The sequence below is a fragment of the Leucopleurus acutus genome, assembly GCF_964270905.1.
Source record: "Leucopleurus acutus genome assembly, chromosome: 21".
NCBI lineage: Eukaryota > Metazoa > Chordata > Mammalia > Artiodactyla > Delphinidae > Leucopleurus > Leucopleurus acutus.
In genome coordinates, this window is record NC_139163.1 from 33,928,124 (window position 1) to 34,053,094 (window position 124,971).

At 48.2% G+C, this 124,971-nt stretch overlaps 1 protein-coding gene across 1 annotated transcript; it reads left to right on the plus strand.

Annotated features, from left to right (window-relative positions):
- Positions 1–35,583: 35,583 nt before the first annotated feature.
- CSGALNACT1 (chondroitin sulfate N-acetylgalactosaminyltransferase 1) lies at positions 35,584–118,232 on the plus strand (the record flags this gene model as incomplete). The annotated part of the gene is made up of 7 exons (XM_082863739.1): positions 35,584–36,193; positions 78,536–78,752; positions 91,305–91,406; positions 105,254–105,432; positions 106,284–106,378; positions 115,306–115,387; positions 117,943–118,232. 7 exons carry the CDS (start codon positions 35,584–35,586, stop codon positions 118,230–118,232), a joined length of 1,575 nt encoding a protein of 524 aa, XP_082719865.1.
- Positions 118,233–124,971: the final 6,739 nt, after the last annotated feature.

The following is a 124,971-nucleotide window of genomic DNA, read 5'->3' on the forward strand; positions in this document are numbered from 1 at the left end:
TTAAGGTTCCATACTGTTCTCCACAGTGGCTGTCTCAATTTACATTCCCCCCCAACAGTGCAGGAGGGTTCCCTTTTCTCCACACCCTTTCCAGGATTTATTGTTTATGGATTTTTTTGTTGATGGCCATTCTGACCGGTGTGACGTGATACCTCACTGTGGTTTTGATTTGCATTTCTCTAATGATTAGTGATGCTGAGCATCTTTTCATGTATTTGTTGGCCATCTGTATGTTTTCTTTGGAGAAATGTCTATTTAGGTCTTCTGCCCATTTTTGGATTGGGTTGTTATTTTGATATTGAGCTGCATGAGCTGCTTGTATATTTTGGAGATTAATCCTTTGTCAGTTGCTTCATTTGCAAATATTTTCTCCCATTCTGAGGGTTGTCTTTTCATCTTGATTATGGTTTCCTTTGCTATGCAAAAGCTTTTAAATTTCATTAGGTCCCATTTGTTTATTTTTGTTTTTATTTCCATTACTCTAGGAGGTGGGTCAAAAAAGATCTTGGCTGTGATTTATGTCATAGAGTGTTCTGCCTATGTTTTCCTCTAAGGGTTTTATAGTGTCTGGCCTTACATTTAGGTCTTTAATCCATTTTGGGTTTATTTTTGTGTATGGTGTTAGGTAATGTTCTAATTTCATTCTTTTACATGTAGCTGTGTAGTTTTCCCTGCACCACTTATTGAAGAGGCTGTCATTTTTCCATTGTATATTCTTGCCTCCTTTGTCAAAGATAAAGTGACCATATGTGCATGGGTTTATCTCTGAACTTTCTATCCTGTTCCCCTGATCTATATTTCTGTTTCTTTGCCAGTACCATACTGTCTTGATTACTGTAGCTTTGTAGTATAGTCTGAAGTCAGTGAGCCTGATTCCTCCAGCTTCGTTTTTTTTAAGATTGCTTTGGCTATTCGGGGTCTTTTGTGTTTCCATACAAATTGTAAAATTTCTTGTTCTAGTTCTGTGGAAAATGCCATTGGTAATTTGATAGGGATTGCATTGAATCTGTAGATTGCTTTGGGTGGTATAGTCATTTTCACAATATTGATTTTTCCAACTAAGAACGTGGTATATCTCGCCATCTGTTTATGTCATCTTTAATTTCTTTCATCAGTGTTTTGTAGTTTCTGAGTACAGGTCTTTTGCCTCCTTAGGTAGGTTTATTCCTAGGTGTTTTATTCTTTTTGTTGCAATGGTAAATGGGATTGTTTCCTTAATTTCTCTTTCTGATCTTTCGTTGTTAGTGTATAGGAATGCAAGAGATTTCTGTGCATTAATTTTGTATCCTGCGACCTTACCAAATTCATTGATTAGTTCTAGTAGTTTTCTGGTGGCATCTTTAGATTTTATATGTATAATATCATGTCATCAGCAAACAGTGACAGTTTTACTTCTTCTTTTCCAATTTGTATTCGTTTTATTTCTTTTTCTTCTCTGATTGCTCTGGCTAGGACTTCCAATACTATGTTGAATAATAGTGGCAAGAGTGAACATCCTTGTCTTGTTCCTGATCTTCGAAGAAATGCTTTCAGTTTTTCACCATTGAGAATGGTGTTTGTTGTGGGTTTGTCATATATGGCTTTTATTATGTTGAGGTAAGTTCCTTCTATGCCCACTTTCTGGAGAGTTTTTATCATAAATGGGTGTTGTATTTTGTCAAAAGCTTTTTCTGCATCTATTGAGATGATCATATGGTTTTTATTCTTCAATTTGTTAATATGTTGTATCACATTGATTGTTTTGCGTATGTTGAAGAATCCTTGCATCCCTGGGATAAATGCCACTTGATCATGGTGTATGATCTTTTTAATGTGTTGTTGTATTCTGTTTCCTAGTATTTGCTTGAGGATTTTTGCATCTATGTTCATCAGTGATATTGGTCTGTAATTTTTGTGTGTGATATCTTTGTTTGGTTTTGGTATCGGGATGATGGTGGCCTCGTAGAACAAGTTTGGGAGTGTTCCTCCCTCTGCAGTTTTTTGGAAGAGTTTGAAAAGAATGGGTGTTAGCTCTTCTCTAAATGTTTGATAGAATTCGCCTGGGAAGCCATCTAGTCCTGGACTTCTGTTTGTTGGAAGATTTCTAATTACAGTTTCAATTTCATTACCTGGGATTGGTCTGTTTATATTTTCCAATTCTTCCTGGTTCAATCTGGGAAAGTTGTACCTTTCCAAGAATTTGTCCATTTCTTCCAGGTTATCCATTTTATTGGCATACAGTTGCTTGTAGTAGTCTCTTATGATGGGGCACAGCTTTGAACAGTACTTAGACAGACATAATAGTGTAATGCAAATGCTGAGTGTTATTGCAACCAAAAACTGATGTAGTTAAATTGAGAGGATTTGGGGGGGGTTGCTGGGAAGTGTGTGTAGAAGGCAAGAGAGCTAAATCCTCACTTTCTACAGTAGGAAGCCCAGAGACAGTAAAAATGGGTCAGCAGGTGCAATTGAAGAATATTTGTTAAAATATGAATGTAAATACTACAAAAACCCCATAAAACAGCTGAAAGGGTTGAAAGTGATTGCCTTTGGTTCCTGGGACTCAAGTGTTTGGAGGGCAGGGAAGGCAGAGCTCTGCCATTTTAATTGTGAGCTTGTGTTGCCGTTCAGTTTGGAAATTATGTACATGCATTATGTTGATAAAAGTAAAGTAAACCATTTACATAAAAGTATGTTTACACATGTAAGCTTTCATGTATTTCACAAAATACTTTATTCATTAATATTTAAGAAAAACTAACAGCAACGAGTTTTTGGAATATATTGAAAAGGTCATATTTTTTAGTTTGTTTTGAATCCTGGATTCAGAGTCATGGTTGGTTTGATATTTGACATTGGAATTTGTGAGAACATAGCTTTATTATTCACACATGGGGTGTTCAATTTACTATTTAATATTTATTAAGCATTAGAAAAAGGTGCCAGAATCATTGGAATTCAAATTTGCCTTCCTTGAGGAAAATTCCGGTTATAGTGAAATGGGCAAGTTGCCTCTTCTGAGTTTAATGATTAGTGTTGATTGTGGTTTGGCTGAAATATACTCCAGATGCACTATTTATTTTAAACATTTAACGAGCCTGTAGTGGTCTCCTTCCAGCTCTGGAATCTTCAGGCTTTCAACCTCACAGAGTCCGGGTGGCCGATGTGTTACATCATACATAGGATTTCGTCACAAGGTTCTTGGGGCAGGGTGGAAACTGAGCCAAGAACCTTAGCTGCTTTCCCCTATCCCTCCTCCATCACCACGGTGCCCCCCAAACACACCCCAGTCCCTTGGGGCCTGGTGGTGGCCTTCTTGTCCTGTTTGCCTTTTATATAAGTTTTGCTCTTTCCTTCACTTCTGAGAATTATTTACTAGTCAAAATTTATTTTCCATATCAGTGATCTGTGTCTTTTTCCAAGGAATTTTAAATTATTATTCTTAATGTGAGTTGAAAGTCCCTAGAATACACTGTTGTTTCTTCTAAATATGTAAGTGCATTCTGATCCCAAATGACCAGGCCTGGACCATAAATAAAAGATTTTTCTTCTCTCCCTCAACACGTTATATAACCAAAACATGTTATGTAAACATGTACCTTAAAACATGTTACATAAAGCCTCAAAAAATCCAACAAGTGATGAGCAGACTTTTGGCAAAACAGTGCTTTTATTGTTGCATCATCTAGAACCTTCATCTGTTGGCTAACAGATTTTTTTTTTAGCGAGTAAGACTCTGGGTGTCTTTTTGTATCTGTTATATTTTGGGTGTAAAAATACCAGGAGATTCTCCTTTGAGGTACTGGTGAGCTCTCAGAAGGTGTTTTTGGAAAATCACTGTCAGGTATTTCTAGGGAAGAGGCTACTGATGATTCAGCTGCTGTCAGCTCCCTCTGGGAAGAGCATCTTGGCAGTTAATGGACTTTGTGAAGCCACAGAAGTGCCCTGCACCCTGGCCCTTAATGTGACACTGATTCAGGGACCTCGGTTACAGTGGCAAGACCTCAGCTTGGTTGATTTAAAGTTCTTTGCAAGGAACAGTTGGGTTTGTTTTTAGTTTTCATCTGAGTTTGGGTAGAGAACAAGACGGCTTTTAAGATATCATTTTATTAGCAGTTTAGCAGGATATCTAAATAACTGCATGATGAAACAGTTAAGTGGAAGCATGCAGTGTCTGGCTTTTTATGTCTGGCTCATTTCACCGAGCATAATGTCTTCAAGGTTCGTCCATGTTGCAGCAGGTGTCAGAATTTCCGTCCTTTATAAGACTGGATAATAGTCCGTTGTATGTATAGACCACATTTTGCTTATCCAGTCATCTGTCAGTGGACATCTGATTTCTCTCTTTTGGCTAATGTGAATGATCCTGCTATTAACATTGGTGTGCAGATATCTGTTCATGTCCTGGAGGGCCAATTTCTGATCTATAGGTCCCCACAACTCAGTAGACTAAAAGAGAATTTAACTTATATTCTTAAAGAATTTCTGTTGTTGTGCATTGTCAGAGGATATTCCACGTATTTATTTTCTAAATGATTTGATGGCACGTTTAGTGAAGGAAATTCTAGTAGGCTTTATGACCTCCTTCTAATTCTTAATGATGCGTTCCTGCCTCATTGGAGAGTGATGAGGCACAGTTGTTCCAACACTTCTGTTGAGGTTCACAGATTTCGTCGAGGTAAAGGCAGAGCTCTTATTAGAAAGAATAGTGTCTAGGGCTTCCCTGGTGGCGCAGTGGTTGAGACTCCGCCTGCCGATGCAGGGGACACGGGTTCGTGCCCCGGGCCGGGAAGATCCCACATGCCGTGGAGCGGCTGGGCCCATGAGCCGTGGCAGCTGAGCCTGCGCGTCCGGAGCCTGTGCTCCGCAACGGGAGAGGCCACAGCAGTGGGAGGCCCGCGTACAGCAAAAAAGGAAAAAAAAAAAAAAAAAAGAATAGTGTCTAATAATTTGTGTGTGGTCAGTAACTTGCACAAAAATTGATTGTTGTAGCAGGAATAAGTTGGACATGTGGGCATTTTGTTATTTGGGGGAAGGAAAAAATATAAACCTTAATATTGAAACACAGCCCTTTAAGCATACATTAAAGCCATATTTAACTCATTTATCAAAATATGCTTAAAGAAATACTTTATTATGTTGGAATATTTGATATACAAATATCAGTGAGTATAGAAATTGGGTAAAAATATTGAAAGTAAATATTCTACTTCACTAAATTTTTCTGCATACATTTATTTGTATAATTGAATTAAACATGTAAAGCATATTGAACGTTTTCTTGTGTCCTCATAAAACCTTTTTTCCTTGCGTTAAATGAAGGGAAAAGTCCTCTAGTGATTTTATCCAGCACTACGGCAACTGCACATCCTGAATTTCAAACTCTATCACACTCCGTAACTATACTTACAATTTACACACTATGTGCCTCGCTTATTTGCTTTTTTGTGTTTTTTTAAAAATGGGGTTGTTGTGTTGGTTCCATGCCAGCTGCTCTCAGCATCTTCCATCCTCGTCTGTCTGGAGACTTTGGGAGGAAAAGTGCGTTGTGGTTTAGTCTGATCATTTGACTTGTTTTACTACCTAATCTCTTTCACATACGCATTTCATTCATCCAGAAACATTTACTGAGTGCCTTTTATGTTTGAAGCCCTGTGCTAGGCACTGGGAAGGAAGGAATAGCAAAAGGCAAAATCCTTGCTGTCAGCAAGAGGCTGTGCACGATGGCATTTTATACTTTCTCAGCATCCATTATCATCAAAGAAAAAAAGAGCCGTTGGCCAGGGTCTGCCTTTCTGGAATACATCTGTGAGAAAATTCTCAGCATCTCATTTTCCATGAGAGGCTTGTCTGTGAATTTACATCTTCAATTAAATGGTGACTGTTCTATAGAAAGTCTTTTCTTGATATTTCTTACATTTCATCTCAGCTCAACCAGGAGAATGGCCACATCCTCCTACAGCAGACACCCAAGGTGGCCACTTAACCGCTGTGAACAGTCCTCCCTGACAGGCCAGACTCGGCCTTGGTCGGTCAAGTCCAGAAATAGGACTTGAACGGTTTCACTGGAGACAAATGCATCATTTGTAGCCTCAGGGATGACCTGGGAGTGGCCTTGCTGTGCTCCAGTCCCAGCCCCAGGAATCCCTGTGCAGCTGTGGTGTCACCCTCGTCCTGGGAGATAAGCTGTTGAAAGTAGAAAGTGTCTGAAAGAATGGCTGGTTTCTCCCATGGTTCCTGCCCTTGAAAGCTGCTCTTTTTGAAAGTAAAGAGGCTCAAAGTCCCTTCCATAAAGCATAGTCTATTTCTTTGCTGTCTTCTCAGGGGGCTTTTCTTGTTTCTTAGATTCACAGCCTCCATTTGGAGGATGAGGTTGGATGTCCATAGTTACTGAGTGGGATGGATGAAGATCAGACCTACTGTGTAATCTACATACATATTCTGTGTAATCTCCCAGCACGGCTCTGGGGCCATTTTCCGTATTTCTCTAGAAATATAATGAAATATTTGGATAGCCAGTTGCAGACCCTCTCTACAGTTTGTAACGTCAGAGTGGTTAAAAAAGGAAGGTCTTCCAAGCTGGTGCATGTTTATTTGGGATCAGCTTTGGTTCAGTTCTGTGTATTTCTTCTTTTTTAATGAAGATTTTTTAAAATAAATTTATTTATACTTGGCTGCGTTGGGTCTTCGTTGCTGCGCGTGGGCTTTCTCTAGTTGCGGCAAGTGGGAGCTACTCTTCTTTGCAGTGCGCGGGCTTCTCACTGCGGTGGGTTCTCTTGTTGCGGAGCACGGGCTCTAGGTGGGCGGACTTCAGTAGTTGTGGCTCATGGGCTTTAGAGCGCAGGCTCAGTAGTTGTGGCGCACGGGCTTAGTTGCTCTGCGGCATGTGGGATCTTCCCGGACCAGGGCTCAAACCCGTGTCCCCTGCATTGGCAGGCGGATTCTTAACCACTACGCCACCAGGGAAGTCCCAGTTCTGTGTATTTCTGAAATAGTGAAAACAGAGTTTTGTTCTTTCAGAGTTATCAGGAAGCTCTGTGTTTTTTTTAAATTGAAGTGTAGTTGATTTACAATATTATATTAGTTTCAGATGTACAGCATAGTGATTCAGTATTTTTATGGATTATACTCCATTTAAAGTTATTACAAAATAATGGCTGTATTTCTCTGTGCTGTACAATGTATCCTTGTTGCTTATCTATTTTGTACAGCTCTATAGTTTTTTTTCTTTTCATTATTGGAGAAGAAAATTAAAATCTTATGTCCTTATTTTGAACACCTGAATTTTCGTGCTTATTATGTTCAGTGTTTCAGTAATAAAAATTAGTGATAATTTGTTCCCAATATCTTTTAAAGTATATATATATATATATATATATATATATATATATATATTTCTTTTTTTTTTTTTTTTTTGCGGTACGCGGGCCTCTCACTGTTGTGGCCTCTCCCGTTGCGGAGCAGAGGCTCCGGATGCGCAGGCTCAGCGGCCATGGCTCACGGGCCCAACCTCTCCACGGCATGTGGGATCTTCCCGGACCGGGGCACGAACCCGTGTCCCCTGCATCGGCAGGTGGACTCTCAACCACTGCGCCACCAGGGAAGCCCTAAAGTATATATTTTAAAAGTAGTGGAGATGAGTCTTATTAAGTTATATTTTTCTTAAGATTGAATTAGAGAAAGTCTTGGTCTCCTTGGTGGAGGCCCATATCCCAGCTGTCTGCTCTGCTTTATTTTGTTGCCTCTGGCAGAGAGCAGATGTATCATTTGGGTTCTGTCTAAATCTATAGTTTGACAGCCATGTCCTTGTGGTTACCAAACTCTTCTTTTTCCATAAACTAAATTGCAACAAACAACTAAATGGCAAAACACAAAAAAGTTACAGTTGTGTCTCCATAACGAAAAACCCATTACGTTAGCAGCATCAGGTTATTATGTCAGCTGGATTTAATGACGGCAGTCTAATTTTCCCTTTAGAAAAATTAACAAACACAAAGTCTTTATCCAGTAAGAGCTAATATTTTGTTTTAAGCCTTTTGGAGGGGTAGTTTGGTGATTTACTAGAAGGGCTCACAGGATCAGCATGTGGCCACACTTACGTCTGGGGTGTTTACGGTGACACAGCAAGGGTTGTGCAGTCTTCCTGTGCCGTCTGTGTGAAAGATACCCAAGCTACACCCTCCCGAACAGCGAAAACTACAGCTGACTGTCTGCAGAGCTTTCTGCCCAGAGAAGCCCGTTTGGGCCTGAGTTTAGGGTTTTATTGTGGGGATGGTCAGGTAGGCACTGTCTACCTAGCATGCCCACTAAAGTTCCAGCCTCCCAGAAAGAAAGCAGATGTTCACCATAAATCACATTTTTTATGCAGACAGCCTGGACACAGCAAAACTACGTTATAAGTTAGGAGATGCTTCACATCGGTTTAGGGAGTTTTGTACAAGCCAAGTTCCCGGACACCAGCCAGGGGCCAACCTTGTAAGCAGGCCTTTCTAAGGACAGCAGCCTCGGGCCTGCTGTGTGAACGCTTTCCCACACAGGCCTGCATTTCATTTTTGTAAACTGTTTGCAACAGTACGCTGAACTCTAAGTGACAGTGATGGGGAAAGCGATATGGTTGTTCCTCTGAACTGTCATCAGGATCAGACTTTGCATTTTATAAAGGTACCTGGAGCCAAAGATGAAAAACTGTGAGGTTCTCTGTGTAATATACTTCTATGTTTAGAAGTCTCATGAGCCTAATATTTTTAAGTTATAGTTCAGTCACTGTCAGGGTTACATTGTGCAGATGCAGGCAATTGCTTCTGAAATGCTCGAGCTTGGGCATCATACGGTTTAAATTGGTTTTATTGCCAGTAGTTTATCTTCGTGTTCCTGAAGGATTACACCTGTGGGTGAATATTCTAGGAGTAGCTGTTACCTCTCTGATATTTCATTATTGAAGCTTGCAGAACTAAATTGGATTTATCAGGACACAGAATTGGAATGTAAGGAAGGGCTTCATAAAGTGCTTACAATGTTACTCTTATAAATTAACCCAATCGCTTTAAAGCCATTTAGGCAATTAAAACAACTTAGAAATTATGTTTTCTTCTTTTCTGGTTCTGTTTTGAATAACAACTGTTCTAAAAACTCAAGGGAATGACGAGGTTTTAGGTAGGTAAATAAATAAAATTGACGGAATGAAGAAATGGCAAGCAGAAGGGGACTGCCTATTTGTCTTCCTATGAAAAGACATGGAAGTGTGTTTTGCTCCTCACTACAAAGGAATCATCTCTGGTCTCCGTTACTCCTTTAGTGTAGTTTCACGAGGTGTGACTCAGGACCCGACTTGAAAAGAGGGAGGATGGCAAGCACTTGTGAGGAAGGGAAGAAGCAGGTGAGAGGGGAGGCCTGGGAGGGCATCCTCAGGAGTGCCAGCCAGCCTGGGGTTTTAGAGTCAACCATCCCTCTGCCACTAACGTGGTTTCAATCTTCTGTGAAATGGACAGTCTTCCCTTCTTGCTGTGGCTGAAGTGACACAGCCCTGGTTTGGCTGACTGTTTTCTTTTTCATTTTTTTGGTGATACGCGGGCCTCTAAGTGTTGTGGCCTCTCCCGCTGCGGAGCACAGGTTCCAGACACGCAGGCCCAGCGGCCATGGCTCACGGGCCCAGCCGCTCCACGGCATGTGGGATCTTCCCGGACCAGGGCACGAACCCGTGTCCCCTGCATCAGCAGGTGGACCCTCAACCACTGCGCCACCAGGGAAGCCCTGTTTTCTTTATAAGGAACCTAAATGACCTTCCTTTGGGTTAATCTAAGAGGCTTCAGTTACACTGTGTGTGTGTGTGTGTGTGTGTGTGTGTGTGTGTGTGTGTGTGTGTGTCCCCATGTGCCTTCCGTCTTCTTTCTTGGATACTTGGAATGAAATCCTTGTCAAAACCAAGTGGCCGGACCTCCCTTGTGGCGCAGTGGTTAAGAATCCACCTGCCAATGCAGGGGACACGGGTTTGAGCCCTGGTCCGGGTAGATCCCACATGCCACGGAACAACTAAGCCCGTGCGCCACAACTACTGAGTCTGTGCTCTAGAGCCTGCGAGCCACAACTACTGAGCCTGCGTGCCACAACTACTGAAGCCTGTGCGCCTAGAGCCTGTGCTCCACAATGAGAAGCCCGTGCACCACAACGAAGAGTAGACCCCACTCGCCACAACTAGAGAAAGCCCTCACGCAGCAACGAAGACCTAACACAGCCAAAAATAAATAAATAAAATAAATAAATTTATTTAAAAAAAAAAAAAACAAACCAAGTGGCCCACAGAAGAGAGCATTCAGAAAATGGTTCTTTGTCATTTAAATACTCCTTTTCCTTCCTCCACCCAAAACTAGACAATCTTCTTGGATTGGAAATATTTTCCGTAGTAAAATCTACCTGTGCCGAAGTTGCCTTTCTTTTGTATAAAGGTGTCTTGTCTCCACTCCAGCGTTTGTTGGTTACTGAAGACCTTTCCTGTCAGATGTTGTAGGGTTCTAGCGGGAACTGCCAGCTGCAGCGTTAGACCGGAGCGTGGAGGACCCTCATCTATAGCCTCGTGCTCCACTGCAGACACTCACTGGAGGGAGTGGGGAAGTGGAAGCATTCAGGAATTACATTTACTCTCTACTACAAAATACATTTTTATGAAGCTAAATGTGGAAAACCTGTAAGAGTCAAACTAACCACAGAGAAAATTCTTTTATTGTCCTACTACCCAGAGAAAATATTGACACGTGTGATTGTCCCATATGTGCTGATATAGGCCTGACAGCATGGAGGCAGCAATGAATAGGACAGAGCTCTTTCTTTCAGTGACGGGCAGTCTGGGGATGGGGTGGGGTGAACAGGTGGCCACAGGACAATGTGAGGGGGGCTGTGTCAGGTGACCACTCAGGGGGTGTCTAACCAGAGGTCACACAAGGATTCCTGGAGGCCAAACTGATGCTGAAGGATGCACGAGAATATTCAGGCAGAGGTACTGGAGGGAGAGGACAGCCTTCCCAGGCAAAGGGAACAGGACGAACAGAGCTCTCCAGGCAAGGAGAAGGCGTGAAGATGGAGAAACCTCCAACGTAAGTCAGTAGGGCTGAAGCGTCAAATCCAGGAAGTGAGGGCTGAGAGTTGAGGTCTCGAGAGGAATGTTCCAGGCAGAGATGTGTACAAGGCTGGGGGCAGGAGTGAGCTCGGGGGACTCGGAGATGACACAGCCTGTCAGTGTGGGGTACTGGGGAGCGAAGGGGCAAGGGCGGGAGACGTGCTTTATAACCTTGACCCCAGTACACAAAGAGCACCGTAAAGCCCTGCCCTTTCCACTAATCTCACAGTCACCTGCAGCTTGCCCTGCCTGAAGCACACCTCGATGTTGTTTTCTCCAAGCCTGTCTCCATCAGCTCAGGAAATGAAACCATCCAGTGGCTCCCAGAATCCATAACACCTCCCGCCTCCCACGTTACCATGCAGTCACCCAGTCCTTCAGTCTTACGTCCAGCAGAGAGCCCAAGTTCCTTCCCTTCTGCCCCACCCGCTCCCTCATCCTCATCTGGACCACTGTTATCTCGTGCTTGGATCACTGCCTTGGCCTCCTGGCTGATTTCCCACCTTGCAAAATGTCTTCACGTCCTTTTGCCCATTTCCTGATTGGATTATTCGTGTTTTTCACTGTTGAGTTTTGAGAGTTCTTTGTATATTCTAGATGCTAGGCCTTTGTTGGATATGTGGTTTGCAGATATTTCCCCCAATCCCTAGCTTATCTTTTCATCCTCTTGACAAAGTCTTTTGCAGAGCAAAAGTTTTAAATTTTGATGACATCCAATTTATTAATTTTTCCTCTTATTCATTATACTTTTGGTGCCAGTGAAAGAACTCTTTGTCTAGTCTTAGATCCCAAAGATTTTCGCCTGTGTTTTTTTCTAAAATCTCTATAGTTTAACATCTTACATTGAAATTTGTGATCCCTTTTGAGTTAATTTTTCGTCGACATTGTGGGGAGGAGGGACTGTGGATAGTCAATTGCTGTAGCACCCTTGTTGAAAAGGCTGTTTGTCCTCCATTGAATTACTTTTGCACCTTCGTGAAAACCCAGGTGGGCATATCCATTGGGTCTATTTCAGGTTCTCTGTCCTGTTTCATTGGTCTGTGTGTCTGTCTCTCTGCCAGTATCACACAGTCTTGATTACTGTAGTTGTATAATAATTCTTGAAATGGGTAGACTGATTCCTCTCATTTTATTCTTTTGCAAATTGTTTTAGCTATTCTAGTTCCTTTGCTGCCTTATATAATTGTTAGAATAATCTTGTCTGTATGTATAAAACAATTTTGCTGAGATTTTTATGAGTTGCAGTAAATCTGTATATCAGTTTGGGGAGAATCTGTATCTGTCCTATGTTGAGTCTTTGAATCCATGAGTACGTTTTCCAATCCATGAATCAGTTTATTTAGATCTTTCAATACTTTTGTTAGCATTTTGTAGTTTTCAGCACATAGGTCGTATATATGTTTTGTTAGATTTACACCTAAGTATTTCAATTCTTTGAGTGATTGTAAATGCTGTTGTATTTTAAATTTGTGTCCACATGTTCACTGATAGTACGTAGAAATATGATTGATTTTTGTATTTTCTAGAGACAATCATGTCATCTACAAATATGGGCAGTTTTATTTCTTTACTTCTAGTGTGTCTGCCTTTTCTTGACTGTTGCACTAGCTAGAATTTCCAGTACTAGGTCTAACAAAAGTTACGAAGGTGGACATCCATGCTTTGTTCCCAGTTCAGTATTTCACCATTAATGTAATGTTAGTCGTGGTTTTTTGTAGATACGCTTTATCAAGTTGAAGTTCCCTCTATTCTTAGTTTTCTGAGAGTTTTTTTTTTTATCATGAATGGATGTTGAATTTTGTCAGATGCTTTTTTTGCATCAATTCATCAGATCATGTGATTTTGTTCTATAGCATGTTAATATGGTGTATTACATTAGCTTAAATGTATGGGTTCAATCTGCTATCTTGCAACTGGAATCATGTTTAGTTTCTAAATTTCCAGACACTGAATTGGAACATTATGTTTCCCTCAGTTATAAGAAACAAAACCTCACTTTTCAGTTGTTAATCTGGGGCTATTAATCGTTGTTTAAATAATTGCAAATGTTTAAAATGTTAATGCTGTTATTAATGGACATTTAGTTGAACCAGTGATTTTGAGATCGAGTGTATATTTTTCCGAAACCTTCTAATCAGGAGAGCTCAGTTGATGAATCACCCATTACAAGAAGGTCTATTTTAAGTAGTAATCAACTTTTATCCCATTTTTTTTACTGTTGTCATTGGAACAGAAGTTGTCAATTATTAAGTTATCTTAGACCCTTGATTTTGGACATAGTTTAAGGGGCAGCTTGGATGATGAATCCTTCTTTGAGGAGAGCACCCTGAAATTTTTTTGCAGGCGTTTAGAGAACTGAAAGACTTCACTAACTGTTCTATAAAATTAAACATGGGGAAAAAAAATTAAACATGGGAGAGAATGTTTCTATTCTTACATATTGTATGATCTAGTCTACTCACGGATAACAGGCACAGGGCTTATAATTTGGAAGTCGGTTTAACATTTTTTAAAGTACTAGAGACCTCTTTCCACATTCTTTTTCTCTCCACGGATGGTTTCGAGCCTTTGCTGTTCTCCATTGTAAACGCTTCTCTGCAGACTCAGTGCCCTCACCTTCTTTAACCAGCAGCATCTTCGGCCCTGTCAGCCCCACGCGCTTTGGCAGCTGCCTGTGATCAGAAGCTTCTCCTGGGAGGAAATATTGGGAAGTGCAATGGAGAGGCACAAAATATAATATATTGTTATAATCACCAAAACTCTTTGGATTGCAAACTCCCCACTTAACCGGAGGAGGAAAAAATATTGCCGCTTGCAGGGTTAGTCCTGATCAACTGCCTATTATTATTATTATTCGATTTCTTCCAGGCATTTCTTATGCCTCTTTAAGCGGTCATTCCCTGTGCATTTTAGGTACCTGTGAGAGAGTTTAGGTCACTTGGGGCTTTTCCATTTCTGATTCAGTTTTCTATTCCTTCTGCCTTGAGTTCTGACAAGAAATAATTCTTGGTGGATTTCATTTAACTTCCCCGGCCCCTGGTTTAGCGGCCTCTGCAGGGTTGTGATGGGTGTTTTCCTGCTCACATACCACCATCTGCAGCAACTCAATAGGCTGGCGTTTGATTTCCCTGCGGTTTGCTTCTTTGTTATGTAACTGCTCTCCTGCAGCTGAATATCTCACCCCATATGAGCTTGATAATAGCAAGTGTGTTTGGGGTGTTTTTTTTTCCAAACTTTATTCTGATTTTCACGCATCACTGAATAGGATATATTTTCATATTATACTTACTTTAATTTAGGCCTTTAGGAAAGAAGATAAAACGCTGGATCTGAGTTTTTTACGACAGTGGATTTGGTCGGGGGTGGAGGTGCTGGGGAGACCGGCCAGAACATTTTGCGAGGCTGTATTTTGATCTAATACAAAAGATTCTTTTTTCCTCCTTTCATGCTTTTGAGTATCTTTTCATTTTAGCCATTTTAAGAAGTTCTGTCTAAGCTTTGTCATATATCTAATTTTTTTCTTTTCAATTATACTGCATATTCCTTGAAGAAAAGAGAAAGATCTTTAAAATTCTCTTCTATACTCCCCAGGATGGAGGCTTCCAAATATATTGTAGATGCTCAACAGATTGAACGTTATTCTGTGCCCTCTGTGATGTCGATGTAGAGAGTGGGCAGGTCCAGTCCTGCCCTCGAGGGGCTTACAGTCCCTTAAGAGGACATGAAGTGCCTAGAAATATGAGATTGGAGACAGGATGTCTGCGCCACGAGAAAGATGAAATCAAGGGACTTGAAGGCTAAGCAGGAGAGAATCTGTAGCAGTAAAGAAAAGCTTCGTGAACAGTTAGGTATTTAAGTTGAGTCTTGAAGAAGGAGGCAGATTTAGAAAGGAATAAATTAAGAGTAGGGAATGGGGCTTCCCTGGTGGCGCAGTGGTTGAGGGTCCGCCTGCCGATGCAGGGGACGCAGGTTCGTGCCCCAGTCCGGGAAGATCCCACATGCCGCGGAGCGGCTGGGCCCATGAGCCATGGCCGCTGAGCCTGCGCGTCCAGAGCCTGTGCTCCGCAACGGGAGAGGCCACAACAGTGAGAGGCCCGCATATCACAAAAAAAAAAAAAAAAAAAAAAAATTGGCAAGCAAGGCTTGTGCCATCTGGCCCCCATTTCCAGTGAACATGCAGCCTATATCCTTGTGATTTCTAACAAGTCAAAGGAGACTCTAGCTACACACTGTTCCCTTCCCTGAATCAACTTTTCTTCACAGGGTGTTCAGCATGTAGCGAACTCGCTCATCCAAGGAACGCTCTAGGTAGGCTCTCGGGCCTTAGTCTCTTCTTAAATGCTGCAGTTTAACAGGAAGAGCTCTGCTTTAATTACAGTAGGAATGCATGCCGGCTATGTCCTCATGGTATGGTGTCTTCGGGTATGGGTTCTTAGAAGGAATGCAAAGCAGATTGTTTTTCTAAGTGCAGCTCAGATGAGGGCAATGAGGCAGACTTCCATGGCATGTAGGACGTGAGAGAACAGATTTCCTGGAGCTGTTGGAGTGCTGAGGAAATCTAGCTGTCCCAAGGAAGAGTGCAGTGTGTTGCCCTACACTCGGCATACATAGAGTGACTGGGAAGGGCTTCCGGGCCTGGATGTTTCTGAGCAGGCCAGTGGAGCCTGCCGCTACTCAGTGTCCTTGCAGGGAATAGGGTGCCCACACAAGTGTTCTATGTGTCCGGAAAAGTGTGCTAACGTTAAAATAATGCAGAACTTTGGGCTTCCCTGGTGGCGCAGTGGTTGAGAGTCCGCCTGCCAATGCAGGGGACACAGGTTCATGCCCCGGTCCGGGAAGGTCCCACAGGCCGCGGAGTGGCTGGGCCCGTGAGCCATGGCCGCTGAGCCTGCGCGTCTGGAGCCTGTGCTCCGCAATGGGAGAGGCCACAACAGTGAGAGGACCGCGTACTGCAAAAAAAAAAAAAAAAAAAGAGTAGGGAATGAAGAAGAAGAGAAGACCGTTGTAGACTAGGGTTACACCGTGAACAGGTACAGCAGGAGAGTGCAGAGCACGATGGACAAGCGGCTTGCTTTCCATTCCAGTTGTGGTCCAGAGGTGGAACACGGCCCTGGGGGTGGACGGCCCTGGATCTGGGTACGTTAGCCGACGCCTTGCTCTCTACGCTGGCTGCCAAGGGCGCGTCTGTGGGGCTGGAGGGTTCACCACCTGCCCTCCGGGCACGCCCCTGGCTAGACTGTGGAAGAAGGCAAGGCTGGAGGGCAGCAGGGGTCCGCATTAGCGGGACCCTGAAGGTCAGCGTGAGGGGTGTTTCCAGTTATTTATGACTAAGATCATAATTGAAGCTGTGAGTTTAGTAAAACCCTAATGGCAGCTGCGGAGGAGGGTAATGGAGTGGGAAGACAGGATGGGGAGCTCTTTGTATGATCAGAACCTGAAAGAGAGATGTTTAAGGGCCTAGAAAAGAGAGGACATATACAAAAGCCTTTTGTAACATGGATGATGTTTTGAAGATACCAATGTGTCTTGTTCCCAGTAGCCCCTGAGTGTTCCTTGCTGCCCTGCAGCTTCCATCCATTGAAACTAGGACCTTGATTGTTTCCGGAGGAGGGTGGTGCTGCCTGGGTGTAGCAACCACAGCTGGGCTTCCAGGAGCAAAATGAGAGTTGTTTCAAGGTTCATAGTGAGACAGTAACCTGAAAGTACACACTGAATATTTCCAAAAGCTTGGCTTTGTTGAGAGGGAGAAAGAAGGAAACAGTCCAACAACAGATAGCTAGTGGGAAGCAGCCGCATAGCACAGGGAGGTCAGCTCGGTGCTCTGTGACCGCCTGGAGGGGTGGGTTAGGGAGGGTGGGAGGGAGGGAGACACAAGAGGTAAGAGATATGGGAACATATGTATATGTATAACTGATTCACTTTGTTATAAAGCGGAAACTAACACACCATTGTAAAGCAATTATACTCCAATAAAGATGTAAAAAAAAAAAAAGGATCTGTGTTTTCCTATAAGCCCAAGCTGACAGCCTAAGGGTAGAATTTACAGTAAACCAGGGTCTTGACGTGGGGCGTGCTCTCCAGACTGTTTTCTTGGGAATGGAAAAGAAAACTCAGGCAGCAGCAGGAAGCGGAGAGGTTCCCAGGGGCCGGACCTTCCATTCCCCCCAGGAGCCTTGCCTGCAGGAGAAGGGCAGGAGCGGTGGGGAAACCTCGGGGCACTGACTGCTGGAGGAGGTGCAGCTCTGGGCTGCACAGCGATGCACAGGCCTCGCTCAGGTGTGCAGCGGTGCTTGAGCTGGATCGGGCCGCGGCGAGTGCACCAGAACAGACGGGAATCTGAGGTCTGCTCCCTGCAGGTGGGGGCCCTGAGAGCAGATTGAATTCAGCTGCAGAAGATAAAATTCTTTTCTTCCAAAGAAGTCATTGTTGATATACAGTTTCACCTTGGCTACACGCTACAGAGGTGAGACGTTCAGGCCTGTAGCCAGAACACTCAGGGAGGCTGTATTTTGGTTGATACTTAAGATTCTCTTTCCTCCCCTCCTGGTTTTGAACATCTTATCATTTTGGCACTTTTAAGAAGTTCTGTTTAAGCACTGCTTTCCACATATTTAATTTTTTCCCCTCGAATTACATATTCCTTGAAGAAAAGGATCTTTAAAACTTTCTTCTATCCTCCCATAGCAAGGAGGATTCTAAATATATTTTTTCTTCATTATGTGTAGATGTGAATGAATATTCTGGCAGGCTGATTCATTAATTATTTTACATTCATCTAGAAAGCTTGTGCTTCGGGGATTTAAATTTTTCCTCCTCTCAAATAAGGATAATAGATATCTGATCCCTTAGTAGCATGTCATGAGAATTAGGGAAATAATCTTCTCTGTGATGAGTTTCGAGCTCTCTGGAATTAGTCAAAGGTTTTAAATTTATCATCGTCATGTTTTCATTTGATGGGAATGGCAGCTTTACCAAGTAACCACTGACTGGGGTTCTTCAAGCCCAGAGCGCAGCCCAGGTTCTAGGTTTGACCTTGAGTGCCTCTGACCTGTCTTTTTTTTTTTTTTTTTTTTTTTTTTGCGGTTCGCGGGCCTCTCACTGTTGTGGCCTCTCCTGTTGCGGAGCACAGCCTCCGGACGCGCAGGCCCAGCGGCCATGGGATCTTCCCGGACCGGGGTACGAACCCGTGTCCCCTGCATCGGCAGGCGGACTCTCAACCACTGCACCACCAGGAAAGCCCCTGACCTCTGTCTTGAAGCAGCTGCTTCCGGAGAGGCCGGGGCATGGCTGCAGCCTTGGTCCTGCTGTGTGTGTGGTGGGAGAGCAGCTCCTGGAGGCCCGAGTGCAGGGAAACGCTGTGCTAACAAAACTCCGTGGCTGCTTCCAGGGGCCTCTTGTTGTCACCAGCCCCGTTCTCATTCGAGCGTCTGTGAGGTGAGACGTAAAGTCTGAGAACTTTGTGGACAGTTGCCTTTTTCTGCTTTGCTCTTGGTTCCACAGTTTTATGGAAACGAGATTTTTAGCGTCTGAATTACAGTGAAGCATATATAACATGGTTATAATTTATAAATGTAGAGACTAAACTAAATACAAAGTCTATTACTGATCTATGTTAATGAAGGAAAGATTTGCAGATATTATGAAATTTCATAGATACAATCTTCTCATTCACTCCTATCTGTGATACTCAGTAATGGGGAAGCGGGGATTTGTGGTGATGATAGCTGAACGTTGATCAGAGGCCAGAGCCTAAGGGCAGAGGCAGCCGCAGGAGGCAGGGTCTTCTCTTCTCCATGTGGCTCCCCTTCCTTGCTGCCTGTCCTGAGTGGAGGTCCATAGGTCTCACCTGTCACATGACATCACGCACCTTTCCAGCTCTCTCTGCCTTCTCCCTTGCAGCTAAACTAGAAAACGTTTTCCATACTCATTGTCTCCATCTCCTTCCCTCTCTGTCTGTAATCCACCCTAACCTGCCGTTCACACCCATCAAGCCAGCAAGAGAGCTTTCGCTGAGTTACCGTGACCTCCTTTTCTCAGCTCTTAGCTTGACAGCTCAGCAGCATCTGACATTGTTATTTTGCATCCTCCTTCTTAAAAGTATATTGTTAAAGATTTCAGACTTAAAAACATGTTATTAAGAATATGACAGCCCCACATACCACCCACTATAAGAAAAAGAATCTTAACAATATCAACACCTGTTTCCTTCTAGAGCTTCCCAGGCTCTCCATCCTCCCTGCTTACATTCACCTGCTCCCTCCTGAGAGGTAACTGCTGTCCTGAGTGTCCTGTCCTGGGGCCCTAGGGCTCAGTGTATTCATCTTCTTCACCTGAGTTCCGTCAGTTGTCTCCAGCCACAGACAGGAAGGCGGTACTTGGTCTTTCTGCGTCTGTTGCTCATTACAATAAAGACACACTGTGGAGAATCCAGGGGGTGTCAGGAGAAGGCTGTTCGAACCTAGTATATGGATTTGGGTTTCAGTTGGAGGACCTGCAGGTGGGTCTGAGGAAGGGGAGATTTGCTCCAGATTGGATGCTGTCAGAAAGCGGGGTTAATTCTCTGATTTGGCATCTTAATAGATCTTATCCATTGCGGCAGTGGCTCAAATGGGGAACTAGGAAAGAAGTAGCGGTCAGTCACTTTGGCCAGGAAAGGGGCTGTTTGGTATTTTGTGGGTGGCACTTTCTTTGTTTTTGTCTGTGATTAGACAGAATTATGAAGTGGCCTTATTTTGTTTGTGTTTGTTGGTTCTTATCCTGGTCTCAGAGTGACCTTGTGGGAGGCTGGTGTTCTTCAGATGGTTTATGTCTAGTACGAGGGTACATGGCCTTGCTGGGAGGGTCAGGGCATCTTCTGAATGTCCGGAGTTGCTTTCTTTTTTCTCAGTTCTGAACAAGTGGAGAAACTGTATTCAGGCAGACGGAGACCACGAGATCAGCTTTGTTAGAAGGTTAGTTTGCAGGACATGGTTTGAGTATGTGGCAAAAGTGGGCTACCTGATATTGACCCTAGAACAGGCAGACTCCCACCCATTCGTGGATGGCGCGGGAGATGCGTAGGCCCAGCGGCCCAGGGTCTTTGTCTCTAGATCGAAACAGTGCCGTGAACTCGGAGCTCCTGGGAAGTCCCTTCTCAGCTCCTTTGCAGCTCCTCTCCTTTTCCTGGCCATCTGGTGCTGGAGTTCCTACACTGGTGTGGGTACCACCTTTGCTTGCTGCTCTGTGCTCTCCCCACATTATCCCCTTCAGCCTCAGGGTTTCAGTACCGTCTCTACAGCGATGGCCTAGGTGCTGTACCATCTGTATGCTAGACTTCCTCTTATTCCCCATCTCCACCTGGATGTTTCTGAGGCATTTAACACGCCCAAGGCCAAAGCCAAATTTATAATCTCTGCCCTAAACTCGATGTTCTGCGCAACCTGATCCCATAGCTCCAGCCCCCGCTCCAGCCACCCTGATGGCCTGCACGGCCCATGTGCACCATGTTGCTTCCTGCCTCCAAGCCATGGGGTTATTTCTGCCAGGAATGCTCTTTCATCCTTTCTCTCCCTGCTAAGTCCCTCCTTCAAGACCTAGCTCAGGTGTCACCACCTGCAGAAAGCCTTTTCTCTACCCTCAGTGCTGGCTTGGATGCCCCTGTCTGTGTCGATCCTTTCTTGCTTTTGCTCCTCCAGCAGTGAGCTTATTGTTCATGTGCTTGCCTCCTGCAGGGTCTCTAGCTTGTGCATCTTTATGTCTTGAGATGTATCTGTACATCTATACTTTGTCTATACTTAGATATCTGCACTTACACTTGTATCTAAATGCAGACATGTAGCTACGGGTCTGTATGATATAGGTAGCTGATACCATGAACTAGACTTGTCACTGAATTCAGTATATTCAGTGCATGCTTGTTGTCCAAAGACTCTGTTAGCATTTTGTCCAGTCCTGGAATGACCAGAGCTTTGGTGACTTTAGTATTGAAAAGAGTAAGCCAAATTTTTTTTTTTTTTTTTTTCCCGGTACGCAGGCATCTCACTGTTGTGGCCTCTCCCGTTGCAGAGCAGAGACTACAGACGCGCAGGCTCAGCAGCCATGGCTCTCGGGCCCATTCGCTCTGGGGCATGTGGGATCTTCCTGGACCGGGGCACGAACCCGTGTCCCCTGCATCGGCAGGCGGACTCTCAACCACTGCGCCACCAGGGAAGACCTAAGCCAAATATCTTTTATCTGGGTGTCTTTTACTTTACTCAGACTATAATTCAGAAAAGTAGTATCTGGATTGAAGTTTGTAAATTACACAGTTTTCCCCCATTAAATTACAGGATATTTTCAGGAATGCTTTATTTCCGTTTCTGACGGACTGCCATTGGGTTATGACTCCTGAGAGTTTAGGCAATATCTTTATCAGTCAAATAAGCATTTTTCATTTTACCTGTAATTTTTATCTATAAATCTTAAATGTATCTATAAGCTCAAAGTTAAGGGTCCTTAAATAATGGCTATCGTCCCCTCCTAGTTGAGGGAGTGCAAGCCTCTGGGTGGAACCGGGGCTCCAGCCTCCTTATCCTGTGTTCTTAGACCCCGTTGGCTTTCAGGGGCGGGGGCGGGGTGTGGGATTTTACAAGGAGCAGCTTTACGGGACCTGACGGCAATCCCTCTGCAGGCAGCAGGGAGGAACTGCCTGTGGCCTCACCGGTCGGGTCTGACAAGGCACTCAGGTTGTGGGCCTGCAGCTCTGGACATCCTGTGACTCAGCCACGTGCCCCAGCTGCCACTCCCAGTGGGCAGCTTCCCCCTGGGTCATTGACTCCAACTTTCTGAGCAAGGCCTCTGGTAGTCTCGGCTCATCCTTTTGAGCCAGACCGTCTCTCCGGCTGCCCATCTCTGGGGGAGGGGAGGCCTCTCAGAACACACCTGGTGCCAGGTGAAGGCTGGGCCAGGTGAGTGTAGGTGGGGGGGGGGCGGCAGGAGGAGAGAGGAGCTGGGAGGGAGAGGCGGAGGCCAGTGATCTGAGAACAGACTTGGCCTTGAACTTCCTGTGTAAACAAGAATTTTTGTTCCCTGATTATCACCTCCTAATTTGGTTTTCTCCAGCGTTGTTCCTTTGAAATTTCTGCAAGTTCTTAGTGCCGGTCATAATGAAGCTGAAAGCAGTAATGATCCCATGCATCGTGAGGGTTTTAGTTGGTACTCTGCATTTTCACATTTGTTTAAAGAAAATTGACATTACTTTTTCATCAGCTTTGCAGCTGGGATTGTGTGCCCTGGAGGGAGACCTTGACCTGGCAAATAAATGGGATAAAGAACATGAAGTTTCTGTGCTGAGGGGGCTTGCTTGCTTTTCTGAATTGCTACAGATAAAGACATAACGGAACAGTGAATTATATGCAGTGCTGAGGCCTGAAGGTGTGGTCAGTGTGTGCTTTGCCCTGTTTGTAGGTTCCCTGGAGGCTTCTCAGAGCCAGCGTGCTGGTGACCACAGCCGCAGTGCTGGTGAGCAGAGCCGCAGTGGGGATGGGATGGGCTCCTTTTGTTCTTTTCAGCATCTTTCGTCTGATTCTGAGGCTGAGGTTGTGCCGTGTTTGACAGAGGTACCCTTCGTTTCGTTATGTTTTTGTTTATGTCAGCCCTGTCCGGGAGCCAGAAACTCGGAAATAAACATCTGCCAAACGTAGGCAAGCAACAGGGTCAGCCTCTGTAGCTCAGGGAGCTCCTTAAAAATCTCATCTCGTTAGAGGCCTTTAATAGAGATAAAGCAACATTCATTTAAAGTGGAGCCCTCCTCAGACCCACTGCTCCACCGGATAATGGCCTTTGTGTCAATCTTGAGACCCATTAGCTTGGTTTCAAGGAAAAAAAATTCAACTCTTCTTTCTATGTAGAAGGAGCTGATGTTAAAAAAATAAATAAAAGAGGGCTGTGACAAGGCCATGGAGTTTTCACCTGGCTTGGGACACATGAAAGAGATTTGAACACAGAGAGACACACTCAGAGACACAATCTGGGAGGGGGGAAGAATAAATTAGGAGTTTGGGATGAACATATACACACTGCTGTATATAAAATAGGTAAACAAGCACCTACTGTATAGAACAGGAAGCTCTACTCAATATTTTGTAATAACCTATAATGGAAAAGAATCTGAAAAAACTAGGAAAAACTAGAGACTGTGAATAAAATGCTGAATTTTTTTTCTTTTTTTTAAAATGCTGAATTTTTATAGTTCTTTATCTTTTTCCCCTTTTAAAAATTAAGACAGTAGGCATCCTAAGTAGTGGAATTGGAGGAGTGGAAAACCTTAACTAGGTCTGCATGTTTTATAACCATGGTCATGGAGGGATTCTCGGAGGGTCCCCAGATCTGCCATCTGGAAGTTTCCTCTGATCCAACTGTTCCAATCAGAACAGTCTCTCCTCTGAACCACAGTGACATCTTGTTTGTATTAATGATGATTGATCACATCCCCCTGGCAGCCAGCTATTTTTCACCTGTCCCTCTCTCCCCCTTCCCGGCACCTTGCGAGGACGGGAACCTCGACTAACCCCTCCTCTGTCGCTGTCATAGTCCAAACGGTCTCCTTCAATATGTATTCAGTGACTGGGTGGATAAAATTCATGTTAATTATAACATCGTTGCTGAATTTCAGGAGTTATTTTCTGTGCTGCTGTTACTATGGAGAAAATGCTTGTCACGAGGGTTCCACGTGCCACCCTCCGGTGGGAACTGGTGGGCGTGGGGAGAGTGGGGGTGGTCTCAGAGCCCCCGGTCATCTTCCACCTGTCCCTGCTGCCCGCAGGTCGCTGCAGCTGGGGTGAAACGCTGTGTGTGTTTTGCTCCTTTGAGATGGGGTCGTGCAGTTGTAGTCATTTTAACAGGTGTTGCAGACTCAGTGTGTAATCAAAAGGATAGTATTCCAGTTTACCTTTCAGGAAGAGGCATTTTATGCCCACCCTGAGCAGCTTGGAACTGAGAACTGTTATGTGTCAGGATGATGATGTGCAGTCAGAAGAGGGGATCTTGAAGCCTCATTTAGAGAAGCAGGTTTTATTGTTGTTTAAAAAATTTTTTTGAACCCCAGGAATATCTCTAGTACTGGCAGCTAAAATTAGAACACTGCCGTATCGAGTTATGTCATTTTGAGCTACTGGAAAATTGCATTTCAGAAATATCTTAGGAGGGTATGAGATTTCTCCCAAATGGTGCCTGCTGCCCTTTCACCAGGGACCTGGTGGGTCTGACCTTGGCTGAGCTGTGCCCGTGGTCCAAGTGGGCAGTCTGCTGGTCGGACAGTCTGCTTGCTGTTTACAGCCGGGAGGTGTTTTGTCCCGAGACCTGAGTGATGTCTAGGAAACGTGATGACCCCCCACCCCCGCCCCGTGCCTGGGCACCGAGCTGAGCCTTCACATGCAGTGGCCTTTTAAACGCCCCCGGCCGCCTGCCTGGGGTCCCCGCCTCTCTGTTTAAATGCAGTGTGGGGAGAGCTTTTAAGATACACTACAGTTTTCATCTTTTTTTAAAAAAAAATAAACTGGGCTTTGGGGGATGGGAAGGATGTGAGAGAGCTACTTTGATGTAAAATTTCTGGAGTGCGGGGCAGAGTCAGGGACCGGTGTCCAGAGCCATGGGCTCTGGTTCTGACGGTGCTTCACCCGAGCCCTCTCACTGTCTAAACACCAGCTGTTTCTCCGAGGCTAAGCTTCCTGGTGAGTGAAACAGTGCCAGTGCCGGCTCGGCTCTCTGACTGGGTTCCGCCCGCGTTCGGTTGACTGCTGGCTGTGCAGGTGTGATGCTCGGGGGGTCAACGGGGCGACCCCCCCGCCCCAGTCATTTCAGCAGCAGCACCCGTCGGGCATGTCCAGCACCAGCCTGTCTTTGCCCTGGATCTTCCCCTGTGCCTGTTCTCTTCCAGCAGTGGCTCCGTCCTCCACCCTCGTGCTCCCTGGATACTCTCTATCCCGTGTCAGGCCGGTCTGCAGGCCCTGGAGATGTACCTGACACGGCGCTCTAGGACCACAGCCCACGTTTACGGCTGCTATCCCCACATCCCTTATTCGGACACCGCAGAGGTGCGCTGGCCACGTGCCCATCTCCCCGAGGCCGGTCTCCCCTCTCCAGTCCCTCTTAGCACTGCCCGTTTGCTGAAATTCAGTTCACATCATGTGGTTCTCCTATTTAAAAAGGTAGCTGGCTGGCTAACCCATGCCTATAGGCTACCATACAAAGTCCCCGTCGTGACAGGAGGCCTGTCTTAGGCCAGACCACTGTTCTGACACCACAGACCAGGTGGCTTAAACAGCACACGTTTATTTCTCACAGTTCTGGAAGCTGGAGGTCTGAGGTCAAGGTGCCAGCCTGGCTGGTTGGTTCCTTCTTTTCAGGCCCTTCATGCTCCAGCACTGCTCCCTGTGCACCCCTCTACGATGGCCATGCCTCTGTTAAAGCACGTAGAAAATTGTAGAGAAGCGTAGGGCCCAGTGATGAACGCTGCCTGAGCTGGACACCCAGTTCTGCTGTTTTGTTGCTGGGTGACTTGAGCCAGTGACTAACCTCTGCCTCCATGACCTTTGCTACGAAATGGGTATGATGTTAATAGAACCTGTCCCATCGGAGGCCTCAGAAAAGCAGGAAGAAGATGCAGAGAGGTTGGGGTCCTAGAGAGGAAGGTGAATGTTTCCAGGAAGCGCAGGGAATATTTTAAGAGGGATGCAGACGAATATTAGCATAATATTAAGTAATATTAAACTGAAAAACAAACTTGGATGAAGTAAGCACTCTGTGCTGTCTACCTTGTGTAGAAGTAGGACAATTTCTATTGCAGGTAAATTTCTTTCTGGGAGTAATATCTTTTTTTTCAAATAAGTTTATTTATTTATTTTATTTTTGGCTGCGTTGGGTCTTCCTTGCTGCGCGTGGGCTTTTCTCTAGTTGCGGCGAGTGGGGGCTACACTTCACTGCGGTTTGCTGGCTTCTCATCACAGTGGCTTCTTTCGTTGCGGAGCACGGGCTCTAGGCGCGCGGGCTCAGTAGTTGTGGTGCATGGTCCCAGTTGCACCGCGGCATGTGGGATCTTCCCGGACCAGGGCTCGAATCCGTGTCGCCTTTATTGGCAGGCGGATTCCTAACCACTGCGCCTCCAGGGAAGTCCCTGGAAGTAACATCTTGAAATGCTTTAGCTAATCCCTTAGTGATCAGTTGACCCCCGCAGTGGGTATAGTGGGCAGTAGGAGAGTCTTGGCACTAGTGTGGGGTGCAAGCCGAGGAAAGGCTGGGACGCCAGAGGAGGGGCCTGTGGTGTGGCGGGCCGCAGCTGGACCACAAAATACAGTCTGCAATCAGCTCTAGGTTTTATTTTTGCGAAAATAATACGACACCTTGCATTTATATAATATTGGACTAATATTTTTCTGCATTATTGGTTCTACTTCTCTGCTCAGATAGACGGCTCTGCTGATCTAGCCCCATGGGGTTTCTAAAGTAATTCTGTACCATCTGCACTTTCTCCAGTCCTGTTCTGTAATAGCCACTTTCTAGAAGCCAGACCCTTGTTTTGTGTGCTGATACCTCCTTGTCAGTGGGGAAGAAAGAGGAGAACCAGGCAGAATCAGTCCGGTTATTTTGTCTTGACTCAAAGTGGCGGTTTCCTCCTTAACCCTCTCGCTTCAAACATGCCAGCAAAACATGTCCATGGGCTCGAGGGCGTGGGTCCCAGCACCTTCGATTCAGGATGTGTCCAGGGGTTGTTCCTTCGTGGCCGAGCTGCAGGGTAAGGAGCTGCTGTGCTCACCCCCTTCTTTCACGAGACCTGGGGTGACCACACTCATACATCAAGTTGGCTGATGCCCGGGGTTGCAGTGACACCCCTGGGAGGGGCAGTACACACCAGCCACGGGATGACCACAAGGGCCAGAGGAAAGCTGTGGTCGTCACTGTTTGCGGTGAAGCCGAGTCTTACCCAGGGAGCCCAGGATGGGGAGCGGGGAGAGCTTCATGCGTCTCCCCAGCTCTCACCTGCAGGCCCAAGGGCCTCCATCTTGCACTTTTAGAGGCTGGTGTCTGGTTCTGCTTCTCTTTAGGGCCCGTGTTTTATCCTCTTTGGGGGGCTTTCCCTGCTGCGTTGCTCCCTGTGGCCCTGCTCGTGGGCGTTGCCTCCCCTTTGCTGGTGAGGTTTAGTTCTGTACGTGTGGCAGCTCTGTCTGCACTCTGGAGCGTCAGGCTGATTGGTGTCGATGACTTTGGGGGCGTTTGGGGATCTGGAAGCCGCTGGCTGTGTGGGTAAGTCTCGGGCCTCCCCACGTCCCAGATCCTAGTCTCCAGACTGGGATCAGCCACTCACATGAGGTTCAGGTGAGACAGCAGGCGGTGCTCGAGGTGGTCCAGTGATTCTCGGAAGGTCCTCAGTGCAGCCCCTGGGGTTGCCTGGAGGGCCACCAGGTCCCTGTCTTGGACTTTCACCTGCTCTGGGAGCTCTGTGTCTAGAAGTGTTATAAAGGCATTGGCTGGGACATGGTGGGGGCATTTGGGGAACCTTATTTCTCATCCTCCTCTTTCCTTCTCTGATCTGCTAATGAGGTACACGGATCATCTTACCAGGAAGCAGAGAGCCCCGCTTTCCGTCTCTGCGCTGCCCTCGCTGTAACTGAAGTTGAGCCCACCTCAGCCTTCACGGCACAGGGAGGGTGAGTCACAGCTCCGACCCACCCTTGGAGCTGACCTTTGCTGCCCAGCAGCTCCACCCAGCATCTGCTTGGGGCCCTGTGCTTGCTTCTCAGCTGGAGGGGCGCACGAGCACCACTCACTTTTAATTACCCTCTCCTGTGAATCAGTATCGCGCCTTTCCCTGGAAGCTGGGGCCTGGTCTCCCCAGCGGCACACTTCCCTGAGTCTCCAGCAGTGTCACCGGTGGTCGGGGTGACTTCTGCCTGCATGGGAGCACGGTAGGGGACTCGTGGTGTGTGGCACTGCATGGGCAGCTCCTTTTGCCAGGCTCTGGAGGACAGAAGGGAGAAGCCAGGGTCGGGCAGGAGAGAACTCATGGTGAGGCCAGCCAGCAGCTTGGTTAGCCCACTGAGAGATGTCCTGTCTCTCTCCTTTCAAAGAAGAAATTCCACTTGCCAGGAGGCTTTTTAGTGGGTGAAAGCTTCTGACATCTGCTCAGAAGCCCTTGGATGTCGCAGGGGGTGTTCTGTCCTGAGCCCACCGAGGGGCAAGAGCAAGGCTCACACCAGGCACAGCTGGGATCGGCGTTGTTTCCAGGGATGGTGTGAGTTTGCAGAGCTGGTAAGGGATGTGGACATGCAAACCACAGCTAAGTGGGGAGGCAGAACACTATATAGAGAAGAAAAGATTGCTTTATGCTACATCTGAGGGGCCAGGCAAGATCCACTAGGCATTCAGAAACCAGAAAAATTGGACAGGTTGGGTGTAAGACGAGGAACGGGTCTCGGCAGGCAGTTCGGGATTAGTGAGGGTGCTGAACGGTACAGCCTGCTGGGTAAGAGCAAGGGTTAGCATCAGACTGAGCTGGATTTGAAACCAGGCTTGGCCGCTTGCCAGCTGTGCACCTTGGGTGAGTTACGTCACTGCTCTAAACCTCAGTTTCCTTATCTTTAATGGGATAATAAGACGTAGCTCATAGGATTGTTTGGAGGATTAAATGAGATGTTTATAAAGTGCTTAGTCTGGTGTCTGGCCTGGAGCAGATGCTCTCTAAGCGATGTAATCTGAGCATCAGGAGGTACTGGGAGCCTGGTTTCTGGGGCTCTCGCTTTGGGGGCAGGGTGACCCCACCAGCCTCAGAGAGCCCGCAGGACGGGGCAGACCGAGGCCGGGCAGGTCTCTCAGCAGGGTTTGGGCAGCTGACTCAGGTCTGCATGTCTGCTTGGGGCATCTTCCTGTGGGAAAAGGTTCTTGATTCAGCTTATCCTAAGTAGCATGAGTCCTGCCCTCTTGTACCGGTGCCCTTCTCTCTCGTCACTCCCCAGGCCCCATGGCTGCCACCTGTGCCGGTTGACCTCCTTAGATGCTTCCTGAAACAAGGCTGGAGGTGGCAAGGGCCGGGGAATAGAAAAATCTACGTGTGTTCAGGAAGACCCTCTCTTTCAATTCTTCTCTACAAAGGCTCACCAGTGAATTAGAAACCAAAATCAAAAGAGACTAGCAGAAAGGGCTTGGGCCTGTTTCCTGGCTTTTTGGCTTTCAGAGCTGTGATTAATCTCCGTGTGTTCATTTTCTGATTAGCAGACCCCAGTTTCTTTTTCCACATTTCCTTTTTTCTGCTTCCAAGTAGGGAAAAAGGAACCAATGATTCTTGCAGAGCAGTGTAGAGATAAGGGGATTTCGGTCCCTCTGGGCCATGGGGAACCAGCTCCCAGATCTGGTTACAGGGAGGACCTCAGAATGGACCCTCTAGGGTGTCTTGAAGGCCACGTTCAGGTCCTCTGGGTTGGAAGGGCGGGAAGCATGTACCTGGCAGGGCCCAGGCAGTGTCTGGGGAGCAGGTATTGGGGACCCTGGGATGGAGCCGGAGGTCCAGAGGCAGGAAGGTCACCCTGAGGAGTGGGAACCTGTGATGGGGCCCTGGGGTGGGCGGGGATGCAGCTCTGTCCCGGGGACACTGGGATGAAACTCAGGACGGAGGGCAGTTACTTGGGAGCTGGAAGCGGGTCCCTGGGGAGCCTGGGATGGTTCCTCAGGGTGAGAAGACATTAAAAACAATTTTTTCGTTATTTTAGGGGTATTGTTTTGGGAAAACATACTACAACAGTACTCTGACTTATCAATGAGCACGTTAACATGTGGTGCTCGTCCACTAGTTATTTCCTGCCTGGAACGTGCTGTTTATGTTGGTCAGTTTGGAGACCCCTGATCCGAGTGCCAAGGGCGAAGGAGGAGTGCGACCCTCGGAGACTGGTTCTGTGTCCGGGCAGAGCCTCGGGCCTGGCAGCCTGGTGTCAGGGCGGATGCGGTCCACGAGGACGCTTCGCGGCAACGTTGATGCTGTGATGGCGTGTGGAGGCCTGTGCCCCCCTGCTTGCCCATACCTTGTCCTGTGTGGACAGTGACACAGGGCTTCCCTCCGCTCCCCGGCTGCCGTCAGAAGTACCCCGAGGATAAAGCATTTGGCCCGTGATGGGTGCTGACTCAAGCCCCAGTGGAGCAGGGACGCCTGCGTTCCGGAAAGGTCTGCCACGCCCGAGGAGCCCTGCTCCGAAGCCCCCGGGGGTGTGGTTTGGGGAGACTATGCTCATCCTTAGGCTGCTTTAGCTTCTCTGCAGAGTCTCGCTCTGAAGCAGAGGTGTGCACAAGAGCCAGGTTGCTGTGGACCCTGCGGCGGCACTGCAGAGGTTGTGTGTAGACGCTCGTCTCTCTTAAGAGACCAGACAGAGAACAGTTAGGAGGAATCTGAACAGGAGACAGCGAGCAGGGGCTCGGGGCTGGGGGGGTCTTCGTCTCCTGCAGTGGCTTTGGTCCATGTTCTGCTGGATTCTGCAGAATCCCCCCACTCCGGCCGTGTGGCCCTGGGCTGATGGGGGGAGGTAGACACCGTGGTGGGAAGGCAGGGACGCGGAGGCCGTCCTGGGGGCCAAACGGAGGCGGAGGGGATTCTAAATGCAGAGCTGAGGCCGGGTGAAGTGTACAGAGTTACTTTATATACGTTTCCGAGAACATCTCTGAAAAAGAATCTTTGCAGGTTGCCTTCTCCACACACGTTCAGGATGGTGTGTTTACCCAGGAGATAGGACCTCGATTTATGTTTTGTTAGTACAGCTAATCCTGCCGCTGAAGGTTAGCTGTGCCCCTGCCGTCAAAGAGCTGATTGTCTGTGCCCAGGAGGAGCCGATGCACACAGCGGCCTTGGGGCCCTGGCCCGCCACTTCCTGGCTCAGGACACACTGCTGGTTTTCTTCCCCACCATCCATTTTGGCTGTGTGTGTGCACAGGGTGGAGCTGTCCCGTGGAATTTATTGCCACTCCCTGAATGGTCTCCTTTATCACTCACAAGGCCTGTCATTGTGGTGTGTAGTGCCGCCCGACCTGGTCTCGCCACAAAGCCACCGTCCTTTCCGCCTACCGCTGCCCCGACAGCATCTCACAGCCGGGCATGTCCTGCGGGCCTCGTGATTTATGGGCCTCTCATGGACGTTCTGTCACAGTCACAGCCCTCGTGACCAAAACGTCCCCTGGGGTCTACAGAGTGAAATGAGTACAGCCGTCCTAATGGTGCCTCTGTCCTAGCTGTGGAAGTTCTAATTTCCACTGTCCTCATTTTGGTTGGGTGTCAGACTCTGGACCAAACTTAGACCTGTCTTAGTCTCACTCTCAAAGAGTTTCCACTCTTAAGATGAAATGATAAACAGTACCTTTGGCCACTTGCCTATCTTATTTTAATGAATGTTGTTGATTCCTAACATTTATTTTAAGCTTTTCTCATTTGGAAATTTATTTATTTATATTTTTCTTCTCAATCCCCACATACGCCCCCCCCCCCCGGCCCACACATTTGGTAGGTGGGAGCATGGCATTAACACTTTGTATTTGTTTTAATGACGTTTGCCTGCTGGGGGCTCATGTTACAGTTATTTACAAAGGGCTTAATACCTCTACAAGCTCATGAACTTGCTGATGGAATTTGTGCTTGGTTCACTTTTCATCTCCTCTAACAACTTATCAGTGTATAATAACAATAGATGCTCAGTAACAGCAAGGATGAATAATGACAGTATCCTGGATGGCATGGACTGTGATTCTGTCCTATGGTTGGGCCATCGTTGTGTTATTTGGAGATGTGGGGCTGCCCAGGATGCTTGCTGGTCTGGTCAGGATGTCAGGGCTGCCGGACAGCTTTTGCACCTGGAGTCTGAGAAACCCACCCATTGCTGGACCCCTTGGCCTAGGGCCCCCTGCTTCTTTCAGACTCTCTTCCTTAAATGTTCAGAAAGAAATTCCTTATGCAGCCCCCTACCTGTACACCCCAGGGCAGAGCTCTTAGGGTTATTCAGTCTGTCCTTAGATCCCTTGTCCAGCCTGAGAGTTTGGGGAGTAGCGCTGCGTTAGGTTGGCTCACCCTGGGGCATCTGGCAAGCATTGCTCTGCAGCGTATTCTCCCTTCACAGAGGACCGTGGAGGAGCCTCCGCCCGCCGTTTTGTTGCCCAGAGAGGTTGTAAGAATGGCAGCAAAACCGCTGGGCTTGGATGTCTCTTCAGTCTAATCAATAAGTTCAGTGTTTTGGACAAGGTGCATCACAGAACATCCTCGGGGATTTGGCAAGAGGCAGGAAAGCACTGGGGAAAGCGCTTGAGAAGGATGGACGTTTAAAGTGTAGGTGGCAAGACACCTGATGAGCACGAGGGATTTTCTGTGGTTAAAAAATAGGAGCACACACCTCCCTTCACCCACACTTCCTAACGTTGGTCACTGACAGGGCTGTATCTCGCGCTCCAGCCACCCCAAAGATGGAGCTCCTCTGAAATCTGGGTGCCTTTTCTAAGTTTTTAAAATAGTAGCACAATGCTGCTGGGATGGTACAGCTGTATTTTCACTGTCGTCTCTAACTTGTAATAGTGCTTGGTAATTACATGGTGTTCTCCATCTGCAGCTGTAAACACATTATAAAAGTTAACTCTTTAATTCTCCCAGCATCTCTGCAGAGAGCGGGAGAGGTTGTACCTTTGCGGTTTGGCTGTACGTTTGGTCAGGGTTACATCTCATTGAGGCCATTCTTTCCTGTATGTGGTAGAGCTGGGAAGGTCAGATCTTTGCTGCAGATGAAAAACCCAATGTCTCCACAGAAGCAAGAGTGCGAAGGATGAGCCTCCTGGCTCTAGCAGACAAGTGTGTGGCCAGGTGTTACTATTATCATTACAGGTTAGATTGCTAGAAACATCCCCAAAACACTGTGTGTTAAAAGATCTAGAATTTTGTTTCTAACATACATTATCTGCTCTTGACATTTAAAAGGAGAAATCCATCACTGCTCCTTTGGCAGTGATTTTTACGGCTTTTATTACTTTTAAAAAGTCATTTCTTCCTAGATCTGTTTTTTTCTCCTTTTACATCCAGAAGAATGGAATACCAAATAACTTTGAAATTTATACTAGTGAATTTCAAAAGCCAGACTAGACTTTCAAGAGACTTACGGAACAGAACTAATAATTGTTGTACAGTTTTAAACTTCTTTAGCCATTGCTTTAATACATTGCTTTGGTTAACCAATGTGATTTCAATTTATTATGCAAACATAACCATTATTCCGTTAAAAATATGTTAGAAGGATTGCATACTTTGTTTCCACAGTACAACAAATGGTGTTAAACCTTCCATTTTTGTTATTTGATTTGCTTATTTTGTCTTTAATGACAGTCCATTTAAAGTAAAAGTCTTTAAAGTAGCCGCATAACATGATAACATGTCTTCGCTGGTAATTTAATACTTGGATATAATGAGTTCATCGGAGCGATTTCCTTAAAAACAGCAAGGTGCCTGAATACCAAAGCTGAGATGTTTTAAATCACAGAATTATAGTAATTATACAAAGCCTGAGATTTTCATCAGACAGAAAAGGCTTCCACGGCTAAACATACACTTTAAACTCAGCACTGATAACCGTGTATTGTGCTAAATTATAGGAGAGAGAAAATCCTCAGGCCAAGGGAAATATTGGAGAGAATGTTATGTGTTGAATTTTAAAGGAAAATTGGGAAATAAACTATTTTGATAGCATAGTGATATATGTAAGAGGCACATCACCAGGGAAATAGGAGAGGAACTCGAGAGTGTGGCCATAGGACATGGCAGGTGACTACTCAGACCATCAGTGAGCCTTACTGTTTACGGTATTTTCAGTGTAGGGAGGATGCCAGAAGGATCATCTCTCCCTACTCCCAGGGGTCCTGAAGTTGCTAATTGACTGGAGTCCTTCCAGTCAGTAAAGGGGACAGCCCACCAGTAAATGAGGTGAGAATCTGGATTTCTAGGTCGGGTGAAGGCTGTAAAAAGTAATTTAGGGAATTCCCTGGTGGTCCAGTGGTAAGGACTCTGTGCTGTCACTTCCGAGGCCTGGGTTCAACCCCTGGTCAGCGAACTAAGATCCCACAAGCTGCAAGGCACAGCCAAAAAAAAACCCCAAACAAACAAAAAACCTTAAAAAAAAAGGTAATTTAGTTTTCATGGGGATTTTTTTAATGTTGAATTTTTATAAAATGGCCAGGACACAGTACCCTCAGGGAGGTTGTTTCAGAGAAGTGATATAAAAAGATGCATCTAGGAAAGTTTTATTAAAATCTCCCTACAACAAGAAATCTTATTTGATCCATTTATCATTCTTTTTTTTGGCTCAGATGGGCAGGGGAGCTGAGGAAAGGGGATTAAGGAAGGGAGGGCACTGAGGAAGGAGTGCCGGGTGGAGGAGGGAGGGGCTTCCCGGGGGAAGGGGACCGCGGGTGAGAGCCAGGTGGCTCCTCATTTGTTTGGGGGGGGGGCGGTGGAGTTGGATGAAAGGCGCTGTGGTCTGGCTGGGTGTTTCTGATGAGCCGCCAGGACACGAAATTGCTCCCAGAGGTTGAGCAGAGGCGTCCTGGGTTTGAGTCCTGACAAAGCAGTATTTCTGGTCTACTTCTCCCAGCTCCATCCCTTTCTGTGGTAAACTCATCATCCCCTGTCCTGGAAGAACTGTCCGGATGCATTCTGAGTGTTATCATTCGCACTTAGCATTTGCATATTTGGGCCTCCAGGTGCTTCTTCACTTCCTCATCAGAAAGCATGAGGACCACCCTGAGCCAGCTTGCAGGCCTACCCTGGTTGGGTGGCCTCAGGAGCCCGGGATGCTCACTGTCTGCATCCTCGGGTGCTGGGAAGGTCCTGTTCTGCAATTTCATTGTCATTCAAGTTTTGCTTTTTCCTTTTAACCATGAAAATAACATGTGCCATTGTGGACAATTTGCAAGATAGAGAAAATTACAGAGACGCAGAAAAATCACCATTAATCCTTCCACCCAGAGAGAATTCACATTTTGCCATGTTTTCTTCCAATCTTTTTTCCGCATCCTTTGTTCTTTGTGTACGCTACTCTGCAGATGCATATTTGCATTCTGATTTAGAAACACTGAACAATATTTAATCACCTGTTGTAAGCATTTTCCGTAAACTCCATTGAATATTGATTATTGATTGCCGTGGTGAACACAAGGGGGTTATTGTCCTAAGTGTTATTGTCATTGGTCTCCCCAGGTTCCCTGTGGAAGGCTATGATGGGAATGAGCGTGACAACTTGGACGGTTCCCCTGACTCGTTGCCTCTGCCTAGAAGTTCATCCTTTAGAAGTCAGGAACCTGCTGCCCTTGGTGGTGGACTCCCAGGAACAAGACGCTGTGTAGACCGAAATGGATGAGAGCAGCTCGGGGACCCCCGGACGTGTGCTCCCTGTGGTCTAGTCCAGGGACGCCCCTCGCGGGCCGGGTGGTCTGGGATGAACGCCGTGGCTGCTGGACGCGTGGCTGATCCCTGAGCGAGGATGGTGCGCCGGGGGCTGCTCACCTGGGTCTCCCGGGTTGTGGTCTTGCTTGTGCTCCTCTGCTGCGTCGTCTCTGTCCTCTACATGCTGGCCTGCACGCCAAGGGGCGACGAGGAGCAGCTGGGGCTGCCCCGGGCCAACGGCCCCACGGGGAAGGACGGGTACCAGGCGGCAATGCAGGAGTGGGAAGAACGTCACCGCGACTACATCAGCAGCCTCCAGAGGCAGATCACACAGCTCCAGGAGGAGCTGCGGGAGAGGAGCGAGCAGCTCAGGACCGCACAGCGCCTGACGGGGGACCCCGCGGGCGCCCCCGGGAGGGCCCAGGCCGACCTGCTGGCCTTCCTGCGCTCCCAGGTGGACAGGGCGGAGGTGCACACCGGCGTCAAGCAGGCCACCGAGTATGCCGCTGTGCCCTTTGACAGCTTCACCCTGCACAAAGTGTACCAGCTGGAGACGGGCCTGACCCGCCACCCCGAGGAGAAGCCCGTGCGCAAGGACAAGCGGGATGAGCTGGTGGAGGTCATCCAGCTGGCCGTGGAGGCCCTGAACAGCCCGGCCGAGAGCAGCCCCGACCAGCGTCCTTACACGGCCTCGGACTTCATCGAAGGTTGGCCCGCTTGCGAAGGGGGTGGAAGGTGGTCGGAGGGGCACCCGGGTCTGGGCCCGGGCAGAGCCCGGCTGCAGAGGCTGGCGGTGGCTTTGGGGATGACGCATAGGCAGCTCTGAATGAGCAACTGAAGGCAAGGCTTGGCTTTTTGTATTTTTCAGAAATATCTGCTTCCACTCACTTCCTCGTGGAAACTGCAGTAACTGAGTGGACAGGTTCATTGTTTCTTGGCAGAAGGTGGAACTTCCTGCTCTCAATAAAAAAGAAAGAAAACAAAATATAAACATGAAATATTGAATCCCAAATAGAGTGTGATAGGCAGTTTTTGTTTTATGCCTTCTCCCAGGCACGTCTAGAGACCGGACCCTGTCATCAGGCCCCGGCCAGGACAGTAGTCGCGAACATGTACTTGTAGCACTTAGGTCCGCCCAGCTCTGTTCTGGGAGCTTTACACTTGCAGTGACCCCTTTTGCGGGGTGAGGGAATGGAGGCTCAGATTAATTAAGTAAATCACCTAAGGGGGCTCTGTTAGCAAGTGACAGAGCTGGGATTTGAACCCAGAAGTCTGATTCCAGCATCCACGTCCTTAACCACTAGGTCATATTGTAGAGGTGGGCAGAGTACCTGGAAACTAGGAGAGTGAATGCCTCACCTTTCTTCATGGGCACAGAACAACCTAGTGTTAATTGTGTTTGTGTCAATTTTAGAAGAAAGCAGCCTCGTCTTGGAGTTTCTTGGAAGACTCTTCTTGCCAATTTTTCCGTTGTTACTGATTCAAAAATCAACTAATAATTTGGAAGAGGAACTGCCTTCGAGGGCATCCAGCTCTTCCTCCTGTTTCCGGAAAGGAGATACTTCCCAGACACATGGCTTGTCCACCTTACCCTGCTCCCTACTTGGGTTCTGTAACGACCGTCTCATCAGCCTGTAGGAAGACAAACCCTCTTTAGTCATACCAGAAACCCTCCCTCTGCTATTTATGCCTGTTCTCTGTGAACGCTTTTCTGTCTTACAGTTTTTTCCCCTTTACATGTGAACTGTAAATTAATGCAATTTTGGTATATTATCATTTTTCATATACCTAGACTAGGTAAAGAAATCTTTTGCAAGATCAAGCTTTTGGTCTGTCGACTGAGAAAAAAAAAAGTACAATGTGAGAGTAGTGAGTTAAATTTTATTTGGGGACAAAATGAGGACGGTAGCCCAGGACAGCATCTCAGACAGCTCTGAGGAACTGATCCGAAGAGGTGGGGTGGGGGTCAGCATATGTGTGACTTTGGTGAAGGGGGTCCGTGCAGTGAAGCACACGTTCTGGCAGAAGGTGGCTGCCATTCACGAGGAGCACATGTCACCATTCATGATTTTAGTGCTTTTCTAGATAAGAGAAGACGCAAGAATTGGGCTCATAAAATCTCCTGAAAACCTCTATCTGAAGGCCTGTTCTGCCAGTGTTTCCCAGAGCACAGAGGGCCTCGTTCCTGATCTCCACCCTGAACTCCTTTCAGGGTGAGTTGAAGGTCAGCGGCTGCCGTGGCTATTGACCTCATCCTTGTAGAGGCGGATGGCAAGTGACAGGTTTTCGTTCACCGACGTCAGGATTTTACTGATTTATATGAGCTATTAAAAGTGCCTAGTGCACTAGGGATCTAGCAAGTATAAACACAAGGTAAGCACTCAGTAAGTGTTTAAAGTATCGTGAGGGTGTAGCATCCCATTTTATAGTGCTTTAGAGTTTATGAAACATTTCCACAACTATTACTTGCCTAGCTGACCCCCAGGGAAAACCATTAAACATCCTTAAAAAGGAAACCCTGGTTGTGGAGTACGCTGCCAGAGCTGCCCTCGCGCAAAGCACTTTCAAAAGAACTTGATTACAAATCAGTGATTTTTAATCTGCATTCATGTTTGAAATCCCCGTCCGCTTTTCTGTGTACAGGATCTAAAGTGCAAGGCCTGTGGTTCTCGGTGACTCGGGCCTCTTGTCCCTGAGCTGAGGTGCTCTGTGGTATGTCTGACTTTCTGTCCGAAACCCTCTTGTCATGCTGCCCCATGGGGCTTAACACAGCCTGTGTGTGAAGGCAGATCAGTCCACACACACCTTCCAAGTTTGGGGAAAGTCTTATCAGCTATTTTCATATGATGAGTAAATAGACGCAAACACTTTAAATATGTTTCTATATATTTGACTGTCATACATAGTTGATCTCACTTTTTCATTCTTATCACAAAAGATGGTGGAGGGGATCTTTTATATTCCCAGGAATTGGGGCATCATGAAAGACTTCACTAGTCAGGGAGCTGCAGGAAGGCAGAGTTAAATTCAGCAAAAGGAGTAACTGTCAAACAGTGATGTTTCGGAGCAAAGTGGGGTTCCCGTCACTGCAAGGATTCTGTCATCAGCTGGATGGCCAGGAGGTGATAATTCATGACTCCAGCATCAGAGACGTGGTTGGACTGAATTACATTTGAAGACCTTTGCAGTCCTGGCTCACGGTTCTTTGACCTACACCTAGTTGAGGCGAACGAAGGGAACGGAAGGGTCTGATTTGTAATCTGTGTTTTATAACGCGTGAGAACAAGCAATGGGACCCTGTAAGGATGAAGTGTATCTTTAACATAACGTATTTGGGTTTTTAAACATAACCTTGGAGAGACCATTTTGTGTTTGGGTGTCAGTAGTCTAAACGTTGGGGCAGTTGAGTGGAAGTCCATGGGCAAACCTGGGTTCCACACCCTCAGAGAGCTCTACACGAGGGCCACGGATTCACTGAACCCTGAACTAGTGTGATAAGGATGGGGGTTCTTTGTATTTAAACGAATAATAATAAAACCCTGTGGGATGCTTCTGGATGATAACAGTTGAGTAGACTTAAAGCCAACCGTGGGGCAGGAGACGTGATGACACAGCAGAGGCTGTGTGGCTCTGACCCAGACCCCTCACCTCCTGGTGGCTGGGGAGAAGTTGACTTTCATGTCCCCCAAGGCCCACCCGGCCCAACCTTCTGCAAAATACGAAGCACTGCTTTGGCTTTCTTCTTGGCTTTGCCGAGGAACCGTCCCTGAGGGGTGTCCTGCCCCCACTCTGCTGGGTGACAGGATATGCCCCACCCCTTGGGATTCTGCTCTGTGGAAGAAGGGATTCAGACAGATGATCTGTAAGGTCTGCTCTGACCATGGCCACTTCCTACAGTTCTGTGAAGCCTGCGGAGGGCGAATGCCTATTGATGGCCATCTAATTTATTATCTATGTTGATTGAATTATTATCTATCTCTGAAACATAGAGGGAACAACATTTGCCCCAGCTTCCCTTCACCAGATGTTTCACTGGCACTGATTCTTGCATTGGATTCTCACATAATAACATGAATTTTTTGTACAACAGTCTGGGAAAAGAAGATAAAGTAGAAAAGCATGATCAGATCCTGTGCTTTCGGAAACCTAACTGTTCATCTCCTCAAGTGAACAGAAAAGCTCTCTTTGTGTTTGTGGTTCATGACTCCTGTGTGGGATACACAGGCTCCTGTTTAAGTCTGAGTGGCACAATTTGGGGCTTTGATGGTACATTTAAATAGAGCTCCGGGGCCTACATTCGACATCATTTCATAAAAGTTTAGCCTCCCGAATTATTCCCCTTTTACAACCCAAACCCCCAACACCGTGAGTCCTGTGTGAGGTGCTGTGTCTGCTGTCTCCATGGGGAGGTTCTGTACCGGCCTGGGCAGCTCCCCTCCTTCAGCTTTCGCAGGGTTAGTGGTGGCAAGAGTGTCTCAGACGCCAAAAGACTTGATTTGACGGTGAGATGGAGTCAAGCCACCAGCCACAAGAAACTGAAGGTTTTGAAGGCACCCTGAGACGCGTCTTAAAACAAGGGAATACGGGAATAGCTCTAAAGCCTTAGTGACCGCCGCCTGCCCAGTAAGCTCCCACCTCCTGGGCTTCACAGCCAAGACCGTGTGCTTCCTGGGTGGCTGAGGCACCGTGTGAGGGCCTGGAGATTTGTATGTCCATTGTTGGTGCCTCCGCATAACCTCCAAGGATGCCCGGTGACCATGTTGCTAAGCTTTTCTAGACAAGCTGAGTCCAGCCCCAGGGCAGGTGCTTGGAGACCCGGGTGCTCGGGACCGTGATGCTCGGCGTGCATTTCAGGGAGATGCTCCTTTGTGACTTGGGGAGGAAAGGTAAGGCAGGCGTTCAGGTGCATTGCCGGGCATTTGGGGGCGCCTGGGGATCTTGGTGCAGAAATAAGGGAGAACAGGTATTCCGCGCAGTGGACGGGGTGTGGAGGGAAGAGAGCAGTGGTGCAGGGAGGTTGCTGTGGGCAGGACATAGGGCTTCAGGTCCTGAGCGGGGCCCCAGTTCTCAGCCAGCATCTCCAGGGAGGCGAAGGCCGTAGAACCCAGGACAGCCCTTCCCACCCGCCCTCTCGTCACGTGCACGGAAGGACCATGCGTGTTTACTGTCCAGTTCCCACAGGGCCTGCGTGGTGTCAGTTTCCTCTGTCACTGCAGCCCGTTCCTTCTGTCTGCTTCCTCCCTGAGGTCTCCTCGTGTGTTTGCTGATGCTTTACATGCCTAAAGAGGGAGAAATGCTTTTTATTCTGAAATCAGAGATAAGAGGCTTAAATGCCAATAAATGTTTTGAGGCTACACTATGGAGGGATTCTTCCTGGGGGGCTGGCGAGAAGGAGGGTAGCGGCCTTGCCCTTCTGCAGGGGCGGGACCCTAGCCCCCCTTCTGGGGAGTGGCTGAGCCTCCTGCCAGGGGAGGTGCTCTGCTGTCTCAGAATATTTTGAAATTCTCAGTAAGTTGTGAACAAGGGGCCCTACCTTTCCATTTTGCTCTGGTCCCTGCAAACTGGGCAGCCAGTCCTACCGCTGAATAGAGAGGCCAGGAGGGAGGGTGAGGCAGGGAGACGGAACTAGGACACTGTGCAGCCTGACAGCATCGCTGAGGCCAGCTCTGTGGACCCGCGGCAGACCGGGACAGGCGCGACCCTGGTTTGACACCCATCCTGTGCGTGTGGAGTACTTTCTAGCAAGACTGCAGAAACCGACAAGTCTTAACTTTGTTTTACGATAACCTTGTTGTTAGAATTTTTTATTGGACTCATTTGAAGCACTTTTGTTCCCAGGGGATTTTTCTTAAATTGAGGTGTCACTGTTCTTCCTGCCTCGCGTTTCCTACTAGGGATGTGCTGTAAGAGGGAGCTGGGGATGCTGTGGGAACGTCCAGGACGGAGGAACGTGGCTGCGTTAGCGGGAGTGCTGAGCAGAGGCGCGATGGGCGGAGGCCTGGACCCGGGCCTCGGGCTCCGTGGGAGGTGCGGCGGGGAGACGGCAGGCAAGGGGTGCAGCCCAGCGGGCCCAGTCTGTCAGCCACGTTGGGGAGGAGCTGGTGTTTGCGGAAAGGAGCCATAGTTTTTTAGCCAGACCCCGAGTTTGTCCTGTGCGGGGTCGTGGATGAGGCCCGGTGCCCAGGCTTAATCGACGTGCGTGGACGGGACACCTGCTCTGCAGGCAGAACGTCCCCAGTGGCCTGAGGGGCGGGGGAAGGAGGATGAAGCCAGGTCTCTGGCCTGAAGGACCCGGTTCCCCACATGGGGAGACAAAGCTCTCAGTGACTGAGGTTCAGTGGTGGAAAGTGGCCGTTGGTCCGAGTGTCAGAATCGGTGCCTGAAGGCCCCTGGGGCTCGGGAGAGACCTCAGAGCAGGTGGGACCTGAGCCAGCCTCGAAGGGGAGACGGGGTTATGGGGAGGGGCGAACGAGAGGGGAACAGATGGCAGCAGAGGGCGGGGGCCAGAAAGCCGACTGACCGGGGAATAGGACCGGGGTGGGGTTAGGGGGAGATCAGCGCAGCCAGCAGGCGGGACCCAAGAGTCACTGGGGATGTTGGACACGAGGACCCTGAGGCCTGGGCCAAGGGCTTTAGCTCACAGGGCCGCCTGGATCTGTAGTCAGACGGTCCCTCATTTGGGGGGCGGTGGGTAGTGAGCTCAACTCCTGAGTCCCGCTCAGCCCACCGCCGCCTCCTCACACTTGCTGTGGTTCTCAGGTGCTCAAGCAGCGGTGGCATCTCGGAGGTCCCGTGGTCGGAGATGGGGACCCCGTGGTTTATCGTAGCTGGTCTTGTGTCTGCACACCAGGCCCTGTCCTGACATCTCACCAGCACTGGTTCATCTCATCCCCTCTTCCACCAGCACCCTGGATTCATTTTACCTCTGTTTTGTCAGTGTGAGTCTGGAACTCGGAGGTTAAGTAACAGCCTCCAGGCCACTCAGGTGGCAAGTGATGGGCCCAGATGCCAGACCTTCAGATCGTAGCTCCTGGCCATGCCACCTCGGACCTCCGAGGGTCTCTGACCTGTCCACACGCTTCTCTGGTCCCGGATGGTATGGGGGAAACCTAAAAGCACGTCCAAGGGGTGCAGACGGTTGGGAGAGGCCCCACCCGGGTGAGCTGTATAAATGTTCTTGGGAAGAAGTTTTTAAAGGAAGAGAAGGAAATTCATGAGCTCCTGGGGGAGACGGGCAGACAGCGGCACGGGAGGGGCCGCATCATTCAATTAAGGGGAGGGGGTCATGCGGGGCTGGGCGCCTTCAGCATGAAACGCTTTACTTGAACTGATCGGGGTGCGTTTCTTCTGAGACTCCTATAGCAGTGTGGAAGAGGGGTGGGAGCTGACGAGTCAGGAGAGAAGATGGAGTGCAGAAGAGCCAGTCGGGAGCTGTCAGGGAGCCGGGTGGCGGGCGTGTCCTGTGCTTAAGGGAAGAGACGGGGTTTACGGTCCTGTTTTCTTCTCCAACATACGCACTTTATGTGAGTTCTGGATTGGATGAAAGCCCACGATGCCGGCAGTCCTGGGGGCCCCCGCCCGCCTTCTGATCCCAGCTTGCCTGCCAGCTCTGTTCCCGCTGCTTCTCCTGCCCTTCCCTGCCTCGCCCAGTGCCCAGCTCTCCTGCCTGCCCTGACCCTCCTCCCCGTGCGCCATCCTCTGCACCCAAGGCCCTGCCCCCTGTAAGCCTTTCCCCTCTGCAGTCTTCGGGTTCTTCCATCCAGAAGTTCCCTGTCATCTTCCCGAGGCCGTGCGATGAGCTCGCGGACCCTTTTCCCTCTGTCGCTCTTGGTTTATCAGACTCAGCTCGTCTTCCTCACCACATCCAGCAGCAGCGATGGGTGCACAGTGCTTTCCCTGTTCAGTGGCTGCAAGCCCTCACAGTGGTGTTTCCCATTCGGGAGCCTAGCCTGGCCAGAGTCTGACTCCCTCGAGGTCCCCCCCGACCCCGCTGGCCCTGGGGGCTCCGCTTCCCGCTCCCCGTGCCGGGTGAGCAGCATGGGCCTGGGGCACCAGACCCGCGGCCCATTCAGCTCCTGTCTCTGAGTACACCCTGCCCAGTCCGTGTGTATAAGAGAGATGGCTCGAACCTTGTGGAAGAAAGTTTACAGAAAACCCAAGGTACCCAGTTCTCACCTCGGCTCTTCAATTTCCATTGTAAATTAGCTGTTTGTGGGAGGATATTTTCCATCAAAACAATACCATAAAGAGTACTTGGGTTCCTGGGACCCATCACAAATCAGATTTAAACTCTAAACTCAAGAACATAAATGCCAGAGGTTGGGGATGAGCGGAGAGGACGTCTTTAGAAAGTTATCTTCATTTTCTGCCCTGGGTGTTACTAGTACATTCTCAACAGAGTACCTAACACCAAAACCACTTCTAAAAATTGCTGTATCTTGCAGTCATTTTGGAACTACAGGAGAGCTGCAGGAACAGCGCAGGGTTCCCGCCTGCCTCTCCCCAGCTTCCCCGCGGTCAGCATCCTGCACGTGTGCAGGCAGCAGCCCTGGGAAGCAGCGCTGGTACGGCACTGTCTCCTCGGTTGTGCCTCAGCGTTGCTTCGTTTTTGTGTTTCTCCTGCCTGGTGTTCTCGGGACTGCTTAGCTGCGTGGTTTGGTGTCTGTCATTCATTTGGGGAGATTCTGAGCCAGTATTTCAGCCAGTCCTTCTTTGCCCCGTGCCTTTTGTCTCATTCTGGACTCCACCTGTGTGAATGTCTCACAGCTAGTGGATGTTCTGTTTCTTTTTTGTTTTCACTTTTTTTTCTCTTTGTGTTTGGTAACTTCCATTGACCCACCTCAAGTTAACTGATTCTTCCTCAGCAGAGAGACTACCCATCAAGGCGTTCTTTATGCCTATTACTGCACTTTTAATTTCTAGCATTTCCATTTATTTCTGATCATTTCCATCTCTCTGCTGAAGTTGCCCATCTGATCGCATGTGTTGTCCACTTTTTCCACCTTTAACATATTAATCATAGCTATTTTAAATTCCCTATCAGATGACTCCAGCATCTGTGTCATCTCTGAGTCCGGTTCTGATGATTGCTTTGTGTCTTGGATTTTTTTCTTGTCTTTTCCAAACCTCATAACTTTTGTTGACTCTGGTGTAGCTAGTAGAGACTGAGATAAATAGTGTCTATGCCTGGAAATGGCACACTTTTCCCTTTCCTGTGCCGTGTGTATGCATGCACGGGAGCAGGAGTGGGCGGGGCTTGAGGTTTGTAGTTGCTATGGTTACCCTCAGTGCATCCCAGGCTCCAAATTCCTCGGTCATACCTTGTGTTAGGGTGGAGGTGGTTCTGCCTGAGGGCTCTCCGTCCAGCCCTGTGACCCCTTGGGGAAGGTCTGCTTGTGCTCCTGTCCTGTCCCCTCCCAGCATTTCTGCTGTCACTTGCTATTCAAGCTTGTTCGCTTACTGCAGGGCAGTGGGGAGTGGAGCTGTCTCTGATGTTCTGATTAAATCTCAGTCCTACCAGGTCTTTGGTTCTTGGGGTGTCTCCTGTCCCACCCCAGGAATAAGGCTTTTTATTCCTCCCTCCCCAGCTGCAGGGAACTTTCACCAGTTCCTGAGGGTGAGAATGTTTGTTGCACTTTCCCCAACAATAGGTTTTGGTTCCAGAGAGGGGGACAGGAGGAAAGGGCCCCCCGACATGGCTGCTGACCCCCGCCCCCGGGCCTGCACCTCGTGGACACTTCTAAGGCTCTGATTTTCTGTGAGTACCCGAGGAGGCTTCTGGAGGAAGAGCCGCGGGGGTACAGACCTCTCCATTCTCTGGAGCCCCAGGGCGTCCCTGTGCCGCCAGCCTGTGCTCAGCCTTCTTTCTTCCGCCCCATGTCCTCCGCCCCTCTGGGCCAGCGCTCCCCACTCTCCCCTCCCTGCAGGCTCCTGTCTCTCCTCAGAGTTGGGACCAGCCGTTTGTTCTGTGGCCTCAGCTCTCCCCGAAGTTCAGAAAAGTCCTGCATTTGAAGGGAGTCTGGCTCTTTTTCATTGTGAGCAGTGTGTCTTTAAACTCATCATACCCTGGAGTGAAAGCAGAAGTGTGAAACCACTTTTTAAAATAATAATTTAAGATCTATTGATTACTTCATCTACTTCCATTTCTCTATGAATCAGTAACCTCTTCTCACAATCTGTTGATGGTTTCACCCATCATGCTCAAGCCAACAGTTTAAAAGCGCTGAATTACATTGATTTCGCTCATGAGCGGGAAGTTTGGGACATCCTACACCTGGGTCCTCTGAGCGGAAACCTTGAATGCCGTGGTCTCTCCTCTGTGGCCATGAATCAGAGAAATGGCAGGTTGCTTAAGCCTATCTGGTACCATATGTCTATTCTTTGAGTTTTAATGTTTCAGTGTTGGCCACTTGGATTTCTTCTATCAAATGTCACACGATCATAAAAAGTAACAGTATTGTGACAATCGATCATTTCCAAGCACACTTCCCCAAACTGGCGGGTGGAGCCATCCCTGCCTTCTGCGTTGTCAGAACTTGGGGTTACTGTTTTCCATCCCTTTCTGCCTTTCACCTTGGTCTGCCTGGGATCCCCGTCACCCTCCTGCTGGTGTTGATATAGGTCCTGTGTTAGCTGGGTGGGGGGAGTTAAGGGGAAATGGGGGAAAGGTGCTGTCCTGTTCCCACATCAAACATTCGCCTTCTTCCTGCATTCCACCCTCTCCCACACGTCCCCGCAGGCCTGGGGACACTTTGGTGGCTGAAGCTGGCACCTGCCGCCCCACCTCTTTGTCACTCTACACAGACCGTTGTTTAGGAAATAAAGCCAAGACTTGGAAGCGTTGGGAGGCTGTGCTCTCCCCTCTGTGTCCTGTCCTGCTGCTTCCTCTGGGGCTCTGTCCCTGGCTGTCACCTGGGTCCTTCCTTCCTTCCCTGCAGCCAGTGTCCCTTGTCCCCGGTCTTGTTGGGGAGGGAGAGATGGTCCCCTGTCCCATCCGATGTCTGTCGTGCTGACTTGGGGAGCCGTAACTGGGACTGGACCTCACGGCCGTGGACTCGGGCTGGTTCACAGCACTGGGTGCATCTCCGCAGGCGCGTGGTGGATCAGGGCCCTGTGGCTGGCCCGAGGACGTCACCACCACAGATCCTAGCGTTCCTGTGCCTTCGGAGCGATTTACACGTGCACTCTAGAACGCAGCCCACTTGTAGATAGGGGATCCCCCCCCCCCCGCCATTTCCTTTGCACTGTAAATGTTTCTGTCAGCATCAGCCAGCACTTCCTGCACTACAAGTCAGACCCCATCCGACTCACCCAGGGAAAGGGAGCATATGGGTGACAGTGATGAGCTTCTCTTTTATATTTTACTTAGAGTTGTAAGTGGTCACCAGGGTCTGTGAACCGCCTCTCCTCTCTCTCCATCTGTTCTCACCCAGGCTGCTGATCAGAAGTCGGCATCCGCAGGGAGATGAGCTGGAAGGGCCGCTGAGCCTTTGCCCCGATGACTTTATTCTCATTGTAGGACTCATAGGAGCTGAGGTGGGGGAAGAGAAAACTCCAAGGGGCGTGGCTCCATCTTGGAAGCGCTGGCCTGCGTCCTGCCCAGCTCTCCTTCTGCCCTCAGCCCCCCGTCTTTGCTGTGGACGTAGATGAAGGGAAGGAATAGACTTTTCTATCCTTGGAGGTTCCATTGGTTTATCAGTTGGTCTGGAAAACACGATTTTGTGAGGTTTCGTCACGTGCAGGTTCTTGTAGGGAGGATGCTGAAGGTAGAGGACAGAGCCGAGAGGAAGTGAAGTTCCAGGAGGAAGTGATTATGTTAGGCGTGACCTGAAGCGTCATAGCTTCTTAAATGTAGGAATAGATGGGTAACGGGAGAGTTATGCTTTGAGGTTTTGAAAGACTTGGGTGTTCAGTCTGTTCATCCATTGGCCGTGCCCTCTGTGCCGGCATCGTCCATGCTAGGGGTGGACACAGTCACACGCCAGGTCCCTGCCCCTCACAGGTGTGACGGCAGAGTCACACCTTAAACAAGTTGTACAGGGGGGAGAGATTGGCTGTAGGTGGCGGGGTCAGAAAGGGCATCACGGAAAAGACTTTTGAAAGACGATTCGAGTTGTCTCAGGTCAAGGGCGTGTGCTCTGGGGCGGGGGAGTGCTCCAGGCAGGGGGAGTGACATGGGCAGAACCCAGAGGCGGGTGAAAGCTTGGGGCAGTCGAGGATCTGCAGGCAGTCAGAGGATGCTGGAGTATTAAGTAGGAGGATGTTGGTCTGGGTGGGAGGAGGTGTGGCAAGATGAGGACCCTGAAGGATTAGGACCAACATCATCAAGGGTTTATATGCATTTTAGAGTTTCTAGTTTAGCCTGCAGGCCATAGGCACTGTTGACCATTTTTAATAGTGGTTAGATTGGCTTTCCAGCTGGGTCACTATGACAGCAGGGTAGAGGGGATATTGGAGTGGGCTGGGAGTCAAGGCAGGTTTGGGAAATAATTTGGAAGTTCCTCAACATGGGAAATGTAGAGTTACTGCATGACCCAGCAGTTCTACTCCTAAGTATGAACCCAAGAGAGAGGAGAGTGTACATTCACACAAAAACGTGTTCAGGATAGCCAGATGGTGGAAACAACCCAGATGTCCCCCTGTGGATGGACTGATAAACAAAACGTGACTTATCCATACAAAAGTATTTGCCGTAGAAAGAAATGAAGTACTGATACACGCTACAGCACAGATGTCCCTTGAAAACATGATGCTGAGTGAAAGAATTCAAATACAAAAGACCACATATTGTATAATTCGCTTACATGAAATGTCCAGAACCACCTAATGGGTAGAGACAGGAAGTAGATTTTTGGTGGCCTAGGACTCCAGGTAGGTGGGTGGCTGGGTAGGTGGGGATGAGCAGTGACCACTAATAGGTACAGGTTTCCTTTCAGGGAGATGAAATGCTCTAAAATTAGATTGAGGTAGTGGTCACACAACTCTGTGACTATAGTAAAAACAGTGACTTGTGTGGTTGAAGTGGTGAATTGTTTGGTAGGTGAATTATATCTCAATAAAGCTACTTATAAATAAATAAAAATAAATATGACATAATCTCTGTCCTTAAAAGAACGAGAAGGCTGGGAGACTAATGACAAGGCATTATAAACAGTTGAGGTGGTGACGGCTCCTGTACCGAGGCTGCAGCCGTGGGACAGGAAGGCAGGGCAGGGGGTGGGGGTGGGGGGCTGTGGAGCTGAGTATGTTGGGAGGTGGTAACTCCTTGGGTCCAACCATAGAATCCTGGGCTCTTCCATAGGCATTTCTCCGGAGTGTGTAATGAACAAGCTACCAGGAGCATATGTACTTACATCATGGCTTTTTCAAAAGGGAATTTAAGGCAGCAGTGGTATTTATTGATGTCAAACCTCCTTCCCCCATATGTAAGTGCTAAATCATGTCCTTCTTATATGAGACACTATTATGGGCAGACACTGGGCGGGGAAGTAGAACAGAGGCTGAAAAAAGGAAGACCCACATCTTATTTTTACTATAAGTTTAATTCAACAGACAGAAATACGAAAAATCTCTGTTTACGTGTTTCTGACCATAGTCAACTGACTGCCTTAAAAACGAATTTCCAGTTTGGGAATCATCGTCCAAACACGCTGTCATTAGTCTGAGGCCAAACATTCAAGCATAAGAACCAAAAGCGTGTGTGCCATCGCTGGTCAGTGGCCATCAGCAGAGGCCTGGGAGCTGGGCTGCAGGGTGGACCCGCTGTGAGACCAAACCACAGCTGGGCCTCCAGCTGGTGTTGAAGGGGACAAAAGCCTTTAGGGCAAAGCCTGGTCCAACTGGGGTGTCAGGCCCGATGCAGGCAAGGTTTGGCACCAGTTGGCAAGGAGGCCCAAGCAGGGAGAAGGTGCAGAGTTCAAGGGGCTCAACAGGGATAAAGGCCTGGGGTTCAGCTGGACACAGGGAACAGGCAGGAGATGCGATCTGAGTCAGGTCAGGAGCAGTGAGCTCGCACCCTGGGACAGTTATTTATTCAACAAACACTTACTGAATGTCTACTGCGTGTCAGGCAGAGCCCAGGGGTATGTTGGCTGATCTCAGGGTGAGGACTGTGTGCTTCTCTGAAAGGAGCCTTCACAGTTCTCACGTAGATAATATTATGTTACTAAAATCCTCTAAATTTCTGGACATTTTCTTAGGGATTCTCACTAGTTACCAATGTTCCTAAAAGGCTGTAGTTTAAACATGTTATTATTTTCAAGTTCATGGCTGAACCTCAAATTATGAATATGTTGATGGTCAATAAGTAGAGTTTATTAATAGTACGGAGTATACTTTGGCCTTCTCTACATGTTTAATGAAATCATTAATCTCAGTAACCTCTAGCCACAAACTAAATTGCACTGGAATTCATGAAAAATAGCAGACTGTGTGGCCTCACGTCAAGTGTATGGATATAAAAGTATGTCTTAGTACCCTTCAGTTATGTACCAGATTTATTCAGAATCAGTCATGTCCTTTGCAGATTATTGGATAACAGAGAGGCACACATCAAATGCTAAGGGTGAAATCTAAACAGACCCTGCTTTGTTTGGCTAAAGGTACAATGAGCCTCATATAAGTTCTTGCTTAAACTTAAGTCCAGACAAATACTATGAAAGATAAATGCGCTAAAGATATGTACAGATCACAGAAGAAGAGACACGGGTGCCTGAAATACACATTAAAAAGTGAAAAACAGTTAAAAATGAAAACAAAAGTTGAATATTAAATTGCCATAATTAAAAAAATGGCAATACATGGCATTGGTGACGGTGAGGTGAAATGAACATTTATACCTAGTAATGTGAATATCTGTGGGTACAACCATTCTGTAAGGCGGTTTGTATCAAGAGCCTCTAAAACGTGCATACCTTTTCCCAGTATTTTCATTTCTGAAAACTTATTCTTGGTGAATATTTATATCAAGAATGTACGCCATAGAAATGGTTATAATAGTGAAAAAATAGAAACAACTCAGATGCCTGACGGTAGGAGACTGGTAAAATCATGTACCTTTAAAGTGGGATGTCGTAAGCAACTAAAAATCATTTATTCAGTAACTATTAAGTAAAATGGGGCAAAGCCTATGTCATGAGCAAAACTGTAATTTTAGCTGTGAAAGTAATGATAAAGTTTACACCTAACTATGTAAAGAAAAAAGATTAAGAGGATGAAAATGCTATATCAAAGCATTTATGGATTTATTCGCAAGTGGTGGAACGATAGGTGATGCTTTATTTCCAGATATTCTACTTTGACAATCTGTTGCTCTTATATTTTGTAAAAGGATATAGCAGTGCTTGAACGATGTTGACATGATTAAAAAAGAAAGTAGCGTTTGATCTCCTCAAAGTGACAAAATCTGGTGGTTGAAACAGACAGAGAATCCAAGGTGGTGGTGGTAGTGCATTTCTGTCCTGCTTCTGGAGACTCAAGAAGAGAAAAACACATTGTAGGTCGCTTCTCAGTCTTGACCAATTGTTACCCTAAATACCAAGCCTGGAGAAGACAGCCAGCCCGCAGAAGTGAGGGTCGTTCTTAGAAAGGCAATGGCCAGCCTCTTGGAAGAGGCTTGAGCACAGCTTCTTCGTGCCCTGAGTTCCGTGTCCATCCTCATTATGATGGATCGCAGGTGTCCAGGCTAGAGGGAAGGATTCGGCAGAGAGCCATATGTTCACCCTCGTCACCAGCTCTGCAGGACAGTGGCCCTGGGTCCTGTGGCCCCTGGACAGCAGTTTGGTGGAGCCTGTGCTCCTGACATCCCCGCGGCTCTGGGGCTCTCCGTCCGAGTCCCTGTCCCCATGACGTCTTACTCTGTTATCTAACTTTCTTTTTTTTTTTCCGTATCAGACAAAATAGACTTTATTTTTTTTGTTGTTGTTATTCTGTATACATAGCTGTTTTTTTTTTAAAAAAAAAAACTTTTATTTTATATTGGAGTGTACTTGATTAAAAATGTTGTGTTAGTTTCACATGTGCGACAAAGTGATTCAATTATACATATACATGTACAGTATCTATTCTTTTTCAAATTTTAACTTTCTTCAAAGCCCTCCCAGGACTCCTGTGAGAGGAACAGGAGTTTCAAATGTCAAGAAGGAGAACAAAACACCTCTTCTTCCTCCTCTTGGAAAAAGACCTTACTGTCAATGGTGCCTTTTTTTTAAGCCTGTCTCTCCCCTTTCCCTTCTTTTCCAAAAATATGTCTTGCAGTCAGTCGGTTTGTGAAAGACAGCGTGAGCTGCGGCAGCCTCGCATATGTGGCTTTCCATCTGTAGCTTGGTGTGTATGATGTGCCATATATTTAGCTGCCTAAATTGGGACTGTTCCGTGTGCTGTTTCAAGAGTAGCTGGAAAGTCAGATGGGAGAGCAGGGCTACTGATGGGACTGGCTGCTGAATGCTGTTGGCTCTTACCTGCGAATCCAGAAGTTAGAGACATTTCGGGACATCAAGAGAGCAGTTGGCCCGTGAAGGCAGCTGGCCCAGGCGGTAACTAGTCCGTGGAGGCAATTGGTCATTTTCTGAGCTTGGCGCAGAATTTCGCGTCTGTGCCGTTCAAGTTGTGGACAGAGGCTTTGGGTAGAAAATGTGTGTAAATGAATCATCACAGCTGAGAGATAACAGCTCTTCTTGGCCTCCCAAATGAAAGGTTCCTAGCGAAAAGATGGAAGGAGAGGGGTTTTGTTTGTTTGTTTTAAATTTGAAAGTAGAGATACTCAACTCTTTAATTGGGGTAGAGAAAGATGTCTTTGTCAAGGGAGCCAGCGGAAACCCAAGCTGGGGCATTTGGTGCTGACCCCATGCACTTCTCTTTCATAGCATTTGTGTCCTGTGATTGCTAAGTTTTCCCACTAGCCTGAGATGAGGGACCATTTCTCATACCACTTTCTAGCCCTAACACTAAGTGGGGTGCCTGGTACATAGACGCTGACAGGTGTTGGTTGAATGAGTAAATTAATTCACAGGAGCACAGGTAGAGGGATTAGCCTGCCCAGGAAGAAGGAGGACGCTTCCTTTGAACTGGAGGAGGGGGTGGCCCTGCAGTGTGATGAGTAAACTTTTGCTCATTTGATTTTTTTCCTCTGAGAGAGAGACTAGCAATTTAAGGTCTAAACACATGAAAATAACCACTGTACTTACTAGTCAATAAATGTTTGACAGTGATGATTTCGTATGCACTTTTATTCTTCCATATCTCTATGTATTTGAGTGTTTAAAGTAGAAAGCTAATTTAATGTGTGTTTGGCATTTCTATTTTAGTAACCATCCTGGTTCTTGCCCTTGGTCCATCTTCCTTCTCTTCCAAGGATGCCTCACCCCGCTGTGATTCACAGCAGTCTCTTCGCTGTTAACCTGTCTTAGGTGACCTGGCATTCTCTTGTTCATCTCCATACTGCACCAGTAGGAGATGCATCTTCTGCCCTTCAAAGGGGGGCCAGTGTGGGCCAGTGTCATAACTGCATATAACTAATTTTTTACAACCTTGGTCTATGTAAAATGCAAACCTTCTCATTCTACTGTGACTCATGGGCAGGTAAAAGGGTTCTGTGCCCAATTCCAATGTGTGTGTGGGGTTTTTCCCATACATCCAGCAAGGAATCTCTGACACCAGCTGGGCATCATAGAATTCAACTCAGTTCTGATACTTTCTACCTGGAGAGCGCATCGGATCCCACAGGTTGGGGGCTCAGTCCCACAAGCCTGCCCCCTTCTGCAACTTCAGACGCCAGTCGAAACCCAGGTTACCACCTGTGCTTCCGACTGGCAGCTATAGATTGGAGGTTCCAATGCCCCCACTGGGTTCAATTAATTTCCTAGAGTAGCTCACAGAACTCAGAGAAACATTTTACTTACTAGATGACTGGTTTATGATAAAAGGATATGATAAAGGATACAGATGAACATAGAGATTGGAGAGAAATGTAGGGCAGGATATGTGGGAAGGGGCAGAGTTTCCATGGCCTCTCTGGGTGCCACCTAGCATCTGTACATGTTCGCCAGCCTGGATGCTCTCTGAACCCCCATACGTTTGGGATTTTTATGGAGGCTTCATCACACAGGCATGATCGATTATTAACTCCATTTCCAGCCTTCCTCACTTCTCAAGAGAATGTGGAGGTGGAGCTGCAAATTCCATGCTTCTAATCATGACTCTGTCCTTCCGGTGACCAGGCCCCATCCAGAAGCCCACCCAGAGTCACCTCATCAAAACAAAAAACACTCATGTCACCCAGGAAATTCCAAGGGTTTGAGGAACTCTGTGCCAGGAACCAGGGCAGAGACCAATATATATTTTCCATGATCTCACAGTGGGAAACATGTATTGATATTAGACTATCCCATCCCTCTGCTGTCTTCTTTCATAAGTATGGCTTTGGAGTCGAGATGCCTGGACTTAAATCTCAGCTGAAGGGACTTCCCTGGTGGCGCAGTGGTTAAGAATCCGCCTGCCAGTGCAGGCGACGTGGGTTCGAGCCCTGGTCCAGGAAGATCCCACATGCTGTGGAGCAACTAAACCTGTGTGCCACAACTACTGAGGCTGCGCTCTAGAGCCCGTGAGCCACAACTACTAAGCCCGCATGCCGCAACTACTGAAGCCCACGCGCCTATAGCCCATGCTCCACAACAAGAGAAGTCACTGCAATGAGAAGCCCACGCATCGCAACGAAGAGTAGCCCCCGCTCGCTACAACTAGAGAAAAGCCTGCGTGTAGCAAGGAAGACCCAACGCAGCCAAAAATAAATTAATTAATTAATTTTTAAAAAACTGTTAAAAATCTCAGCTGAGCCATCTAACTAATTGTACCTGTAGACGTACAGACAGAAACCACTCCCGTTTCTCTTATCTGCACAGTGGGCATTACTAATACCTCATGAGATTGTTGCAAGGAATATATGGGTTAATACACATAATGCTTTTATAGTGGCCCCTGGCACAGTAAATGTTAATTATTATTACTGCTTTTGCTATTTGTTGGTAGGCCTGGGGGAAGCATTTTTATAGCCCCAGAAATTTCTTAGACTCCTCCCCTGGTTCCTCATACCCTCCTGAATTATAGTTGATTTTCTCTAAGACGCCATTGAGATAGTGGTGAGTTCATTTCCCTTTCCTAACTCATCTCCAAAATATCATTTAGGGCTTCCCTGGTGGCACAGTGGTTGAGAATCTGCCTGCTAATGCAGGGGACACGGATTCGAGCCCTGGTCTGGGAAGATCCCACATGTCACGGAGCAACTAAGCCCGTGAGCCACAACTACTGAGCCTGCGCATCTGGAGGCTGTGCTCCGCAACAAGAGAGGCCACGACAGTGAGAGGCCCGCGCACCGTGATGAAGAGGGGCCCCCACTCGCCACAACTAGAGAAAGCCCTTGCACAGAAACGAAGACCCAACACAGTCAAAAATACATAAATTAATTAATTAAAGTACCCTTAATTAAAAAAAATCATTTAATGCAAGCAAAATTAAAGTTTTCCAGTGAAGAGGTTTTGAAAAGTTCTCTTCACAAAGTTAGAGTTCTCATCTAACCCAGTGTTAATATTATGGTTATCAGTGGTCATCTTTAAATGTCAGTAGTAGCCTAATCATAGTTTTGTGCATCAGAATCTATTGAAGTAAGAGGGTGTCTCTTGGGAAAGGTGTAATGTGGAGAATTGTGGATCTCGGATGATTATCAATACATTGATCTCAGCACATCCTGGAATGTGAGTTTGCATTCTTTGTCATTTCTCTCTTTGGGCAGCTGTGTTCCATTCTCAAACCCCAAGCCTCCTGTTGCTGGAGAGCCCAGTGATTTCGCGACCCCTGCAGGATCTTCTGGATGAGAATCCTCTTAGGAGATGGTGGCAGAGGAGGGGTCTCGCGGTTGGCATGTGAAAAGGCACTTCTGTGCTGAGAGCTACTGTCAGCAGCGGGCGTGGACCACGCCCTGTAGCTGAAGCTGCAGGCAGATTTGTTAGTGCTGTGGCTTCTTGCCTGTTGGAGTCTATGAGTAGCTGAGTCTTTCAAAGCCTGACCATTTTTCTTGTCTGGAATTTCACCCATTAGTCTTACTGACTTTCCATTCACCGTGTTCATTGCGATTAGATGCTCCTTTCTGTGGCCCCAGACTCATGTGTTCCGCCTGTTGAACTCGGTGCAGGTTCTGCCATGGCGGCCCCTCCTCCACGAGGGGCTGTGTCCAGACCTCTCTGTCATGAGACTGGGCGGCCAGTGCTCTTGGGATCTGGGACCAGTGGGACCAAGCCAGAGCAGAAATAAAGTAAATTCATTCTTTTATTTGAGTACCCCACAGCTACCGTGGGGAGGTAGAATGGTCATAACTTCGGGGTGTCGGTTGGAATAAAATTGTTTGTCTTCCTAAAGCAGTAATGTGTTTTAAGATACAGTTTATTTCATAGTGCTTTTCAAGTATTAACCTGATGAGTCTCTGGGGCAGATGATGGGTAAATGTTAAAGCACAGCTTTTGGAAATAAAATCCAAGCTCTTCAGAGTTGTCAGCTTGAGGGAAAAAAATGAGGTAATAACTTCAGAAAGGAAGCATCATATGGAAGTGTGAGTTGGCACCTGAATATAGGTTAACTTTCTTCCCCAGAAATAATGGTGAAAGGATTTCTCTTTACCCTGGCTTCCTGACGCAGCGTGGTAAATCCTGAGACGTCCACACATGCTGTTTAACGCACAGGCGTTAAACAGCAGACAGCCTTTCCGCTCCCGTTCGTCCCGCGGCATCACTGGGCGCCTGCTGTGTGCCAGGCGCCATCCCAGGCACTGGGGGCCCAGAAGGGGAAACCCAGACATGGAGCCTGGCTCGTGGAGTTTACGTTCTAGCTGGTGAAGAGAGTCAATGTAAACCTAAAGGAGCAAATTATGTGGCAAGAGTAAAGACAGGCCCCTCTATCGGGGAAAAATAAAGGAGTTTAAGAGGAGTGGGGGGCTGCCCGGGAGAGTACTGCAGTCTGAAATAAGGCGGTCAGACGAGGCCTTGCTGAGCCGGTGACAGGTGGACAGAAGCGTGCAGAAGGCGAGGGAGCTGGTCCTCCACGTACCTGGAGGGAGAGGGGTCCAGAGAGGACAGTCGGGGGTGCTGGCGCTGCCCGGTGCCCGGGAGGGAGGCGTGGGCAGCCGGCGAGCCGGGCAGAGCTGCGCGGGAGGAGAGGGGAGATGGAGCTGGGGGGAGGGTGTGTGCGCCGCATCTCACGGACCGTCGTGGGGACTTGGCTTCACGTGCCTCGGTGAACTGGGGAGAGCCGGCTGGCTCTCAGCTGAAGGGTAGCACGGTCCCACTTGAGTTGTGGAAGGGTTATTTTGGATCCTGTGTTGGGAGTAGACCGTGGGGTGGGTAGAAGCCGAAGGCCCGTCGGGGGCTGTCGCAGGGACCACGCACAGGTGGAGTGGTTGGACCAGGGTGGTGATGGGAGCTGCTTGACAGTGGTCGGATGCTGGGCGTATTTTGAGCGTGGAAGTGGCTCATTGGCCGGAGGATTGACGAGCAAACTAGGGGAGTCAGGGATGGTGCAGGGACTTCAGCCTGAGCATCCAGAGGGCACGCTGCAGTTGATGGAGATGGGCCGACTCTGGGCAGAGCGTGTGTGTGTGTGTGTGTGTGTGTGTGTGCACGCGTGTGCGCTCTAGTGCATATGTGTGTATGTTAGGGGGAGAAGAGGGGTCTGTTTTGCAACTTGCAGATGTCTTTCTTATGTCTAAACTACATGAAGCTTGTTTTTGAGAAAATGATAAGAAACGTACTCTGATAATAGATTTCCTGAATAAGTACACACACGCGTGCGCACACATGAAGCCCGATATGTTCAGGGAAGGTAGAGCCCCGTGTAACTAATGGTGGTCATTGTTGACCCCAGGGCTGCACGACAAGTACCATAGATGGGGGAGGGGCTTAAACAGCAGATGTTCATTTTCTCACAGGTCTGGAGGCTGGAAGTCCAAGATCAAGGTGTAGGCAGGGTTGGTTTCTTCTGAAGCCTTTGTCCTTGGCCTCAGGCTGCCACCTACCTGCCCTGTCCTCACACAGTCTCTCCTGTGCACACACATTTGTGTTGTCTCTGTGTGTCTTAATCTCTTCTTTAAGGGCACCAGCCTCTCTGTAACATAATCGCTTCCTTAGAGGTCCTGTCTCCAAACACAGTCACATCCTGAGACACCCGGAGGTGATTAGATATGAATTTTTGGAGGACAAAGTTCAGCCTATAACGTTGGTCATCTTTGGTATCTGGAAATCTGAAGGCGTGTGGTTAGACTGTCTTGCAGCTGGGAGAAATGACCCCTGGAATGAGAATGTCAATAATATTCCTTATGTTAAAGGACAAAGCATTGAAATAAATGCTCTTGCTGCATGTATTCATCTCACTCGCTCAGCACTGTATTACGTACGTCTGACAAGTTAGGCATCGAAACAGAGATGAATGAGATAGTGTCCCTTGTCTAGATGGGCAGCCAAGTCCACAGTGATCACTGACAGTGGCGAGATTCCATAGAAGGAAGGCCACCAAGCCCACTCCTGTAGGGTGTGGGGAGGACTGGCTCCTGCAAGAGATACTCTGTGCTGAGTCTTGAGGGATGAATGGGAGCTGGGTGGGGACTGGGGGAAGGCAGACTGGAGGTGGGGGGCCAGGGCCAGTGTGGAGATATTCAGAGCCCTGGGGACAGGCAGAGCTGGGTGAATTCATGGTCTGGAACCCATTTTGACTGGAACTTTGGGTTGGGGTCAGGTGTGTTGAGATCAGGCTAGAAACATCACTGAGAACCAGATGACCAAAGTGCCTTAGCTTTACATGCCTGGGAACTTGACCTTGATGACACCGGAAAGCCACTGGACGGGGCTAAACAGAAGGGTGACACTGTCAGAATTTAGAAGTATCACTTGGCTGCTGTGTGGAGGATGAATCAGAGGGACTCAGCCCAGTGGGACAGAGATCTGTTGTAGTGATTCGGGGCTGGGATGATGCCAGCTGATCTGCGCTAGCAGAATTGGTGATATGAGATGTGGACGGTTCCAGAGATGGTGATTGATTCCATGATAGTAATACCCGACATTTAGCTGAAGCTCACTGTGTGCCAGGCAGGGCGTAGAGAGGGAGGGGTTAAGGTTGAACCTCAGGTTTGGGCAGCTCTTTTAATGCTGGTGCCATTCACTGCTCCTCAGAAGAGGGAGAGCAAGGGGAGACGGTCAGCCCAGCTTTGGTGGTGACTTTGAGGTGTCTCTGGGACCCGTGAGGGGAGATGGTCAGGACTGTTGGAATATGGGTTTGGAGCTCAAGACAAAAATCAGGTCTGGAGCTACAGAGGTGGGACTTACTAGGGTGTTGATGTCTATCCAATCTATGGAGCGGAGTGAGATGCTCTGGTGAAATACCTGAGACCAGAAGTCTGGGCACCCAAGACCCACATTGAGTGACCAGCAGAGGGAGGGCACCTGTGCAGGAGGCTAGAAAGGAACAGCCAAGGAAGTTGGCAGAAAACCAGGAGAATTTGGTACCTTGAAAGCCAAGGAAAGGAGGCAGTTTTTGATGGAGAGAGTGGGCATTCTTGTGGGATGCTGGTGAGAGGCAGGGCAAGATAGGGACTCACAGCATCCCTGGATTTGCCCCAGGAGGTCACCGATGCCCGGGGCTAACAAGAACGTTTTCAGTGGTGTGGTGGGACAGGAATAACATCGCAGTGGGTGGAGGAAAGGGAGGGGAAGAGATGGAATCCTCGGACACAGACATGGTCTGGAGCGGCTCTGCCAGCACAGTGGCCACTCACATATGTGGCTACTTCAAATGAAAGTTAAGATGCTATCAGATTAATATTCAGTTTCTCACTTTCACTAGCCACATTTCAAGTCTCCAGTAGCCATCTGACAGCACAGATTCAGAACATTCTCATCATCGCAGAAAATTCTGTTTGACAGTCGTGGTCTAGATGCTGAGCAGTGAAGGAGTGGAAAGAAATGGAGCAGTGGCTGTTCTGAGCTCTGTGTGTGTGTGTGTGTGTGTGTGTGTGTGAGATGAGAGAGACATAAGATACTTAGAGCTGGGTGGGAAAGAGCTCATGTGTGAAATATATGTTTGCCTCTGCCCCATCAGGTAGCTGTAGTGAATAGAAAAAAGATCCCCTCTACTCCTGCCAGCATTGTGATACCCTTAGAAAATTATTTGGAATACTTCTAGGTGTGTTTAAAAGTTTACTTGGGAAGAGAAAACATGGTTTTATCCCTGTACCTTGATAATTTTTAGCTTTGCATGTAAAGCGGGGTTGGTACCTCTCTGTTGACTTAAACTCTGAACTCCTCCTGGGGCATTGGTGCTGGGTGACATACTGCACGGCGTGATCACGTGGCATCGTGTGCTGAGTGCGTTCTGTCCTCCAGCTCCTGAGCTGGGCGTTGAGGACGTGGAAATGAATTTTGACCATAGGAATGCATGTGTGTCCCCAGTTTTGCACTCTCTTTCCCCAGGGTGGTTCCCAGGTCCACTTGAGTGTTGCCCTATGCCATAGTTTGGGGGTCTGGAGACCTATGATGTTACATCCCTGACTAGATGGCAACCCCTAAGGTCACCCCTGTCCGCACATGTTTCCTGAGCTCCTGCTAAGTGCCTACCCGTTTACTTCTCAGCCCCGGACCCTCCAGACCACAAAGTTTCAGCATCGCTGCTCTTTGCTAGGTTTGTATAAAATATACTGCTTATTTCCTAATCAGAATTAGAGAAGGAGGCAACTGAAATATGCACTGCTGTAGGTATTTATAATTCGAATTTGAGAAAATAAGCCTGCTGTCCTGAGAATTACTCTTTAAGGCTCTGCTATCAGGTATCTGTCGTTCCTTTGTTTACATCACTCCTGCTTTTATATATATATATATATATATATATATATATATATATATATATATATATATATATATAAATTTCTTTATTTTTATTTTTGGCTGCATTGGGTCTTCGTTGCTGTGCGTGGGCTTTCTCTAGTTCTGGCGAGCGGGGGCTACTCTTGTGGTGCGCAGGCTTCTCATTGCGGTGGCTTCTCTTATTGCGGTGCACGGGCTTTAGGCGTGTGCAGGCTTCAGTAGTTGTGGCTCGCGGGCTCTAGAGTGCAGGCTCAGTAGTTGTGGAGCATGGGCTTAGTTGCTCCGCGGCATGTGGGATCTTCCAGGACTAGGACTCAAACCCATATCCCCTGAATTGGCAGGCGGATTCTAAACCACTGCACCACCAGGGAAGTTCATGCCTGCTTCTTTAAGAGCTTCTTTATAGCTGTGGCCCTTGAGGTGTCTTATTCTGTGTCAGTGACAGCTGTGATGACCTCCATTCTTTTTTTTTTTTTTTTTTTTTGTGGTACGCGGGCCTCTCACTGTTGTGGCCTCTCCCGTTGCGGAACACAGGCTCCGGACGCGCAGGCTCAGCGGCCATGGCTCACGGGCCCAGCCGCTCCACGGCATGTGGGATCTTCCCGAACCGGGACACGAACCCGTGTCCCCTGCATCAGCAGGCGGACTCTCAACCATTGCGCCACCAGGGAAGCCCATGACCTCCATTCTTATTGGAACGGATGGGACCCTGGGCCCAGAAGACAACTTTTGCACAAGCTTTACGGATGGGTCCCTGTCCTGAAGGATGATATTTTTTCCTATCTCTTCCCAACTGCGTCTCTTCACCATGACAACCCACATCCCATAGTAGCCATCAGGAATAAGACTTTTACCCTGCGGGGCTTTCATGCTGAATTCCATGTCTAAACACCATCAGACAAGCCGTCTCCAGGCATTCATGGTGTCCTTGTGCCCCCAGGGTTCCCCTCCATTTCTTCTCACAGAAATGTCCACCATTCACACACTGGCAACCTAAAGTGGATTTTATAAAACGGGGAAACCCGGGGCTTCTCAAGCCCCTTATTGTTACACGCGGTGAAGGTACACAGCGTACTGAACAGCCATTTTAAGGAGGATGACAAGCAATGAGGGCAGGAAGCTCTTCTTGGTTTCGGGGTTGTTCACACCAGTTCACGTGAACACCAGGCCTCCAAGGGATGAAACCTCTGCCACATCAGGCCCCTGCAGCCGGGATGCTCCTTTCCTGGTGCAGTTTAGAGTGAAGCGTCAGAGTGGTTCAGGGTGGAGAAGGGGGCATTGTTCCTGTCCTTACTCACCTCCTAGAACTGCTCTGCAGTGCAGACCCCGCTCCTGCGATGGCCTTGCTCCATTTGGAAATCACTGGCTTGTGGAAGCACTGACGTCATAGTCCCTAAAGCAGTGCTTTCCAACCCTGGCTGCACGTTGCAATCTCTTGGGGAATCCAGGGCACGCTACAGACTAACTAAATCGGGATCTCTAGGGGCAGGGTGTGGGCATTGCTGTTTTTAAAGCTCCCCGGGTCACTCCAGTGTGCAGCCGTTGTTGTGAACTGCTGCCTTGAAGGAGTCGCCAGCCCTAGAACTGGAACATCCTCCCAGGTAATAGTTCTCAAGCCTGTGCCCGTTTGGGGGCTGGTCTCTGGAAGTTGTGATACTCTTTGTGGAACATTATGAAATATATTTGACCTTCTCTCTGTAACTAGCACATGACCTTCATTTGGTCCTTTCCTTCTCCCCAAATAATACTCTAGCTAACACTTACTGAGTGCTTCAAGCATTTTGTGTATTAAGTGCTCTATGTGTACTTCAGTCCTCACGAGGACCCCATGAGACGGGTCTTATATTACAGTCCTGCGTATTTACAAGCGAGGACACAGGCAAAGAAGGCTTCAGTGGCCTACCCAGGATTACAGAGCTGGCACTTGAACCCAGGTGCCCTGGCTCTGGGGTCTGCACTCCTGCCTCCTGCCTCTCAGTCCACGGAGAGAAAGCCAAGCACTGATCCATTCAGTAGGCATTAACAGAGCCCCTACAGTGTGCCAGGCCCTTACTCATACTTTTCATTGTCATTAACTAGGGGTGGCTTAACAGATAACAGACCTGTGTAATGCTGTCAGAAAAAAATGACTTAAAATCAATTTCAAAATAATTATTCTTGGTTGATGTCCTATAACACCAACTCTTCTATATCTAACAACCTCAAACAGCAAGTTAACTATCTAATTGAATGTACTTTGTTTTACTTTCTTTGAGATGCCCTCTTTGACCCATGGATTATTTAGAAATGTGTTGTTTAATTTCCAAGTGTTTAGTGATCTCCTTGTTTTTCTGTTAGTGGTTTCTACTTTGAATTCATCATGATCAGAGAACACACTCTGTATAATTTCACTTCTCTTAAGATTGCTGGTTTGTTTATGGCCTAAGATATAATCTGTCTTATTGAACGTTCCATGGGTGCTTGGGAAATATGTGTATCATGCTATTGTTTGGTGGAGTATTCTATATACGTCAGTTAGATCCTGTTGCTTGACTGTATCGTTCACACCTTCTGTACCCCTTTTTTTTTTTTTTTGCGGTACACGGGCCTCTCACTGTTGTGGCCTCTCCCATTGCGGAGCACAGGCTCCAGACGCACAGGCTCAGCGGCCATGGCTCACGGGCCCAGCCGCTCTGCAGCATGTGGGATCTTCCCGGACCAGGGCACGAACCCATGTCCCCTGCATCGGCAGACGGACTCTCAACCACTGCGCCACCAGGGAAGCCCTGTACCCCCTTTTTTTTTCTTCTGTATCCTTTATGATTTTATGTCTAGTAGTTCTATTAGTTGCTGACAAGGGGATTGAAGTCTCCAATCATAATTGTGGAATTGTCTGTTTCTCCTTTCAGCGTTATTGGTTTTTGCTCTGTGTATTTTGAGGCTCTGTTGTCTGGTGCGTATGTAATTAGGGTCATTGTGTCTTCCTGGTGGATTGATGCCTTTATCATTTTATAATGTCCCTCTTTGTCTCTAGGATTTTCTTTGCTCTAAAGTCTACTTTATCTTATATGGCCACTCCTGTTTTATTAATGTTTGCGTGGTACATCTTTCTCCACCATGTTTTCTTTCAGTTTATCCATGTCATTTGTCAAATTTGAAGTGAGTTTCTTGTAAACAACTGGAGTTGTGTTATGTTTTTATTAATCCACTCTGCCAATCTCCTTTTTAAAATTGGTATATTTAGGCCATTTAGACTTGAGGTAATTATGATGTGTTAAAGTTTGTCTCCCAGGTTAACAGTTTACATAACCAGGGTACATTTTCTTTAGCGATCTCACCAAGAGATGAAACTAACAACAGCTGTCAGTGGGTACTTGACCAAGGGATCTTTGTTTATTTGCATGATTTTATGGCCAAAGTAAAAGTTTGATGTCATCCTCTTGAAAAGTTTTCTAAGCTAAATTTATTGAGATCACACTTAATTGCATGGGGTTTTAGCATCTCAGCTAAACTCAGCTAATGCCCATTGGTTCATGTGTTTGGTGGACCCAGAACTTTCTTCTGAGGAATATTTGGTCCCATCTGGGGACTCCCTGTGTGCAGCTCCTTGCTGAGGTCAAGTGGCCGTCTGTTCTGGTATGTGCCCTGTGTGTCATAGGAGGATGTCAGTAATACTGCAGTCATGGTGGCTGACAGTGTTTGCATCTGCTCGTGGTGACCAGCATGGTGTATTTTCGTGTCTGCACGCCCTTATCAGTTGCTCTCACTCCATTATTACTGCTGCATTGCAAACTATCCTAGAATTTAGTGGCTTTTGATCCCCATTTTCACATACTGACAGATTCTCTGGGTCCAGAGTTCAGAAAGGAGCCAGTGGGGACGACTGTCCCTATTTCAGCTCCTCTGGGGCCACATCTGGGAAGGTGGGAAGGTTGGGGTGACTCAACCCTTGGGAGACAATCACCCAAACGTACCTTCCCTTGCAAATCTGGCAGCTGCACTGTGGTGGCGTGAGCACCAGGACAGTCCCTGGAGCTAGGCGACCCTGGGGTAGTTGACCTCTTACGTGGTGGTCTGGGCTCTAGGAGAAAATGTTCCAGAAAACAAAGTAGCAGCTGCATCACTCCACGGTCCTCTCTTGGACGAAGTAGCCACAAGCCCACTCAGATTCGAGGGCATGGGCCCTCCCTTGATGGGAACCTTGTCAGATAATTTGGGGGTCATGACATACTTGAGAAAAAATATTTATGGAGTACTGCCACCTAGATAGGTTAAGTGGTATCTGTTCTTTTACATTCTCTAAGTTAAAAAAAAAATTTATATTAACTATCATTTGAAAACTGCATGGCCTAACAGACCACCTTGTTTTGATATGCTGTGGAATTACTTTATGCTTGACTAGTAGGTCAGTTTCAGGCTATGTGAGTAAGGTTGCTGTAGGAATTCTCTAGAGGTTCATAACCCTAAGATGTGTTTCGCTGGGTTTATTGTGATTTCATGGACACAGTGAGTCATGTGCTGTTTGTTGTGTGTCCTGTGCAGTTGGAGAAACTGAAGCTTTGAGAATTGACTTTGTCCAAAGTCACAGAGCAAGTTAATCGTTGACTGGAATTAAATTCAGTGTCTTTTTCTCCTGGGGGCAGTGTCTGTGTAAGAACATCCCTGGCTCTTTCATCTAAGGTGTCCCTTTATGACGTGCCACCTCACGGGGTGATGGACACATAGCTCGGCGTTCTGAGCAGATTGTTTTACTAAATGGGAGGTTCCTACTGGGTGACAGACTTCACAGCTCCCAGTGGTTGGTGTTCCATTAGTGTGCTGTTCACCCCAGAGGAGAAGCATGTTCACTTCCTCACAGTGTGCGTTTCCCTGGTGATCAAGCTGAGGCGTGTGTCCATGTCTGTTTCTAAGGATGGGGAAGAAAGTGGGGCATAGGATTCATTCTTCTAAAAGAAAGCTAATCTCAACGGGGTTTTCTTCACAACCCGTTATGGTGATTAGGACATACTTTTTTACAGTTTAGGATCGAGATTGTTATATTTTAGCTAGAATGATTGTCAAAAAGTAAAAGAAAATCCACAAACCAGGATCCAAGCAAAACCAATAACCTGTGTGTTCGTCTGGGGACCCACCTGGACCCTCTCCCAGCCTTAGGACTGTCCGAAGCTTTCTGCATGGACACGTCCACCTCCTCTCCGTTACTCAGTTCCCACATCTCCTGGACAGAGCCAGGGGCTTCTCACCGCAACCACACCGCCCTCGACCACAGTGCTCTCCAGGCAGGCCTGGGTCTTATTCATCTTCATGGCTCTAGTCTGTTACCGTGATGGAAGGTGCGTATCAAGGGACCGTGGAGTGAAGGAGTGACTGGATTGATGGTTCACAGAGCATAACCCATCACTCACTAGCCTCTTGCCTTTCCTTCTGCCCTTGTGGCCCCAGAGTGTTTGCAAGAAATGATTCATTATTCACATTTCATTTAAAATACTGCTAAAGTTTGGGCCATAGCTCCAAACTCTCTCATGTTGTGAAGGAGATGTTCAAACAGAAAAAAAAAAAAAGGGGGGATTGGGGTCTGAAAAGTGCTTTCTATCCGTGTTAGTTTTCCAGGCTGTTGTGGCCTCAGTTCCTCTCCCTTTCTGTGACCCTGGAAGCAGCGGGGGTCGCAGGCCAAGCCGTGCTCTGGGGCCTGCTCCAACAAAGCTCTGTCGATTCAGAGCATCATTATTTATTGCAATGGCTACTTCTGGTATTTACTGTCTAATGTTGGTACCAGTTTGGGGGTAAACCAGTGGTTCCCCAATTTAATAGGTCTGGTGGGGGGGCCCAAGAATCTGCCTTTTCTAAGGCTGACCAGTTCCTGCCAACAAAGACAAATGCAGGTGGACCCGTGTCTGTTGTGGTGGAAAATGGTGACCTGTATGCCAGGCCTTCTGATTCTTTTACTCTTTCCGCTTGCTGTGGTTGATCTGTCTTGTGGCAGTTCCACAGAAACATGCATGCTTTCCCCCAGATAGCCAGTGGTTCCGTGTTACAGCCTATCTGTAAAGCTAAAGTAAATTCTTACCACTGAGTAATTGGATAAGTTAGCCAAATAAAAGAAATGCTTACAGGAGGTCCAACTTAGGATATTCCTTGAGGCACAAAGCAGTTGACATGGATGCTTTGACCTTACCCTGTGATTCGATTTTTAAGACCAGGAAGTAAGAGCTTGGTCTCGTGAAGTATCTTGTTTAAAGTGTTGTGAAGTGAGTGTGAAGCCAGGGTTAGACCGGGGTCTCTGGCTTAGGTACTGCCAAGCACAGTGACTGTCAGGACAGCTCGGGGCCTGGGCGTGTCCGCAGCGGGAAGGAGGCTGCTCTAATTGTGTTGATGATGGAAGGGGTGTAGGCATGCTACGGTGCAGGTTGGTGCTAACCACCTCTGTGTAGGGGTGTAGTCAGATAAAGGGTTGTGGTATCTGATAACTACAGGTCAGTGATTTGAAAATTCCAGTTGATATTATACATTAGAAATGGGTTTCTCAAGCAACGGGTAAAAAAATTCTGTTGCGATATTGCTAAGAATCTGCCTTGACTCAGATTTTATATATGCTAGCTTGTATATCACCAGGCCTTTTACCAGAATATCAAGAATCCTGGTCTCATACAGATGGCCAAAAGGCACATGAAAAGAGCTCAACATTGCTAATGATTAGAGAAATGCAAATCAGATCTACAATGAGGTATCACCTCACACCAGTCAGAATGGCCATCATCAAAAAGTCTACAGATAATAAATGCTGGAGAAGGTGTGGAGAAAAGGGAACCCTCCTACACTGTTGGTGGGAATGTAAATTGGTGCAGCCACTATGGAAAAACAGTATGAACGTTCCTTAAAAAACTAAAAATAGAACTACCATACGACCCAGCAATCCCACTACTGGGCATATACCCTGAGGAAACCATAATTCAAAAAGAGTCATGTACCACAGTGTTCATTGCAGCTCTATTTACAATAGGCAGGACATGGAAGCAACCTAAGTGTCCATCATCAGATGAATGGATAAAGAAGATGTGGTACATATATACAATGGAATATTACTCAGCCATAAAAAGAATGAAATAATGCCATTTACAGCAACATGGATGGACCTAGAGATTAGCATACTAAGTTAAGTCAGAGAAAAAGACAAATATCATGATATCACTTATATGTGGAATCTAAAAAATGATACAAATGAACTTATTTACAAAACAGAAATAGAGCCACAGACACAGAAAACAAACTTACAGTTACCAAAGGTTGGAAAGGAGGGGAGGGATAAATTAGGAGCTTGGGATTAACATATACACACTACTATATGTAAAATAGATAACCAACAAGGACCTACTGTATAGCACAGGGAACTATACTCAATATTTTATAATAACCTATAATGGAAAAAAATCTGAAAAAGAATATATGTGTGTGTGTGTGTGTGTGTGTGTGTGTGTATATATATATATATATATATATATATATATATATGTATGTATGTATAACTGAATCACTTAGCTGTACACCCAAAACTATAACAACATTGTAAATCAACTATACTCCATAAAAAAATAAAATTAAATAAATTAAATTAAAAAAAATGAAGAATCCTGGTCTCTGGGTCCACAGTGACTTAAAAGAATGAGTTATTGGATCCAGCTTCCAAGCATATTTGATGCCATTGTGTTGATATATAGCACAGCAAGAGGAGGGCTTGCCCAAGCCCGGACCCATCTGACTGAGAGCAATGATGCAGTCAACGACGAATGGGGCAAAGGGACATGATGTCATAGTATTGATAATAATAGTAATGACGTCGTTATCGTTATTACCACTGCTGACGTCACCGAGTGCTTCCTGGGTACCAGGCATGTTTACATGTGTTAATTTATTTAATCTTCACAACATCCATATAAAGAAATAGGGCTGTATTTTTATTGATCCCGTTTCTTAAAGATGAGGAAAGTGGTATAAATGAATCAATCCATAATACGTTATCTCAATCTTCAAAAGTGAGTCTTGAGACGGACTTTTCTGATATACTTTGGACAGTTATTGTCTTTCTGAAGTATCTTTACTGATGTTTTTCTGTTCTCAAAAGTCAATCTCAAAAAGAAAGGAAGAACAGAAAAGAAAGAAGACTTGTAAACATCCTTTTGAAGGTGAGGTTGATCGACCTTTAAGAGCTTGGGCATGACAGGCTCTTGGATTCACAGCCGTCCTGCCCGTCACCCTGTGAGCAGCATGTCATTCGTAACGTGGAACAAGTTACTCACTTACCTTCTGGAACGGCCTCCATTCTCCCGTCTGTAAAAGGACGTGGTAAAGGGCGGACCCTCTGGAAGCCTCCTTCGAGTCGAGGTGGTAGTTGTGAACGTGGTCTGAGCAGCCACGAGCAGGCACAGCTGTTTGGGCTGCGTGGCCTCTGCTTCGGGGTGAGCTGGACGAGTGGTCGTGTACACACAGCTCACGGTCCCCAGAAAAACGGCGAGGTCACACATGCCCTGCTCTCTGACCCTTAACCCCTGCGCATCGCTGCTGCTGTATCTTGAGTTGCTGCTTTTCCCACATCCTGGATGTGCCGTCCGCAGCTGGTGGGAAGCGTGATAACGGCGTCCGAATTCCTGTCCCCGGGTTTGCTCTGGAGCCTTGAGACCCCCTCCCTGGTCCCCTCTCCAGGCCCCTCAGACTCTGCTCAGTCGGGCAGCGTCGCTCTGTGTGGCTTCCACGTTGGTTCCCTAGAGGGAGGAGAAGGGTGCATCCCCTGAGACCCCGTCCCCGCAGAGTGAGAGCTCGGGTGGGGTTGCGGTCTGTCCTTCCAGTGTGGAAGCCTGGCCTCCCCGGGATCCCGCTTTTCCACGAAACCTAAACGTCCTCAGGAGCCTTTTCCCGTGACTCCGCTGTCACTTCTGACCTCGGCCCCTGAGCTGCGGATGCTCACTTGGCCCGATTTCCCCCCCTCCGATCCCGCATTGCCTTCGGCTTTCCCCCGCACCCTCGGCCGGACCCCAGTGAGTCCCCTCGGCCACTTTCTTCGCGGTGCCGACCCCCTGGCCCTGCACGTGTGTCCTGCAGAGCCGGCCTGGATCCGCAAGTCCTGTCTCCCCGTCCTTGCTCTGCTCCTCCAGCTGCCGGGGACAGTCCCCTCGTGCACGTGCTCTGTCGGGGCTCATGGGGGCCCCCTGTGCCCTCGTGCCCAGCTGTGGGCCCCTCTCACCCTGCCTCGTGCCGCCTCTGCTCTCCCGTGTCGCTCCTAACCCCCGTTCTCAGCCTGGCCTTCCTCCTGCTGCAGGAGAAACTGGACATTCGTCCTCGTGCTTCCTTGAGTTCCTCGTCCCACCCCTGTGTGGTCCGCACCCCGCTGGCCTCCTGCCCTGTGCTGGGGGGTAGGTTGCCCCCTCTCTGTCCCTGGTCCTTCCCTGGATGGGGCCCCACCGGGGCCCCACCCCTCCTTCCATCCGTGTGTCCTCGTGATCTGTTTCTGTTTGCTTCTTTCTCTCAGCGCGTGATGGACTTGTTCTTTCTACTTTTCAAGTCCTTCATGAAGGACTTGAAGGACTTTCCAACCCTCTGAGTTCCTCTGGCTGCCACTCTGCTGGGTCCGCCCCTTCTTACCCAGCACCTCCCCACCCCACCTGCCTTCTGCGCCGCAGAAACAGAGCTCTGGCTCCCGTGGAGCTCAGCTATGGGGGGGCACAGGGGTGAGGAGGGTGAACACCCTCAGGTAACGGGCGGCGACGGCGCTAGAACAGGGCGCGTGGAAGAGGGGACCGAGGGGGACGAGAGACGGCCTCGTGGAAGAGGTGCATCTGGGTCGAGACCTACAAGGGGGGAAGGATCCGGCGGTGCCCAGCCTGGGGAGGCATCCCAGGCAGAGGCGGAGGAAAGGGCAAAGGTCCTGGCACAGGAAGGAACTTGACAACTTCCGGGAAACAGAAGCAAGATGATTTCCTCACCTAGCTCACTCCTGCCCCTCGACCTCTCATCCTCTTTCAGATTTGCTCCAGACCCTGTCGCTTCCGGGAACGTCATGGCCGGGGCCACCGTTGGGCCGCTTGCCATCCAGTGGGCTTGCGCCGTCCTCATCTTACTTGACCTTGACGCAGCAGCGGGCGCTGAGCTGCCCTGGCCCACCGTGAGCTTCCCTGCCGCCCCGTCCTGTGCCTGACCTGGCAGCCTCCCTGCTGGCTACGCAGCACCGGCCTCCGGGGCCCCTCTTCTCACTCTCTACACTTCCGCAGCCCCCCAAACGCTGGGGCATCTCACTCTGCAAAGGGCCCGTCTGCCGAGCTTCAGACACAAGCTCCTCAAGTCAGCATTTCAGACTTTTAACTCATAGGCCTCGCCTCACCTGCAGCTCACTCCCCTCGCCTGTCCTCTCACCTCTAACCGGTTCTCTCCAGCCTTTGCCACTTGCCCTCCTCTCGCTGGCGCTGTCTCAGCTTCCTGCTGAGTCACAGGGTTTCTTCCCTCAGTGCTCTGATCTCACCCCCGTCCTCCATCCACACCTCTGTCAGGCGATGGCACTAACGCCACTTCGCCTCTCCCGAGCTCGGGGAGGGTTTGCTCCCTAGGAGGCCCTGGTGGCCAGCGTGCTGTGCCCTTACCTCACTGCCCAGCTTCACCTTCTGCACCTGCCTCTTGTGCCCCAGCCTGGCTGAACTGCTGCAAGTTTGCCAAACATAACAAGTTGGTTTTGTTTGTTCAGTATCTTTGTTATCTTTCCGTGGAATGTTCTCTCTGATTTTGTAGTCTTGGCAAACGCCCAGTCTCCAGTTCTGGTGAAATATCGTCTGTCAGCGTGTCCACACCCTCAGCAGGTGGAGACGCCCTCCTTTCTGCTCCTTGCACCGTGGGCAGACTCTCAGGTGCTTAGCATGTTATATGTGCCTCTTTGGTTTACCTGTCTGCCTTCTCTCTAGAATGTGAATTCTGAGAGCACAGTGATTTTCTTTTTTAATCTTTAATTTATTTTTGGCTGCATTGTGTCTTCACTGCTGCATGTGGGCTTTCTCTAGTTGCGGCGAGTGGGGGCTACTCTTTGTTGCGGCGTGTGGGCTTCTCATTGCGGTGGCTTCTCTTGTTGCGGAGCACGGGCTCTAGGCATGTGGGCTTCAGTAGTTGCAGCACATGGGCTCGGTAGTTGTGGCGTACGGTCTTAGTTGCTCCACGGCATGTGGGATCTTCCCGGACCAGGGCTCGAACTTGTGTCCCCTGCATTGGCAGGCGGATTCTTAACCACTGTGCCACCAGGGAAGTTCCCACAATGATTTTTTTTTTATCACAACCCTCTTTACATCTCTAATGGAGAACACAGTCCATGGTGAATGATACCCATAAGGAAAATCAATAACGATAAAAATAACCATGTCATGTGACTATGAATTGTGCGTGGCTGGTGGTACACCTGGTGAGGAGCCCAGCCCGCTGCTACGCTGGGATCATAACACGTCTTCGCTTCCCACTTAGTATCAGGTACATGATTGTCTTCATGGAGATGATCTGTAGCTTTGTGGGGAAAAGATGGCTCTGAAAAGAAGTCGACTGCCAGTATCAGTGATGAAGTAAGGAGCAACCCTCAGTAAGTGAGGTTCTTAGAAATTCTTGATGGATTAAGAACTAAGTGTTGGAGCCCGTGCTCCACAATAAGAGAAGCCACCGCAGTGAGAAGCCCACGCACCGCAATGAAGAGTAGCCCCCGCTCGCCACAACTTAGAGAAAGCCCGCACGCAGCAACGAAGACCCAACGTAGCCAAAAATAAATAAATAAAAATAATTTTTTTTAAAAAAAGTAGCAAGTGTTGAGTTTGTCTGCATGGATCTACAGCATGAACAAATGCGATAAATAAGAATAAAAAAGGGGATTCATGAATTGTTTCAGCAAGGACATCAGTTAGTGCAGCCGTTTCTTATCAAAAGAAATGTTTAGTGAAAGTTAATGGGGATGAACCTGAGTCAGGACGAGTACAGAAGCGGCTGTGAGCTGATGCCCTGTGATGCAGGAGAAACAAGGTGTGTGGGCGTCCTGTAACCTGGCAGAGGAGGAAAGCTGTAAAGTGGTTACTTTTTACTGTCTTTATGGGGAGAATTATTTACGTTGTGGTCTCTGAGCATTTGGGGATTCACGGCAGTCTTCTGCAAATGTCAAATGTCTGCTACTTTCCCTAAGAAAATAGAGCTGACAACAGACGGCACTGTGATGATGTCTTGTTATCCCACGTGGCCTGAGAGTGAGACGTTTCATCTAAGTGGAATTCTCTAGATAACTGAAGCACCACAATAGTTGAAAATTACCGTTGTGAAATAAAATCTTTCTCAGGTATGTCCCAGTTTCTCTTTCTGAACAGACTAAGGAGATTAGGCTCCTACGCTGATGTCTTCAAAGGCAGTTTTCATGGGTGGAGTTTTTTTTTTTTTTCTTTATATTAGATGATCCCAGACATTTCTGTTAAATTAAAAAAAATAATAACATTCTGTCTCCCCCTGCTGTTAGGAGGTGACCTGTCACTACTTACTACTGTCAGCATTTCTGCCTGTTACACCTTTTCTTTCCGCATATACTCTCCTTTTTCTGGAAATTTTTTTTTTCATGAAAATCCCCCCCCTTTTCAAAATTTACTACTTTTAATGTGTTGTAGACTCTGAACTCAGATAATTGTTATTTAGCAGCTGTTAGAGCTATGGGTTCAAAAAGAGAAAAGCTCCAAGGGGGCCTGTAAGGGTTATCCGAGGGTAGAGGAGCTATGAACTGTGGTTTTTACCACAGACCTTATGTCGTTTGTCTGACTTCTCAGACGCTGCTGCTTCTTCCTTTGCTCTGAGGGGTTCGTGTTGGGTATGGAAGACGACCTCGAGGGAGGAAACAGCTTCCCTGGGTCTCGATGTACTCGTCTGTAAAATGAGAGGCTGGACTAGACCATGTCCGGGGGCACATGTGTCACGGGCCAGGAGAGCAGCTCCACACAGAGGTGTTTAAGCTCTCAGATCCGCGTGCCTGGAGGAGCGAGCGATCACTTAGGATTGAGAAAGTCTGGGAATCTTCCCAGGGGAGGAGGGTCCTGTTTAGAAGGGGTGAGGGGGGACCGGTGGGGACCTGTGTCTTGAGAAAGTGCCAGGCCTTTTCACAGGACAGCAGTTATTGTGGTAAAATGCACATAACGTAAAATTCACCACTTTAAGCTTTTTTTCTTTTGGCCACACTGCGCAGCTTATGGGATCTTAATTCCTCAACCAAGGTTTGAACCCGCGCCCTCCGCAGTGAGAGCATGGAGTCCTAACCACTGGACCACCAGGGAATTCCCTATTTTAACCATTTTTAGGTGTACAGTTCATTGGCATTAAGTACACTCACATTGTGTGTAACGGTCATCCCCACGCATTTCTAGAACTTTTTCATTATGTCGGACTGAAACTCCGTGCCCATTAAACACTAAGTCCCCTCCCCCGTCCCAGCCCCTGGTGAGCCCCAGTCTACTGCCTGTCTCTGTGAATTTGACTACTTTAGACTCCTCGTACGAGGGGGTTCATACAGTCTCTGTCCTTTTCTGTCTAGCTGACTCCACTTAGCTCGTGTTTTCGGGTCCATCCATGCTGTAGCATGTGTCTGAATGTCATTCCTTTTTAAGGCTGAGTAACATTCCATTGCATGTATAGACCACGCTTTGTCCATCCATTCACCTGTTCACGGAGGTTTGAGTTGTTGCCACGTTTGGCTGCTGTGAATGATGCTGCTGTGAACATGTGTGCACACGTGTCTGTTCAAGTGTCTGTTTTCAGCTCTTTTGGGTGCACACCCAGAAGCGGAATGGCTGGGTCAGATCATAATTCTGTGTTTAACTTTTGAGGGAACTGCCAGGCTCTTTTCCATAGCTGCACCATTTAACATTCCCACCAGCGTTGCACTTTCGGTTCCAATTTTTCCAGGGGGAAGAGTAGTTGTATATGCTACATGCTCGACGTAAACCCAGTTTCATGTGAGGCAGGGGCAGGACGTACAATTAGGACAGGAGTTGGGAGCCAGATGAGGGAGGGTTTGAAGGCTTGGCTGTAGTATTGGTGCTTTGTTCTCTGGGCTGTGAGAAGCTGCGGGGCTTCTGAGCTGGGCCAGAGCAGGAGTAGAGTGATGCTATAGGAAGCTAAGGGCCCCAGGGTATGTGCAGGATGGACCGGGCCCTGGAAGTGGGGCAGGGGTGTCAGAGGTGGCAGCTATCTAGCTGGGGGACCTGGGCTCCATGCGGGAAGGTAGGAAAGGGGGGGATGAAAGTGGAGACACCTCTGGGCTCAGCAGTGCAGCACTGGCCGCAGCCATGTCCACTCGTCCTGAGTGAGGGTGGGGACGTGAGGGCGGGGACCTTCAGCACCATGATTTCTGAGGTCCTTAAGTGGAAGGCAGGATGGAGGGGGTCACGTCCGCATCTGGTAAGCTCCTCGCCTACTGAAGGAGCAGACATTTGCAGCAGACCGAGGAGCTGTATCTTGGATTCCTGGAGGTGTCCCCATCTAGTTGTTGGTCCTGGGGCCTGGACCCCTGGAGGATAGCAGGTCAAGCACGGGTCTGCCTGCACAGGGAGCAGAAACAGCAAACTCACAGGAAGGTCGGCACCTAGTGGCGGAAAGAGGGAAAAGGCGTTAGTCTAAGCTCTAAGCCAGCTCCAGAGTCCTTATTTATTTATTTATTTATTTATTTATTTATTTATTTATTTATTTTGCGATACGCGGGCCTCTCACTGTTGCGGCCTCTCCCACTGCGGAGCACAGGCTCCGGACGCGCAGGTTCAGTGGCCATGGCTCACGGGCCCAGCCGCTCCGCGGCATGTGGGATCTTCCCAGACCGGGGCACGAACCCGTGTCCCCTGCATCGGCAGGCGGACTCTCAACCACTGCGCCACCAGGGAAGCCCAGTCCTTATTTTGATCTTTAATTTGCATAGTGGATTAAGAATGATACTGCCCTATAAAATATTACTAGGGAGGTATTCGCGTGGCCAACCTGCTTTGCCTTTGCCATTGTGCGTGCAGCTCGTTGGCTGAAAACCCGATCCTGCTGCGGTGTTTCTGCTCCCTTTCTCTCAGAGGGAGACTGTCCGAGTTTCCACCCCTGAAGGTTTCCAGGAGGCGCGGGCTTTGTTTAGGTGCTGTCCTTATGTCACAAGGAGACTGGGGTGGGGGGACGTACCTGTGGGTGTGGTGGACGAGGGCTGGTGCTGGGTTCTGGTGGACACAGGCTGCAAGAGAGCTTTAAGTAACTTATTTAAAATAGATGGGATTAAGGGATCTAAAATCAGGTTTATAAGACATAATGAATTGAATTAGGCAGAGTAGGGGGAAATATGCTAAAAAGTTGCTGATGTAATAGCTGTTTCAAGGCACAGGATGCGGGTGATGCCGACGAAGCAGCTGGAGCTGTGGCTGAGATCAGCCTGGTCCACTGGCTCCTGGTGGTCCCGGAGGCGTTGGGGGAGGGTGTGTCCGGGAACCAGGAAGGCAGGCTGCTCCTGTCCCCCGGGATGCTGGTGCGGCTCCCTGCAGGCATGGTCGTAGGAATCATTATTAATAGGGACTGCTATGTTCTCTGGTTCTTTATAAATGCACGCCCATCTCTTGAGACAGGTGCATACCTGCATCTTCAAATCTGTGGATTTAGATTTTAAAAGTTAATGATTCTGATCCTGGTGCTGAGAAAGAAAATGACTCCAATTCTGAGAAGCCATCCCGGCCCGCATACTTGCTATCTGCAGGTTCAGCTGTAGCAGCCTTGCGCGGGGGTTGCTGTGGAGAGCAGGGGTACTTGCCGGCCCCGGGTCACAGCTGTGTTTCCGTCCAGCAGAGATGCTGTTAACTGAGCCGACTGCTTCCTGACTCAGCCCCACCTCACCTGGGCCCCTGGGAGCTGGTGGCTGCCCAGCTGCTCTGGTGGGCAGCAGAGGTGGGAAGAGCCCATGTTCTCAGCGAGGACCAGTTGCCTGAAAGGGTGAATAGGCTTCGAAGGGAGCCACTTCACGTTTTCAGAGACATCCTCCGAGCCTCGTGAGAAGTGCCCCTCCCTTCTCCCATGAGTGGTCCCGGTGGGGATGCTGGGACCTCGTCCCAGCAGGAGCTCGGCAGACCTTCTCTCAGCTTCCCCGACCTGCACTGGGGAGCCCAGGGGCCTTCAGGAGGGAGCTCTGCCCCATCCTCGTAGCCCTGCGCCCAGGTCCTCGAGTCCCCGAGCCGCCGGTGTTGGGCTGTGCATGTGAACCTCTGGGCGGTGGCAGGTGAGGCCCCCTGGAAGATTCGCAGCCCAGGCTCCTCTCTGCAGCCCTGGAGGGAGATCAGAGAGGCCGCAGAGCCAGGGGTGTGGGGTGAACAGCTCCTGGAACGGGAAGAACAGAGGTGTTTGTGCAGCAGACCTGTGGCCCCCACAGAAGAGAGGAGAGCGGGGGTGAGGATGAAAAGAGAAGGGCTCGGAGAGGCCTGGAAACCGGCGAGCCCAGGAGGATGCCTTCTGTGGAGTCGCCTTTGTAGCTACTCAGGGCCCAGGGTGCGTCCCAGCCAAAGTAGGGGCTCAGAGGAAGGGAGGACGAGAAAGAGAAAACCTGGCCAGTCAAGAGAAGAGAGACGAGGACGCTTCTCTGGTGACTTGTCGAACTGGATGGGTTTTTCTGCCGGTAGGAAAACACCCACAAGCCCAGTGACACGGGGAGGCGTGGAACTTAGGCCCCAGGGGTTGGTTGGCTCCCGAGGCGGGGAAGTTCCGTCTGGTCAGGCCTGCGGAGCCTCATCCCGTCGTTGAGCGAAACGCTGGGTCACACGGTCCGCCCAGCAATGAGACAGTGGAGTTCCAGCGACACTTGGGGGGCCCATCGTCGCCCCAAGTAGGCTGGCTCTGAGGTGCTGGCTGTGCTGCTTCCCAGAGGGGAAGTTACGCAAGGCGTGCACCTGTCGCTGTACTGGTACTGTACATGCCGTGTGCTTTAGTGCTTCCGGAAGCTTCCTTGGGGCCACATGACCCATGGGAGCGGCCCGAGTGGCTCCCAGTGCCCCGGATGGACCACTGTGGTCACCTCATATGAAATGGCTGTCGTTTCTCAGAGATCGTTTTAACACACTTCTTAAATTAAATATAATATTAAAGTATGTATCTTATCATATTGTAGAAATGTAGATGAATAGCAGAAAGGAAAAAACACATAACCCTTCTCCACAGCACAGCGAGTCTTATTTTGACGTATTTCCTTACAGTCCTTTTTTAAATGCCTCTGAATAGTATAAATGCAGCTTTGTATCCAACGTTACAAACTTTTTTTTAACATCTTTATTGGAGTATAATTGCTTTACAATGGTGTGTTAGTTTCTGCTTTATAACAAAATGAATCAGTTATACATATACATATGTTCCCATATCTCTTCCCTCTTAGGTCTCCCTCCCTCCCACCTTCCGTATTGCACCCCTCTAGGTGGTCACAAAGCACCGAGCTGATCTCCCTGTGCTATGCGGCTGCTTCCCAATAGCTATCTATTTTACATTTGGTAGTGTATATATGTCCATGCCACTCTCACTTTGTCACAGCTTACCCTTCCCCCTCCCCATATCCTCAAGTCCATTCTCTAGTAGGTCTGTGTCTTTCTTCCTGTCTTACCCCTAGTTTCTTCATGACCTTTTTTTATTTTCTTAGATTCCATATATATGTGTTAGCATACGGTATTTGTTTTTCTCTTTCTGACTTACTTCACTCTGTATGACAGACTCTAGGTCCATCCACCTCACTACAAATATTTCAATTTCGTTTCTTTTTATGGCTGAGTAATATTCCATTGTATATATGTGCCACATCTTCTTTATCCATTCATCCAATGATGGACACTTAGGTTGCTTCCATGTCCTGGCTATTGTAAATAGAGCTGCAATGAACATTTTGGTACATGACTCTTTTTGAATTACAACGTTACAAACTTTTTGCCATGTGTTTTTTTGAGGTCTTCATAACCGATTTTTAAATTGATGGTATTTTCATTTCTTTTGCTATTTAAGTGGGAGCATTTTGAGTTTTCTAATAAGTATTAGGTGTGGAGATTTAATCTTAATTTTTTAAAGTAAGGCATTTTGTGCTAGCTCTTGGCTATTAAAAACACTCAGCAGCCACGGTTAATTTTTAGAACTGTCTCTCCTTGTGTCTGTTAACAGGCATCTACCGCACAGAAAAGGATAAAGGCACTTTGTACGAGCTCACGTTCAGAGGAGACCACAAGCACGAGTTCAGACGCCTTGTCTTGTTCCGACCGTTTGGCCCCATCATGAAGGTGAAGAAGGAGGATTTGAACATGGCCGGCACGCTGGTCAATGTCATCGTCCCACTGGCCAGGAGGGTGGACAAGTTCCGGCAGTTCATGCAGAATTTCAGGTGGGCCTGTTTGCACGTGTGTGTGAAACGCTGATGGTGCATCCCGTCCCTCCCTGGTCCCTGCCCAGCACGAAGGCCCCTGTCTCTCCCTGTTCGACTCTATTTTCTTCCTGTAAAGTTTATCGTTGTATCTGCCTTTCCCTAAAGCAATTAGAAAGCTGCCAGATAAGCGGATTTACCTTCAGAAGCGAAGGTTAGGAGGACTGGGTTTTCATCGGGATCTGTAGGGTCGCGCCTGCTGGGTTCCATTCTGACTGCAGTTGGGGGACCATGAGGCCGTGCTGTCCCCTCACTGGACTGGGCCCCTCCCCGCCTCCGAAAGGCCGGCACCCGCGTGGCCGTGGACCCGTGTGCTTGGCTGCAGCCTGGCTTCCTTTGGTGTCCTGCCCTGGCAGTGGCTGGAATGCATTCAGTCAGAGTCTTTTTAATTTTAACCTGTGTCTCCTCGGAGATTACATGTAAAATTATGCCGAGAAGCCTCCCAGCACTCATTTTTGTAGCTACTCAAGAAGATTTAAGCGAGTTTTATGTTCCGATGCGGTGTGTAGTTTTTACACGTGTCTTCAAGCTCCTGACGGTGCGGTGTTGGATGTTACACTCTTGTGGACGACACTCACGTGCTGCTTGAGGTCAATCGGCTAGCTGACTTAGCCAGCTTATTTTGAAGATAGAATGTCATGTGTGCCTAATGATAAATATCGGAAGATCAAACTTATTTTTAATCTTTTATCATTAAATTCACTTTATTAAAAGCCAGTAAGGCTCAGTATAAGGGTGTAGTTGATGCTTCTCAAAATTCTGGATGATGAACACGTTTGAAGAGTAACCCGTTTCTGGCCAGGCTTCAGAGATGAGAGTAAATGAAGTCTAGCACTTATGTATCTGGGTCCCTTTCTGTGTTGTAACCTCAGTCTGAATGTGTCCTTCAAGCAAAGATGACAGCTCCTCTCAAGATGGCCCTTCCCTCAAGATGGTCTCATTCCAGCTTCCAGAACCTTCTCCACTAGCATATTCAGGGCTGGAGATGATAACAGCTCTGCAGTCAGTAGGAGGGGATATTGCTCTCATCCCCGTGTCCTCCTTACACCCTATCATTAAGCTTTGTAAATAGGTCCTTAATACATCTTCTCCAACTAAAAAGAGTAACCCTTTTCTGGCTACATTTTAAGGTCAGAACCCAAGAGTCTTTGGGGGGGCCCTCTGACCTGGTCTTCCGTGAGTTCAGAATCCCTCAGCGGCACTCCTGATACGGCTGTGTGCGTGTGGTGCGTGCGCATGTGTGCCAGGGCGAGCTGCAGCTCCGGGTAGAAAGCTCGTTGTTACTTGCACCTGAAGTCTGCCTCCCTGTAATTTCTACCCAGTGGGTCTAGTTGTGGCCTTTGAAGCAATGGCTGCCTTTGTCTTCTCCGGGTTTGGGAGCTGGGCCTTCATCATGACGTCCTGTGGAGTTGGCTGAGCTGATCTTCCCACACCCACACCCCATCAGTTTGGAGAACACCCCGGCGCACAATCCCACGACTGTTGGCAGCGCCCCTCTGGCTCTGGCACCGAAGTGTCTGTGTGGCTGCGGCTCCCTTCAGCCCCCCTGGGTGCGTCTGTGTCCCTCTTGCCTTCTCTTCAGACCGGCCGAGTGCACTGGCCGATGAAGCATCCATCCTGGGAGGACAGACCAGGCCTGAAGGCAAACCCTGACTCCCAGCAGCCAGTGTGCCTGTTCCCAGGACAAGTTTATAGAAAGTTCCCTCGGCCAGGAAGCTGCCTGGGGCCTGGGGCAGGGCCCTGAGGTTGGCTTTAGCACACAGGCCGGTCGCTAGAGAGCTGAGCTTGGCGAGATGGTGCCCCCGCCGGAGGGCTGTCTGCTCAGGGGACAGCCAAGCCCTCCTTGCAGGACTCCGGAGCCTGGAAGAAGGATTCTCTTGGGTGCATGTGACTAATTATTATGACTGATTATTGCCTTAGTGTCACAAGGATGGAAAGTAATTAACAGTAGGAACAAAATTAGATGAGAAATATTGTTGAGAAAAGAAAAACCTTTACAAGTCTCCAAAGTGGAAGTGCTAAAATGAATGTCATTATAGTTAATGTTTTAAAAACAAAAATCCAGGGGTCCTTTCTCTTGCCTGTCACTGTTCAGATGCCTGCTGTAGCAGGTGGGCAGGAGAGGGTGGTCAGGGAGACTGGTTCCTTGGGGACAAGGAGGGCCTGTGTGTGCACCGGACACTGGACCAGGTGGAGGGATAAGAGGAACCTGGCTTCATGGAGAGAAGAATCTTAGTCCCACAGAGATAGAAATAGAGACCAGGACAGTGGACCAAGAAAGGCTTTCCAGATGGAAGGCGCTTGAGCAGAGGCTGACAAGGGAGTCTGCTCCGTGGACCAGGGGCTTCCGAGCACGTTGAGGTCTCTGAAAAATTGGGATGATAGAGGGTACTCAAGCCTAGGGTATTTAATTCCGGGTCAGAACTTGGTAAAGGTGGCATTTCAAGTTGGCCAGCAGAGAATGCATTGTTCAGAGCGTGGCTTTAGCACAACTAACTGAACAGCAGAAAAGATTTAATTCTGACTTTACACCAAAACCCAAAGTAACCTCTGGTCAATTAAATATTTAAATGCCATTAAATTGACCATAAGAGTATTGGGAGAAAATATAAGGGGCTAATTATTCAATATTTGATGTTGTCTTTATGAAGTCCTTTCCATCCCAGGAGTGGAAACTGTTAACTGTGGTTGGCACTGAATATGGAACTATAAGTGATTTTTATTTCCTTCTTTTGGATTCTCTCCGTTTCATAAATTTTTGTATTTTGTAAATTTTTATATAGTTAGCATTTTTTAATGTTTTCTTTAAAAATTCAACAAAATATATTTTTTTGCTTTTATAATTTAAACCTGACTTTTAAGTTTATAAAAGTGACACGTGGCTATTATGAGATGTTTAAACAGTAGAACACAACCAAGAGTAAATTATTTAAAAATTCACTTTTGGCCCTGCTTCCCTAAATTAGCCATTTTTAACATTAATTGAACATTCTAGGCACCTTTCTTTGCATATACACAGATAGAAAAATAACATGCTTGAAATGTAATTAAGCATGAGACATGCTATATGTTCTATTTTTAATTAAAGTATTAAATTTTACTTTACTTAAATTTATAGAAGAGAATCTGAAGTATAACAGAAGAAATTGCTGATCTTTGAGAAAATGTTTCTGTGCTATAAAAGATCCCTCTAAAATTAAAAAAGTGACTTTACAAACCAGAACATATTGGAATCATTATGTATTTTTACTCCATATTTTAGTTTTAGACTACATTGGTTGAAAAATTATAATAAGAAGAGGAGAGCAGCGCAGTTATATTTTCTCGCTCTCCTGGTCCCATCTCCCCATTTAATCTATCATTTTTTTTTCCTTCAAAGTACTTTTTTTTTTTAACATCTTTATTGGAGTATAATTGCTTTACAATGGTGTGTTAGTTTCTGCTTTATAACAAAGTGAATCAGTTATACATATATATATGTTCCCATATCTCTTCCCTCTTGCGTCTCCCTCCCTCCCACACTCCCTATCCCACTCCTCTAAGTGGTCACAAAGCACCGAGCTGATCTCCCTGTGCTATGCGGCTGCTTCCCAATAGCTATCTATTTTACATTTGGTAGTGTATGTATGTCCATGCCACTCTCTCACTTTGTCACAGCTTACCCTTCCCCCTCCCCATATCCTCAAGTCCATTCTCTAGTAGTTCTGTGTCTTTATTCCCGTCTTGCCCCTAGGTTCTTCGTGACCTTTTTTGTTTTTCTTAGATTCCATATATATGTGTTAGCATACGGTATTTGTTTTTCTCTTTCTGACTTACTTCACTCTGTATGACAGACTCTAGGTCCATCCACCTCACTACAAATAACTCGATTTCATTTCTTTTTATGGCTGAGTAATATTCCATTGTATATATGTGCCACATCTTCTTTATCCATTCATCCGACGATGGACACTTAGGTTGCTTCCATGTCCTGGTTATTGTAAATAGAGCTGCAGTGAACATTGTGGTACATGACTCTTTTTGAATTATGGTTTTCTCAGGGCATATGCCCAGTAGTGGGATTGCTGGGTCGTATGGTACTTCTATTTTTAGTTTCAACATTGTGAAAATGACTCTACTACCCAAAGCAATCCACAGATTTAATGCAATCCCTATCAAACAACCACTGGCATTTTTCACAGAACTAGAACAAAAAATTTCACAATTTGTATGGAAACACAAAAGACCCCGAATAGCCAAAGCCATCTTGAGAATGAAAAACGGAGATGGAGGAATCAGGCTCCCTGACTTCAGACTATACTACAAGGCTACAGTGATCAAGACAGTATAAAAACATAAAAACAGAAATATAGATCAATGGAACAGGATAGAAAGCCCAGAGATAAACCCACGCACATATGGTCACCTTATCTTTGATAAAGGAGGCAAGAATATACAGTGGAGAAAAGATAGCCTCTTCAATAAGTGGTGCTGGGAAAACCGGACAGGTACATGTAAAAGTATGAAATTAGAACACTCCCTAACACCATACACGAAAATAAACTCAAAATGGATTAAAGACCTAAATGTAAGGCCAGACACTATCAAACTCTTAGAGGAAAACATAGGCAGAACACTCTATGACATAAATCACTGCTCTATCATTTTTACCTCGTCACGGTTTGCAGCCCTTACACTTTGCATTGTAACCACAGTTCCTGTGTGTTAAGTGGATTTCGTGCATTCATCAGCTGTCCTCCAATAGCGGCTTCTTCATTCCTGAGGTTTGGGTTGTCTGGATTTCATGGTCAAGACATTTCTTCAAGAAGGGTCATGAGTGCTTGAGAATAGGATGTCTGCTTGTTATCTGCACAGTTTAAGGATGACGTGACTGGGCTTAAAACTCTGGATACACTTTCTTTCTTTAGGACCTTGTAGTGGTTCTTCTGCATCTGATGATACAGTGGTCTGATGATACCGTGGAGGAGTGTTAGGAAAGCTTTATTTTGTCTCTCCTGAAAATGACGGAAGAATGCCTTCCTTCGTTGTGAATCGTGATCACTTAATCAGCATATGTCTCACTCAGCTCAGTGCCTGTTGTTCTCTCCTGTAATTCAGTTTCTTTGTTTGTTTTGTGGATTCTTTCATTTCAGGGAACTTTTTCTTGTGTTCTAATTTTGAGTACTTCTCCTGCTTTGGATTTGATTTCTCTGCTTCTCAGACCCAGTTGTGCATCCCATAGGTTTTCTCCACTTACTAGCTTCTCTCTAGTTTTTAATGCATTAGTCTTTTATCTGCTTTCATGTAAGCCTTTCCTTTATGTGAGTAATCTGATTTTCAGATACATCTATTCTGTACCTTGCTGTTTCTAATTTACTTCTTCTGCTTCTTTTGGTTATCACGTTATTTTTCTGAGCACAGAATGTGCTTCTTCATCATAATCTGTTATTTATATCATTTCCTCTTTGAACTTTTTTTATTGAATTCACATTTTTATTAAGAAAGTGTGAAACATTTGTAAGATGTTTTCTTCAGTTAGAGTTATAGTTTCTCTCAGACTAGGTTTTTCTTTCGCGTTTTGAACTCTTGCTTTCTGAATGCCCTCTCTTTCTTCCTTTAACTTTGCTGCTGTCCATCAGATGTGGCTGTCTGCTGTTTGTCTTCGTCCCTCTTGAGTGCGGCATGCTTTCTGCCGCTCTGACGTTGTAGTGGTGGGTTGTCCTTGGCTGTCCCCCACCCTGACTGAGGGCTGTGTCACACTCCCAGCTGTATTTTGTGTTCTCCTCACGTTCTTCGTGGTCTGGAAGAGCAGGTGAAGGAGGAGACAGCTCCGCTGGCCTTTGTGCACCTTTCTTAGAGGCTCCAGATTCCTGCAGCCCCTCCGGGCCTTGGGGCGGGCGTGTGGTGGTACCAGCCTCACTCTACCTGGTTGTGGGTGGACCTTCGTCCTAAACGGTGGAGGGGGATCCTTTGGCTCCCAGCAGGGGCCTCTGTTAAGGGCTGAGGCTAAAACGTCAGAGGGAATCGGCCCCCGTTCGTTTTCCTCTCTCATCTTACCCACCGGTTGTTTTCAGCTCTTTCCACTCCCACAGGTAAAAATGGGGAATAAAGATGAGGTTTTGGCCCTGTATTTGCTGGGTGGGCAGGGAGGGGTCTGGCTGTCAGTGCCCCTCGCCCCGGCTCCTCTTCCGGCTCTTACGAAGGATATTGACTTAATGCGATGCCTTTCCCCTCTGGTCTTGCCACACCTGCCTCTTTGCGGGGGTTAGTTCACCGAGCATCATTAGGATGGCCCTGCTTCCTTCGCCACTTCCCACGCGATGTGGAGGGACCAGATACCCCGCTGCGGCCGTCCCTGCGTGGAGACCCCGCCCCGGAGCCGGGGCCCCTGTCCCCCAGCCTTCTCGTCTGCTGCACACCTCCAGCCCCTCCTCTGCAGCACTTGTGGAGCTGGAACCACGAGGCTACTGTGGACTCTTCCATTTCTTTCCTTGGCCTCCTCTTTGTGACGTTTATGGCAGATTGTATCTAGTTTCCTTCAGCCTCAGTGCTTAATGAGAAGGAAGCTGCTATTTGTTGGGTGAGACAAGATTTTCCTAGCCCTAGACCCTAAGGGCCTTTATTTAAGAGGCCATGAACAAGAATGGGTGATGTTCTGGGATTTACAAGAAGTTAGGAGTCTAAGCACAGGGAGATCATCTTGGTGCTCTGTGACCGCCTAGACGGGGGCGGGGTGGGGGGAATAGGGAGGGTGGGAGGGAGACGCACGAGGGAGGGGATATGGGGATGTATGTGTACGCATAGCTGATTCGCTTTGTTATACAGCAGAAACTAACACACCATTGTAAGCAATTATACTCCAATAAAGATGTTAAAAAAATAAAGAAGTTAGGAGGCTAAAGCTCCTCATAACTTGTCCCCTTCCTGAGTGGCAGTGACACCCGGATGTGCCCTGAGGAGAGGTATGGACCCTCTGGTCAGTTGCTGTGGGGTTGCTTTGGGGCCTTCGTGCTCCGGGCTCCACTGTTGCTATGGAGATAAGATGGCGCTTTGCTCCAGCAGCCTCTTCCTCCCTTGCTCTCTGGTGGTCCTGATCCCTGGATGAGCCTCGCAGGCTCCACGTGCCATTTCCCCTCCCAGGACGGCTTTACGCGTGGCCAGGGGTAGAGGGGGAGCCCCCAGGAGAACTTGCTTCAGATTCAGTCCCCTTTGCCCAGTGGTGTGTTGCTTAAACCCACCTCCCCCTCCTCCTTCTCTCTTTTTTAATCCCCTCATTCTGCCTTTCTTGAAACTATTCTCACGTTTGCTTTTTGGCTGCTTAGTTTCCCTTGGCATCTGGCTTATCGGTTTTAAGCTCATCTATTGTTTTATTGTGTACTTTGTTCGCAGTAGCAGGAGGAACCTCACGGTAACAAAACTATAGATGGTCTTAGTGTCTTTGTCTCTGAGCCTCTCCTAGAAAAAGAGGATTTCTATGGCAATGATTTTTTGTGATTTTCAAAGATCTTCCTCAGTTCATTCCAAGTTTGCTTTATTTTTATTCTGACTCCTTCCAACTGGACTGGGAACCCTTTTCCATGTTGCTGTGGGTCTCCTCAGACTTTGCTGGTTATTTCTGTTTTAATCTGTCCCTTTCTCCTTCCTCTGAAACTTCTCTTGGTCCCTCCCTCGGCATTTATAACATTTAAAGGTAGTATCAGGGACATCTTTTACTTGAATTTTCTTCAGCAATTTTTAAAATCCTTTTCCTGCTTAGTGCCGTTAAGATGTTCTTGTGGACACTTCTGGATCTTTAATAAACAGTGACTGTGGACTCTCTGAGACTGAAGTGGGGCTGCAGCGTGGGCTCAGCTGGCGTGTGTGCCGTGGACCAGCTGAGCCCTGCCGTGCGGTGTGCTGGGCCTCACCCGCAGGCTGCGATCCAGGAGGTGCTCGGTCTTCGTTGTGTTTCCCAGAAGGAAACCTAGCGTACCTTTCCCAGTACCGTCCTCCACCCCTGCCTTGCTCCACTAGCTTTCGTCAGGCAGCCCCTTCTCTGCTCAGACCCCAGTGTTGCACCCAGGAAAGTTTTATGGTTTACATGTTTGAGAAACGCAAATCTACATCATTCACCTTATTTCCATAAAGGTTTCTCTGTGGGACCTGCTAAAAGTTGTTTTTCACTTCATTTGAGCCACAGATTATGTAGAAACATCCATTCAAGAGAAGAAAATGGTCAGTTGGCAATGGTCCCATTTGCTGTTCTGAAACGTGCAACCAGGAGGGCAGGTCCCGATGGCTTGGTTGAGGGTCACTGTTCACTCTCAGCTTGTCAGATAATGGTGTCCAGGAGTTGTGTGTCACTTCAGCGTGGGCTGCAGGAGCGGGGAGAACCCACCAAAGCAAAAGAAGGACATCATTTTCTAAAGCCTGATGATGACAGGCCCCCACCACTCTCTGTTCCCTCCTCCGTCCCTTTGTGCCTGAACACGTTTCTTCCTGGTGTCCTCAACGACCAAAGGGAGAGATGGTAGCCTGACAGGCTGTTATGTGTTATTTCATTTGCATTGGACATAATTAAAGCCTGAACAGGGTTTCTTCTCATACCTGATATACCTGAGTAGCAGATTGACTGAGAGAATAATCAGGACATGATTTCCTTGCATCTGCGCCTTCTCAGCCAGGAGAGCCCTTTCCCTGGTCCTCTCCACCTGCGTGGCATCTACTCACCTGTCCAGGCTCGGCCTGGATGCTGCCTTGACCTTGGTACCCGTCCCCATCACCCATCAGAAATGAGTCACGTCTCTGCCGCACTCCCCTGGCTCATTAGACCTGTTACTGCCGTTATTCTGTCCCGCCTTGTCCTGTGCTCTTCAGGTGCCCATTCCTTCCTGTCAAGTCCCTGATGCAGGAAGGTGACCAGTTGTCCCAGTTTGCTTTGAGGTGTTTCCTGGGATGTGGACTTTCAGTGCTAAACCCTGGAGAATCCCAGGCAAACCTGGATGGTCCCCCTACGGGGCCATACACAATGATTCTTTTAAAATCTTACTCCAATGAGAATTACTCATCACACAACAAAGGGACTCAATAATGTTTGTCATTGAAACTGTGTTTCCACAGGCTACTCAGCCCAGGGTATAAGAACAGGTCCCGTAACTATGAGAAACATGGTTTTCCTGCTCTCTCTCACCTTCTGTGGCGAGATGTTCAGCCTCCTGTGCCCTCTGGTCTTTGTCCGACTTACCAGGGAGGTCTCACACAAGGTCAGATACACTTCAGCCTCCGCTAACTGCCAGCTCAGCTGCGTGGTGCAAACTCAGTGCTTCTCACAAGAACAGCATCGTTGGTCCTCACGGATGCCGAGGGGCTTTGGTGCTGCCATGCTCACTGCCAGCAGCATCTGTCCTCCACGTGGCCATGCCCACTACCCAGCTTTGTGCTGGGGTCCTGAGTGGTAGGACCAGAGCCGTGACGCATCCTGGGTGCATCCCTCACCCTCGCCAAGGAAACCTGAGGTACCAATACCGGGCTGGTCCTGAGGGAAAGTGGGCTGCATGCTAGGTGTGCAGGACATTGGAACCCCTTTTCTTACCTGTACAGGTAGGGTGTGAATGACAGTCAAGGGTCTCTTTCCACGGTGCGGTTGTACAGATTAGTAGCAGAACTCAGAGACCGTGACGTGCTCTCAGCCTCTTGGGGAATAAAAATATAGGTGTTTAAGTGGCTGTGATCCATGTGTTCTGGCTGAAAAGATATCTTATTTAGTCTCTATACTCTGTGTTACAATATCCTGGGTGAGAAGGAACTGTTGTTTCCTCTCTAAAGTCCTAAAAAGATAAGGTCTTGGTGACGTAGAAACAGAATTTTTAGGCTTCCAGGTTAAGGTGGAAGATAGTCCAGTGCGGAGCTAAAGCAGTGGAGCCCGGCGAACCGAAGAGCTTCCCAGAGGGTTCTTAGGAAGTTGGGTTCCCTGAGGTTCGTCCCAAACACTGCCACCCTGCTGTTACAGAAACGAGCTAGCAGGCACCTGAGTTGTCTCCAAGGACCTAGGCAGTGTGGGTCCAGGTACAGATAATTACACCAGAACACACATCTCTGTGCCCACAGTCACCCACCTGCACAACTCTTGCTTACACATCTTTCTGGGTGTGGAGTCCAGTGAGAAGTGTTTTGAAAAATATGAAAGTTACAAGATCATCAGACATTTGGTGATGGTGTTTCTCTCCAGCAGTGTGTGTTGGCTGCAGTGCAGATAGCTTTAAGCATGCAATCTCCAATCAGATGGAGAACTACTCAAGGGTAGAAACGGCTTACTCCTTTTTTAAGATTTATTGTTTGGTTAAGGAAGGAAGGAAGGAAGGAATAAATGAATAAATAGAAAGGGCCCTGGAGGTGGCCCTCAGAACAAATTCTGCTCTGCCTTTTCGGGAAGCCTGAGCTGGTGAATGAAAAGTAAAGGTCCAGTGTGTCTCTGTTTTATTCCTTGAAAACAGGAAGTCCTTTGATGGATTTTAAAATGCCAACAAAGATGTTACTAGAAAAAACAAGAATGCTTTTTATTCAGGCTCAGCGGGTGACCCTCTGCTGATTCTGGGATGGATTTGTCCAACTGCCCACACTTTTAAAGCATAGTTTTTTGAGCACTTGGTGCTGTGTGTGGGCTTTTATTCTGCCCTGGCAAAGGAAGTTACAGCGTCATCTGGCAGGTTTGCAGAAGGGATCTTTTATGTACAGGGAATTTTGTGCTCGGTGGGTGGTAGCTCTGTCTGCAGGGCTGAGGCTGGGGGAGCACGCAGTTCTGAAGCAGGAATAGCACCTGGCCCCATTCCTGGTCCCTCGTCTGCTTCTCGGAGCCCCGCCCTCCATCTGCTTTTAGAATCAGCTCTTCCCTTCCTTCCTCTGGAAAGAGAGGGAATTCTCCGAGCCAAACCTCTGACCAGGTGAGCCCTGGTGCCTCTGCCCAGGGTCAATAGAATCTTCCCCAGTACTTCTTCCCTCTGGATTCTCTCCTCCTCCTCTCTGCTGTCCCAAACCCGGCCCATCCTTCAGGGTTCCAGCCATCCAGCCCACAGGCTTGGCTGTGCTTTCTGAATTCTGTGAACTTTTTTTTTTTTTTTGTGGTACGCGGGCCTCTCACTGTTGTGGCCTCTCCCGTTGCGGAGCACAGGCTCCGGACGCGTAGGCTCAGCGGCCATGGCTCACGGGCCCAGCCGCTCCACGGCATGTGGGATCTTCCCAGACCGGGGCACGAACCCGTGTCCCCTGCATCGGCAGGCGGCTTCTCAACCACTGCGCCACCAGGGAAGCCCTGAATTCTGTGAACTTTTATCAATGCCACAATATGTCTGATAATTTCATTTGAGCTCATTTATTTCTCAAGTAAGGTTTTTGAGTGCAGGAACAGTATCTTCTCTGATCTTCCCAGAAACCCCAGGTAGGCAGTCCCTCCTCCTTGATGTCACGATAAAAATCACTGCATAAATTGGCTTCTGCAGTTAGAGATCGGAGACTCTGAAAGACTCTGACGTGGATTGTTGTCAGGGGTTCAGGGAAGTTGCAACACCGCGATAAAAGGAATGACGTGGGAGGGCATGCAGAGTATCAGCGTATCACAAACACCATCCTACCAGTAGAATCGTTCCATTCATTTGCTTTCAGAAATCTGCTAAAATGACACACACACGTACATGTCTGTACACACATATGTTTTACACGTAAACACATTTTTATACACATATATTTACATATACATCCATATACACACATCAACACACATTACGCACGTGATACACACATGTATATGAAGTAAACCCTCAGCAGAGGACAGGGCCCGGGCAAATAACAGGTATGCTTTGGTGGGGAAGGCAGGTGTAGGCCTGGCCCCGCCCAGGAGGGCTGCCGGGAGCCTGGCGTGTGTGTGCCGGGTGCCTGGGACCAACAGCCACAGAGAGGAGCAGTGAAGGAATCTGCCTAGGGAGGGTGAGGGACAGCAGCTATGCTTTTGGACCATTGCCCCTCCACACAGCCATGACACTGGGTATCTCCAGGGTTTCTAGGGTCCTAAACAAATAAATGTCTTTTTACCTTTGCTCATTCAGTCTCTAAGACTATTTGTGTTGCACACACGAGAAAAGGCAAGGATGAGGAATCCAGTCTCACCCTTGCTGGACTTCAGTGTTCTCATCTGTACATTGGGCTTTGTGTCTTCTGTACTTTGTAGATATCTTGTGGCAGAGAAGGGTACAGACCCAGGGCCATTCTAGACACTGGATCCAGGCCCTGATGGGCTGGACCTGAGGCAGGTTGAGCCTGTGGCCTCTTGCATCTGAGTTTTCATTGACCAGATCTGCATGTTTAAATTTCATGGTTTTCTTGGTAAGAGAAATAGGAATACAGGTGATAGCAAGAGCCAGCCAGAACGTCCTGTCCCCTCTCTGCTCTCCTGGCAGCCCAGTTCCCTCCCTGGACCCTTTTGCACTTTACAGAATAGGTATTTGTTTCGGCTTTGCCTGTTGCTGTGAACACAGGACCAGACATCCGTGTTTTGTTTTCTAGGGAGATGTGCATCCAGCAGGATGGGAGAGTTCATCTCACCGTCGTTTACTTTGGAAAAGAAGAAATGAATGAGGTCAAGGGAATACTTGAAAACACTTCCAAGTAAGTCTGATGTGGAGCCATGGTGGGGAGTCTGGAACCTTAACGCGGGAGGAGATACCTGAGCTCATGCAAGCCGTTTTCACTGTGGGCGACCCAACCCGAGAGAGTGACGGGCTGGCCTTTTGCGTGTGGTGGTGTCGGGGGTGGGAGTTCTGTGCCCTCCTTCCTGGGGACCACCTGCCTCACACCCGCCCTCATTGTGAGGAGTGTCAACTCGGACAGTGGAGACAACTGCCCGGAGCACCCAGGGTGGGGGGCAGGGCTCCTCCAGCCCCCGCCTGACACAGCAGGTTTGGGGACCACACGTGGCAGGGGTGGACTTGGGGAGCACAGCCATGCAGAGAGCTCCTTCTCAGTCCCCGCTTGTCAAGGTTCGCTCTCATCCACTTAGCAAATGGCCTCACCCTTCTGACTCACTCGTTCTGCATTTTGAGAGATCAGGGGCCAGTGATGCTGGGGAGGGACCCTAGATTAACAGAAGCTGTTTAACCAACACTTTTGGACCGAGAGCTCTGGATTTTTACCTCGTTCATCAGTTACGTGGAGGATTAAATGTATTCAAAAGCAGAAGAGAGGGGTTTTTCTTACCAGAAGAAATGAACAAGCATATATTTAATGAGTATATATCTGTGGCATTTTCTACTGGTGAGGAAGCTGGCAGCACTGCCCACTCCCTCTCGTTCGCAAGCTGCAGGTGAACGACGAGGTGGGTGGTTTCTCCATAGGTGCAGCTTGGAGGGTGGTCAGAGGTGCTGGGGGCAGAAGTCATCTGGGTAGGTCCGTATGGTCTGAATATAAACAAGTCCCTCTGTTTTGAGTCTTTGGTAAATGGTAATAGGATGATAGTCAAAGGATAAGATGCCGAGACTGAGTGCACTTTTTGTATTTATTTTCGGGCTTTATTACCAATTTTGTGTTACGAGCACAGGATCAGAATGCAAATTATTATTCAAACAACTGAAGCAGTGCACTGGTCAAATTTTGTCCACACTTTTGTAAATAAAGTTTTATTGGCTAGCAGGCGTGCTCATCTGTTTCTGTATTAGTTATGGCTGCTTTCGGGCTACAGCTGCAGGGCTGAATAGTTGTGACAGATACAGTGTGACTCGCAAAGCTGAACCCTTTACTATCTGGTCCTTTACAGAAAAAGTTTGCTGACCTCTGTTCTAAAGCAATAAGGAGTTAAAAGAGTTTAAAACTAGTACCAGCTTAAAGCTATGGTACCTGTTGAAGGGAGATCAAAGGGAATAAAATAATTCAATATCCTAAATGTAAGTGAAATAGAAATCTCTCAGCTCCAATGCATTGCAATATCCTTTTCATCTCTGCTTAGGAGTGAGGAGTGTGTTACTAGAATTCACGTCCTCTGCCCAGTGGATAGGGTTTAACATCTCTGCAAGTAGCCACCCCCTGGGTGTGGACCTTTTTCAAGTTTCCCAGATGATTCTGACATGCAGCCAGGATTGAGAACGATTGTTTGGGAAAGTGGCGCCCCCCCCCCCCCCGCCCCCAGGGGCTGCCCGAGGGAGGCCTTGCTTGCAGCCAGCTGCCTCCTTTCGGGATATTTTGAAGTAGAGATCCAGGTGATTCGAAAGCCCAGCCAGGACTGAGATATCAGTCCTGTTGGCTCTGGCACCTTCCGAGGACATCAGAAGGTGATCAGATGTCTGATAGATACGTGTAACCGACTTTCCACGAGTCTGATGGACGAGTGGAAGGCCAGTTGAGACAGTGTTACAGGAAATACCCTTTCTAGTGACCGGAGCGCCCAGGATTCTATCAAGGCATTCTCCGCCGTATCACATGACCTGGCAAGCTGAATTCGCAATCAGAAGGTTGTGTGGTGAGCAAAGAATGACTCTGAACGAGAAAAGTAAAATCATTTGAGGGGTAGGGGTGGCTTGGAAAGTTTCCAGAGGTGAAGCTACCCATGATGGGGACTCGTCTGGAGCCCGGGTCAGTCTTTAAAGCAGCGCTGCAGAAGCTTCGGCGAATTCATTGGAGCGCCATTTTCCGTGTTGATTCCTCTTTCTGTTCACTGGCGACACTGCAGCGTTGATGTCGCTGATGCCGTGGGGTGTGTCCTGCCCCTTCCAGGGCGTTGCTCTAGGAATGCCCTGCCCTCTGCCACCAGCCTGAGCTGATTTCCCACGGCCGCCTGCAGCCCCACCGTCCAGATGAAGTTCCTCATCACCCACTGTCCCAGCCTGGTACCCAAGCTGGCTCTTACTTCTAACTTTGTTTTGATGACTTACTGCCCCACAGCCAGATGGGGGCTCAGTTTACCCTTTGTCTTCATGCCCATTATTCTCTCAGGTTTGGCCTTCCCTCCATCCTCCTTCCTATTTCCTCAGACCCCCTACCTGTGCATCTGCACCCAGGTCCCTACTCTGGAGCTCATCCTGACCTGTCCTCTCCTCCCTGAACTGTAACCATACACCCCTTCAGCATCTCTTATCTGTGGCACTTGGCATATGATTTGCCTGTTTACGTTTCTTTCTGCTGTCCTCACTAGATTATACGCTGCTTAGTAGTACTGTGTCGCATGCTTCTGAAACTCCAGCTCTTGGCACTGGGCCTCACTCAGGTTTAAAATGTTCAGTGTTCATTCATCAGGAGAAGGACAATTCCAGGTGTGTAGTAGATTTGTACACATTGTAATCTATATAAAACGCATATACGAAGCTTTATTTAAATACCATTTTTATCATTCTCTTAAGATGCTAGAGCTTTTATTCAAATGCATCTTATCTTTGAATAATATAATAACCATTGTTATTAACATGAGTGATGTCATTTAATATTCACAGCAACCTTATGAGATAGAAGCTGTTATTAACCCCACTTCTTAGATGAAGAAATGGAGGCTTAGAGAGGTTGTTACTCAGGCTGCCACCCCTGCCCAGGGGGACAGCCAGATCTGAACCTCGTCTGTAACTCCTGGACTCCAAGTCTTAACATTGCACCAAATTCTCACTCCAAAAACCGATCATTGTTCATTGAGAATAATAAGATTTAAAACCAGTTTAAATGAAATTTATTTCATTTGGCTATCAGCATTGTGATCAAACTGTTCTAAATCTAGCTAATGTATATATTTTAAGAATATCTTGAAAAACCCCAGTTTAGTGACTAGCATGCAGTGTCTGTGTCTTTCGGTTTACGCTTACTCTGTCGCGCTTTACATCTCAGTTGATTGCTGTAGAGCAGTGTTTTGCAAACTACAATTTGTGATTCATTAGAGGGTTGTGAAATTGATTTAGTGGGTTAGGTGCAGTGTTTTTAAAAAATCAAAATAGAATAGAAGATTATCAGAATACATCACAAGTATTAAAGACAAATATTGTTTCATGAAACTTTAATTTCAGAGTGTGTGTGTGTGTGTGTGTGTGCACGTGTGTGCGTGCGCTGTGTCATGATTTATAATATATTCTTTTGAAAGGGTAAGGGTTGTGGTCAAAATATTTAGAAGCCACTGACGTAGATAACAGTACAAATCAGTTTTCAATATCTGATTTTTATTCCACAGAGTTTTTCATACTAAGCTTCAGTTAATCTCAGATTACACCCTAGCTCAGTGGTTCTCAAATATAAATGTACTTTGAATAACCTGGGGTGCTTTTTAAAATACAGATTCCTGAGATCCAGCCCCAGAAAGTCTGAGTCATTAGGCCTGAGATGAAGCCTGGGAACCAACACTGAGAATGAGCTCAACCTGTGATGCTGATGTGGGTGGTCCATGGCCCACATTTTGAGGAATTCTGGCCTAGGTGGACATTTGCTTGGAGCTGTGTATTAGGAAATTTTAAAAAATTCATACTGGTTGGTGGATTTGCATGAGTTATAATTTACTGCATGGTATCTTCATCTTTGTCCACTCGTCAGGACACAAAGACATCTTTCAGTAGAATCACCTCTGACATTGAAGCACTAAAACTGAGATACTGCCCTGTCCTGTGAGTATGTGTCTGAGAGAGGGTTTTGTGTGTGTGTGTGTTGTCAGGAAAATGCCCTGTTGCCATGGTGTTGTCCACATTTCATGCCTCTTTGAAGGGATTTGCTTGATGTGTACCCTCAGGAACATTTTATCAGAACATCCCAAAAGAAAATTGGGGGGAAAGTTGTCTGAAATTTGAGAATTGTTGCTTTGTTTTAATATTTTTTCATAAACAAGGACGTTTTAGATAAGAATCTCATCTGCTAAAATGAAAAAAGCTACACAATGAATTCCTTCCTAGAAGATAAAGAGTCTTGGATCCTGGGAAGCACCTCATAGGTGAAGGCAGCACCTAGGCCTGTGGCCATCTCACTGGGCATCTGCCAGAGAAGGGGCTAAGCATGACTCTGCTTGGTGACCAGCTCTTTGTGGAGATGTGCCTGTATTTTTAGGTATTCCAAGTTGTTCTTTGGGGGATTCAAACATGGCATATAGATTATAGTATTGTGACAGTGTTAAATTTCTTGAGTGTCATTATTACATTGTTATAATGTTATAAAGGAGAGTGTCCTGGTTCTTGGGGAGTACTAATCTTTGAAAGTGAAGTTGCCGTGATGTCTGTAACTTCAAATGGTTCAGAGGAAGGAAGAAAGGAAGGGAGGGAGGGAGGGGGGAAATATGGCAAAACTTTAACACTTGGTGAATCTGGATGATGGTATATGGGTACTTTACTATGCTTACAACACTTCTAAAGGTTTAAATTTTTTCCAAGTAAAACATTGGGGGAAAATATATTATGGAAAAAATTAAATGATATTAAGTTCATACAATGGAATATAATGCAACAGTTAAAAAAAGGTGATATCAGTGAAAATGGTGGAATAAAGAGCTTGCAAAATTCTCCTCCATAAAAACAGTGAGAAAATTACTAAAAATTCTCAGAATCAACTTTTTTAAGAACTATGGAAATTAAAGTTTGCAACAGTCTGGAAAGTGTTTATCCAAATGACTGAATTTTGGTGTGAACAGGGAGCTTTGTGAACTTTGACTTGCCCCATTTCACCTCTGCCCCCAACTCTTCAGTAGCCTTGAGGACCAGCAGCGCATAAGAATCACAGCCAGGCAGACCCTGCTCACAAGGTTGTCTTCATTTGACCTGACTCAGAGGCCTCCCCGTGGAACCTTTTATCCAGGGGTATTTGACAAAAAACAATTACAGGAAGTCTTTACCTTTGTGGCTGCCTGAGGTGTAGATAAGAGTTGGGGCAAACAGTAGACTAACCAAAAAGCTCAGAATGTGAATCTGAGGAGTGAGATCTCCAAAGGGGCTTTGAAAGCTCCAGCACGTTCCTGGGGATCCAGAGGCTGTGCTCATACTTAGAAAAGACCTGAGCAGGCCCTTACTTTTTACCTCTGACTGATCTTGAGGCTCTGTGCAAGAAGGAAGTAAAGGCTCAGGTAAGTTGTTACCTGCTTGGTTGTGTGTTGATGACATGCCCCACCATGCTCACAGAGTCCCCACCATGCACACAGAGTCCCCTGGCAAAGACTGGGAGACTTGTTGGTTCCAGACATTTAAGGAAATCCCTGCTTAATCATTAGCTTACCACTAAGTGGTCACACACAAGAGTACACTTTACAGAATTAGTTCAGGAAAGTCAGTAAACAAACAAACAACAAACAGCAACAATAGCAAAACCCTGAGGGGGGTGGAGATTCTGATTTCCAGGGCTGCCACATTACATTATTTAAAATGTTTAGCTTTAGGGCTTCCCTGGTGGCGCGCAGTGGTTGAGAGTCTCCCTGCCGATGCAGGGGACACAGGTTCGTGCCCCGGTCTGGGAAGATCCCACATGCCGTGGAGCGGCTGGGCCCGTGAGCCATGGCCTCTGAGCCTGCGTGTCCAGAGCCTGTGCTCCGCAATGGGAGAGGCCACAGCAGTGAGAGGCCCGCGTACCAAAAAAAAAAAAAAAAAAGTTTAGCTTTAAACAAAAAATTATGAGGCATGCAAAGAAACAAGAAAATATGGCTCATGCACAGAGAACAAAATCAATCATTAGAAATTGTTCCTGAGGAAGCACAGGTGTTGTACTTACTAGACAGAGACATTGTCAACTGTATTAAATATGTTCAAAGAGTTAAAAGAGACCATGTTTAAAACACAAAGAAAAGTATGAGAACCATGTCTCACCAAATATAGAGAGATCAGTTACAAAAAGAACCAAATAGAAAGTCTGGAGTTGAAAAGTACAATATTTAAAATTCACTGTGGGGCCTCAACATCAGGTTTGAACAGGCAGAAGAAAGAATCAGTGAACTTTAAAATAGGTCAATTGATATATGATATAGTTTGAGAAACAAAAATAAAAAAGAATGAAGTAATAGAAAACCTCAGAGATCTGCAGGATACCGTCAAGCATGCCAACATAGACACAATGGGAGTACCAGGATAGGAGAGAAAGAGGCAGGAAAAAATATCTGAAGAAATAATGGCCCCAGACTCCCTGTATTTGATGAAAACATTAATCTACACATCCAAGAAGCTCAAAAACTCCAAACAGGAAAACTCAAAGAAATGCACATTAGACATATCACAGTCAAATGGTTGAAAAACAAAGAGAGAAAGAATCTGTGTTACTGAGTCCAAGCTCGTACTGCTTACTGCACAACAGGCCAATAAATCAAGAGACAAATTGTTGGGGCAAGGAAGGAATAACGACTTTATTTGGAAAGCCAGCAGACCTAGAAGATGGTGGACTAGAGTCCTAAAGAACCATCTTTCCTGAGTTAGAATTCAGGTTCCTTTTATACTAAAAGGGGAGGGGGTGTGGTTAGTTGTTGAAAACTTCTTGGTGCTGGAATCCTTCGTTCTTGCAGCTGTCCATGTAGGTCAGGTAGGTCAGGTAACGTTGTTCCTGTAAACCTCCAACAAGACAAATGTTGTTCTCTGTTCTGCAACTTTTTATCTCTCTATGAATGGAAAAGAGTTATACCTTTAAAGGTCAGAGCCTTGAGAATGGGCTACCCTGTATATTTCAGGCTATAGCCAACGTATTTAATTTCTAGCAAAAGCAGTAGAATACAAAGAAAGTAAAAGAAACAGATCCAATATGGAGTCAGATTTGTTCTTCCCTATTACATAAGCAGCAAGAGTGAAGCAACTCATCAGGTCCATGGGATCCTTAATGAGATGGAAAGTGGGGTGGCATATTCAAAGTGCTGAAAGTAAAGTACTGGCAACCAAGAATTCAATATTCAGCAAAACCATCCATCAAAATTGAAAGAAAAATTAAGACCTCCTCAGTTAAGAACTGAAAGACTTTATCACTAGTAAACCTACCCCACAAGAAATAATGAAAGGAGTCCTTGAGGCTGACATGAAAGGACACTGGACACAAACTCAAATCCATGTGAAGAAATACAGAGGGCCAGTAAAAGTTACTACATAGGGAAATATGAGACACAGTATAAATGTATTTTTTGCTTATGCTTTTTTCTTATCGGATGTAAAAGTAAAAAGATAACTGCATAAAGCAGTAACTATAAATCCGTATTGATAGACACAAAACTGATTTTTTATGTTATTTTGTTCCCTGCAACTTTACTGAATTCATTTATTAGTTAAAATGGTTTTTCGGGGAAGTCATTAGGGTTTTCTATAGATAGTATCATGCCATCTGCAAATAGTGACAGTTTTACTTCTTCCTTTCCAATTTGGATGCATTTTAGTTAGTTGCTTAATTGATCTGGCTAGGACTTCCAATACTGTACTGTATAAAAGTGGCGAGAGTGGACATCCTTGTCTTGTTCCTGATCTTAGAAGGAAAGCTTTTAAATTTTTACCATTGAGTATGATGTTAGCTGTGGACTTATAATATATGGCCTTTATTATGTTTAGGTACATTCCTTCTATTCCTAATTCGTTGAGAGTTTCTATCATAAGAGGGTGTTTGAATTTTGTTTGAATTTTTTCTGCATCTATTGAAATAATAATATGATTTTTATTCATCATTCTGTTAATGTGATGTATAACATTTTAAAATTTGCAGATGTTGAACCATCCTTGCATCCCAGGGATAGATCTCGCTTGATCATGGCCTATGGTCATTTTAATGAACTCTTGAATTCAATTTGCTAGTATTCTGTTGAAGATTTTGCATTATGTTCAGGGATATTGGCCTGTAATTTTCTTTTCTTGTTGTGTTTTTGTTTGACTTTGGTATCAGGGTAATGCTAGCCTCATAAAATGAGTTTGGAAGTGTTCCTTCCTCTTCAATATTTTGGAAGAATTTGAGAAGGATTGGAATTACTTCTTTAAATGTTTGGTAGAATTCATCTGTAAAGCTATCTAACCCTGGGCTTTTATTTGTTGGGAGGTTTTAATCTCCTTGTTCATTATTTGTCTGTTCAGATTTTCTATTACTTCATGATTCAGTCTTGAGTGTTGTGTGTTTCTAGGAATTTATCCATTTTTACTAAGTTATCTAATTTGTCAGCATGTAATTTTTCATAGTTGTCTCTTACAATATTTGGGATTTCTGTGGTATCAGTTGTAATGTCTCCTTTTTTTGTTTATAATTTTATTAATTTGAGTCATCTCTCTTATTTTTCTAGATAATGAGCTAAAGGTTTGTCAATTTTATTTATATTTTCAAAAGAAACTGCTAAAACAATTGTATAAGCAGGCTTGTATATAAGCTCAGAAACTAGAAAACTCTCAATTGTTTAAAATGCCTACTATGAACAACTGGCTGAGAATATATTTAGCCTTAAATTACTTACCGCATTCAGATCCCTTTAGTAAATAGAACTCATAAGAAATGTCAATATTCAGGGCTGTTAGGTTTAAATTTTTAAGTTATACATCGAATATAATATTTCTATGTAAATTTTTAAAGGTTTTTTCTTCTTTTTTATGAAGGGCTCTTGTGGGAAGTGTCACATTAAGAGAATTTCCTTGCAGGGGTGGGAAGAAATTTGTATTAGAGTAAATCACATTAGACAGCAAGATCTTTTATCATTTTTAAGCCAGCAGTTCTGGGAAATGCATGTCAATTAGAGAAATTAAATCTCCGGTTGAAACAGTGGCTGCCTCAGGTCATTTTAACCTCTGTCAGCATGACTACATACAACCTGGAGGAGACCCAGTGCATCAGCCTTATGATATAAAAGAAAGGAATTGAATGAGAGACTCACGAGTTTCATCAGTTGATAATACAATTCAAGAAGAAAAGAGAAGAAATAATTATAAGTAATCCTGGGGCCATTTGGAACTGCAGACTCTGATTCATAACAGGAAATTACATAGTAGAGAGTATAATGCCCACATTCTACCATGAAAAAGCCCATTCCTCATGAGGCCATTACTCTAGACATGCCGCTAAATATTACATTTCTTTGTATAGCTAAATTAAATATTTCAAACCAAATTGCATTTTATTTTCTTCAGCTCTCTTTTTTTCTGTTACTTACATATTTGTCATCTTCTTAAAAGCTTTGTTTGTGCCTGTCCTTGGGAACGTGTTGGCTGGAGCCTCTTTCTGATGGGGGAGGTGGGCTTAGGATGTGTGAGGGCCTCTCCGGTGCCCACCTGAGGGGATGAGGTGGTGTCTTGGGGCAGCATCTCCCACAGTGACAGGTCTGAGACGCACTCTGTGTTTTACATTGACTCGTCTCTTGATTCACCCAGTGTTTATTGAGCTGCACTGTGTCCCCGTGGGCGCCACTTACCGCACAGTGCTGATGATCTCTGAAGACAGAGATAAGAAAATAAAGCAGTCCCTGTCCTCCAGGGTTTAGAGGACAGACCAGGTGGTCCAGTGCACAGGGCACGAGAATGCACTGGGCCCAGGAGAACGGAGGTGGAACTGGCCCAAACGCCTGGTGGCCCAGAGAGGGCACCTTGTTTCACAGGAGGGTGAAAGGCAGTGACACTCGATGTGGGCCATGAGGATTGGGTAGGATCTTCACTGGAGTCAGGGGAGGAGGTGGATTCCAGGGAGAGACCACTGAGCTGACACAGGAGGCCCCAGTGCGTCCATGCTCTTGGTGCCCATCTTCCAGCTGGTCGCTACGGAGGGGATGGGGATGAACAGAGAACTAAACAGGGCCCCTGCCCGTGTAGCTCTGCGGCCTGCATCTGGGGTTGTGGCCCTGTGGTCGTGTCATGCACATTCCCAAACCCATGACCCCACGGGACAGTCAGTGTTCTGTGTTGAAATGTGTCCTTGCTTCTGCACAGCCTCTTAGTATGCTGTCCACGTGCTGCTGGGCAGGACGCTTGGGCCCAGCGAGCAAGTCCCTCTGCGGGAAGGTCGGGGGCCCGGTTATCCTGCAGCAGATGGTGTCCCTTCATCCCGTGCACCCTGTGCTCCGGAGCTGGTGCTGATGAGTCCGAGATGGGAGGGGGCGTCCCACTCCCAGCCCAGATGCTTCGCAGTGTGTTCATTTCGCCATTCTGGAGAAGAGGGGAGGGAAGTTGTTCTGATTTGGTTTCTGGTGTCTCCAGCTCGGCCCTCTTTCTCAGCAGAGATCACGTGTCAATTATCAGAGGTCCTTCCTGATGGCAAGAGAGGAGAAGGAGGGGTCCTGGTTAATTATAGGGGGTGCTGGGCTGAGTGATCAGGAAGAGGGCAGCACCGATATCCACCTGCAGACAGACGTGTAACTGAGCACAGTGACCTGGCCGCCCCACTGGGAACCACGGATGGTGACAGAGTTACCCTGCGCCTCTCCAGGGCCCAGGATCGGCCGATGGGGCTTCCCAGGCCAGCAGGGACTCCGTCCCCACCCTGCCTCCGTGTGCAGTCTTGTCCAGGTCCCTCATGTCCCCTGCCGGCCGGCGTTGATCAGGGTGGATGGGAAGCCAGGGTTCTGTGGGGCGTGGGAAGCAGAGACGGCCGGGGCCCATGGAGCAGAGGGGCCGCTGTGTGGACAGCAAGTGGCAGGAACTGTGTCCTGGGGCTTTGCGTCCGGCCTGTGGACGCGCTGGAGAGTGGGTTTAAAGTGCACATTCAGGTTGGGTGGTGCCGTGGGTGTAACATGGCTTATCTCATCCTCGTTGGGAGGTTGGACAGAGAGAGGAGGCAGATTGCGTGTGCATCCGGCCATGGACCTGGCACCCGTTCCCCGAGATCTCTTCCTCTACAGACCACACACTGAAGCATGGAGGCTGATGTTCTAAGACTTTAAAATAAATTCTATATCAAGGTCATCTCAAGCACTAGGACAGTGAGTTGTCCCAGCCCCCTTTCCCAGGGACGGTGACCAACAGGCAAGCTCCCTTCCCTGCCCTCCCCTCCCCCACCCCTCCCCCGCCCCTTTCTCCCCTCTTCCTCCCCTCCCCTCCCCCCTCCCCTCCCCTCTCCTCCCCTCCCTTTCTCCCACCTCCACCCACTGCAGCAGGGCAGAGAAGAGCAGTCCATCAGCAGAGTTCAGACCAGGGCTTGGGGAATTGGGGAACAGAACAAATGAGACTAAGCTCTGTGTGGGGTACGTGTGTTCCCCCAGTCACCACTCTCCCTGGACCTGTAGCCCTCTGCTGCCTCCCGACCACTCACTCAGCCCCCTGGCTGGTCATGCCTTCGATGCTGTTAGTTCAGCTTCTAATGCTGCCTGTATTCTTATGTAAGTATTAAACACGACTCCACTTTGTGTAAATGTTTGATATTCTACACAGTAAATAGCAAATATACTATTTGTGTGTAAATATTTGATATGTCAACACAAATGGACTGTAAGCTGTTTGGGACAAAAATCTTGCTGGTCTTTAACACAGTGAATTAAGGACCTGCCTTCCCCTACTCTTGGAGAAAGTTTCTTGCCATTGTTCAAATGTGAAGCATTTTTCTATTTGCAATCTCTAATGATAGAGCCTGGGAAGCCTCTGGGAGGAGCCACCTGAGTCATGAGTCAGATACACGTGAACAAGGATTTGGTGCTTGGGCATGTAAGCCCTCCCTGCCCTGGAAATTAGTCCCTGTGATCTCACAGAGTATGAACTGTGAGACAGTTGAGAAAAGAGACCTGCTACAGCTGTGAGAGAAAGCTGGCCCACTGGACAGTGGACAAGTTCTGTGAGGCTAGCTTAGACGAATAGGTGAAAACCCAGGCATCTCCCAAGGGTAGAACTTTCCTGAGAACTGATCAAGTAGGGCAGGGGGAAGTGGGCTGTAGAAACCTCCAGGGGATGCAGAGGTGCTGCAAGGGTCTCACTCCACCTGGATGTCTTCTTTGCGGACAAGGGGGCAGCGCTGTCCCTACCAGGGAACGCTGGGGCATAACCCCCAGGCGACTCACAGAAAATAGGAACTGGGGCCCGCCTACCCAGAGAGAAGAGTCAAAACGGAGTTCTGAAAGAGTAGAACCGGGTAGAGCAGTGCTGGGCTGAATCATCCAACGGCAGAACCTTAGCATGTAAAGGGCCTGAGGTCTGTACCATGAGGCTTTGCAGCAAGGAAACTGAGGCCAGAGAAGTGAAGCTACTGCCCCAAATAACGAGAGGCAGTGCTGGATTGCAGTCATTCATCTGTGGACACGGTTAGTCACCAGCATCCACTGGGTACCCAGTGGGGCTGGGCAGCTCCAGGCCCTGGACCTGGGCTCCTGGCTTACACTCCAGTTCTCCTCCAGGCACCAGGCCTTCTGCCTTAATCTGAAAAGCATGTTTGGCCTCAGACTCAGACAAGCTTGGGCCCAGATTCCCAGGATAAAAAACCCAAGCTCACTGCCAGGTCTGAAAGGAGGTGACAAGTCAAGGAAGGGGTAGCAGAACTAGTTCCACCGATTAAACTACCAGATACAGTTGAAAAGTTTATGACTGTATTTGTGGTGACCTTTACCCGAGATAGTTACAGACTTTAAACAATGGAGATGGGTTTTGAACCTCTTTTGAGGCATCAGGTTTAGAGAGAATCGGGGGATGGGATAGGCTGGGTGGGGGGAGGGCTCTGAGCTGGGGGTGAGGAAACCATCAGGACAGGAAGGGTGTGTCACGGGAGAGGGGCTGGCCGGATGCCAGGCCTGTACAAGTGGAATTGGGAGTCCAGTAGGACCCAGAGTGGGTCTCTGGGAGAAGACAGTCCCTGTCCCACTAGGTACTAGATGAATTCCTGGAATTTTTGCTCAAGACGTGCCGCATCTCAGAAGGTTCTGGGAGAGAGCAGCCAGGTGAAGAAGCACCTGGACTCCATTCCCTCAGGCCTGTGCTGGTAACAGACTGGCTGATGCTCCCCTGGTGCGCGTTATACTCTTAGCGTCCCTTACCACGCTGATCACTCTGAGAGCAGTTAAGGAAGGTGTCGTTATTTCCGTTTTGCAGATGAGGCAGCCGAGGCTCCAGGAGATTAATGGGCTTGCCTAGATCACAGTGTTAATCCACAGGGGAGCCAGGTCCCAAACGTCCTCATCTCCTGAATCCAAGTGTCATTTCCTTACTGTGCTCGGCTGTTTTACCTTCGGGTGGGGAAGGGATCCAGGTGTAAGCGTGTCTGGGGATAGACATACACCCGGACCACGCTGCCGGGTTCCTGGAGGGAACCCCGATGAGAAGCCGCTCGTGGGGCCATTGCAGTGCGGCTTTATTTCCTTGGCCACTGGTTTCATTGGCTCCAGAGGCACTGGGATTGTCCTGGGTTCTGTCACCTGGTCTTCACTGGCTCACGTTCTCCCCCTCATGAGGAGCACACGTTAGCCGTGACAGTAGTTTTCAATATGGGGAAACTGCTAGAAAAAGAAAAAATAAATTGGTGCTAAAACTTCTCAAGTGTCCTTGGTACCCTTAATCCCAGTGCCCTCGGGTCACAGAAGACACGTGGTGAGATGTCGTGGGCCTCGGCTGTGTGTTTTCCAGGGGATTCCACCGGCAGCAAGCCCGGGCACCTGAGTGACTGTGTGTGGTCTCACCTTTCAGAGCCGCCAACTTCAGGAACTTCACCTTCATCCAGCTGAATGGGGAGTTCTCTCGGGGAAAGGGGCTGGATGTGGGCGCCCGCTCCTGGACGGGGCGCAACGTGCTGCTCTTCTTCTGCGACGTGGACATCTACTTCACCTCCGAGCTCCTCAACACCTGCAGGCTGAACACGCAGCCAGGTGGGGCTCCGCTCCCAAGCACCTCTTAGCTCGCCCCGCCGACCCGCTCCTGGATCTGCCTTGTTTGCCCCGCTGACAAAGACAAGGATGCCGTCTGCTTTGATTCCTCCTTTGGTGTCGTGCTGGGGGCCTGTCAGCCACCATAGCTCTGGGACTCTTGGTCCCAAGTTCGTGTGTACAGCCCCTTTTCCATTCTCCCTGAGGAGGTCAGCTTTAGGGGATGACCAGGGAGCAGGTGTGCTGGGGAGGATTGGGCCTGGGAGACACCACTGAAACCGAAGGGAAGGAGTGGCTATGGGCGTTTACCAGGGCAGGAGGGGCTCCAGACAGAAAGAACCCACAGTATGAAAATTGTCCTCATAGCTTTGACTCGGCGGCAAGGCCGATACTCAGCTGATAACCACCGGAATGGCCATGTCCGTTGTTCAGATACTGAAATTCTTCTGTGAAAATTGGTAAAGAGCAGCTACCCGGGGCTCCCAAAGTCTTTTCCTGCTGCCTGAGGTCACCCTGGCTGACTGCCCCACGAGCCAGCAGTTAAAGGGTTAAGGTCTGGCAGGACGGGGGCACTGGGGCCCTCTTTCACACCCACTCCCACTAGTTGTGCCCAGTGCCAGGTCCAGTGGCCGTCAGAGCTTAGAACATTACCCTTGTGCTGGGAAGTCGGGAATCCGTGTGTGTCCATCTGGTCTACCTGCTGCAGTACTGCTAAGGTCTGTGTCAGAGACCAGTGGAGGCAAAAGGGACAGTGGACGCAGATCCCTAGGCTGTTTCTGACGGTCGCATATAAATGAACAAACCTAACAGCTTTATCTGTCGCTTAGCGCATATGTTTGTTTTCTGGTTTGCAGGGAAGAAGGTATTTTATCCGGTCCTTTTCAGTCAGTACAATCCTGGCATAATATACGGCCATCATGACTCGATCCCTCCCTTAGAAAAGCAGCTGGTGAGTGCTCCCCCGAGGGGCCTTGGTGGGGCTCTGTTTCATGTCTTTCGTCACCAGGGGCACCTGACCATGAGTGGAGGTGAGTGGAAACCTGTGGATTGCTTCCCAGAGTAATTTGTAAGTGTGACAGGTGTTCTGGCCTTTGTTCCCAGTGCCTCGTTGATTAAAAGGCTTGCAGTATTTAAAAGTGGAAAATAGATAGGAACAGTACCTTACAGAAAGGTAATGTCATAGTTTTCTTCTACGGTTTTGGAAACCAGTATTATTGCATTATGGTTGCAGCACATTTCCCCTTTATTATTACAATCCTATGAGGTAAGAAAGGTGAGATTTAGGTTCCCATCTGACAGGTGGAAAACGGAAGTCAGGAAGAGGTGCCCCCCCCCCAACCAGGCACACAGTGGGGCAGAGGCTAGATCCCTGCTCTCCGTCACCATTCCCACATTAGCATCAGAGGTGTCACCAGCAAGGTGGCTTTCACAGGAATATGGGAGGGACTTCTGTACTAAGATCCCAGCCGCACAGGTGATGGGTAGGGGACCCACACAGCACCCAGGCCCTCTGTAAGCTGAGATGTCTTCGCTGGTCCATTCCACAGAAAGTACAGGCAATAGGAGGACAGGGTGAAGCCAGCAGAAGGTCCCTGCGCTGCTGGAAGGTGTGCCCCTCCGAGGCAAAATGTCCCACTGTTGTCATCGCCAAGCTGGGCTGTGATCTTCTATAGAGACGCCAGCAGGGCTTATCTGAAGCTGTTGCCAGCTCAGGCTGAGCCTGGGGGGCGGCAGTAGGAATTGCCTCAAGCGGCTGTCTCTCCTGTTGAGGTGGCGAAGCCGTGTTTCTTTACCTCTCAGGGTGGAGAAAGGAAGCCGCTGTCTGACCATGAGGAGGTGATGGGACTCAGTCTTCCAAGCTTCCCTGCAGCGGGAAAGTAAACTGATTTTCATTGAAAATGTGTTCTGTCTAATTCTTTGGGAAGACTGATTCTGTGTTGAAGCTTCCAGAAGTAGGAAAACCTGTTCTCTCCCACCCCATCCTGGGTCCCCTTCCAGTTAACCTCTGGCAGCTGATGTAATGATCTTTTCCAGCCTGGGTTCCTCCAGGCTGCACCAGGTTCATTTCTCACCATGTCTCAGCGTGGCTTCACTTGCAGCATGAGGCACACAGCACAGTAATAACACCGTTCTCTCTTCCCCCAGCGAAATTGTAATACTGCACATTTGTTGTGTATCTGTACATACTGTGTGTATGCATGTGCTTTATACATAAACACAGTAAGAGTTTTTCACTCCTACTTAGAGGTGATATCACTCCTGTTGAGACAGAAGAACTTCATGTTTCCTTTCCATAGAGTTCTAAGCTTCTAATAGGGATTGAGGCGGGGAATGGGATGCAGGATTTATTTTCTTTCAACCAATCAGAATAAAAGTTCCTTTGATTTTAAATAAAGTACTGCTTTACATTTGACATTGAATAGGATTAATGTTTCAACTTCAAATCAAGACCTTATTTGCTTTCAAGGAATTCATTTCATTTCACAATTTGAAAGTTTTATCCTTTTATTGCCATTCCTGCAGGGAAGCTCAAGGTCTGGCATGGTCCAGCCAGCTTCGCAGGTCCTCAGAATTAGTGGTCAAGTCAGAAACAGAACTCAGATTGCTGTGTCCACAGCTCCGAGGCCTCTGAGTTATCCTGCAGCCTTTACCAGTCACCTCCGAACACAGCTGAGACCTTCCACAGAGCACACGGGTCTGGTATTTTAGGAGTCAGTATTTATGGCTATTTATCCTAGAAAGAGCAATTGTCTCTGAGACAAAGGGGTCTCTGTCAAAAAAGAAAAGCATCCATTATGTTCTTACTGGATGAGCCATTTCTGGAGCACTTGCTGCCCATAGAGAGCTAGTTGAGGTGTGCGTGGGGCAGTCAGGGACTGGAGCAGTTTCCTATGCGTGGCAGTGATGCCCCAGGTCATTTCACTCACTCACTTCTTTCTCCTAGACTCGCCCAGGGTCACACAACCAGCTAGAGCTCAGGCCAAGACCAGGATTCCCTTATCTAGTGTGGCAGAGACAGAGTTGCTTAAGTTCTAGGTGAGAGCGGAAATAGAAAGGGAAATGACCAGAGGAGAGCCTCAAACTCCTGAAGTTAATATGGTGGAGAGAAAACATGTGGGTGCAGAGAAGGTATAAAATAACAGGCAGTGATTGGAGGTGGGTAAATTAGGAGAGACTTCCTGCCAGGGGCTCCTTTCGGCTCAGTCTTGAAAGATACGACACATATATCAGTAAGTTCTTGAGAGCCTTCACCGGACTACATCAGTATCAAGGTGACAGGAAAGCCCAGGTCCAGAATGCGGCTGTGACAGACGACTGCCACGTGCAAATGGGAGCCTTGGCCAGCAGCCCTGAAAATACAACCTTGGTAGTCAGTGTACCACTTACTGCTTCTGGCTGTTGCCACTGACAGTTGATAACGTTTGCCTGCAGATAGAGGCGAGAAACCAAATTTACGGGGATTTTTTTTTGTGTTCAGGTTACTTCTTTCTTTACATTTGAGTACAGACCGTTAGTAATCAGTAGTAAGTGACATCATGGGATTTCATACTAATATTTAATTTGTAGAGTTTTAAACCTGAGGTGAAACTTGCTGATGCTTTAATGTAGAAACAGCCTTCCGAGAAAGGAATAACCCTCATTTATGTAACCGCTAACTTTAGACATCCCCTCTCTTGGTTTGAGCCTTGTCAGTTCCTGCTGAGGCCACTGCAGAAGCCATCTAGATCCATCTCTCCCTCACACTCCAGTCTCTCCTTCACCCTCGGCCAGAGATGCGTTTCCAAAACACAGATTAATTCCACTAAAAAAAAACCTTTGAAGGCATAAAGTCAGTGGTGTGCTCAGAAGTGTTTAAAGCCCACTCTCCGAAGCGGGAAGGAGCTGGCTCCCAGCGCTGGCTGTCTATCTTCAGGGAGTCAGTCCTCCCGCAGGGCCTGGTGCAGGCTCCCCTGTGACGTCTCTGGACAGGGCTGGGAAGAGACTTCCTTGCCCAGGTGGTGGGCTGGTCCAGGCCGTGCCAGCACAGCCCTGAATCCTGATTCTTTGGGGGATGAACTGCCCTCCACAATCTGACTCTTGTACTGATCACCGGGGAAATGTCTGCAAACCCCGACCCCAGCACCTGGGCTTGACGCCAGCCGGAGCACCCCTGCCCCGTGTCTCCTGAGCTGCCCTCCCCCGAGGGCCATCTCCTTTCCGGCGCTGATGCCCACAGTGCCTGGCCGCTCCCTCTGCCACGTGGTCCTGCCCGGCACTGTCTGACGACTGGTCAACGTACGCCTGGTCCGCGGATCCTGTCCTCACCTCTCTCTCGTTACACCCTTCTCTCTCCTTTAGTCCAAAGAGTACTACACCACTGAGCTGCATTTCAGTTTAAATTTCTAAAAAGTGCTGACTGGGCCTGGTGCATCCTTTTAGTCTGTTTCTGTTTGTTCAGGAAGCAGACATTCGCTGAGAACAGAAGTCACATTAACAGATGCCATGTCCGTGGCCTTTGGGCAGCCGGCACTCTGCCCACGTTGTGTAACAGTCAGTAAGGTGAAAAGGAGTGCTACGCTCATGTCACGGGTGAGAACGTTGAAGCTCAGAGGCATGTGTCACTTGCTCAGACGCCCTCAGCGCTGGGTGGCAGGTCGGGAACTCAAGTGATGGGACCAGACTGCGACAGCTGGGGGCAGGGGCACGTTCTCCACATCCGCGTGCTTCCAGGGGGCAGAGGGTCTGACTTTGGGTTGCAGGCTCCCTGGGCAGAGTCCTGGTCCAGCACGATGCCCTTCAGAAGACACTTCATTTTTTTTTTTTAATTTATTTTTGGCTGTGTTGGGTTTTTGTTGCTGCATGTGGGCTTTCTCTAGCTGCAGCGAGCGGGGGCTGTGCTTTGTTGCTGTGCGCAGTCTTCTCATTGCTGTGGCTTCTCTTGTTGCACAGCATAGGCTCTAGGTGTGCGAGCTTCAGTAGTTGTGGCTTGTGGGCTCAGTAGTTGTGGCTCACGGGCTCAGTAGTTGTGGCTTGTGGGCTCTAGAGCGCAGGCTCAGTAGTTGTGGCACATGGGCTCAGTTGCTCTGCAGTATGTGGGATCTTCCCAGACCAGGGCTCGAACCCGTGTCCCCTGCACTGGCAGGCGGATCCTGAACCACTGTGCCACCAGGGAAGTCCCAACACTTCACTTTTTCATGCAGATGCCGATGAAAGGAGACTTGTAGAAAAGTGTGGGTTAGTACAAATCCTGGAGGAGGTGGCAATTGAGTCCATTCTTAGACCAATTCTTTGAAAGCTGTGGCTTGAGAAACACCTTATTTGTCAAGAAATGGACACCGTCATGGCCAGCCTGGTGCTGGTCTGGGCTCGGCCTCGACTGGCTGAGTGATCGTGGGCAGGTCATGCTGCCTCCCAGCCCGAGGCCCGTGCACACCACACGCAGCCCCTGGGATCCTGTGCATGTGACCCCTGAGCCTCAGGGCCCAGCCCACGCGGGGTGTATGGGGGGCGGCAGCCCGGCCTCGGGACCCCTGCAGCCCAGGCTGTCTGCCGCTCACTGCGTGACTGCACAGCCCGGTGCACGGTGAATTCACAGGCCCAGTACTCAGGATTTACTAAGACTTCAAGGCAACAACGGCAGAGCCTCACATCAGGCACAAGGCCTGTAAACCCGGGGCCCATGGGGTTTCCGGTGACGTGAGGTGGGCCAAACGCAGCCTCGGTTCCTGGGAGACTCTCTCCGGTTTAGAGGAAATACTCTGCCTGAGAATTTGTAACTGATTTTATTTTCCAGCCCAGATTGCTTCCCTGGCATTTGCCAAGTCAGCCACGTGGAGCCCCACAGGTGTGGCTGAACCTGTGGGGCCTCGGGGAGGAGCCTTCCCACATCTGTGGGGAGAGGCGCTGATTTGTGCTTTGTGTTTTGGTCCCGATAGGAAGTTATCACTCCCGTCATGTGACCTCCCCCAGAGCGCGTGTCTGGGGGCTCCCCGAGGGAGGGCGGGCCTGACCACTGTCCAGTTGTCCGGTTGTGGTGTGTCGTGCTGGGCAGAGCCTGCTGGGATCCGGGTGCAGAGGGTGCTGGGGGTCGGAAGGGGGCGTGGTCTTGAGGACACAGCCCTGGAAGCAGAGGAGTGAGATCCAGGGCAGGGGGATGGTCCTCTTAGAGTATCATCTCCATCTCCTTCACGGTAGTAGATGTCACGCGCATGTGTAGCTCCGTGTAGAAGCTTGGGGCAGAGGTTCTAAGAAGTCGAGCCGTCTGCTTAGAGCCCAGGAAGGGGAAAGCGTTTCTGCCTGTGGGTCCAGAGCCCAAGGTTCTGAGAGCTTCCTCAGTGGACTCCGAGACCTGGGCTGAGCCCCTTGCTGCTGAGAATTTCCTACCCCAGCCGTCTCCGTTTCCACTGGCCGGTTGTTCCTCACTTGTTCCTTGGAGAAGGAGTGACTGAGTGTCTGCTGGGTGCTGGATTGGACCTGCCCATCCAGCCTGAACGAGACCAAGGCCCTGAGCTTACGTTCACCAGCGGTGGTGGGTGAGGACAGCAGGCGGAAACAGCCCCTCGACAGGAGGGTTTCAGAGAGCCCTCACATTACAGAGAAAATAAACCAGCTGATGTGACGTGACACTGGCAGGGGGTCAGGGTGACTGCTCTGAGCAGAGCCCAGTGGTGAGCAGGAAAGGGTGACCCCAGCCGGGCAGACTGCGGGTGTCCAGCCTTGGAGACCTGTGAGCTGGCACATTCGAGGGGACAGGGGATGGACAGGGCAGGCAGGGGCAGGTCACGTGGGGCCTCTGCAGGCCGGATGTTCCTGTGGATTTTATTCTGATTGCCTGGGGGAGGGTGCAGTTAACCCACCGAGGGCTCGGAAAGGGGCTGTGCTGCGGCCTGCCGCATGCTTGAGGCCTCATGGGCTGTCGAGGGCGCTGCTTCAGTTAGCGCCCAGCCCACCTGCGGGGCGTGGACTTGGCACGCGCGCCCGTCTTGCCCGCACGGTACATGCCGAGGGCACCACTGGATCTCTTTCCACCAAGGGCTGAACTTCGACGCGCTGTTCAGATACTGGCTTTTCATGGCCTACGAGCTTTAAAGCCCCCGTTAGTAAGTGTTTGTGTAGCTCATTCCCTGCTCACAAGTCAGTTTGCCTCTGTCACGCTGTCCCCAGGTGAGGGTCACACCTTGCCGGGCACTGTGTCCACTCAGCGGGTCCTGGGAGGCTGCCTCTGCAGTCCCTCTAGGGCTTCTCCCTAAGCGCTGGCCCGTTGTTTTCCCTGTGTGGATGGGTCCTGGGAGGCTACCTCTGCAGTCCCTCCAGGGCGTCTCCCTAAGCGCTGGCCCGTTGTTTTCCCTGTGTGGATGGGTCCTGGGAGGCTGCCTCTGCAGTCCCTCTAGGGCTTCTCCCTAAGCGCTGGCCCGTTGTTTTCCCTGTGTGGATGGGTCCTGGGAGGCTGCCTCTGCAGTCCCTCCAGGGCTTCTCCCTAAGCGCTGGCCCGTTGTTTTCCCTGTGTGGATGGGTCCTGGGAGGCTGCCTCTGCAGTCCCTCCAGGGCTTCTCCCTAAGCGCTGGCCCGTTGTTTTCCCTGTGTGGATGGGTCCTGGGAGGCTGCCTCTGCAGTCCCTCCAGGGCTTCTCCCTAAGCGCTGGCCCGTTGTTTTCCCTGTGTGGATGGGTCCTGGGAGGCTGCCTCTGCAGTCCCTCTAGGGCTTCTCCCTAAGCGCTGGCCCGTTGTTTTCCCTGTGTGGATGGGTCCTGGGAGGCTGCCTCTGCAGTCCCTCCAGGGCTTCTCCCTAAGCGCTGGCCCGTTGTTTTCCCTGTGTGGATGGGTCCTGGGAGGCTGCCTCTGCAGTCCCTCCAGGGCTTCTCCCTAAGCGCTGGCCCGTTGTTTTCCCTGTGTGGATGGGTCCTGGGAGGCTGCCTCTGCAGTCCCTCTAGGGCTTCTCCCTAAGCGCTGGCCCGTTGTTTTCCCTGTGTGGAGCTTCCTCTCTTAAATGCCAGGTAGACCACTGCCAAATATTTGAAGTTCGAATGCTGCACGGCTCTTTGACTGCATTTTTTTATATATAAATTTATTTTATTTATTTATTTTTGGCTGTGTTGGGTCTTTGCTGCGCACGGGCTTTCTCTAGTTGCAGCGAGTGGGGGCTACTCTTTGTTGCGGTGCGGGGGCTTCTCATCGTGGTGGCTTCTCTTGTTGAGGAGCACGGGCTCTAGATGCGAAGGCTTCAGTAGTTGTGGCATGTGGGCTCGGTAGTTGTGGCTCGCAGGCTCTAGAGCACAGGCTCAGTAGCTGTGGCTCACGGGCTTAGTTGCTCTGAGGCATGTGGGATCTTCCCGGACCAGGGCTCGAACCTGTGTCCCCTGCATTGGCCAGGCAGACTCTTTAACCGCTGCGCCACCAGGGGAGCCCTCTTTGACTGCATTTTTACCCAGGCCATGTCTGTGTCCCAGCCACCAGAAAGGACAGTGAGCCATTAGCTGTGGCAGAGACAGTGTACCTGCCATGAGTGGGATGGAACAGAAACCATTTTTTAAAAATGACTCAGTGGAAAATTTTCCTGACTTTCCTGCCCTGTGAAATCTTTCCAGTTGATACTAATGACACTTGTGGCTGGGGAGCTACCATACAGCAGGCCTTTGTTCTGGAGTCGAGGGGGAGAGACAGCTTCTCCCGGCCCTTCTTCTCCTTGGTCTTGATTTGTGCCAACCATAGTGTAAGTGACATCCACGCGTAGGTTGTAGTGAAATAAGACGGTTTCATAGGTTGCAGAGTACAGGAAGTGTTAAGTCCATCGCCACTTCTGCAGGCCATTTGTCAAGTGTAGTTTAGCCTGTGGTACAGGTGGAGTAAGCCCTCGGGAAGGTGGAGGGCAGCGAGGGGGTGAGTATTTGGGTGTCAGGCTGGGAGAGTCCTTGGGGCGACTTGGCTGAATCTCCTCATTAAAGGAACAGAAACAAAGAGACTGAGGGGCCTGCCTGAGGCAGACATGCCGGCCAGAGGTCTCGCCCGGGCGGGATGAGCTCTCTCCAGTTAGTGGGCAACAGGCAGCGCGGGGGCCCTGCTGCGGGACCTCCTTTTCTCCTAACACCTATGCGAGTGACCAGGACAAATCCGGAAAAACAGCCATTAGGGTCACAAACCCACTCCCAGGATTAGTGCAGCCAAAACTACGTAAATGACAAAAACCATTTTAAAATTAGTCTTGCTGCTCCAGCAAATACGTTAGAAACGTACTTGCAGAGTGAGACACGGGGCAGGGCCAGGCCCGGCTTTTCATAGCCGGTCCCTGCCTGGAGGCCCCGCACGTGCATGGGGAGCAATTGATGTTAAAATGGACTGTGGATGAATGGACAGAGCATGTCCTCAGGACCTGGCCTCTCGGTGCCCTTGTCCAGGGCCAGCAGCGCAGCCTCGGGTTTTCTTTTCAGTCCCTGAGGGAGTCCAGTTTGTGCCCCGGGCCAGGGCGCCTGAATTCTAGGTGGTTCTCTCTCCTCTCAGCTTCCTGAGCCCTTTGCTGGCCGCCCACCTGGCCTGTGGGCCCCAGGCCTCCTTCTCGCCCGTGCAGGTGTCAGGCCAGATGTGTAGGTGGCTTTTCCATGGCGCCGCCCCAAACTGGCTCCCCACCCCGGACCCCACTGCACTGTGAGAGTGTGTGTGTGTGTGTGTGTGTGTGTGTGTGTGTGTGTGTGTGTGTGTTCAAGCCTCTGCCCTGGAAACATTCCGGCCACAGGTGCCCAAAATCACAGAGCCCCTTGGGGACGGGTAGCTTGCTGTGTCCTGACTGTTGTCCACGTCCCCAACCAGGGGGTGGCTGTGTGTCAGTGACGCGCCCCCCATGTGTGACACCCCCATCCATGTTCACTCTGTCCTCCTCCCTCAAGTGATGGTGCCCTCCCTGCAGGTCATAAAGAAGGAAACTGGGTTCTGGAGAGACTTCGGGTTCGGGATGACGTGCCAGTACCGGTCCGACTTCATCAACATAGGTGAGCCCGGGGCCCTGGTCCCTAAGGAGGACGCTCTCCGGCCACGGATGTGGGTGCTGGGCTGAGGGCGCTCGGGCAGTGGGGACCCTGTCTTCTCCTTCAGCATCTCTCAGAGTCCCTGGGGGAGGACAGAAATGAGGGCAAAGTCAGGCTGTTGCATAAAGGCGGCTTCGAAGCAAGTTGTCCAGAGCCTCCCTCCAGCCAGGCCGGGCTCCTGTGTCCTCCGCACAGAACGTCCTCCACGGAGAGGGGATCCACCAGAAAGAAGGGCGGCACGGAGGACTGGGGAAAATCACACAGCAGGAGGATTCCGGTTTCTCTCTGCTGAACCTGTGAAAATTCCAGATGTCACTTCAAGTCCGGAGTGCGCAGTCACTGTCAACAGGCACACAGGCACACATACATGTACACAGATGCATGGACGTGTGCACACGCACACACATGTACATGCACAAGCGCACTCAAACACACACACACACACACACACACACACACACACACACACACACACGGCTCCCAGAACACAGAGAGGAAAGGCCTTCTGGTTGCAGATGAGGGACCGAGCCTCTCAGAGGCAGATAGGCCTCACAGCCATCGGGGGACATAGTCAGGCTCAGCACCGAGGGTCTCCTGTCCCCGGGAAATAGCACACCCCACCCCCCCTCCCCATGGCAGCACCTACTCAGGTGCCTCTGGAGGGAATAGATCTGTGGATTGTACATGACCGGGGATGAGTGAACAGGCCCAAGCCTTGACCTCGGGCCCAGAGGCTCGGGTGGACCCTGAGCAGGGTGGAGCTAGAGGCCCACCCTCATGTGGAGATTCCCACCCCTGCGTCCCCCTGGGGCCCCTCAGCCCCCTGTCTTGCTCTCTCCTGGCCCCATCCCCTCCTGCCCAAGGCTTAGGGCTTCTCTCTGTAAGGTCAGTGAGTCGGTCTGAGGAGGCCAGTTTCTTTCGCTCAGAAGTGCGGTGGACATCAGGGACTACAGGACCCTCGAAGAGACCACCAAGTTAGAAAGATTAAAAAACCCAAACGTCTTGAAGTCAAGTCCTGTTAGAAGCAGCAGGACGTGGGGGACATGGGTCTCTGAGTGGTGGGTTTGCTCAGGTTCCCAGCAACTCACCACAGGTGCTCCTTTATTTCTTTAAGAAGTCATCCTAAATGATTATGTGCAAATCTAATTTCCAAAAGTGACGTATTTTTAAAATGTTCTGAAGGAAATTTCCATTTTGAGAAACTCTTGTTTCCTCACTCTGTGTACAAGCAAAGGTGATTTTGAGATGATGTACGTTTATCAGTTTTGGAGTTATAACACACTGGATTTTCCTAACGATAGAGCGTAGCTGTCACTGACAACCATGGGGGTGGCAGGCGGGAAGGGGGCTCGTGCTCAGAGCCTCTGGGTCCCATCTGGACCCCCTCGCTCTTTGCCATCCTGTGCATATTTGCAGGTGTCTCACTTGTACGCCTTCTATTTAATAAGTAGTAATGATACCGGTGATGAGAAATCCATCACAGCCAACCAAGCACTACCCCTTACCCTACTGCCTCATCTGGTTATGGCACCTGCTGCATTTCAGGGTAAAGAAACTAAACTTAAGAGAGGGAAAGTGGCCGCCAGTATGATAACCAAGGCTCGAATTCAGGCCGTGACTCAGGATCTTCCTGTCCCACGTCCGGGGGCCACACGGCACCCGTGTTCACCGCCAGGGGTGCAGGCTGGCTTCCCCACTTCCCCCTCCAGTGGAGGTCTGCATCGGAGCAGCGTGGCCTGGGGACTGCAGGGAATCAGGGGCTGCGTGACAAAGACACTGAGTCACTTCTCCACAAAAGGTCCAAGAAATCTCCTCAGTGAGAAAGGAGCGGTGACGACAGCAAGGCCAGTGCTTCTTGGTTCTGTCTGGGACGCCGTGGCTTGAAGTGAAGAGAAGATGTGAGGCCGTCTCAGTTTTCAAAGGTGACCCTTCCTCACTGTGTGAAGGAGTCACTAGAACGTGAAACGAGATTCTGTGAGTCAAACTTCAGAACTGTGAGGCCAGTCCCTTTAAAATGACTCCTTTCACCAGCCTGTGGAGGACACACAGCTTCGGGGACCCCGTTTAGCCGATAGGAGGAACAGTGCTTCAGTGGGATGTGAATTCTTCACACCGCAGGGCCCTGGTCTGCAGGAAGAGGCCACGTTCAAAGAATCCCACAAGGTTTCGTTCAGAGGTTTTGGTTGGGACTTTGGGACGCTGCGGCAGCCCTTGGTCTAAGGCTGGGGTATCGCTGACCCCAGAGCTGTTATAATTGCGGCCCGCCACGCTGCTGGGGCCTCCTGGGAGCAGGCGAGGCTGGGATGCTGTGTGCAGTCGCGCTGTCTCGGAGCTGGAGCCGCTGCCAGCAAGGCCGTCTGTGTCTGGGGTGTCTGAGCTCTCTGACCCCGGTGGACGCTCGTCACTTGGCGGGGCAGGGAGACCTCCCCGAGATGCTCCTACTCTCCACGCAGCGTCCTGTGCTGGCGCGGATCAGGGGGCCCCCGGCAGCGTGTTCAGCAGTGTGTTCTCTCCCACAGGTGGGTTCGACCTGGACATCAAAGGCTGGGGTGGCGAGGACGTGCACCTTTACCGCAAGTACCTGCACAGCAACCTCATCGTGGTGCGGACGCCCGTGCGGGGCCTCTTCCACCTCTGGCATGAGAAGCGCTGCGTAGACGAGCTGACGCCCGAGCAGTACAAGATGTGCATGCAGTCCAAGGCCATGAACGAGGCGTCCCACGGGCAGCTGGGGATGCTGGTCTTCAGGCACGAGATAGAGGCCCACCTCCGCAAACAGAAACAGGAGACAAGGAGCCAGAAAGCATGAGCTCCCCGGGGGCCCATGTGGGGAGACGGTTTATTTTTTTCCTTTTGCAATTACCAAATGAATGGCTGCAACAAGGAAAAGATTGCCCTGAAGAGCAAGAAAAGAATTTGACTGATGAAAAGAATTTGATGAGTAAAGCAGGCGAGGGGAGAGCCTCCTGTTTCCCTCTGCCTGTTTAGCTTCTGCAACAGGAGCTGAAACCCCTCAACCTGGCTTGCAAAAACAGCCCAAATGCACCCGTCCGGTGTCTGACAAAGGCGCCTGATCGTGAGATTGTGAGCCTAATGGTGTGTTTACAGCAAAGCAAGAGCTGTTTGTTTTCTATGCTTACTGAAATATTCATGAACAAAGACCAGTTTTGTAAAAAGTTCATTAGAATGGAAGGCCAGCACATCCCTCCCCATCTGAGTGATTATCAGCGGGGCTGTAGTGTCTGGGATGCTGAAATGTCAGGAGGCCGGTGAGGAGAGACCGTGTGAAATTCAAAGATACGCTCATCGTGATCTTTGTGAATATATCAAGCAAAACCAAATGGACTAAAAACGAAAAAGAACCCATAGCTATTGTACCCATAGCTCTGCCCAAGATTAACCAAAACTAACCTGCTCATCCATATTTTTGGTTGTAGTTTTAACAATCTGTTAATTTTATTTAAAATGCACTTTTTTGGCTTATGAGTTATATTCTGCTTATTTAATTACCAGTTCGCAAGCCTTACTAAGAGAGCATAAGTAGCTACATTTTTACATTTTTTTGAGAAGATACTTTTAGCTGCATTATGAGAACTTTCAGTTCAGAGCATCGGATTGTTACCCACATCCGAGGACTTGGCAGTGCCCTGCGGGCGCTGGATGGCAGACGGTCACCGTGGGGAAGGCATGGCCTGGGGCTGCTGACCGAACGAGACACACGGATACTTTATCTGAAGAGTATTTCCAGAGAGGAGCAACTGAACACTGGAGGGAAAGGAAAATGTACTTTTTACCTTAACAGAAAAGGAAACATTCAGACTGGTGATAGAAGTCAGAAAACACATTTTCTCCTCAGGGGAACTGGGGACCACTTTCTTACCTGTTTAAATAAACCAAAGCTGACTGTGTGAACCAAACATTCTCTTTCCAAGCAGGGTGCTGTTCCTGGCTTCTGGCTTCCACGAGAAGAAACGCAGGAAAATGTCTTTTGTGAAAGGTCGCTCCATCTGCTGGCATCACCCACCCCAGCCAAGGGGCAGTAACTAATTATTTTTTAAATTAAGCTGTTCTACCCAGTCAACCAAGACGCTTCTGAAAATTGCCTTTTATTATAGTTTCCAACTATTTAAAAACAAAATAAACGCAGTTAACATTGAGTGGTTTCTACATTCATGTGAAAATTATTAGCCAGCACCAGATGCATGAGCTAATTATCTCTCTGGGTCCTTGCCTTCTGTTTGCCCGCAGTCAACTCATTGTTTAAAAGCTTCAGGGACATTCAAGCTGTTGGTGTGTTAAAAAAAAAAAATGCTTTGTATTGATTTGTACTGGTAGTTCATAAAATTTAATTAAAACCCAGGACATGAATGGAAGGTGGCATTGGACAACTAATAAAATGTGATTTGTGGGTACGATTTCTTCTTGGATTAAGAACACCACATCTTTAGTTTTTGGAGAACGGTTTTCTGTGTGTGTAGACCAGGGTTCCCTGGCTGTGGCCCTATAGCGTTTCAGGCTAGATCACGCCCTGCTGGGGGCTGTCCTGTGCCCCCAGCATCCCTGGTCTCTCCCCCCTCGAAGCCAGGAGCACCTCTCACCCAGGGGAACACCTAAACTGGCTCCTGTCACCGCCAGGTGTCCCCTGGGGGGAACTGGTCTAGAAAGAGGAGAGAACTGTAGTGAAGAACCTGGCAGTTAATACAGTCCGCTCGTCTTTTTGATTAGGAAACGTTGAGGAATGGTTTCCAGGAGCCCTTTTGGCTGTACGTGCGTTTCGTACTTCCGGAGCTGGGAGAGGAGGCTCCGGGCACCTGTCTGTCTCTCCACTGGGTCCTGGGCTTGGTGGGGCCGACCTTGCCCACTCCTGCTGTCTTCCTCTGGGTCGGGAGGTTGCTGTCCCAGCAAGGCCCGCAGCGGGAGCGAATGTCTGATTGTGGAATGAGGTCTCGGGATCCCGGGATGGGGGCTCCAGGACGCACTGTGGGGGGACCAGCCATTTGTGCGGGTTTAAATTGGATATCATGGGTGCCTGAGGCAGGGGTTAAAAATGGGATTTTTTTTTTTTTTTTTTTTTTTTTTTTTTTGCGGTACACGGGCCTCTCACTGTTGTGGCCTCTCCCGTTGCGAAGCACAGGCTCCGGACGCGCAGGCTCAGCGGCCATGGCTCATGGGCCAAACCGCTCCGCGGCACGTGGGATCTTCCTGGACCGGGGCACGAACCCGTGTCCCCTGCATCGGCAGGCGGACTCTCAACCACTGCGCCACCAGGGAAGCCCTAAAAATGGGATTTTAAAGGATGCTGAGGGTGGCTGAAGAGACAACAGCATAGTGTTAAACTATCCCTCTTTTCAAAGCTTAGGTAGGTAAACGGTTTTATCAAGAGGCAGGAGCCCTCGCAGAGCACGTGCAAGAGGGGTCTGTCTCAGCTTGGTCTGTAACACATACCACAGACAGGGCAGCTTCATCAACCGACGCTGATTTTCCCAGGTTCTGGAGGCTGAGAAGTCCAAGGTCAAAGCACCACAGATCAGGTGTCTGGTGAGGACCCCCTCTTGCTGTTGTCCTCACATGGCTGAGAGCAGACAGAGGGCTAGCTTTCCTTCGTATTCTTAAAAGGACACTAATCCCGCCATGGGGGCTCCACCCTCATGACCTAGTACCTCTCAAAGGCCCCACCTCCAAATACCATCTCATTAGGCTTCAACTTAAGAATATTATGGGGGCACAAACATTCATTCCCTAGCAGGGCCTGTCCTGTTCCCTGCCCAAGATACTTATTTATAACAGAAGGGTTGGTGATGCCCCGCTGGAGCATTATAATCAGGGACTTGACATTTAAAATTTAGACAGCAAAGGATGGCAGTGATGAATGACATCTTCTAAAGGAGGAAGGATGCTACCAGGGAAGCACTGAGGCTGGGGCTTGTCTGAGGTCCCTTCCAGCTCTGCATCCTCCACTGTTGTGACTGTATGTAAATCGCCCAGGAACTGGCCCCAGTCAACCCGCTGGAGCAGGGTCCCTAGTAGAACCTGGGGTTCCGTCCAGCAGCCGTGCACCAACCAGCCTCGTGAGAGCCAGTTGCTGGCACTCCCTCCCACTCCGCACTTGTAACCTAAAGACACGTTGGCAGCTTGCAGTCAGCTCTGGCGGGGGGACAGTCCTCTGCTGGCATCCACGGGGGCTGCTTTTGTGCAAGTCTCTTATGTAGGATGCATCGTATTTGCAGTTTCAGTTCAGCGTGGGAATTAGTGTCAGGGTTTCCCCAGCCACATGCCTGGGTTCACATGCAGTTCTTTCACTTCCAGCCCATATGATCATAAACCTGACACTCATCTCCACCCGTTTCCTCGTTCAGGTTCATGAATGCAATCACATTTATATCATACGACTGACCATGGAATTAGGACACGTCATGCACGTAGCAGGTATTCACATCCATTTGTTATTATCTGATACCAATTTTGCATTCACGACTGTGTCTGCTGTACTTCCCAGTGCACCCTGCACCTCTTGGGTATAATCAGACAGTGGGTCACACAGTAGAGATCATGAACCCATCATGCGTGCACCACTGTCATTTATTTCTGTCATTCTGAAAACAATTTCAGTCTATCCACAGAAGTGTTAGTAGGAGTGTAAAATATAATGAACAGCTCCTCCCTTAAATTCTGTGCTCAGTGATTTGGAGTTGGTGACCCCCTAGGCAGCTGAGAGACATTAGAGGTTTTTGAAGTAAAAAGCATAGCCAGGCACCTTATATACAGAACGCCAACCTTCTAAGGCAGCTAATGTCATTACTTCCATTTGCCGGGTGCAGAAAACCAAGGCTCAGAAATGGTCAGGAACTTGCCCAGAGGCCTGGCCAGAAATTGGCATCATGTTCCCTCCCAGGACCAGCTCCAGAGGGCTTGATGGTCTCAGGGCAGGGGCAGGAGCTTTGGCCCGGGTGGAGTCCAGCACCTGTCCTCTTGTGCCTCGGGTTCCCACTGCCCCTCCAGCTCTGGGTCATCACTGGCAGGTTGGAGGCCTCAGAAGCCAGCTCTCCAAGCAGGATCTCAAGGTGTTAGATGTAAAGTCTACCTTGGGTTGGAGGGGAGGGCAGGTGGGAATTCTTGCTTTTTGGAAAGGATCTGACACTGTTTCTGAGGATTGCTGATCAGAGAGAATGCCCTTGGGTGGGCCCTTGGAAGGGTGGGTGTGTTTTACTCCCAACACCCATCAAATAGCTGGCAACTTTGTGTGGTCCCTATTCTGATGAGCTTTATATCTGAATTCAAAGCTGTTTCTCTTGGCAGGACTCAGGGCTTTGCTGTTGATGCTGCCAAAAACTATGGGGCCTGTGCCAGTTGGTTGGGGGATTTGGATGGTGTTTTTTTTCAACATAGAGAAAAAATGTTCTCTTCAGTCAGCAGAGGTGCCCTTCAAACATCTCTGCTTCACTGATCCTCTGACACACCCTCTGGAGTAGCCAGCCCAGTGCCCCTTGGCTGTGTCTGCCTTGTCCACTCTTCCAGGGGTGGGGAGACGAAGTAACACTGTGCTGCCTCAGGCTGTCTTGGCCTCCATCATCACGCAGAGGTTCAGAGAGGGCCAGGCCACATTCATGGCCTCTGCTCAAGACTCACCTGGTGGCTGGCTGTGCAGATGGCCTGCCTTCTACACACAGGCAGTACCCGGGGTGGCAAGTGGGGACGCTGGGTGAACTGTACTTATTCTTCATCTACTTGAGGGTCAGACATGTTAGCTTGAATCAAGGTGAGTACGGCACCACTGGCAACTCCCTACCTCAGTAATCAATCCCCCAGCTTGTAACCCCACCACCAAAACCACCTCCAACTCCAGTGTTTACAAATCTACAACAATTAACATCACCTCTTTGGCTGGGATGTCAAGCCTCATTTGAAAAGGGTAAGAAAAATAAATGAAAATTAAAGACAGACCCCACAAACATGTCTTGATAAATTTAAGAGGATTGAGATCATATCGAAGATCTTTTCTGGCCATGAAAGTATGAAACCAGAAATTAATTACATGAAGCAAACTGGAAAATCACAAATATGTGGAGATTAAGCAACATACTACTGAATAACCAATGGGCCAAAGGAGAAATTTGAAAAATACCTTGAGACAAAAACGGAGACATAATATACTAAAATCTATGGGATGCAGCAAAGGCAGTTCAAAGAAGGAAGTTCAAAGCGATAAATGCCCACCTCAAGAAACAAGAAAAGCCTCAAATAAAAAAACCTAACTTTACACCTCAAGGGACTAGAAAAAGAATGAAGTTTAAGGTTAGTAGAAGGAAGGAAATGACAAGGATCAGAATGGAAACAAATGAAATTGAGACAAAAAAGATAATAGAAAAGATCAATCACATTAAGAGCTGGTTTATGGAAAAGATAAACAAAACAGACCAACCAGTAGCTAGCCGCACCAGGAAAAAGAGAGGACTCAGATAAAATCAGAAACGAAAGAGAAATTACAACTAATACATCAAAAATACAAAGGATCACAAGAGACTACTGTGAACAATTATGTGCCAACAAACTGCACAACCTAGAAGAAATGGATAAATTCCTAAAACATATAACCTACCAAAACTGATTCATGATGAAACAGAACATTTGAACAGAATGATTAACAAAGAGATTGAATCAGTAATCAAAAACCTCCCAACAAACGAAAGTCCAGGACCAGATGGATTCACTGGTGAATTCTACCAAACATTCAAAGAAGAATGAATACCAATCCTTCTCAAACTCATTCAAAATATAGAAAAGAAGGGAGCTCTTCCAAACACATTTTACAAGGCCAGCATAACCCTGATACCAAAACGGGACAAAGATGTCACAAAAAAAAAAAGAAAGGAAAGAAAATTACAAGCCAATATGCCTGATGAACATAGATGCAAAAATCCTCAACAAAATATTAGTAAATCGAAATCAGCGGTACATTAAAAGGATCATACAACTGTGACCAAATGGAATTTATTCCAGGGACGCAGGGATGGTTCAATACCTGCAAATCATTCAAAGTGATACACCATATTAACAAAATGAAGGATAAAAATCATATAATCATTTCAATAGAGGCAGAAAAAACATTTGACAAAATTCAACATCCATTTATGATTAAAAACTATCAGCAAAGTGGATATAGAGGGAATGTACCTCAACATAATAAAGGCCATATATGACAAGCCCACAGTTAATATCATACTCAATGATGAAAAGCTGAAAGCATTTCCACTAAGATTAGGAAAAAGACAAGGATGCCCACTTTTGCCACTTTTATACAACATAGTATTGGAATTCTTAAAGCAGTAAGGCAAGGAAAAGAAACAAAAGGCACCCAAATTGGAAAGGAAGAAGTAAAACTGTCATTATTTTCAGATGACATGGTACTATATATAAACCCTGGATATTCCACCAAAAAAACTGGTAGAACTAATGAATGAATTTCGTAAAGTTGCAGGATACAAAATTAACATAGAGAAATTAGTTGCATTTTATACACTAATAACAAACTATCAGAGAATTTAAGAAAA